At 34.1% G+C, this 144,179-nt stretch overlaps 2 protein-coding genes and 1 long non-coding RNA gene across 9 annotated transcripts; 2 read left to right on the forward strand and 1 right to left on the reverse strand.

The window, feature by feature from the left end:
* The first annotated feature begins 21,781 nt into the window (after positions 1-21,781).
* Positions 21,782-50,342, forward strand: LOC105751002. 2 transcript variants are annotated; one of them, XR_004230062.1, is made up of 5 exons: positions 21,782-21,907; positions 28,525-28,592; positions 45,130-45,192; positions 45,848-45,871; positions 50,167-50,342. It is a non-coding gene; the product is annotated as an uncharacterized LOC105751002 (long non-coding RNA). The 2 variants fall into 2 exon arrangements; XR_004230061.1 differs by lacking the exon at positions 28,525-28,592 and having other exon boundaries at positions 21,808-21,907.
* Positions 50,343-71,274: 20,932 nt separating this feature from the next.
* On the forward strand, positions 71,275-80,254 carry CSN2 (casein beta). The gene is made up of 8 exons (XM_012552927.2): positions 71,275-71,383; positions 73,838-73,900; positions 74,699-74,725; positions 75,469-75,492; positions 75,594-75,629; positions 77,268-77,990; positions 79,283-79,329; positions 79,887-80,254. The coding sequence occupies exons 2-7, from the start codon at positions 73,850-73,852 to the stop codon at positions 79,289-79,291; spliced, it is 870 nt and encodes a 289-aa protein (XP_012408381.1). The 5' UTR covers positions 71,275-71,383; positions 73,838-73,849; the 3' UTR covers positions 79,292-79,329; positions 79,887-80,254.
* Positions 80,255-88,992: 8,738 nt separating this feature from the next.
* Positions 88,993-110,014, reverse strand: LOC100926081 (alpha-S1-casein). 6 transcript variants are annotated; one of them, XM_012552926.1, is made up of 18 exons: positions 109,967-110,014; positions 107,042-107,104; positions 106,040-106,060; positions 104,058-104,093; positions 103,306-103,332; positions 102,192-102,206; positions 101,048-101,116; positions 100,092-100,115; positions 99,613-99,636; positions 98,922-98,960; positions 96,766-96,789; positions 95,424-95,465; positions 95,033-95,074; positions 94,543-94,566; positions 94,424-94,459; positions 92,890-93,042; positions 92,189-92,231; positions 88,993-89,414 (listed from the first exon to the last, which is right to left on the reverse strand). In XM_012552926.1, exons 2-17 carry the CDS (start codon positions 107,090-107,092, stop codon positions 92,226-92,228), a joined length of 633 nt encoding a protein of 210 aa, XP_012408380.1. In that variant the 5' UTR covers positions 107,093-107,104; positions 109,967-110,014; the 3' UTR covers positions 88,993-89,414; positions 92,189-92,225. The 6 variants fall into 6 exon arrangements, with proteins under 6 accessions (XP_012408380.1, XP_012408379.1, XP_023362399.1 ...); XM_012552925.1 differs by having other exon boundaries at positions 92,189-92,234; XM_023506631.1 differs by lacking the exon at positions 102,192-102,206 and having other exon boundaries at positions 92,189-92,234.
* Positions 110,015-144,179: the final 34,165 nt, after the last annotated feature.

Genomic DNA, 144,179 nt, shown 5'->3' on the forward strand with positions numbered 1-144,179 from the left:
TAATTTCATTAGAGAGAATGACAACAATGAGAAAATATACCAAAATTTATGAGATCCAGTCAAAGTTTGTATTAAAGGCATGTCAGCATTTGGATTAATTTACTAATCTATAATGTGAAGGATTTAGAAGATGTGATCTCCAAATTTCCTTTTAGCTCTAAAAGGGGTCCTCAAACTTTTTAAATAGGGGGTCAGTTCACTGTCCCTCAGACTGTTGGAGGTCCGGACTATAGTAAAAACAAAAACTTTGTTTTGTGGGCCTTTAAAATAAAGAAACTTCATAGCCCTGGGTGAGGGGGATAATAATTCCCAGCTGCCGCATCTGGCCGCGGGCCGTAGTTTGAGTCTAAACCAATCATTCCATCATATCTCCTATGTAAATGTTCCCACTTCTTTAAACACAGTCATATCATTTCCACTTAGGTTTGGCTTCTGTAGACTAAACTTTCTCAGTTATTTTAAGCAATTTGTGACTAGATTCAGCTCAATATCATTCAGTAATTGAATTCTCTTAATAATCTAGTTTCCTACTATTCTTTCTAAAATATGATGTCAGGTGCTGATTTAAAACATTTTGGATAGTCAAAAAATGGCAAAGTATTTGTTCATTCATTAGTCCAGAAACTATTCTCTTAATTAATCCAAAATTCACATTGACTTTTTTAAAAAATTCTCTATCATATTTTTGACTGATATTAAGCTGACAATCCATTAAATCACCATTGTCATTTTTTAAAACAAGTTTCTATTTAGTCACATAATTTATATTTGCAAAGTTATTTTAAATCAAGTATTATACCATATTTTATCTGTTTTAAATTTCATCATAATTGAATTCAATTTTCTAGTCTGTTGAAATATTTGTGAATTCTGACTTCCTCAATCAATAAAAATAACAACATATCATGTTTGAAGGAGAAATTGGGTTGGGGCTTGGAGTTTGAAACATTTGTTAATTCCTTTCTAAATGTCAATAAGTTATTGTTTTAACATTTTCTAGAGCTTTGCTAGAAATCAAAACATAATTTGAAGACTTGACCCTCTTCTACTTTTTGGAAATTCAGTCTCCTGCAATCCTACTGTGCTTTTCCTACATTCCATCAGTTTTCACAGATCTTTCATTGAGAGGCACTCAATAGTGATACACACCAATCATTTTATATCAAAGGATATAATTTGTCCAGCAGGGTTACTTGACCTCAATGCTGGTACTCTTTTTCTATCTCCTCATTTATTTCATTTTTGATGTCTCGTTAATCACTTATATTGAATCCTTTTTAGTTCCCTTCTTGACAGAGGGGGAAAAAAGCAAAACAAAAGTGCCTTTCAAGAACTAAGATCATGCTTTTTAAAAAAAAATCATCTTGCCACCAACATATTTTGTCCTTATAATATTTCCTCTTGAGCTTAATCTGTCACATGATTCTGTCATGCTTTCTTATCATAATCTCTCCTCTTATTCATGTTTCTTTTACATATATTTGTTATTGATTTCCTAGTGCTTCCAACTTAATCTCTGTGTACAGCTCTCTCTTTTTCCTTATTGGTTCTGTGTTTGAGTTTCCAAAATTTCATTCTCAAGAATTTTCTATATCTCTTCATTTTCCCCTCATAGAATTTTAGACCATGATAAAGGATGATACTTGGAAGTTCTTCATCACTGAAGAAGAGTTGAGATTATATTAATAATAATATCAAATTTAGAAATATGTTGGTCATGTGCTACTTCAGAAGGAACTAGCCATATGCCTGGTGAAGAACAGAATCATATTTGTTAGTCTTCATGAATAATAGAATAACTAGGAATATATTTGAAAGGGAAGGAAGATGGAAACTTTTGTTTTAGAGTTCTAATCCTTCGGATCCTTATTCTGTTGGTATTTTTCCCATCATGGTACTAGATATCTCAGCTCCTCTCAAAGATGGCCTGATACCTTGTGAATCAGCCTTCTGTCAAACCAAAATCTTGACTTTAGGTAATAGCTTGGTGCCCCTGCTTATCCCCATCACAGCATAGATACCTTAGAATGACCTTAGATAAATATAATGAATTGCACACTGTATATATGTGTGTGTGTGTGTGTGTGTGTGTGTGTATGGATCTCCAAATTGTCAACAATAAATCATACATATTTTTGACTTGTCTTTTTGGTATCTTCTTCATAGAGAACTTCACATGTTCCCAGGACCAAGTCATGCTTTTATTTCCCCTTTTTTAAACCAGTTTTTTAACCAGTTACATTTTATACCGTAAACTCCAGTGAACTTTCAGTCATCTGATTAATAATTAATGCTCAGTATTGCTAAACTCTAAGTATATTCTTAGAGACTCTACCAGTACATGGCAGGGGGAACATAGTATACCTCCCTGAGAACAGAGTGAAAGAACATTAGGCAAAAATATTCCTCAGAAGATAATATGATAAAATTATAAATTTAAATGTATGCTATTGTTTGCCTTTCACAGAACTGAGATGTAGTTACTTATTGTATTGAATGGGAAAGCTTCAGGGTTCTGGCAAAATCATTTATATGCAGTTTATCCCATCTGAGCCTCATAAAATTTGTAAGAGATGAAATGTAGCCATTCTCATCTTCATTTTACTAATGAGGAAACTGAGATTTCAAGAGTTTAAGTTGGCCAAGATTACATAAAATGGGTAGCTTTTGGCTTTACATACTTTTTATGTATTAGAAAAACAGATCACTCTCTGCCTATACTTTAAAGCTTTTAAGAATTAACATAAATGAATGTTTTTCTTTGTCAAAAGTTTTTTCTGCATTTATTAAGATAACAACATAGTTTGGGTTGCTTTTATTTTTTAATATGCAGGATTCATCTTAGACTCAATATTACTAATGAATTTTTTTCTGATACTTCCACTCAGATAGGTAGGGGGAAAACCTGTAAAAAGGGAAGCAATTGAGTGATATAAATATTACTAATGAATTTTTTTCTGATACCTCCACTCAGATAGGTAGGGGGAAAACCTGTAAAAAGGGAAGCAATTGAGTGATATAATTACAGTTCCTTCCACACACATAATCCCTAACACATAATCACATAATTTGTGAGAGAAGTAATTTCAAATGAAATTCTCAGGTAATTGAAATAAAAATATTTTTAAAATATTTTTCATATATTTGCATTTTTGTATCATTTCATATATATATATATATATATATATATATATATATATATATATAAACTCTTTCAAATTTCATTTTGGTAATTTTTTCCCCAAATCAATAAATGAATTGAATTTTTGGGTGATTATCTGGATCATTGCCTATTTTAAAAAACCAAATTACTAATTCTTTTTGGAGAAAATGAGACTGTACATGAAGAACTGATTAATAATTAATAACCACTGATAAAGGAAATGTGTACCATTTTCCTTGTGAAATTCACTAGAATGCCATGAATTACAAAATGCCATGTACAAAAGACTTAAAAAACTTATACAACAGACTGCTCCATTGAGACAGACTTGGGCAAGAAAATTCTCAGGTCAAAAAGAAAATATTTATAGACTTTTACTAAGTCATTCAACACATGTCAATTTTTATATTTTTAGATCTCACCAAAATACTTCTCTTATTTTGAGACTAACTTAAGTTTACCAAGATAGGAACTGTGTGGAAAATGGATAACTATTGGACTCAAGAATAACAAATATTAAAATTAAAAAATATTGTAAATTATATTTTTTAATATCTGATCAAATACTATATGAATAAAAGATAATTTGAAAAACTGGTAGACCTTTAAAAACCATAATATTTATCATGAATTAAAAATGAGATATGTTTCTTTATAGAAATATGCCATGCCCTTTCAAAATGCTGCCTTAAAGATGTTCTTTCATTTGGTTGTGAAAAACTCTACCAAAAATTGTCATTTCTCAGTAAGTGACCCCTTGGTGGCTTATGAAACTCAAACCTGATTAAAATTTGGATTCTTCCTATTCATTTTCCTATTGATTTTATCCCTAATTGAAGATGAGACTAATATTTATTTTCTGTTAGTAATTATTTATTGAGATAAACTGTATCCACGAGAAGTGACTAATGCTGTAGCCAGTGTTTCTGATAAAGGACTCATTTCTAAAATATATAAAGAACTATGTCAAATTTATCAGAATACAAATCATTCCCCAGTTGATAAATAATCAAAGGATATGAACAGACAATTTTCAGATGATGAAATTAAAGCTATCCATAGTCATTTCTAAATCACTATTGATGACAGAAATGCAAATTAAAACAACTCTGAGGTACTACCTCACCCCTCTCAGGTTGGCTAAGATAGAAAAGATAGTGATAAATGTTGTAGTGCATGTGAGAAAACTGGGACACTAATGCATTGTTGGTAGAGTTGTGAAATGGCCCAACCATTCTAGAGAGCAATTTGGAACTATTTCCAAAGGGCTATAAAACTGTGCATACCCAACAGTGCCATTACTGAGTCTGTATCCCAAGGAAATCATAAAGGAGGGAAATGTGCAAAAATGTTTGTAGCAGCTCTTTCTGTGGTAGGAAAGAATTGGAAAATGAGTAGATGTCTATCAATTGGGGAACAACTAAACAAGCTGTGGTACATGAAGATACCGAAATATTATTGATGAACAAGCTGATTTTAGAAAGGCCTGGAAAGATTTACATGAACTGATGCTGAGCAAAACAAGTAGAACCAGGAATACATTGTACACAATAACAGCAAGAATGTGTGGTGGATAACTGTGAAAGACTTGGTTCTTCTCAGTAGTTCAGTGTTCCAAAGCAATCCCAATAAACACTGGATAGAAAACACCATCTGCATCCAGAAAAAGAATTGTAGAGATTGAATGCAAATCAACACATTATGTTCACTTTTTTCTGCTTTTTTTTCTCATAGTTTTTCCCTTTTGTTCTGATTTTTCTCTTGCAACATGATTCATAAAGAAATGTGTATTTTAAAAGTTAGCATATATGTATAACTAGAAAAAATAAAACAATAATCAGCAAAGGGAGAATTCTTAGAACCATGTTAGCTAATCAAATAAAAGCATGTGGTGACTCTTATTTTCCTATAAATGCAGATTTTGTTTTCTCAGGTCCTGGATCACAGAAAGTTAAGATGTTGATGTTTGATCCTTTTATAAGATGATAGGGAGAATTCACTGTGAGTCTGAGGAAAACAAGTCCTCCAACCAATAATCTGAAGAGAACTAAACTGCTAAAAGACAATCTGAGGGGAACTCTGTTTAAGGGTTTCATTGAGTTTTTACACTTGCTCCCAACCTTTAGGATAGCACCTGAGGAGGCAGAGAGGTAAGATAGAAGCACAGAAACAAGAAGAGAGAAGGCAATGTGAGACAGAGAATCTGTCTGTAGCGAGACAGGCTGAACTATAAGGGGTTTTTGCAGGACCCAAAGGTAACCAAATTCTGGTTCACTTGCAACATTCTGTGTTTTGTTTAGCTGTTTATTCTCATTTCTTTATTTTTTCTTCATACTGTTAATAAATTTCTTGGTCACTAGCAGTGAGGTGTCTAATTGCATCAGATTTGTGTTTGAGAAAAACTTATCTAGCCCACAGTAGAAGTCACATTTCAGGATCTGAGCCAATTAGAAAGGATTTTATTAATTTTTGAAAATAATCCATAGCACACCCACTAGATTATTGTTAAACCAGGTAGGAGAGAATTAATAAGAAAAGGAACCTGTATCAGAATGAGGAGTTAGAAAGTTGTAGTTTTCCCTGAGTGTACCTTTGATATCTTGTATCACATAGCTATAGAGCAGCTGGGTGGTGCAGTAGATGGATCACTGGTTCTGAAATCAGGAAGACTCATCTTCAAGATTTAAATCTGATTCACACACTCACTAGTTAAGTCACTTAATTCTGTTTACCTCTGTTCCTCAATTGCCAAATGACCTGGAGAAGTGCAGGATGAAGCAAAAAAAATTGTTCTTTTGGTTTTCTCCCATCATGGATAATATAGAGATTTGTTTTGAGTGACTTCACATGTATAATTATTTGCTTCCTCAATGGGTAGAAGAAGGGTCATAGGAGAGAAAGAATTTAGAATTCAAATTTTTTTAATATTAAAAATAAACATAATTAAATTAAAATTCCTAAAATAAATTAATTCCGATTATAATAATGAGACGTATTGGTGCCTCTTTTTTTTACTATAGCTTTTTATTTACAAGATATATGCATGGGTAATTTTTCAGCATTGACAATTGCAAAACCTTTTGTTCCAACTTTTCCCCTCCTTCTCCCTACCCCTTCCCCCAGATGGCAGGTTGACCAATACATGTTAACTATGTTTAAGTATAAATTAAATACAATATATGTATACATGTCCAAACAGTTTGCTGTACAAAAAGAATTGGACTTTGAAGTAGTGTACAATTAGCCTGTGAAGTAAATAAAAAATGCAGGTAGACAAAAATAGAGGGATTGGGAATTCTATTAGTGGTTCATAGCCATCTCCCAGAGTTCTTTCACTACTGCTTAACTCTTATGGGAGGAGGGACTCAAGGTTTAAGAGATTTATTTTTATATGACAAATGTAGAAATATATTTTCCTTTATTACATCTATTTGTAACAGGAGTTTTTAGTTTCTTTATTTTTTTATCATTTGGAAGAGGCAGGGGGTTGGATGGAGAAAATGTGTACTTTTGTTTATTGAAAGAAAAACAAAATTTAAAGTAAAATAAAGTCATTGGTTTGGGGGCAAAACAACCAGTGTGAAGTGACTTAACCTGAGTCACAAAACTAGTAAGTTTCCAAGGTTCAGATCTTCTTCACTCCAGGGCTGGTACTCAATCCCCTATGCCACTTAGCTGCCCCCATTATTAGCATTTTAAAAAGATATTAAGGGCTTGCTAAGTTTTAAGGATGCAGCTCATTCATTATATAGATAAGGAACTAAAACAACAGGATTACCTGATTTATACTGTGAGGTTGGAATTGAATCCAGGAAGATAAGTCTTCTAACTTCAGGCTCAGCATGCTATATACACTGAACCACCCAAAAGTCTTAGTTCATTTTTGTTCTTTAATACCTTTATTTGTTTAAAGTTGTAGTTAGACTTTTGGAACTTGAAAGACATTTTAAATGGAAGGTAACCTGAAAAGACAATCACAGGTAACAAGCCTGTTTCCTTGATTGCCCCAGGGATGTGGACAAGGAAGTAACAAATGCTAGAAGTGTTCCCCAGACACTCAAAGTGGCAGGTTTATGAGACAGTTACCAAGAGGTGGGAGTGGACAAATTGATTCATGAGGAAAGGTCTTAATGAATTTTTAAAGCAGTTTTATTTGTTAATAAATTTTATGGCTATAGAAAGTTGCTTACCTGTGAAGCACTAATTTAGAAGATTAGTCTGATTCAGAGGATTTCCCAGAAGTGGTAAAAAAGACTTAATCTATACATTGTCCTGTTTTTATAATCCTGAACAATACTTTTTAATCATCCCTAGAGTGGAATTCAGAAAACTGTTATTGGAGATCTCTTCTTCTTAAAAGAAGAACCTTTTAAATCCTTGTTCCTTGGAGTAAAAGACTGGAGAAATGCTTACATAGATGAAGAGAATCATTTAACTATGTGTCAGAGAAAGCTTGATAGGGTCATTGAGTTTGAGGCTTTTACACAGTGCCACTTGATAGGGAAATTTTGTACTACATTCCTTTGCAAATTAATTGGTAGTAAAGTGACATCCAGTCTTCATGGAAACTTTGGAAATGTAGGATTATCAGTTGATAGGAGCTCACTTCAAAGAGCATCTAGAATACCAACCACCCGCATCACAGTGATAAAATTCAACTTCAATAATGATTCAAACCAGTTCCAATTGTTTAGTGTTGAAGAGAGCCATCTACACCCAGAGAGAGGAATATGGGAACTGAGTGTGGTTCACAATCTAGCATTTTCACTGTTTTTGTTGTTGTTTGCTTGCATTTTATTTTGCTTCTCTTTTTTTTATTGGTTTGATTTGATTTTTCTTGTGCAGCATGATAATTGTATAAATATGTATGCATATATTGGATTTAACATATATTTCTGCCATGTTTAACATATATTGGACTACTTCCATCTAGGGAGAAGGAGAGGGAAAATTGGAACATGGTTTTGCAAGAGCTAATGTTGAAGAATTGTTCACACATATATTTTGAAAAATAAAAAGCTTTAATAAAGAAAAAAAAATTCCAATATGGTCTTAGTTTCAAGTACCTAGTAGCTTACTGACCTGACCTTTAAAAACTCACAAGTTTGTAGCTATCGCCAAACTAATCCATCTAAAATTAAGACAATAAAAGAAAAAAAAAAGATAAGCATGATAATTTATCTAATCTTAACTGTCTTCAAACCAGTGTTTTGTCTTTACTTCCTATATACAAATAAGGTGTTGTTAAGAAAACCTTTTACAAGAAAAAGGTGAGAATATATAAGCTAACATTCCAGTATCCAAAAGAAATTTCTTTTCTTCTGTGCAATTGCAAATAAGATGTGCCCTGCTCTTTTTAAATTTTACTACAAAACATACTGTGTATCACATATAACATTAATACTGAAATTTATTTCACTACTGACTACTTTTAGATACATGAAACCTTTTTTATCACAAAATAATTTATGCATTTGCATTTTTAGTAACTGATTCTATGTTTTTTATGTAGAATATTAAATAAAATATTTATAATTTTTTAAAAAAGAAATCATCTCCTAAAAATCATTGTAAAGTCTTAGGCATTCTTTTGGTTCTAGGCATTTCCCAGCAGATGGCATCATCCATCCATAATGCTATTGTCCTGTTCTCTATTATCCCAAACTGCACTCTTGACCCAGTGGTATGGGATACAGGGTCCAAATGATTGAGAAGTTTCTCGCAAACATCCAAAGAGTGAATCACTAAGGCAAGATGAGATTTGACTTTCTTTTTGAGCTCAGGGGTCCCTCAAATGATTTTGAGAATCTTTTTGCAATACAGAGGAGAATGCTACTAGGTGTTCCCATGCTGCCAGAAGCACAATTCTCCCTGCTGCCAGGATGCTTTAAATGCAGATCCAGGTATATAAATCAGTCTCTCTCACTCAATAAACTCCAGTAGCTAAAATAAAAAATGAAAGAGAAAAGTTTACAACTTACAGGCTAATGAGTTTGACTTTCTTTCCTGGGGAAATTGCAGAAAGACATTGTTGGAGAATATTTAGAAAGGGCCAGCATGGCTTCATAATTAAGTCCTGCCACAATAACTTTCCTTTTTGGATAGAATTATTAAATAGCTAGATGAGGAGAAATTTATTTAATTTCATGTGAGAAATAACTATTTCTATCTTGTATTGAATAACTATTGTATTAGGGCAATAGTATCCCCCTTTCTGCTTTTTCATCCAGAAACCAATCAATGTGGGAAATCTCTATTAAAGATTTATTCAGGCCAAGATCTAATCAAACAGGTAAGGAAATTCTAAATTGGGGTTAATGAATGTATTCCTACTCATTAAATCATCCCTTCCTAGTGTAACTCCTTCCTCAGAAGAGGACCAATGGACCTAGAAGAGCTGAGACCTAGAGCAATTGAGGAATTTTCGCAAAGCCAAATCGCAAATAACAAAGGAGAGGATAAACTCATTTCCTTATTTCAAATCCAGTGCTCTTTTCACAAAATCATATTGCTTTCCCATGAGTGAGCATTAGGTTCTCTAGACAAATGTTTATTAATTAGGATAACATCTTTACTTTCCATATCTCCAACTCAAGGAATTTAGACAAGCTACCATCTTGTTCATATACTATATTACATTTTATTTAACTGCTGTTTACTTGTTAACATATGACTCATGATACCCTGGAAAATATTTCTCAAAAAGATGGTCATGTCCAAAGATCAAAAGTTGAGAGCAATAAAATGATTCTAGAAAAGGAGGTTGCCTTGGAAGTCGTGTACTCCAACCCTTTTTAAAGATAAGGGAAATAAAACTCTAGCAATAACTTGGAAGGTCAAATGAATAATGATAAGACCTAGTTTCAGACTTACATATTCTGGTTCAAAACCCATCAACTTTCCATTCCACTTGAAGTCTCTTTATTAACAGGTATAGAAAGCAGGCACATATGATCAATAGGTCTACAGTGTACCCTAATGATTAGAGAGCTAATAGTCTCACCAGACTAAGGAATAGCTTCTTTATTATAATGCACACACCTATGTCAATATTATGTACCTGCCCAAAGGAGATAATTTTTTTCTTCTGCCTTTGATATGAATCCAATCAAATAGACTCTAAAAGAAAAACTGTGAAAAGGTAGTGTTTGTCCCAAAAAACAGTCATCAAAGGGGCCCTTTAATCTCTACAAAAAGAGACCAAGAAGTATGCATTCATATAGGGAACAAAGGCATAAAATATCTGAGCCTAAAATTAGTGAATCTTGGTGTATCAACTGGATTTGTTTAGACTTGAAGATATTATGATTTTCTTAAAAACATCAGGGAAAAAGAAGATAGGAGAGAATGGGAAATAAAGTCCCAAGGAAATAAAGTCCTATGTACATCAATATTTTAAAGCAATATTTTGTGTTGTAACAAACAAGTGGAAACAAAGTAGATGTCAATCAATTCTTTTTTATTTATTAAGTATATATACATATATGTTACATATACAACATATTTGCTTTTATTAATTTTTAACATTACTTTTAAAAAAAATTTCTATGGGACCTACTTGAAAAAAATAATCAATTATCTCTCTTGCAATAAATATGGAGAACAAGTAGAATTTGTAGTGACTTTGATGTGCTATCTAACAGTTGTATTTCTGCAGCAGGTAAAACTACTTTATCTTAATTAAAATTGCACTGCAGGAAATAAGAGAAGGGAGAAGTCACTGGCATAATGGGTACAAGCCTAGGAGCTTCCAGGATTACAATTAAAAGATGCTTCTGGTATCACAATTAGGAAGAGAGATTGGGAATCTCCTGGCGAGTGTTCTCAATATTTTCTGGTAAAAAAAACTTTAAGTGAGAGAGTGGAGTGAATGAATGCCATGGGAGGCTTAACAAAAATGAGAAGCTTTGGAATAATTATTAAAGGGATTGGAATAGTGAATTTATTGAAAAGGAATGAAATGTTTCTTTTGATGCAGTGAGGATCCAGTTGAAATTAGCTAACTTAATTTTACAATGATTCTAGTTAGAATAAATCTGGTCATTTTCTTTTCTCTCTTCAGCTCCATGCAAAGCAAAGAAGTAGATGAGCAGAGTAATTTAGGGAGAGGGACTGGGAAAGTGCAATTAGTGATAGGACAGGTTGACAAGTGATTTGAACATAAAAGATAATATAGAATTGGCTTAATTCATTAAGAGTTGGAGAGAAGAAGAAAGTTTAGTCAGTTCTGGGAAGATGATATGAGAAAGAAATGGAATAGAAATCACAGTGAAGACAAAAAATAGGTTAGTGGTTTTAAAGCATAAAGAAAGAAAGAATGGTAAAGGGTTTATGATCAGACACATTCAGAATTCTTTTTTAAAATAATTATTTTTTAAACTTTTATTTCCCCCAGTTACATGTAAAACAATGTTTTATGTTTGTTTTTATAACTTTGAGTTCTAAATTTCTTCCTTGCTCCCCATGCCCACACCCTTTTACAAAGGAAAATGTGAAGTTATGTAAAACATTTCCATAGAAGTCATGTTGTGAAAGAAAACATAGATCTCCTTCCCTCCCTCCCAAAAAAAAACTCCAAGAAAAATAAGAGGAAAAAACACATTTCTTTTTTATTAAAGCTTTTTATTTTTTAAAACACATTTTCAAAACATAAATTTTCATTTATGAAATTATGAAAACATAATTTTTAACATTCATTCTTACTTTTTTGTTACACTTTCTTCCCTCCCTTCCCCTTCCTTAGATGGCGAGTAATCCAATATATGTTAAACATGTGCAATTCTTCTTTACATATTTCCTCACTTATGCTGCATAAGAAAAATCACACTAAAAAGGAAAAAAAAGAGAGAAAGAAAACAAAATGCAAGGAAATTACAACCAAAAAATGAAAATACTATCTTGTAATCCACGCTCCCCACAGTCCTCTCTCTAGGTGCAGATACCTTTCTCCATCACAAGACCACTAGACTGACCTGAATCATCTTACTGGGGAAAAGATCCACATCCATCAGAAGTGATCATCATATAATCTTGCTGTTGTGTACAAAACACATATGTTTCAATTTGTATTCAGACACAATTAGTTCTCTCTCTGCATATGGCTAGCATTTTTCATCATAAATCCTTCAAAGTTGTAAAGCAGGGGTCCTGAAACTATGGCCTGTGGGCCAGATGCAGCAGCTGAGGACGTTTATCCCCCTCATCCAAGGCTATGAAGTTTCTTTATTTAAAGGCCCACAAAACAAAGTTTTTATTTTTACTACAGTCTGGCCCTCCAACAGTCTGAGGGACAGTGAAATGGCCCCCTATTTAAAAAGTTTGAGATCCCCTGTAAGGGATTATTACATTGCTGAGAATACCAAAATCATTCACAGCTGATCATCCCTAATTGCTATTACTTTGTTCACAGAACATTTCACTTTGCTTGAGTTCATGGAGGACTTTCCAGGTTTTTCTGACAGCATCCTCCTCTTCATTTCCCAAAGAATAATAATATTTCATCATAATCACATACCACAGTTTATTCAGCCATTCCTGAATTGATGGATATTCTCTCAGTTTCCAATTCTTAGCCCCAAGAAAAAACAGCTATAAATGTTTTTATACCTACAAGTCAGTTTCCTTTTAAAAAAATATCTTTTGACATGAATTGATTCTGAGTGAAACAAGCAGAACTAGGAATATATTGTACACAAAAACAGCAAGAATGTGTGATGATCAGCTATGAGAGACTTGATTCTTCTCAATGGTTCAATGATCTAAAGCAATCCCAATAGACTTTGGACAAAAAATGCCATCTGCATCCAAAAAAGAACTAAGAGACTGAATATATAACAACACATGCTATGTTCACTTGTTTTTTCTGTTTTTTTTATCTCTCCCATGGTTTTTTCATTGTGCGTTGATATTTTTCTCCCAATATGATTCATAAAGCAATATATGTTAAAAATAAATTAAAAATAAAAATTTTAAAAAAGATGTCTTTTGGGATTTGTGCCTATAGTGCTATTAAGTCAAAGGATGTGCATAATTTTATAGCCCTTTGGGCATGTTCATATCTTTTTTTATCACTTACCAATTAGGGAATGGTATATATATATATATATATATATATATATATATATATATATATATATATATAGTGATTCTTGGTTGTAATCCTAGTTTCATTGATCTCCAGAGAATCATATTTCAAGCTCTCTGATACTTTAGAGAAGCTGCTGAATCTTGTGTTACTGTGGCTTCACTATACTTGAATTGTTTTTTTCTGGTTGCTTGCAATATTTTCTTCTGGGCCTTTGAATTTTGGAATTTTGCTATAATATTCCTGGGAGTTTTCATCTTGGGGTTTCTCTCAGGAGGTGATTTGTGTATTCCTTCAATTTTTATGTTGTCCTCTGGTTCTAGAATATCAGTATAGTTTTCCTTGATAATTTTTTGAAAGATAATGTCTAAGCTCTTTTTTTGACCATGATTTTCGGGTAGACCAATAATTTTTAGTCCTGGGTCCATTCTCCAGACTAGTTATTTTTCCAATGAGATATTTCACATTTTTTCTATTTTTAATTTTTTTTGTTTTGTTTTATTGTTTCTTGATTTCTCATGAAGTCATTAGCTTCCATTTGCTCAATTCTAATATTCAAGGGATTATTTTCCTCAGTGAGGTTTTTCTATCTCCTTTCTCATTTGGCTAATTTTCGTTTTTTAAGATATTCTTCTCCTTATTAGCTTTTTTTATTTCCTTTTGAACCACTCTCAATTCTTTCCCCAGTTTTTTCTCTATCTCTCTTATTTGACTTTCTTTTTTATTTTTGTTTTTTTTTTGAGAGGCAATTGGAATTAAGTGACTTGCCCAGAGTCACACAGTCAGTAAGTGTTGAATGTCTGAAGTCAGATTTGAACTAAGATTCTCCTGACTTCAGGGAAAGACACTATCCACTGTACCATCTAACTGCCCCCTATTTGACATTCAAAATCCCTTTTGAGCTCTTTGATGATCTGAGACCAATTCTTAATTTTCTTGGAAGCTTTGGGTGTAGAATCTTTGACATTGTTATCTTCTGAGTATGTGTTTTGATCTTCCTTGTCAACATAGTCACTTTCTATGGTAAGAATCTTTATTTGTTGTCAGATCATTTCCTAGACTATTACTAGGCTTTTAACGCTATTTAAAGTAGGGTTTCATTTCCAGGGTGGAGAGTGTAGTATCCCAAACTGTTTTCAGAGATCCTTCTAGGGACCTGACCGCAAGAAACCTTTTCTGCTTTGGAACTGCAAGGAGGGTCCCCTACTCCACTGTAAGTGTGATTTTGGTTCTGTAAGTTCTGGTGTGCTAAAGTAACAGAGTCCTTCCTCAATGCTAGGAAAGAGACTTCTTGTGAGTTGAGGTCTCTGTAAGTAGCCACTGACACCAGCACCCAGACTCTGGTTTTTCTGGTTTCTCTCTTACTCTACCGACAAACCTTTCCTGTTGACTTTCTAAGTCATTTTTGGTGTCTGGCCAAAAAGATCTACAAACCACCAGTACTGACAATGATTCAGAGAACCATGGCCCATTCCTGTTTTGCTGGAGGGGAGTTGGGCCAGTGCCAAGGCTGTGCAGGTGCAACCTGAACTGGGACTACATTGGACTCCTTGTGCCATAGACCTTTACTGCTAACCTTCGATGTTGTGTTCAGCTGAAAAATGTTCCACTTCATCTTTTTGTGCATTTTGATGCTTTAAAATTTGTTTAGAGACATCATTTAAAGGAGTTTGGAGCAGTTTGGGGGAGACTTCTATGACTCCCGGCCTTTACTTCACCATTGTAGCTCCATTCAAAGTTCTTCAACTTGAAAATGGAAGATTTCTGAGAGAAGACAAAAATCAAGGATGTTGACATTTTTCTATAGCTGAAGTAGAGCAGAGGATCAGATCCTGGACAATGAAGAATTGAGGAAATGGGAAGAACTGAGGGACTTTGAAAGTATATCAATATGTATGTCTAATCTTCCTAAAATTGGAATAGGAGGTGGGTAAGGAAGAAATACTTTAAGCTAGGCACTGAAGTCATTGAGGAAGAAAGGAGATTTTCCTGGTAGCTGGAGGGGGAAGGGAAAACATCCTCAAGGGTCAGTTTATGTGATAAATTTTAGTTTGAACCTCAGTGGCAGAGAGGTTTCTAAGTGAAGATGTTATAGAGAGATTTTAGAAGTAACAATAGAGACAGAAGAATATAGTAACTCTCTTCAACATGATCCATAATGAGTCAGAGTATAAGTGTAACCAGTATTAGAAAGGGTAGCAATGGAAACTGGAAAGTTGTGGAGCCAGAAGGGAATTATGTCTCAAAAAGGGTCAAAAGATGGGGGAATTAAGAATACAAAATTAGGATTAAGAAAAATTTGTTAATTATGGACCATACATTACAAAGGGCACAGTAGAAAAAGAAGATAGACATTATTCTGGATTTGGACAACAGAGAGCAGGAGTTAAAGTGGTTAAGGTTAAATAAGAAGCAAGTTAAGGGTTGGGAATAGCTCATATATCAGAAGCAAAGGCTTCAGAATGACTGAGATGGGAATGATATAAGGGTATGGAAATATGTAAATATTAGGAATGAGCCTAGGATCAAGGAAACTGTATTAAAGTTCAGTCAGAAGACAAGGATACCTTTCTTGTCATAGAGAAGGACAAAATGCAGAAGGGTACAGATGATGTCTTTTCCAAAGATAGTAGCATGGGGCAAAGTCCTATTGCTTTGGGAGATGGTCAGTGATTACACACACACACACACACACACACACACACACACACACTCATATACTCATACACATCCTGAAAGAGATATTCATCTAATGTAATCTGAAACTAGAAGTCAACGGGCAGACACAACAAATGGGCAGTGGAGCAATTCCTTCGAGCAATACCTTTGCACAAATGGGAGGCCTTGAATGTTGGGACAGAATGGCACTTATGGGAACCAGTTATTGGAGAATTGACATGTAGCAATATTATGGATCTTTACCAAAGATTACTAATTTGTGGGCTCATTAGTTGTGAAAAGGTCATCATCAAAAGAGTTTTTTGAATTGCTGTGGATTTTTCATGGGTGGGTAGGAAATCCATGAAGCTATCCCTTACTAGACAGTGAGAAAGGAATGGAATGATTTCATTTCTTTATGTGAACTACCTGATGTACTAAAGTCTGCCCAGTTGTCAAGAAGGATAAGTGGAAAAGGAATTCTCTGAATGTTATTAACTCAACTTTTACCTGGGATTTGCTGTGGAAAATAAAATGTGATTTCTGATGCATAAAAGGGCATGTCACTTTTTTCCCGACCACTCTTAATATGAGGAGTATATAACAAGTGGTATTTCCTTTCTGAGTGGACTAAGGAATCTCTTGCTATACTTGGGAAAAGATAATCACTGCTGCTCTAAAAACCTTGACGTGTTAAAAACCTTTGACCTCATGAGTTTGAAGTTTCTCTTTGAAACAGGTGTTTAGAGACTTAGGGAAAGGGGAAATCCAAGTTCATATTGTTTGCTTTACCTTGCTGTATCTCAGTTTCCTTATCTATTGCCTTTCATTCTCAAAGAGGACCAGATCAGGGAGGTGATGACATGACCTGCAAATGAATTGTATCTAAGAGAGGGAGAGTTGTGCAAGGTAACCTGCCTCACTTTCCCCTCCAGAGCCATCTGGATCCAATGACCAGATATAGATCAGAAGGAATGGAGATGGCCTTGGATTCAATGAGAGATCTTAGCCTTTTTAAGCCAAGGTCTTTCCCAGGTCTTAGTTTGACTGAGGCAACGCCCATTCAGTGATTAAAACTAGGTGAAAAATGAGTCAGGTGTATGAATGTGTTGGCTGTTGACAAGAAGTGACAAGAGAAAGGAAAGGGGGAAGGGGAGAGAATATACATGCACTGAATATAGTGGTTCACAAATATCAGCTCATTTACTCTTCACTACAACCCTGAGAAGTAAGTACTATTCTTATCCCCATTTTACAGTTGAAGAAACTGAGTAACTATACTTGTACCACTTACTTTACAGTATCATTGTGGGAAAGAGATCTTGTAAAGGTTAAAACAAATAAAAGATGTAATTTTTAATTATTGATGCCTGAATAATCCCCAGCATGTTCTGTTTTTTTCACTGAAATTCGCACACAGATGATGACACCATACTTTATTGAGGAGTGTGCCTAGCAGTTTTTTTAAAAAGTAAATGTTTATTGGGTATTTAGTAATAAAGGAAATTCCCCTTAACCTTTCATCAACCAGACAGTCAAGAAGAATTACCAGTTATAATTCCCTCTTCACTTCAGTTCCATGAAGTACAAAGAGTTATATATATATATATATATATATATATATATATATATATATATAGTGTGTGTATATATATGTACATATATGTGTGTATATATGTATATGTATACATATATATGTGTGTGTATATATATATATACATATATGTGTGTGTGTATTTGGGCATATCACTTGAATGATCTGGATATCATCAACTATAATATGACTGAACCTGAAAACCACCAGACCTTGCCATTTTCTCATAGGAATGATACTTTTCTTTCTCATACTATATTTGGGTATAAAATGTAAAATCTATGCAGGATTACTGTTGACTGCTTAACATTGTTCTCTCACTTTTTAAATTGTCAAGTTGAGATCTGCTCTTCGCTTTAAAAAAGAAGTGAAAACCCAAAACATTAACAAATTGCCAATCCTTTGTTATACTGTCAAAATATAAGGACACTGGCATTTGGTTTCAAGTGCCATACTTTGGTGCCACATTAAAAAACTGAAGAAAGTCTAAAATAAGTACATCAGGATGTTTGAAAGGATTCCAGATCATGTTATAGGAGACCTACTTGAAGTAACTGATGATTTTTATCCTGTAAAAAGACTGCCATGGGAATGTAATAGCTTTGTATAAGTATTGAATAGTTATGATGAAGAAAAGATTATAGTGAAAGGAGCAAGCACTAAGTGTCTACTATGTGCCAGGTATTGGTGAAATTCATTTTGCTTGGTCCATAATGCAGAACTAGGAGGTTTGGATAGAAAATGCTAAGATGTAAATTTAGATTTAATATAAAGGGGAAAAAGAAAACTTTTTAATAATGCCTTAGAAATACCGCACATGGATTGTCTCAGTAGGTGCTAAATTTTCCCTCTATAGAATTTGAGCAAAAGTTAGATCAAACACACATTATGGATTTAAAGCTATCCAGATGAGACCTTAGAGACCTTCTAGTCCAAATCCCTCTTTGTCCAAATTCTTCTGGGTCAACAGAGATTGAGTGACTGCTCTACAGTCACACAGTTTGTAAGTATCTAAGAAATGAATTGAAGTCAGACCTCATTGACATCAAGGATAGCACTCCAGCTTCTGCCTTTACTGTAGAAAAGATTCTTCTTTACTTTCACTTCTAGAGATTTTGTCTTGTGATTCTGTGATTTGGTGATCTTAGAATTTACATTGTATACCTGATGTACAAGGCTAAAAAACAATTATTGCCTAGGATTGAGGTTCAAAGTCTCCTAAACTTCCTGGACTGATACCTATGAAAAAGTTACTTAACTTCTTAATATTCTAGACAGGTCTTCTTAAACATTTTCCACTCACAACCCAATAGTAGCTCACAATGCTCTGCAACAGGTTGGACACAAATAGTCCCTAAGAACATTTGGGGTGAACTCTCTAATTTTGTTCATCTTGCATTTCTTCTGGGCTAATTCAATTCTACTTTCCTTATAGAGCACAACACCTTCTCTGATGAGGGCACATCGTGCTGAAAGGTCCTGTACCAGTGTCTCTCATGACATATAATCAATTCTAAAATCCTTAAGAGAGACCTTGAGAGTGTCCTTGTATTGCTTTTTCTGACCACCTTGTGAATGCTTGACCTGTGTGAGTTCTCCAAAAAAAACAATTCTTTTTGGCAAGCGGTCATTTGGCATTCAAACAATGCACTCTAAGGTGGCAGCTAGGTGGCACAGTGAATAGAATACTGGTGTTGGTGTGAGGAAATCCTGAGCTCAAGTCCAGCCACATACACTTGCTATATGACTTTCTGTAAGTCAATTAACCTTTGCCTCAGTTTCCTCATGTATAAAATGGGGATAATTATAGTATTTATCTCCCACGGTTGTTATAATATTTGCAAAGCACTATACAAATTCTGTTTTAAAATTATAAGTATTATCTGTAAGCTACTAAGCATTGTCATTCTTTCTGCTATTGAACCTTTAGGACTTTTACCAATTATCATGCCATTATATTCTTTTTTTGTGTGCTACTTTCCTCAATTAAAGTATGTGCCCCTTAAGAATAAGGACTGTCTTTTTCTGTTCATGTTTCTAGTGCTCAGCATATGAAAAGCACTTTTCTTAAAATGCCAACCTTAAGAATAAGACACAAAATACTAATGGAGAGAATCATTCGTGTGTTCCTGAGCTCATTTATGGAACCCCTAATGTATGTGCCCAAGATTGAAAATATCCCTACTCATACCCCTGCTGAGTTTGTAAAATTTTCAGTTGATGCAAGACTAAACAGTCCTTCATTGTTCTCTCATTTCTTATACTCTTAATTTGGGTTAGGTCTCCATCTTAAGAGTGAAACAAAAAATGAATCCTTTACAAATGCCAGTCTTTACTTATACAGTATTCAGTTCAATTCAGTTTAATATCTGCTGTTAAGAAATGAAAATAAAAGTGAAGAGGAAGAAATATAGGGATGTGAATAGGTACTAGCCCCATAGTTTCAAAGACATAAGGAATGCCTGAGTAAGAAACTCCCTATTCCAAAACAGAATGAAATCTTCTCTTCAGTTTATAGCCTTAGTAATTTGTTCTAAGAAATTGTGACTTGTCCAGCATCACAAAAGAATATATATCAGTGATAGGATTTTAACTCAAGTTTTCCTGGTTCTGAGCCCAAGTCTTACCTACTACATCTGTAGAATGTGAGACCTCACCCTTGGGTTTTTAAATGCTCCCAAGAATACAAGGTAGGAGAGATATGACTAAAGAGAAAACCAGAATTAGGAATATGTCTCATGGGAACTCTGTGTTTGGTTCAGAGACCCTAGTTTGGTAGGAGTCTGATTCATTGGAAGGAGACCAAAATAAGTAAATCAAGACGATTGAAGGATTCAAAATGATGCCATATGAACTCATGTTTAAATAAGGGGTGATATTTATCCTGGATAAAAAGAGTTTCCAAAGGAAGTCTTCAAGTTACTGTAGGGTCATAATGGGGAAAACCGAATATACTTGTTTTGCTTGGTCCCAGAAATGAGTGGAAAATTTACTTAAAAAGGGAAAACTTTCCTAACAATTAAAGCTATATAAGAATAAATTCTTTCTCTTCAGAAATTTTTAACCAAGAGATTAAATACTCATCATAGTGTCCTTGGTAAATTTAGATCTGAAAAAGATCTTAGTGGTCTTTTAGTCCAATGTTTTCATAACAGCCCTGGTAGATGATAGGTGGTGATTTGCCCAGGGTCATATAGTGTTTGATACCGAATTTGAATTCCTGACTCTAAGCCTGAACGTGTCTATTTTTTCAATTTATCTATTTATTTAAAACTTAAATAAAAAAGAAAAAAAGAAATTGCCATGTGCATAGCAGAACATAAGAGAGGATTCAAAATATGAAGACCTGTCATTAACTATTGTGGTACAATATTGTGTGGTGTGTGTGGTGATGCTCACCTTAACTTTCAAGTTACTGGATTTTTCAGGTTTCTATTTTTGTGTTTAACTGAGATTTTAAATCTGGCTTTTTCCTAGAAATATTTCTGCTTTTTTAGTTGCATATGAATTCATCAATCACTTTGATTGAAATATGGATTTAGAAATATAAAATTTCCCTTTGTTCAATTTGGCTGCATCTGATCATTCTTGTCATTATTTTTACTAAAATTGTCATATCTATGATTTGTCTTTTATCCATCAATTCTTTAGGATTAAGCTATTCTATTTCTAATTAATTTTAATATACACCTTTATTTAATGTGATTTTACTATATTCTGTTCAGATAAAGATGAATTAAATATGTTTGTATTTTTTGTATTTGTTTCTAAGGTTTTTATGACTTAATAAAAGTTGAACTATACACAGGTAAGAATAGGTATATTTCATTCTATTACCATTCAAGATTCTCTAAAAGACTATCATATCAATTTTTTCTAAAATTCTACTTATCTCCTTAACTTCTTTCTTGTTAATTTTATAGTTAATTTACTAACTCTGAGAGGATTAAATTGACACCTCCCACTGTAATAGTGTCATTATTTATTTTCTCCATAACTCCTTTACATTTTCCTTTAAGAATTTAGGTGCAATGAAATTTATTGCATATTTTTTTACCATGGATAAAAATTCATTTTCTATGGTATCTTTTAGCAAAATATAGCTTCCCTGATTATTTCTTTTACATTTTGCTTTTGCTTTATATGAAATCATGATTGCAATAAAAAAGCAGAATGTATGGGAATAAGGAAACTAAACAGAGAGTAAGATCTGCATAATCTTTGGTACAGTAGAACTCAAGTATGAAATTATTCCAAAGTATGATGAAATAGCAAGGTAAGTGTCCATCCTGTTTCCTTTTTTCCCCAATATTTTGTATTCAACTGAGCCAACAATCTGAACCTGGGGCCCATAAAATTCATCAGTAGAGAGAATGAATGGTTTATTGATTTCATCTGTAGGTTCTAGGTAAGTGAAAGTTTTTAGACTTTTGCAATTTACTAAGAAGTTTGTTTTACTGGAATTCTTCTGCAATTCTAAAATTGTTAAGGATCCATTCACAAACAAAACAAACAAATCAAAATTGAACAATCAAAAGCTACATTTTTGAGGAGAGATGGTATGGATGTACATATCTTGTACATGACATGGACTTAATTCAGAAAGTTAAATTATGGAAGCATTATAATAATTTGTGTTCTAATTCTTGAAATTAAGGGACACATGGAAGTGGCTTTATTGTTTTTGTATCTGACTTTCTTTCACTATATCCCTCTTTATCTTCCTTCTAAAAAGCTATCTCATATAGCAAAGAATTTTCTTAAGAAAAAGAGGAAAAGGAAAAAACATCAATAGAACCAATAAAATATCTGAAAACTTATTTAATATTTCACCCAAACTCACCTTGAATTTCCCACCTTAAGTGCTTTCTCAATTTCCTTCCTTGAGATAAATCTTGGTCTTTGGAATTTTGCAACATTAATTTTGTTTTGTGGTTGTTCTTTCAATGTAAATTTTTGAAGCCATTGTGTATGCAATTGTCTTGATTCTGCATATTTCAATCTGTATAAATTCATGTCTTTCCATGCTTTTCTGCATTCATCATATTTATAGTTTCAACTTTAATAATGTTCAACTTTATAATTTACCACAAAAAATTATTTGGCTTTCTCCCATTATGGGGTATCTACTTTGTTACTAGTTCTTTATTATAACAAAAAGACTAATTAGTTTGGCATATATTGTTGTTCAGTCATTTCAGTGGTGTCCAAGAAACCGTGCAAAAAACCCTATTTGGGGTTTTCTTGGCAAAGATACTGGAGTGGTTTGCCATTTCCTTCTCCAGCTCATTTTACAAATGAGGAAACTGAAACAAACAGGAGTCAGATTTGAACTCAGAAAGACAAGTCTTTCTGACTTCATTTCCATCATGCTATTTATTGTGACATCTGGATATGAACACAATTTCTTATCAATGACTTTCTTGGGAATATATATCCAGTTGTATAATCTCTATAAAATGGATGAATATTTTAATCACTTTATGTAATTTCAGATTGCTTTCCAAAAATGGATCACTGATTTACAACATCACTAAATATTCCCTAGTGAGTATGTCCATCTTCCCATAATCTATCCAATATAGACTATTCTCATCTTTTGTCACATTTGTCTATTTGTGTGTGTGTATATATATATGTTTGTGTATGAGAGAGAGATAAAACCTCAGTGTTGTTTCCATTTCCAAAGTACCATTGACTCGGATCATTTTTTCATATAATTGTTGATGGTTCACAATTTTTCTTTTGAGAATTCTTTATTCATATTCTTTGACCACTTATTTGTTAGGGAATGTCTTTTAGGTTAAAAAAAAATACAAATATGTCCATATGTGATATATATATCAATGTATATATCATCTTATCAAAATACATTGTTTAGTTATCTATTTCTCTTGGACATTAAACTCTTTTCTGAGAAGTTTGATGCAGAGATATTCCCTCCTCCCAATTTGCTATTTTCCTTTTTATACTATATGAATTAATTTTGTTTATGCAGACGTTTTCAATTTATTGTAATCAAAATTATGTATTTGATTTTTTGTAATTCCTCCTATCTTTTGTTTGGTTAAGCAACTCCTATGCATATCTATAAGAACATGTGATATCCTAATTTTAAATAACATGATCTTCAATATTAATGTCATGTAATTATTTTGAATTCATGATGGAATATGACATAGGATGATGATTTAAGACTAATTTGGAAATATGAAAATAAAGTAGTTAAAGTATACCTTTTGACCAAGACTTTTCACTGTGAGATTTATACCCTAAATATATTATTGATAATAAAATATCTTCATACATACAAAAATTTATAGCAACCATATTTGTGGCAGCAGAGAAATTGCAACTAGATATGCATCAATCAGCCAATAACTGTCAATAGATACTTATTAAGAACCTACTTTGTGCCAGACATTGTGCTAATCAATTAATAATAACAAGATATCAAGTGAGAAATGGCCGTATAAATTGTGTATGGAAAATCAATGAGATGTAATTAATGTAACAATTGATGAATATTAATGTAACCAATGATGAGTACTATAATGAATAAAGAGAAGTATCAAAAGAATTGTTTGAATTAATGCAGAATAAGGTAAACAGAGTCAAAAACCAAGTATATTCAGTGACTACAAAAATGTAAATGGGAAGAACAACCAGAAAATATTTTAAAATAATGTTACTAAATTAGAAAAACTAAATTTGAATCCAAAGAAGAGATAAAAGAAAACGGCTACTTTCTACTCCCTCTATTTTGCAAATGTAGGAGGTCTAGGGGTATGGAATATTGTATATATTATCAAATTACTTTTAATGTATTTATTGATTAATTTTTTTTTAATTTTGGGGAAGAAGGCCAGGAAGGGATTTGGGTGGAAATTAAGACAATATAAAAACAAAAGATATAATTTTTTAAGTTTAAAAACAAAAGAGTTTATTGGGGTCTGGGGCTATCTAGTTTTAGTGAGGACTCATCTATAGGATGATATAGAGTCATCTACAATCCAAGAGGAGGAGTTTCAAAACTTTCTAAGGAATAGTTTTTGAGTGTCTAGAGGGAAGAATGCAGCAGGTTTAAAAAATGGTAAGAGAGAAAAAAGGTAAAATCAAGTCAACAAGCATTTATTAATTGCCTGTTATGTGCCAGGCATCATGTTATGTGCTTACAAATAAAGATTAAAAACAAAAAGGAAAAAAAAAGCTATTCCCTCCTCTCAAGAAGCTCAGAGTCTAGTGGGGTAGGCAAAATGCAATAAATTATGTATAAAAAAGTTATAGATAGGTTTGGACGGGGTGACAAAGCTAAGGGCTAAGTTATATTGGGTAATATCAGTAAATTCTTCCTCATTTTTTTTTCATTTGTTTGCTGTAGAAAAGATGACTTAAAGTAAATGCCAAGTCTCCTTAAGGTAAATTCAGTATCAGCTTTATTATCCTCCCATGTTTCATAAGTTTTATAGATAGATAAATTGGTATGCAGAAGCTTCTAGAAGTAAAACTGATTCCTTAATCAGAATTTATAAATACTTTAAATAAATACTTATTTAAAAAAAATAATACAAAAAAAAGTGCCTTTCTAAACATGTAAAGGGCTCCCTGATATGCTGATTGTTATGGTCTTCCAACCTCTCTAGAGTATTACCAGACACTCATCTCTGGTTTCCTTCCTCACTTTTTTGCTGTCTTCCTTCCACTGCCACACATATTTGACCCTGTCCTTTAAGGCTGGGCATCCTCCCTCTCTCTTGTTGGGATCTCCCAAAGTAAAGTTGGGAGGGTGTGGTCAGGCTTCAACTGGGTTTCCAACCTTTAGCTAAGGCAGCAACACATCACACTGCTCGCATCCTGCACATATGTCCCTGTCGTTACTGTCCCTGTCCTTTATGGGACTTGTTAGAATCTTTATATTGCACTTTTTATGAGATGAAAGAAATTGAGAGGGAGTCACTGCAATGGAGGCTCAGAAAAGGAAAGCCGGAAGCCAGACCCTGGAGGAAACATCTGAGAAATGGTTTGTGCAACCACCATAGCAGGCTTGGAGAGAGAAGATACTGAATGAAAACTCAGAATCTTTAAGCTTTACAACCTGATTTCATCAGGTTTTTTATCTTCCATCATGTCTTAAATCTTCTTACCCTATGGCATTAGCTTCAGTCATTTAATATCTGACTAATAATTCCTCAGTTCTTACATTTAAATTTAAGTTGATGAGTATGGGATTCCTCCGGCTAAATGAAAATGAAAGACTTTGACCATGCAAATATAAATATAACACAATATAATATAATATAAGAGGTAAAATCCAATAAAAGAACTTTGGGAAATGACCAGATATATTTTTCAAAGCAAGTCAAAATCATGACTTTTCCCCTCTCAAATTTAATAAAACACTGTGCTTTGGCTTCTTATATGTATTTATTATGCATTATTATAAATTGTAGTTTTGTGTATCACAATGTATATAAGATGATCAATGAATTTAGATTTGTAGGATATAGAACTGAGTTTGACATTTGCTATATATTCACTGGGCAATCTTGGGTATGACATTTTCTGAGGTTCCAATTGTTTAATAGTAAAAACAAAACAAAACTATTTTGCTTTGTAGAACCTATCTCATAAGTTTGCTAATTTTAAAAATATTGCCTTCTAAATTTCAAGGGATGATATAACTATGACATATCATTACCTTCCTACTAAATTCAAGCTCAGAAAGGATAGGAGCCATCTCTGCATAAACTCCACATCCCACAATACCAATATAGTACTTTCTTTTCAACAGACATTTCCCAGAATTTTGTTGAATTGTATTTGACTTTATTTTTACCTTTTTTGATTTTGAATGACATCAAATACACTATTTTCCCTTTGAAATAAGAATACATCAAAAAGCAAGTTCTTGGGGGAAATTACTGATTTATTCAGAGATACTTTGGAATGCAGGGAGGTTTATTTTATTTTGTTCCGTAATTTTTCAGTCGTTTCCATCACTTCAAGACCCATTTGGGGTTTCTTTGGCAGAAATACTGGAATGGCTCGTTTTATAGATGAGAAATCGAGGCAAGTAAGGTTAAATTACTTGTCCGCACAGCTACTAAGTATCTGAAGCAAAACTTGAACTTGGGAAAGATGATTTTTAGCCAGGTACTTGATGCACTTTGGCGCCACCCAGCTGATCCATAGTGATGCAAGATATCAAAGATACACACAGGGAAACCGACAACTTCCTACTCTTCATTCTGATACAAGCACTTTTCTTCTTTGAGTGTAAGAATAATCTAGTGGGTATGCTTTGGAGTAATTTCAGAAATCAACAAAATTATTTCTAAGTAACTCAGTCATCACTCTGGAAAAAGACTTCTATTATAAACTAGAATCTCCTGTTTCAAACAACAAATTTGATACAATTAGACATTTCACTACTAGCAACCAAGTAATTTATTAACAGTATCAAGAAAAAGAAAGGAGAATAAACAATTAAACAAAATGCAGAATGTTGCAAATGAACCAGAATTCAGCATCACCTCTGGGCTCTGCAAAACGAGGGGAGAAAGGAGCTGCTAGGTGGATTTGACCTCCCTGACGCCTCCTTCTGGTTCAGCCTGTCACTACAGTAAACTCCTTTTTCACAAGGAGTGACTTTTTCTTTATCTTTATTCTTTATCTGCTTCTATCTTGCCTCTCTGCCTCCTCATGTGGTGCCCTAAAGTTTGAGAACGAGTCCCTTCCAAAAAGTCACAGAAAACCCTTACCAAACTGAGCTCTCCTCAGATTGTCTCTTAACAATTTAGTTCTCATATTGTTAATTAAAAGATTTCTTGTCAGATTGTCAATTAACTTTCTATGATCTTATTAAAGATCAAGAGTATTTAAACTTTCTGTTATTTAAAACCTCAGTAAATTGAGCCAGCACTTCTAGGAAAATAAGTCACCATATTAGCTAAAATGGTTCTAAGAATTCTCTTTTTGCTGTCATCAACAACTTTTCATGGGTATAGATTTTGGGTGATAAAAATCATTGTAGTCTTTACTGGGGATGAAAACCAACAGGAAAATTAAAATTGTGAGTATCCAAATTCTAGTTGTGTGAATTCCATAGGCAACCAATGGGTCACCTGCTAGGAACCGATAATTCTTTGTGGAGTTTTTCACAAACAAATGAAAGATCATCCTTAAGAAAGTACAAGATTGGCATTTAGAAAGAGCATAGTGTTTTTCAGTAGGAAAAAAGTCTTCTTTTTAATTCATGATAAGTATGGCATTTTCAGATCCACCAGCTTTTCAAATCACCTCCTATTCATGTGATGTTTGATCAGAGATAAAAAGATATCTTTTACAATATTCTTTTTGTTTCTAATATTTGTTGTTCTTGGTTCCTGTAGTCATAAAATTTCCACACAGTTCCCTTCTTGGTAAACTTGTCAGACTCAGAATAAAAGGAGCAATCTGAGGAGATAGAAAAATACAATATTTTATGTGTTAAATGATTGATTAAAAGTCTATAAATTGTTTCTTTTTTACTTGAGAATTTTCTTTCCCAAACATGTCTCAATGTGATTGTCATTTTTATAATTTGGTAGTCTATTGTATATGACATTTGAAATTCATGGAAAAATATTTTTGAGTTTTTTAATGAAAAGTAGCATCGTAGTGAAGGAAAATGCTTTTTATTTTCTGGATCAGTGATGATTGATTATTGGTTGAATCCCTAAATGCATTCTTATTCCCTTGAATAAAAAACACCAACTGAGCTTTTAAAAATAAATTTATCTTGATAATCACGCAAGACTCCATTTCTTTTTTGTTTTGGCATGATCAAAATGAAATTTTAAAAAGTTAATTTGTCTGTAATTAGTATATAAATCAAGTAGATGAAAAATATTTTAAAACAAATTTTTATTCCAATTACTTGAGAACTTTATTTGAAATTACTTCTCTCATAAATTATGTCTGGTTGGGGATTATATGTGTGGAGGAGGATTGTAATTATATCCCTCAAACATTGTCTTTTTCTAGGTTTTTTCCCCCTACCTGTCTAACTGGAAGCATCAGAAAAAGGATTCATTAGCAATATTATGTCTAAGGTAAGCCTTCAAGAAAGATCCTTTGAAATGGAAAGAAATGAGGACCTATCATTGCATTAAAGCAAACAGGACAGTCTGTGCAAATGCATAGAGGTAGGAGATGGAATGTTGACTGTGAGAAATGTTATTAAGTACTGTTTGTTTGCAACATAGTGTGTTTGAAAGGTAGTAATGTGACTGAAAAATGCATGAAAAATTACACTGAAGCAAGATTATAAAAGACAGTGGAATTTGTATTTTAGCCTAGGAACACGAAGGAGTTAAGTTTTTTGAGCATGAAGTGACGTTGCTGGTTTCAGGAAAAAAAAACTTAAGAAATTGTGTGGTAGACTACTGGAAAAAAGAGAAAATACCAAGACAAACTCAAGAACTACAGGAAAACAATGATAAAATACTTCTCACACTCTAAACAATTAAAAAAATATCAATAGCTCATGGGTAGGTTGAGCTAATAAAATAAAAATGACTATTCTGCCTAAATTGATCTGTTTTTCAGCACCATACCAATCAAAATGACAAAAAATTATTTTATAGAACTAGAAAAAATAACAACAAAATATATCTGGAAGAACAGTTAAGACTATTAAAGAAATTAATGAAAAAATACAAAGGATGGTGGCTTAGCAATACCAAACCTAAAACTGTATTATAAAGTAGCAGTCATCAAAACTATTTGCTATTAGCTAAGAAAAAGAGTGGTGGATCAGTGGAATAGAATAGATACACAAGACACAATAATCAAGACCTAGAATAATCTAGTATTTGATAAACCCCCAAACTCCATCTTCTGGAATAAGAACTCAATATTTGACAAAAATTGCTGGAAAACTGGAAGACAATATGTCAGAAACTTGGCATAGACCTATATTTCACACCCCATCCTAAAATAAGGTCAAAACGTGTACATGATTTGGGCATAAAAGATGATACCATCAACAAATTAGGAGAGCAAGGGATAATTTGCCTATAAGATCTTTGGAGAAGGGAGAAGAAGAGCTAGACAACATTATGAAAGGCTAAATGGACAACTTTGATTACATTAAATTAAAAACAATTTGCACAAACAAAACCAACCAGAAACAAGATTAAAAGCTGGGAGGAAAAGAGAAAATAAAAATAAAGAAGAGCTTAGGAAGAGATTGCATTCATTTTGGTGAAGGTGTTGGAAGCTTAAGCTAATGTGCTATATGTGAATGAAAAAGATGGATGGATACTAGAGATGCTGTAAAAACTGAGCCAATCATTTTCATGATTGATTAGATATGAGAGTGAGGAAGAGGACAGAGGAAAGGACTGCTTTAAAGTTAAGAATGTAGCTGACCAGGAGAATGGTGGTGCCACCAGCAAATATAAGTAAGTTGAGGCAAAGGACAAGTTTAAGGTAGAAAGAGATGAGTACAATTTTGGACACTTTGGCTTCTAGGTACCTATAAGCACATCCATCGAATATGCAAAGAAAGTATTTGGTGACATACAGGTAGACTTCCAGAGAGAGAGATGGAGACTGGATATAAAGATGTAGAAATTACCTGCAAAAAGATGATAATTGGCACCATGGGAATTGAGGAGGATTCTACCTGAGAGAGTATGTAGAGACAAGAGAAAGGAATGCAAGACTCAAAATTGAGAGATCATGTTTGAAAATAATGAAATAGCAAAAGACTCAATTCCATAGTCTTTCACAATTTTACTCCAGTGTAATTTTCCTTGCCTTGTTTTTATCTTGCATTACTTCTTTCAAGCACACAATGTGTCAACCATACTAGACAATAGCATTTCCCAAATAAAACATTCCATCTCCCACTTCCCTGCATTTGCAAACTCTGTCCTGTCTGATTTTAACACAGGGATGGATAAATCCCTATTTGCCTCCACTCCCAAAGGATCTTTACGTTTCTTGACGGCTCAGCTCAGATATTATACTGCTGATAAATCTTTTTCTGAGCCTTCCAGTCATTAGTATTCTCTCCCTCTTCAGATTGTCTTGCATTTCTCAATTTATATATTATACACTCTTCCCTCTTCTAACTGGTGAATATAAGTTGATTGAGAGCAGAATTAGACTTAAGTGAGGCAGAGCTGCTGAAAGTTTCTAGCAATAAATTGCAGGTACTTAATAAAGGCTATGACCACCAAATCACAAAATCTCAGGCTAAAAGAGCCTCAAGAGGGCACCTAGGCTAAACCAAACCTAAAGAAGAATACCTTCTACAATGTATCTGTAGATAGCATGCCATACTAGATAGACAGCTACAATTGGAGTTGATGAGATCTAAGTTCAAATACTGTCTGAGAGACTTACAACTGTGCTATTTAAAAAACTTATATTCAAATTATGAGCCATCACATCCCTTATCCTTTGATCTACCCAAACCGATATTAGGATTAAGCATTTGATATTTGAGTTTTCAACTTTATAACTACAAAATTAGCATAATATTAATAGCAGAGTTTAAATAGTTCTGAAATATCCTGAAGCCCATCCTTTTCTTGATGGAAGATCTTAGTTGTTTTGTCTTAGATAATTTTCCTATAATATAATTCAAGTAATTGTTTTTGTTCTAATCTACCACTACATGGGCATCTTATTAATGAAAAGGCACAAAATGTATAAGATAAAAATGATTTATAAAGAAATGTTTTTATTTTAATATTAAATATTTTTAATATTTATAATTTTAAATATTAAATACATGAATATTTGGTATTGAGAAAAGGAGATATGATGGAATTATAGACCTAAACCAATTCATTTTATCAATGAGGAAACTGAGCCTTAGGCAGATTAAATAACTTACCTGAAGCCTCACAATTGGTAAGATACTGGAGAACTGAAGATGACCCATTTTTCACAGAGGGTAATATGGAGTTTATAAACTATAGGTTTCTCAGGGGACTGTCTTGGAAATAACAGTACAAATTACCTAAAAATAGAACTAATAAACAAATTGAATAAACTGACAATTTCTCCTCTTGACTCTTTCTTAATCTCCTCATTCAGAAAATAAACAAAGATATTAACTTTCTCTCTCTTTTTTTTTTTAATTTAATAGCCTTTTATTTACAGGATATATGCATGGGTAACTTTACAGCATTAACAATTGCCAAACCTCTTGTTCCAATTTTTTACCTCTTACCCCCACCCCCACCCCCTCCCCTAGATGGCAGGATGACCAATAGATGTTAAATATATTAAAATATAAATTAGATACACAATAAGTATACATGACCAAAACGTTATTTTGCTGTACAAAAAGAATCAGACTTTGAAATATTGTACAATTAGCTTGTAGAGGAAATCAAAAATGCAGGTGTGCATAAATATAGGGATTGGGAATTCAATGTAATGGTTTTTAGTCATCTACCAGAGTTCTTTTTCTGGGCATAGCTGGTTCAGTTCATTACTGCTACATTGGAAATGATTTGGTTGATCTCGTTGCTGAGGATGGCCTGGTCCATCAGAAGTGGTCATCATATAGTATTGTTGTTGAAGTATATAATGATCTCCTGGTCCTGCTCATTTCACTCAGCATCAGTTCGTGTAAGTCTCTCCAGGCCTTTCTGAAATCATCCTGTTGGTCATTTCTTACAGAACAGTAATATTCCATAATATTCATATACCACAATTTATTCAGCCATTCTCCAACTGATGGACATCCATTCAGTTTCCAGTTTTTAGCCAGTACAAAAAGGGCTGCCACAAACATTCGTGCACATACAGGTCCCTTTCCCTTCTTTATAATCTCTTTGGGATATAATCCCAGTAGTAACACTGCTGGATCAAAGGGTATGCACAGTTTGATAACTTTTTGAGCATAGTTCCAAACTATTCTCCAAAATGGTTGGATTCGTTCACAACTCCACCAACAATGCATCAATGTCCCATTAACTTTCTCTTTTAATGTCATCCCATCCCTCTCTTTTTTTTCCAAATGCAGAAAGTCTTCTGAAATGACTTGTTGTTCCATGGAAGGAATGTCATCTGCTTTTCTTACTCCCTTTGTCTGCTGCTCAGATATTCCTTTCTTCTAACATTCCTTCATCTGATTTCTTCTGCCTCTACTTGCAACTTTGTCATTCTTCTGTTTTTGTTTTTCTTTGTTTTGGCCTCTTTTCCTTGGCCTTCTCCTTCCACTCCCATTTCTTTCTGTTGGACATATTAAATATTGTTAAATTTGACTAACAATTAATTTGCCATGTCTGAGAAGATCCTGGAAAGATAGTGAAATAGGTCAGCAAATTTCAGGCCCTCCAGATGTCCCCCCAAAACAGAACAAATTTGAGCCTCGGGGTGAACATAGATGGTGAAAAATCAAGAAGACTTGAGGCAGAACAAGGATCATCCAGGGACAACTTGAAAAGATATGAGGAAAGACTCTGCTGTGGGGCTTAACCCATGTGAATCGCAAATACCTCCAGGTTAGATTCACAGAAACACCAAGTGGGGAGCTCTGAGGCTACATGGGTAGGGTGAGAATTTCAGCAGGAACCACAGAGATTTTCATCTCCTGTACAGGGTGTGAAGTCAGTGTCTGAGTCTGGGCAGATTGAATGAATCTTGGCTGATTAAGAATGCTAGGGCTACCATCTAGGAGAGAGAATGGGAGAAAGGAGGGGAAAAGGTGTAACAGAAGGTTTTACAAGAGTCAGTGTTGAAAAATGACCTATGCATATGTCTTGTAAATAAAAAGCTATGATAAAAAAAAGAAAAAGAAAAACTTTTTTAAATTTAAAAAGTAAAAAAAGTAAAAATAAAAATAAAAAAAAGACTGTTTTCAGGCCCAGATGAGCTGCAGAACCATGATCTTGGGTGAGAAGGAACCATACACCTAGTGAGTGAAAATGTAGTGGGGCAGAGATGCTGATGCTTGTTAGCACTTGCAGGAGGATGGAGTTTTTGGTTTTGTGTTCCAGGTCAGAAGAAAGAGCTGGAATGAAGACAGAGGCATCATTCCCACCCCCCACAATTAGAAGTGATTTCTTCTGATTTTCTTCTAATACTTCTCATTAAAAAAACACACAAACAAGTAAAGAAGAAAGAACCCAACCATACAAACTTACAATGGGAATAGGGAAGACCAGAGTTCATTTTCAGAGGAAGATACTGAAGTAAAAAGAGCTTCTCCTACCCCAAAGAGTAATGTTATATAGGTTCCTACTCAGAGATAATTTATAAAAGAACTCAAAAAAGAATTTAAAAATTAAATGAGAGACATTGAGGGGGAAAAAAAACAATTGAAGAAAAACAAGAAGATTACAAAAAAAAGTTAATCAAGTAGAAAAGGAGAAACGGAGAATTAAAGATGAAAATAACTTTGAAAATTAGTGTTGGGCAAGGGGAAGTCAGTGAAGTTATAAGAGACCATGAAATAATAAAACAAAACAAAAAAGAATGAAAGAATAAAAAATGTGAAACATCTTATAAAAAAACAGATTTGGAGAACAGATCAAGAAGAGAAAACATAAGAATAACTGGACTATCTGAAAGCTGTGACCAAAAAAAAAGAAAAACAAAACTTTGACACAATAATGCAATAAATAATCCCAAAAAATGGTCCTGGAGTGATAGAGAAAATTCTCCAAGACACAAGAAAAAAACAGTTCAAATTCATCGGAGCTACAATTAGAATTGTATAGGACTTATCAGCAGCCACAATAAAAGACTGTAAGTCCTAGAATCATATGTACCAGTAATCAAAAGAACTAGGCCTACAGCCAAAAAAAAATATCATATCCAGAAAATTATCCATAATATTAAATGAAAAAAATAGACATTCAATGAACTTTCAGATTTTAAGGACTTTCCACCAACCCAAACTCAGTAGACAATTTAACATATAAGAACCATTATCAAAATCAGTTTCAAGGAACTTAACATGATCAAATTGTTTATGTTTTTTAACATGGAAATGTATACCGTATGTTTATGATTGACATCACCAATTGGGCAGCTCAGAAGAAAGATTGGAGCAGAGTTGAGTATGATCTGAGTCTAAAAAGCAAAAACACCTAAAAAAAGCAAAAAAGGTAATCATGTTATACAATTGAAGTGCAGAGGAAGAATAGACGTAGAGGCATTAGAGGAGGAAGGAGAACTAGTAGTTATGAAAACCTACTCACATCGGGAATGGGTTAAATAGGCAACACTACAAACATACCATAAGGAGTATAGCATCCCTCAAAATCTATAAATAAATAAGAGGGGACTGATGGGAAGAGGGGGAAGTGAAAGGGGGGAGAAGACAAAGAAGGATCCATGTGTGAGGGGAGAGTAAGTAATGGCAAGGCGATTTAAAGGGGAAAATTAAAGCAGAAGAGTCAGCAGGGATAGGAAAGAAGGGGTAAGTCAAACTTAAAGATTCAATCAAGAGAGAAATCTCCATTACATGTCAGCCATACTAATGTTGTTTTAGATGCATATTTATGTATGAGTAAATGCAGGTATATATATATATATATATATATATATATATATATATATATATATATATCTGAGTATATGTAGATAAGTATGCCTGTTGCTCTATGTATGTATGTATATAAAATATTATATGTGAGCAGATCTGTGGGTAAATAAATAGAGGGATAGATATGTGAGTGAGTCTGTGGGTAGGTATAATGTGTATATATACATATATATGTATATATATATGTGCATATATATACACATACATGTGTGTGTGAGTGAGAAGTATAGATGTGGTATGCATACATGTATGTATGTATAGAACTATATTGTATATAACATATATCTATGCTTAATTATAGGCTGCTTTGGGAGGTGAGCAGGATGAAAGGGTAGAGGAAAGAATAAAGTTTAAAAAGTACGCATCAAAGAACAAAGAATAACCTACAAGGAAGCAAAGGAGGACAGTCATGAATATTTCTTCTACTACCATATATCCTTTCTTGAACTGGTAGTTTATTGTTATATATTTAGAATTCTCCCTAATGTTCTGCTGGGCACTTGACAATGTTCTAGTATGTTCTGTTTTGTTTTGTTTTCCTTTCCTGTTTTTCTTTTTCTATTTTTTAATAAAATATTTTTAAATCCATGTTTGCCAAATTGTAGAGTTTTATTGTCCCCAATTTATATTTTTTTTCAAAATTCAATCAACTCATATTTTTTTGATCACGGGGATTTTGGAGAAATGCTTTGTGCTTATAAGGAATAAGTAACAACAAAAATTGAGTGAAAATCAGATGTAAAAGAAAGAGAATTTGCCATAATGTCACCAAATTGTGTTATTCCAGTGAATAGAACACTGGGTTGGGAATCAGGAAGGCTCATCTTTATGAGTTCAAATATGAATAGAGATACTAGCTATGTGACCCTGGAAAGTTGCTTAATCTTATTTACTTCAGTTCCTTATCTATAAAATGATCTTTTGCCATGAAAACTCTAAATAGAGACACAAAAAATCAGACACAACTGAAATGAATGAACAACAGAGTTGGATAGGACCTCATTGGGGCATCTAGCATAATTCATACTGGAAGAGAATATTCTCACCAATATATACTACACTCAATCGTTCATACTTTGCATGATGTCTAATGGTGGTAGTGACAAAGGGGAATGGGGCTCACTACCTACCACAGAGGCTCATTCTTCTTTTGGATAGCTCTAATTGTTAGGATACTGTTCTTTCCATAAAACCTAGCTTCCTGACCCTGCCACCAACTCTTCACTCATTCCACCTTGACTCTCTTTACCACATATGGATCTAGTGCTATGATATTATCAAGGTCCTTTCCGTGAATTACCTTCTTTCATTCTTTCACCTCAACCTTCCAAGGTAAATGCTGCAATGTATTTTATAGATGAGAAAACAGTCTCAGAGAAAGAAATTTCGCATGTCTCTAGATGAGGACTTAAGATTCTTGTAGTATCACAGCAACAGCTCACATTTAGTAAGGAATTTACATTTTAAAAACATTTCTGACATCCACTGAGAGAGCCAGGTAGCACTATGTACCTGCAGTCAGGAAAATCAGGATTCCTTGGACATTATTTAAACAAAATGAAAAATTATTCTGTCTCTTCTTTCTTATTCTTCCTTATTTCCTTGATCTTCCCTCCCTTTTTTCTCCTTTCCCTCCTGTCTTCCCTTTCAATTTTCATTTTTTCTTTCTTTTTTCTCCCTTCCTTCCTTCATATTTTCTTCCCTCCCTATCTTCTTTCCTTCCTTCCTTTCTCTTTTCTTTCTATCATTCATTCTTTTTTTTCTTTGCTGTTGAGGGAATTTGTTTTGTATGACTATACATATTTGTGATGGCCTTCATTTCATTGCTTTCTCAAGGGATTTTAAGAGGGAAAGGGAGAGAATTTGGAACTGAAAATAAAATGAAATTGACTTTTATAAAATGATGTTTCTCCAATCAGAAGGATGATTTCAGAAAAACCTGGAAAGACTTAACATGAACTGATGCTAAATGAAGTGAGTAAAACCAAGAAAATATTGTACCCAGCAACAACAAGATTATGTGATAATCAACTCTGATGCATCTTGTTCTTTTTAACAATAAGGTGATTCAGACCAATTTCAATAGACATGTGATGGAGAGAGCCATCTACACCCAGAAAAAGGACTGTGGGGACTGAATGTGGATCACACATTGTATTTTCACCTTTTTGTTGTTTTTGCTTGCTTTATTTTTCTTTCTCATTTTTTCCTTTTTGATCTGATTTTTCTTGTGCAGCATGATAATTGTGAAAATATGTATAGAAGAATTGCACATGTTTAACATATATCGGATTACTTGCTGTCTAGGAGAGGGGGTGAGGGAAAGGAGGAAGAAAAATTTGGAACATAAGTTTTTGCAAGGGTGAATGTTAAAAATTATTTTTGCATGTTTTTTGAAAATAAAAAGCTACTATTAAAAATGATGTTTCTCAAACTCCAGAAAATATAGGCACTACAGCTGCATGCTATGTGTAGTGAGTCCTTCATGTGGTGTCCTGAATACAGATTTTGACTCTGATAATCCCTAGCAACTGTGACTTTGTCACAGTTTTGGACCCCAGAAATCAATAATTTTTGGTGAAGCCCCCTAATATTGCTGGGTATCAATCCTCTAATAAGTGGCTGCCAGAAATGCCATCTTTTCTCAACAGTCCAAGCACCTCTTGCATTAGGGTATAATAGCCTGAAGAAGATGCTCCACTGCCCACTTGGTGTGTTTGCCTATTGCTTTCAGATTACATTAGAGAATCATCTCCTGCAGTGGTGTGTGTGTGTGTGTGTGTGTGTGTGTGTGTGTGTGTAAAATGTCACTGTCCATTTCCCAAGGCAATAGTATCTGCTCCAGGTTACAATCTTTGGACAGAACAGCTTCTGGACCCTTCTGTACCTTGTCCTTCTCTAGGATAAGTAATAATTTCTTGCCTCCTGACTAAGCTTTTCTGTTTCCTGGTGCTGCCCATGCTCATTGCTAATATCCAGCATAATTCCATTCCTTTATGCTGATTCCAAGCCTTTGTCCCTGATATTTAAACAATTCCCAATTTTTAATTCTTATTTAATTCTGTCTACCTTAACCCTTATTCCTTATTGTCCCACTCCAGAACATGATCTGTCTTTTCCTTCTACCATTCCCTTTGGAGTGCTTGCTTCAAAATTTACAAATTCTTTTATTCTAATTTTTATTCTTACTACCTTCATCTTCTGGCCCTCAGTGAGATATAACTCTGCTCTGACTCTATAGCTTCCATAGTTTCCATTGCCATCCTTTTAGTACTGGTTACACTCATACCCTGACTCATTATGGATCATGTTGAAGAGTCGGGATACTCTTTTATCATCATTGTTGCTTCCAAAATCTCTCTATTCCACCTTCACCAGGACACCTCTCCTCCAATGAGGTTCAGACTAAGTAGTTGTTAATTGGACTTGCGCCTATCATCCCCTTCTAGTGATTTATAGTTTTCTGTCTCAGTACAGTCAGCTCCTCTGTCATACACTTTTTGTTCCTTGTTCATTTGTTTTTGTCTTGTCTCTCTGTCTCCTGTGTAGAAGAAAATCCCTTCCTCAATACTATTGAAACCCCTAAATAAATTGAACTCCCCTTGGATCAGATAATAGCAGTTTAGTTCTTTTCAAATTGTTAGTTAGAGGATTTATTTTCCTCAGACTCTCAGGGAATTCTCCCTGTGATCCTATTTAAGATCAAACCTCAGTATCCAAATTCTATGTAATCCAAAACCTCAGGAAATTGAGCTAGAACTTTTAGGAAAATAATGGTCATTATAGGTTCTAATCTAATTAGGTAAAATAGTTCTAAGAATTCTCTTTGCTGGCATCAATAATTTCTCATGGATATAGATTATCTATCAAAAATTAATTGCTAGCAGAAAAGAAATACCATCTTCATCTTCATTGGGGATGAAGCCAACAGGAAAAAAATCAGAAGTATACAGATTCTAGTTAAGTTTGGGTTCCATAGGCCACCAATGGGTCACCTTAAAAACCTGAGGACTGATTATTCTTTGTGGAGTTTTCACAAGCAAATGAAATAGCATCCTTAAAACAATACAGGGTTGACATTTTGAAAGAACATGGCATTTTTCCATAGGGAAACAGGCCTCATTTTTAATTCATGATAAATATCATGGTATTTTAGATCCACCAATTTTTCAAATCACCTATTCATTTAGTGCTTGATCAAAGATAAAAAGATGATTTACAGTATTCTTTTTCTTTCTAATATTTGTTACTCTTGGTTTCTATAGTCACCCATTTTCTCCATATTTCCTATCATGGTGAACTTAAGCCAAACTCAGAATAAGAGAAGCATGTGATGAGACACAAAAATATAAAAATTAACATGTGTTGAATGACTGATTAAAAGTCTAAAAGGTTTCTTTTTGACCTGAGAATTTCTATGCACAGATATATATATACATAAATACAGTAATCTTTTACAAATTAGTCGTCCTTTGTACATGGCATTTTTAAATCATGGCCAAATATTTTTGAGGTTTTTAAGAAAAAGTAGCATCCTATTGAATTTCACAAAGAAAATACTTTGCATTTCCTTTATCAATGATTATGGATAAATTAATCAATCCCAACATTCTCATTTCCTCCAAAGGGAAAGAATAACTTGGCTTTTAAAAATAGATTAATCCAGATAATCACCCAAGATTCCAATTCATTTATTGTTTTGGGGGAAAATTAACAAAGTAGAATTTGAAAAGGTTGATTTGTCTATAAATAGCATATAAAATTATAAATAAATGAAATATTATTTTAAAAATATCTTTGTTTCAATTATGTGAGAATTTCACTGGAAATTACTATATTCTAAAAAAAGAAATTACTTCTGTCACAAATTATTTGGTTCAAAGAGATCTTAAAGGAGGGAAAGGGATTCACATATGAAAAAATGTTTGTGGCAGGCCTTTTTATAGTGGCAAGAAACTGCAAACTGAATAGATGCCCATCAGTTGAAGAATGACTGAATAAATTATGGTATATGAATGTAATGGAATATTATTGTTTTATAAGAAATGATCAGCAGGGTGATTTTAGAGAGGCCTGGACAGACTTACTTGAACTATTACTAAGTGAAATGGGCAGAACCAGGAAACCACTGAAAATGGCGACAAGAAGATCATGCAATGATCAATTCTGATGGACATGGCACTTTTTAACAATGAGATGATTCAGGCCAGTTCCAATGATCTTGTGATGATGAGAGCCATCTACACCCAGAGAGAGGATTGTGGGAACTGAGGGTAGATCACAACATAGCATTTTCATTCTTTTTTTTTTATTTTTTTGAATCTTTCTAAATTTTTTTCATTTTTTATTGGATTTTTCTTGTGCAGCAAGATAATTGTATAAATATGCATGCCTATATTGGATTTTACATATTTTTTTACCATGTTTAACATATATTGGATAACTTTCCATCTAGGGGAAGGGGTGGAAGGAAGGGGAGAATTGAAACATAAGATTTTGCAAAGATCAATGTTAAAAAATTATCCTTGCATATGTTTTGAAAATAAAAAACTTCAATTAAAAAATAAATAAATAAAATATCACTAAAAATTATTTGGTTATGTGGTGAAGATTATGTGTGTGGAAAGGGCTATAATTACATCCTTCAATTGCTTCCTTTTTCAGGTGTTTTTTTTCCCCTTACCTATCTGACTGGAGAGATCAGAAAATGATTCATTAGTAATGTGTCTAACTTGAGCCTTCAAAAAAATAATGGTCCCTTAAATGGAGGGAAAGGGTATCTTTCTTTCACTGTATTAAAGGCAAACAAAATAGGATGTGCAAATGTATGGAAGTGGGAGACAGAATGTTGACTTGGGGAAATGCTAGTAAGGCTAGTTGAATTGGAACATGGTATGTTTAAAAGGGAAAAAAGAGAGGGGAAATGACTGAGATAAGATTGTGAATGACAATGGAATTTGTATTTAGGCTAAGAAAATGAAAGAGTGAGTTAAGTTTTTTTGAGTAGGAGTTGACATTGTTCATTTCAGATAAAAATTTATGAAAGTCATTTTTGGAAATTATGTGATGGACTTTTTGGAGTAAAGACAAAATGAAAAAAAGAGCAAGCTTAGGATATGATCACAATCATTTTGGTGAAGATGATGGAAACGAGCTAAAATATTGGGTATGTGAAAAGGAAAAAGGGATTAATACTAGAGATGCAGTGTAAGTTGAGTCAAAAAGTTTTCATAATTGGTTAGACATGGAGATGAGGGGGAAAGCAGATAAAAGGATTCCCTGAGGGTATGAACATAGATGACCATGAGAATTGTGTTGGCAGCAGCAAAAATAAGTTGGAACAAAGTCCAGAGTTAAGATGGAAAGTGATGGCAAGGGATTATTGAACCCATGGGAGATGAAGAAATTCTAGTTCAGGGAGTACATGGAGAGTAGAAAAAGGGATGTAAGACTCAGAATTGGTAGATCATATGTGAAGATAATGTTACAATGAAAGGATCAGGCTAAAATAAGAAGTCTTTCCCAATCTTACTCCAGTGTAATTTTTCCTAGCTTCTCTTCTCTCACATCATTTCTTTTAAGTACACAATGTTCCAGTCAAACTGAACTTAATATTTTCCAAACTGAGTATTCCATCTCTTACCTCCACGCATTTGCACACTCAGTCCTGCTTGCCTTTAATGCAGTGATAAATAGATTTCTGTTTGTCCCCAACTCAAAGAGTCTTTACCTTTTATCTCAGATGTTCCATTGCAGATGAATTTTTTTCTTCTGATTCTCCCAGTCATTAGTTTTCTCTCCCTTTTCATATTTCCTGGCATTTCTCTATGTGTAAATTGTATAGTTCTACTTCCTCTAACTAATGACTATAAGTTAATTGAGAGCAATTTTTTTTTGTTATTATTCTGCTGGTTTATAGCTCAGTAATTTACACTTATTTAATTTTTTCTTACTTTTTAGTGCACCACATGAGGGACTTCTGTGCAAATTCCCTACACTAATGTGGATCTCCAAGTTGTCTGGATGACACAATAACAGAGTTGTATATAGTAGTTAAGTAACATCCCCCCAAACACTCAGCTAAAATGGGTTAGAAGCAGACTCTGAACACCAGTCTCAGGCTTTCAGCATTTCTTACTTGTTTTTGTGATGAGTGGTGTTGGTCATCCTTCCATTCTCAAAAGAAAAAATGATATTATGAAGGTATTGTCTTCACTTGAGTGTGAATTGAATTTAAGTGAGTTAGAATTGCCCAAAGTTGCAAGCCTTGCTCTGGCAAGTAAATTGCGATATTTAATAAGGGCTATGATCACTGAATTACAGAATCTCAGCTTGAAAGAGATCCAAAGGGGTACTTAGGCTAAGTCAAGCTTGAAGGAAAATATCTTCTAAAATATACCAGTAGGTAGCATACCATAGTATGTAAACAACTACAATTGGAGTTGACAATATCTGTGTTCAAATGTTGCCTCACACACTTACAAATTATACTATTTAAGGAATTGATATCCAAATGATGAGTCATCACATGCTCAACCTGTTGATCTGCCCATACTGACACTAGGATTAAGCATTTGATACTTAAAATTTTAACTTGGAGGCTTCAATTAGTCTATTATGAAACTTGCCTGGTTAAATAACTTCTTGGCATAGGTGGGTACCAAAAATGGGCAGAAAATCAATATTCATTCACAGTCACTGACAATTCAAGCTCTCTATTAACATTATTTGCATTCACAAAATTAGCATATTATTATTGGCAGAATTTAAATAGCTGAGACACCCTGCTTTCCATCCTGTCTTAAAAGAATCTCTTCTTCCAATCCTCTGTCTTAGGTAATATTTCTGACATCTCAAATAATTTTTTGTTCTAATCTATCATTGCATGAACATCTTATCTATGAAAAATTTTTGTGAGGAATAAAATACAAAATGTTTAATATAATGATGTTTTATAGAGAAGTAATGGTACTGTTTTAATATTGAACATATGAATATTTCTTGTATGGGAAGTAAGATTTGATTGAACTATAAATATTGAACCATATATCTAAAATAACCAAATTATTTTATAATTGTGCAAACTGAGGCTCAGGCAGGTTAAGTAACTTGCCTGAAGCCTCATGCTTGGTAAGATATTGGCGAACTGGAGATGGCTAATTTTTCACAGAGGGCAACGAGATTTCTATAAAGTGTAGATAACCAAAGAGATTGTAAGGGTCATGGAAATAAAGAGAAACACCAAAGTATAGGATTGACTAGCTTATTGAATTAAAATTCAAGAGAATATTTCTCTTCTCCCGTGAATTCTGTGCTTAGGTGTCTTAGGTAAAAATAACAGTTCACCTTTATAGGGCAAAAGGTCAAGGCCTTGACTTCAAGGGGAAAAAAATCCCTAAAATTCCTTAAAAATAGAAATAGCAAAAAAAAAAAATTGGAATAATTGAATAATCTGCCATACTGTTCTTCACTTGGCTCTGCTAGTCTCCTCATTCTGAAGATAAGTGAAGCTATAGTTTTCTCTTTTAATCCATACTCCTCTCTAGTCTTTCCAAATGCAGGAATTTTGGAATCTTCACATGAAATGGTTTGTTGACCCATTTAAGGAATATCACCTGCTGATCTTACTCCCCTCTTTTGCTCCCAAAATATTTCTCTTTTCTAGAGTCTCTTCATCAGATTTGTTTTGCCTCTGGTTTCTCCTTTGCCATTCATTAACATCAATGCATTTTAGTTTTTCTTTGTGTTTGGGACAAAAAGACCTACCCAAATTGACTACTCAGAGATCACTCATAGAAAGCAGAATTATTTATTAGAATCTCGAGAAGTGGACCCCATCCTGGTCTGCAAAGCCAAATTTCACAACAGGATATGGCCAGAGCCTTGAAAATGCTTACAGTTTTTATACATTTCAGACAAAGAGCCTCCAAAATTCCACCCTCTATATGTTGTGATTGGTCACATAAGTCTACTGTTCCCATAGTTGGTCAGTGGAATGCAGTAGATAAGGTGATGTACAGCTTCTTCGGCCATGTAATCCCTTTGTTGGACAATAGAATGTAATTCAGGCCTTATCTAAAATCACGTGACTCCAGAGAAGCTGAAACTAAGGTCTATAGGCTTGATCTGCTTTAGCTAACAGTCTCTGATCAATATGTGCTTAATCTGTAAGTTCTTCACCTTTTCCCATACAATTGTTTGGACTCTTTTCTTTGCCCCTCTCCTCCCACATTCAAATCTTTTCTTTGAGTGAATTAAATATAGTTAAATTTGGCAAATAGCAAAGTTACCATATTTACTGAGTTAGAGAGTTTTTCTCTCTCCAATTAATATTGTTTCAAAATTCAATTAACTCAAGTTTTTTGATTATCTGGCTTTTGGAGAAATATCATGTTGTTATTAGGAGTAAGTATAAAGATTGAGTGACAATGTAATGTAATGAAAAAAATCCGCCCTAATGTCACAAAATTATGTTAGCCCAGTGGATAGGGCACCAAACATGGAATCAAAAAGACTCACCTTCATGAGTTCATATCTGCCCTGAGACACTTATTAGCTATGTGATCCTGTGCAAGAGGAAAAATTTGGAACTGAAAACAAAATGAAACAGAATTTTTAAAATGTTTCTCCATCATCAGAAAACATATGTATCTATAAAAGTGTGTTATGTGAAAGAGAGAGTCTCCCTTGAGAGAAGACAAGACAGAGAGAGAAAGAGGAGAGAGAGAGAGAGAGAGAGAGAGAGAGAGAGAGAGAGAGAGAGAGAGAGAGATTACAAGATTACATGCTGTGAGTAGTAAATTTCTAGATTTTTGGGGTCCTGCATGTAAAGTCTGTCTCTTACAATATCTAGTTACATACATCCACATCACCTGAGATTGTTTCCTCATCTGCAAAATAAGAATAATGACATTTGGTTATCAATTCTTTGAAGGAAAATACTAAAACTCAATAGCACCATAGAAATGGGAATTAATTTATTCTTCGCTGAAAAGACAAATATGACTCAAAGCAAAAAACAGACAAAATAAAACAGAGATTTTCCTATTTCTTTCCTCTCCATTCCACAGGAGTCTAGAGCCATGAAACTCTACCTTCTAGCTTTTCTGATGGCTATTCTGCTTGCCCTGGCTGTAAGTACTTGGGGAAATGGAAAAGGGGCTGATATTGGGAGGGATTAATCCCTCTTGCTAATAATGCTCCTTTAGCATCTATAGAATTGGATTTATATTTGTGTTACTTTGTCACTGGATTAGTACATTTAAATTTTTTTTACCTTCTTTTGATCTCTGAAGAATCTAGAAAATTTATTTTTGCCTATAGACTTAGCAAGTAACTCTTAATTTTATTCTCACATTTTTTTCTTGCTCTTAAAGAAGCAATCTCTACATTTCCCCAAACAAAAGTGAAGATAATAAATGTTCATCTAGAATTCAGGGGTCCTCAAACTTTTTAAATAGGGGACCAGTTCACTGTCCCTCAGACTGTTGGAGGGCAGGACTATAGTAAAAACAAAAATTTTGTTTTGTAGGCCTTTAAATAAAGAAACTTCATAGCCCTGGGTGAGGGGTATAAACATCCTCAGCTGCTGCATCTGGCCCACGGGCCATAGTTTGAGGACCCCCTGATTCTAGATATTGTGCACAAAATTTCTGCTCTTCTCTCAGTATATGGGGTAATTCATTACTTTATTTGAGTTAGCTCAAGTTACTGCTTGGGTTTGTTTGTTTTTTTTTCCCCAAACATATGTCATATAACTGAATCTGTTAATGTTTTTCTTTTCCAAAGAGAGCTGATAGTTCATCTCGGGAGGTAAGATATTTTTCAAATAAATGCAAAGTTGTTTAATATTCATTAATATTTAATATTCATGTACCTTTAAAATATTTTTTCTTTATTTGAACAAAGATATGATCAGCGTTTTTACAAGGCAAATTATAATTTATTGTAGGTAACATATAATTTATTGGATTGAACCTATTACATTTTATTAGCAAATACCCTTCTCTTTATCTTTAATCTTACCCCCAAAATGTCTTATTTATTACTCATTATTCCTGAGCAAATAATGATTTAGATATTCCTTCCAATCATTGAGAGTGAGAGTACAAAGATTTATAAGCATTGAGGACACAATTTCTATATATATTAATCTTGCCCAAAAAGAAATCTTAACAAACATTGGCTGAAGTGATTTGATTTGGTTTGGCTTAGGTTTAGAAAGTGAGCAGTTCACTTAACTCCTCAAATTTCAATTCTCTGACCTAGATACTCTACTGTTTACTGGATTCTTGTCCCCAAACTGATTTCTGGCCAAATTTGGTGGCTGAACAGAATTGTGCTTGTATGTGGGTTTGATGACGCCATGTCCATAAAGCCACATTGGATTTTTGTCACATCTTCTATAAAATGGCTCACTTTTTCCTTTCATTAACTCCTGAGGGATCTGAGTAAAATGTATTTTCTGGTTTCATTCATAGCTATTAAATTGCTACTGAACACCAAAGATAATTGGTTGGAGGCTGAAGTGAACCCCACAAAACTGGATGACTTATATTGAAAACCACTCTTTCATCAATACTTAATGTCACTTAGATGGTTTTTTTTTTTTTGCCAATGTCCTTCAAACATGAGAATAAATAAATTTGCTGCTTTGACAGTGATCTTAAAAATGATTTCAGTTTTGAGTAATGAGTAATTCCCACCAAAATCATTGTCATTTTCTTATCTAGTCATTCAGATTTGAATCTGCTGCTTATTACCTCTCTAATTCTGAATAGGGCACTTCACTCTTCCTAGTCTAGGTTACAGTGATGTTGGACCAGATTTATAAGGTCCCAACTCAGTCTAGAAATCTCTCACTGTGGATTCATGCATAAACTTGCTTCTTTATTCTGTCCTTAAGAGGCCAGAGTTTCATTCACAGTTTCAGAAACCCCAAGAGGTAAAGATCCTTGCTGGCCATTTCATCTAATCCCTTCATTTTATAGCTCAGGAAACTGAGACCCATCAAAATTACATTAAATTAAAACCAAATTCACCCAGAAAGTGAATATCAGAGGTAGGATTCAAAGCCAGGTCCTTTAATTCTAGAGATATTTAAATCTTTTTTAAAAACCAAATTCACCCAGAAAGTGAATATTAGAGGTAGATTCAAAGCCAGGTCCTTTAATTCTAAAGATATTTAAATCTTTCCACTGTCTCATGCATAAGATTAAAGAAGCCAGTACAATTGTAACTATTGTCTTTGATTATCTTCTCCCTATGGAATAAGGTAAAGTATAAGGCCCTTTCTCCCCCCCCTCCCCGCCCCCATCTTTCTCCCAATTCAATCAGGGAAAAATATATGATTAGATTTTTCTTTTTTTCATCTGTGAGAAAATATGGAGAAGGGAACTATTCAAGCCATTTTTTAAAATCAGGAAACATTTTAAGAATAATTTATTTAGAAATGAGATTTCTTTAGTAAATAAATCATGTTTGATAAACTGGTGAGTGTTCTCAGTTGATTGAGAGATTTCCTGAAATTGTATTAATGAATACAAATATATATACAACTCAGATCTATTCTAGAGGTCAGATAGTTCAATCTAGTGATGCAAATAATCCTATCATAGGTGAGCAATTGTACTAAGCCTGTGACATTTGTGTTGTTATTGTTGTTCAGTCATTTCAGTTGTGTCCAACTCTTTATGACCTCATTTTGGCCACAATGCTACAGTGGCTTGCCATTTCTTTCTCCAGTTCACTTTACTGAGCAGACTGAGGCAAACAGGATGAAGTGACTTGTACAGAGTCACACAGATATTGTCTGAGGACAAATTTGAACTGAGAAAAATAAATCTTCCTGACTCCCAGCCCAAGTCCAGCACTCTATCCACTAAGCCACCTACCCAAGCCATTACATTAAAAATGCCTATTATTTCAATGTTATCATGGATACTAAAAACTTTTATAATACTATAAATGAATCAGAATGCCCCAATCTCATGTCTTTTATTTTATCTTTCTTTTAAAAGTACAAGAATAAACACCATAATAAACATCATTATCATCATAAACATCATTCTGGTGACTAACCTCCAATTCCCAGTTCTCCAAATGTACTACAAGGTGGACCTCAATAATCACAGCTAAAAATAAGTTGTACTTACCAAAAGCACAATGCGTAATGTGGTAGAAAGGATGCTAGATTTTACAGTTAAAACTCCTGAATAAACTTCAGAGGTGTCCCTTAATAGCTGAAGGACTAGGACCAACCAAAATCTCAATGTCTCCTTTCTTATAGAATATTTTTGAGTCCATTCCCCCTTGCATTACGAGATATTCCTAAAGCTCATATATGACCATGTTGCTTGTTCAATCCCCTTCCGCCTCCCAGAATTCTAGTGGTTCTTTATTATGTCCAGAATCAAATATAAATTTCTCTACTCGGTTTTGAAAACCCTGTAAAATAAGCTACTTCCTAATTTTCCAGTTTTCTTACCCTTTAGTTCACTCCACTTATGCTTTGATCCAGTCACAATGGCCTTCCTGCTGTTTCTCACTCACAGCATCATCTGTACCCCCTTTCTTTTACCTCTGATTCTTAGGATGGGCTCTGACACAGAGTAATTACTTCATATGTTTACTTGATTTTCTTTTTGTTTCATGGGAGCCTCAGAGATTGGATCCCAGACAGAATAAGAATTGAAGCAGAGTGGCCTACCAGTTAGTTCCATGTTATATCTCCTTAGTGATCTCATTTCCCCCCAAAAAAATCCAACTGAAGATAATGGGAACTTCTATATGGAAAAATAATTCATTTTTCATTCATGGGAAAAGAGCTTCTGGTGCTCAGATATGGAAAAGAGATCTAACATGGCACACTATGCAATCTATGCAAATCTTGTTTTTTATTCAACTCAGAGGCTGTTTTGGTGGGAGGAATCCTAGTGAGAGAGCCACATGACCCAGATTCTAGCATCAGTTTAGCTCCTGCCTGGGCAGTGCATTGATCAATTTGTTTATTCATGTTTTGCAAAATGAAGCTAGAAACACTTGGTCCCTGAGATTCTCAAGGATTTCCCCACTATCACAGAAATAAAAACTAGTCATCTCCTAACAAAGGAAATACCAGTGCTCACATCCCCAGATGCAACATCCCAGTGCCTGTATCAGACTCAGTGCATGGAAAACCAAACAACCTCAGGAACACAAAAAAGAGCCACAAAAAAAGAGATATCAGTCATACTGAAACAATAATGAATTATTCCTTCCTATCATCCAAACTTTCTGTAATGTCCTCTTACCTCTATGGACCTACAATCTCACTGATGTGGGTACCACATCAAAGGTACAGATAGCAGTCTATCCCTATACTTTCATCCTGTGTAGTGACTGATTCCTAGAGAATCTACCCAATATTTTGGAGGCTTTCCTTTAGACCCATTTTCATTTTCTGGGTACCTCATTTCTGGGTACATGGCTAGATCATTTTTTTTTTGACCGGACATTTTATTCAAGATTTATCAGTAGACTAATGGCACACAGGACTCTTAAATTGCCTGTGGGAAAATAGCAAGAAAAACTAGAGGATGTGAGAAAAGTGGGTTGTGGGAGTAGAAGATGAATTTGGTTTGTGCATGAAGTTTTTTTCACAAAATTGGTCAACACTAGCTTCCCAGATACACTTGGGGATCAAAACCTTAATTGGTTGGATGAGAACTCTATTAATAAGACAAGGTGCTCATCAACTTTACCAAGGAGTAATAAACAATAAAATTTGAGTATCAAATAAGTGAAAAAATAGACAAAGCAAAATCAGGAACTTTGGAGCCTTCTTCACATATGGTCACCTACAATGCTATGAACTATTCTATTACCTTATCCTGGATTAGATGCTGAAGTCATAATGACTTAAAGATGGTTTGGGGACCAGGTAGAATAGATGTGTCTGTAAAATATAATCTAATTCAACATAATCATTAGGTGAGAATATATTTTTGAATACACAGAGATCAGTTCTGATTAGCTAAAACTATTAATAGCAGAGATAACAGGAAGAGATTACTCCAAAAATAATTTGATAGAGTAAAACCTAACGTAATATTTCTGTTTACTTTTAGGTTTGCCTGGAAGGCTGACTCAATCTATCTATGTGATGAATCTACAAATCTACAAATTTGTGAATCTATTTATCTGCCTATCAGCCTCCATTGCTAAAATTAATTAATTAATCCTAAAGGATTAATGCTTTCCTTTACATTCTTCATATAATAAATTCAGCTTACAGCACAGCAAATTTCGGTTGTCCTTATTTCCATTCTTCAGTTCTGATTAATCATGTAGGTGAGAATAATATAAGTAGAAGATGGTCTAATAAGCAGAGATAGTCTTTTAGAACTAGGCTTTCAGATTGAAATGACACATCATGCACAAGAATTCTTGTATATTCAGACACACATTTGTATATATTAAGATAGTAGAAAAAGATCCATCTTGGGATCAAGGACAGCTGCATTCAAATTCTAGCTTTGTTACCATGGGCAAGACAATTAATCTATTGGTGTTCCAAATAACTATTTGTAATTGAAAGGGACAGAAAAGGGTGATCTCCATAGGTAAACAAGAGATGAAATCACAGATCTGCAAAAATTTAATATGTGTATATGCTGGTTCCAGTGATAGACTATAAACTCTTTAAAGAGATTATTTGTTTGTATTGTTTACTTTTTTTCCCTTTTCTTTATATCCCCAGAGATGAGCATACATCTAGAATACTGTAGGTGATTAACAAATGCTAAGTCGTTGACTAGCTATTCCCAGAGCCTAAAAAGTCAGGCCCACTATAGCTACTTAATAAAAAAAAAAAGTCTGCTTAATTGAGTTAAAGCTTCATTACAATGGAACATTATCCATTCAAGATGCTGTTTGAAAAAAATAAACTTTCCATTTCTTGTGGATTTCCATAATAACAGATCTGTCAATCACAATTTTCCTCCCTTTTATAATTAAACCTCCTGGTATGTTCTAAGTGACTTTCTCTCCTCTCACTCTTACTTTCTTCCTAAATCCCTGTTGTATTGCTTCTGACTTTGTTCAGCAGAAAGTGCTTTCTCCAAAGTTACCATGATCTTATAAATCTAATGACCCTTTTCCAATATTCATATTATTTGACCTTTTGAAACCTGTGACACTTTTGATCATTCCTTTTCCCTTGATTCTCTCTTCTTCCTTCTTTGTTCAAAAATATTCCTCTCTCCCAACTCTCCTCCTACTTATATGAACTTTTCTTTTCAATCTCTTTGCAGAATCCTTATCTAAAATATTCCTGCCATTGATGAGCAGCAAAGGGATGATAACTGAGAATCTCTCAGAAAGAAGGATGAGACAAAAAAATGGAAAAGGTGACAAAAGTGAAGGGTTGAAACTAGGGGCATGAAATAAGATTATTACAATCCAGGGTGAGGGGTTCCACTGATGATTGCTCTCATGGAGCAAAAGATATATGATTACAATTAAAGATGGAAGATTTTCAATAGCTTGTCTTGGAATAATTGATCCATTGGGAAATAACCTTCTCTGAGTATTCTGAGTGTTCACAAGCAAACTCTTATTTCACGAGAACAGAGAACAATGAAGTTAGAGAAACATTGATTCCTATACTGAAGAAATTATTCCCACAAAATAAGAAAGATTGAACCCTACTAAACTCCTCTGATGAGATAAATATAGTCCTAATATCTAAAGGATAAGTAGGAGTAAAGAGAGGAGGTCAAAGTGAGAATGGAGAGGGGGAAAGGAAAGAAGGAAAAAGAAGGAAGAAGAAGAAACAAGAAAGAAGAATAAGGAAGAAAAGGAAGAGACAGAGGAAGAAGAAGAGGAGGAGGAAGAGGAAGAGAAAGAAGAGAGACAGAGAGAGCAACATCATTATCATTATCAATAAAAATTCTCCAGAAGACTTTAGCAATGTAATATTAAAGAAACTGAGACAAAACAGATATTGTCCCTTATTTTTACTTTGTGTCTCTCAAGTGTGTTTCTTGAAAATAACAAATTGTAAGATTATGGTTTTTAATCCTCTTTGTTTCCAGCTCCATGTTATGGGCGATTTCATTGCATTCATATTCATAGTTATGTTAACTATGTGTGTTTCCTTCCATACTATTTTTCTGTTTTATTTTTCTCTCTCTCCCTCTTTTTGACCTGTCTCTCCTTAAAATTTTGTTTTTCTTCTGACTATTGTCTCCCTTAATCTGCCCTCTGTTTAATGTTTCCCCTCTTCTCATCCCCTTCCCCTCCTACTTCTCTGTAGGATAAGATAGATTTCTATATCCAGCTATACCCAATTCAGATGAGAAAAGTCCAAGTGCTATCCACTACCACCATGCATATATTTTCTTCGACTCTAAAAACTCTTCCTTTCATGCCTCACTTATGTGAAATAATTTTCTATTCTTTTCCTCCCTTTTCTCTCTTCTCCCGATGCATGCCTCTTTTTCATTGCTTAATTTAATTTTTTAAAATCATTCCATCACATTCAACTCAAACACTTTGTATACTTCTAGATGCCATTACAATAATAAAATTTTATGACTTATAATTATCATTTTTCCATGTAGTAGTGTAAACAGTTTAATCTTATTGAATATTTAATTTTTTGTGCTTCTCTTGAGTCTTGCATTTGTCTGAAATCAATGATTATTCCCCCTGTTTTTATTCCTATTAAATTCTACTCCTGATCATTGTTATTATGTTTTTGCATCTCTTATTTCCTGTCCCTGCTGACTCCTCTACCTTATTTCAACCAGCCACCTTGTCTTGCTATTACTTAAGGATCCAGAAGGATCCTTCCTTTATCCTCTCCCACAACTTTTCCCTCCCTCCGTATCCCTTTCTCTTTAATCTACACATCTTATCCCATTCCAGTTCATCTGCAAACTTTTTTATATCCCACCTTATCCTATTCCCTCTCCCTTTTACTTCTTAATAAATTACCCTTCCAAATATATGTGGGGGAGAGGATGTATCTATTGTTTCCTCTTTAACCCATTCCCAATTAGAGTAGGATTCCTGGGTAACCAACCCTCCTCCCCCATCTAATTCCTCCGTGTCAGTTCTTGCTCTCATACCACATTTGTATAACCTAATTACTCTTTTTACCTTCTCCTACATGGTTTTGCTTTTCAGAATCACTTCGTACTCGGCTCTACTCTAGTCTTTCCCTCAAACTACTCAATTAGTAATGACAATCTTAGATATATGATTTACATTTCCACATATAAAATATAAAGTGTGTCCTTATTGAGTTCCTTGAAATAAGTCTTTGATGTTAACCTTATATTTCTCTTTGCTCTTATATACCAAATTTTCTATTACATTCAGGTCTTTTTTGCAACAAAATCCTGAAAGTCTGATAATTCATTGAATATACTTTTTTCATTTTGGATTATGCTTATCTTTACTGGATATTATATTTTTAGCACATCCCTACTTCTTTTGCTCTTTGATATATAATGTTTGAAGATGCATGGTCTTTCAAGTAATCTTTTAAGATCTATTAGGTTTTGTATGTTTCTAATTGTAGCTCCATCATATTTGAGTTGTTTTTTTTTTCTTGTTGCTCATAATATTTTCTTCTTGATCTGGGATTTTGGAATTTAGGCCATGACATCTCTAAGTTTTTCTCAAAGGATCTCTTTAAGATGATGATCAATTGCTTTTTTTCCTATTTCTAATTTTCCCTCTTGTTCAACACTTCAGGCTAATTTTATTTAATTATTTCTTTTATTATTTTCTTATTTCTTGTATTATTAGATCAATATTCTTTTTTTGGTCATAGCTTTCAGATAGTCCAATTATTCTTATGTTTTCTCTTCTTGATTTGTTCTCCAATTCTGTTGTTTTTATTCTGAAATGTCTCACATTATCTTTTGTTTTTTACTCTTTATATTTTCTTTTATTATTTCTTGGTCTCTTATCCTTTCACTGGATTTCCTTTGCCAATTTTAGTTTTCAAGGAGTCATTTTCTTCCTTACAATTAAGGATCTCTTTTTCTAGTTGATTGATTTTCTTTACATTATCTTCTGGTTTTTCTTGGATTCTTCTTTTTAAAAAAAATTTCTCAATCTCTCTCATTTGATTTTTAACATTTTTGAGTTCTTTTGTGAATTCTTTTTGGGCAGGTGACCATTTAATGTTATTTGGGGGCAAGGGGAAGGAGAGGGTTATTTTTGCTCATTTCAACATCCTCCTCTGAAGATAAATGCTGGTTTTCCCTATTCCCATAGTAAATTTTGTTGTAAGGATCTTTCTTCTTTGTCTGTTCATTTAGTAGTAATAGTAGTCCTGGAGTATAGGAGCAGTGCCTCTGGTCTCAGATCCTCTTTCAGGTCTCCCCTCTAACCTGGAACTGAAAACAAGAACTCTACCCTCCTATAAATTCCCACAGTTATCAGTGTTCCTACCCCACTGCTTCTCCACTAATTGAGCATGTGCTGGTTCCTTCTCACCCAGGGCCATGTCTCAGCAGCACAACTGAGCCTGGCATTCCTTATCAGCAGAATTTCCCTCAGTCTTCCCCAACTCAGACACCCTCCCCATAGTGTCTAGGAGGTAAAAATCTCTATGTCTGTAGTTAACAATATCTCTTAATCCAGTCAACCCCAGGGCTTACTACTTGCTATTTCAGCAGAACTAACCTGAAGAAGATCAAACCTCAGGCTTGGTATCTTTCTTTGAATCATTTCCACATGTCTCAGGAGGACCACCATTCTGTCCCAACTCATGTTTTTAATGCCCTATGTTAGCTCTGAGGTACAATTTTGTTTTGTTTGTGGAGGAAATCTGGAAAGTCTGAAATTTTCTTACCTACTCCACCATCTTCACAGATGGTGACAGGTGTAAGGAAAGATAATTTAAGATTCTGCCATCTAGGGGAGGGATTAGAAGGAAGGAAGGGAAAAGTTGAAAAAGAGGATTTTGCAAGGGTCAATGCTGACAAATTCCCCATGCATATCTCTTGTAAATAAAAAGCTATAATAGTAATAATAAAAAAGAAAATGTATAGCAAGAACAGTTGGTGCAAAATATTGTACTCCAAAGCTGGCTTGCACTCTGTTAAGACAGAATCTTAAATTATCTTTCCTTAATCTTCTAAATCTATTTTCCAATTCTCAATTTTTTCTTTAATTTTTTTCATTTTTTTGATTTTGTTTCATTGGGGTTTTTTGTCTTGTAGAGTCATTAGCTTCCACGTATCTAATTCTGATTTTTAAGTTATTTTCTTCAATGAATTTTTGTTTTTGTTTTACCATTTGGCCAATTCTGTTTCTTAAGGTATTGTTTACCTTACCTTAAGATAATATGTTTTTGTGTTTCTTTTTATGGAGCTTTTTTTAAAACTTAATTTTTAAAAAAAGCTCCATAACAGTTCATAATTTCCTTTTTTCTCTGTCATTTCTTTTCCTATTTTTTCCTCTATCTCTCTTATTTGATTTTATAAATCTTTTTTTTTAGCTCTTCCAGAATTTTTTGTTGGGCTTGTGTCCAATTCACTTTTTTCCCTTTGAGACTGTTCATAGCTATTTTGATCCTGCTGTCTTCTGAATCTGTCTTGATTTTCCCTGTTACTATAGAAACTCTTTTTGGCCATGTTCTTTGGTTATTGTGGTTTGCTCATTTTTCCAGACTATTCTTGACTTTTATCTTTATGTTAAGGTTAGGCTCTGCTTCTGGAATGAAAGAGTCTTTGTCCCAAGATTCATGCTGCTGTTTTCAAATCTAGAACTGTGCATCTGCAGGTTTTTAGTGCTTCCAGAGTGGTGTGATCTAAGAAGAGATGTGGTCATTTCCTTCCTGGCCTGTGTTCTGATCTAAAAATAAAGAAATGACAAACACATGAGATGGTTTTATCATCATCATCATCTTATAAATTGTTCCTGGTATAAACTAGCCTCTATGATATATCTATCTATTGTTGCTCATTCTGTCATTTGGGGCCAAACAGGACACAATTAATCCTTCTTTCATTTGACAGAACTATAAATATTTGAGAACATTTATTGTGCTCTTTTTCCTCCGCTTAATCCCCTTTTCTTAAAGCATGCCCAATTTCTTCAATCAATTCTTACATATAATAGATTTAAGGGTCTTGCTTATACTTGTACACTAGTTTATCTATTTTTCCAAAAGCAAGAGGTCCAGAATTAAATAACTCCTTCATGGAGAGTATCATGACTTATATGATAGACTCTTAAATAACATTGGAAATCAGGACTACCATGCCTTATTGGTTCCTTTTAGTAAACTTGAATAGCAGATCTGCATTACTAGATTTTTTTTTTTTACAAAAAACTGTACTAAGCTATTTTTCCTCCATTCTGGGTGGAATTTTACATTTTTTTCCCATGGAGAGTACATCAACATTCCCTCCCTTATTCCAGTTCAAGCAAACACATAGAAACCTATAAGGAATGAGTTTCTATCTAGGTGTAACTGAGGAATGAGTATGATGATGAAAAGACTTCTAACTGGCTGTGGAGTCAGAATAGATTGCTGAGCTAGAACCTAATTATTATGCAAAAAGGTCAGCATATTTCACCAGAAAGTTTTAGGGAATGTAACCCCCTCCTCTTGGCGAGAAATATCAGCCACAAATTATAGAAAAAAATCATCTCTCAAAGCTCAGCAAAGTTATCTAAAGGAAATTGCATAAGAACGCCACAGAAAGATTAAAGAACTTTCAAGATGAGAGCTTGGGAAGGAGGTAGGCTTTACCACATTTGTTCCCTGCACATGTGCCCCATTACCATTGCATTATAGGTTTAACTTCTCTTTTCCAATTGATGCTATACATTTGAAACAGAGTGCAAGCCAGCTTTGGAGTACAATATTTTGCACCAACTGTTCTTGCTATACATTTTCTTTTTTATTATTACTATTATAGCTTTTTATTTACAAGAGATATGCATGGGGAATTTGTCAGCATTGACCCTTGCAAAATCCTCTTTTTCAACTTTTCCCTTCCTTCCTTCTAATCCCTCCCCTAGATGGCAGGCAGACCCATACATGTTAAATATGTTAAAGTATATATTAAATACAATATGTGTATACATATCCATACAGTTATTTTACTGCACAAGAAAAATCGGACTTAGACATAAGGTAAAAATAACCTGAGAAGGAAATCAAAAATCTTGCTATACATTTTCTAAAAGCTAACTAAACCTAGCTGGCTTATTTTTATTGGAAAGATATCTAATAGGGGCTCAGAAACAACAGTACTAGAAGTACAGCACCTAATGGTTACCCCTACAACTCTGAAAGTAATAATAGTCAGCCATCCTCTAGACACCCCAAATTGTAAGTGACAAGTAGAATTGGGCAAGTGCCCACCTAAGGACTGAAATAATGGGTTACATTGATTATTAACCCATGAGTTCAATTTTACATTTCTTTCTATTGTTTCATCTTATTTTAATCTGTTTTACCCTACTGAGATATTTCTATACTAAAGTTGATATTCAACATAGTAGGTATCCTTCCTAGTTTTATGTAATCTAATAATTGACCAATCAGCCAATATATTCCTTAGTCTGAATAATTTACAAAGTCATCTTCTATACATACTCCAAAACAATCTTCCCAAGACACAAGTCTGACCATTTCCTTACTCAGAAAAATGTGATAACTCTTTAGGAGCTTTCCTGATTCTGGCATTTGATAAACTCCACAATCTGGCTCTTGATTAATCTTCCTTTCTCATTTCACATTACTCCTCACATTATTCCTTTTTAATAATTCTAAGTTCCAAACCAACATGAATACTATTCAGTCTGAGCTCAGTATTCTTTATCCTAAATAGATTTTCATCCATTCCTTAAATCCAATCCTCACCTCTCTGTCTATAAGCAATCCTTAACTGTCTATGATTCAACTAACTGATTAATGAGAAATTTATATAAGGATGGCAGAAGTGATAAAATTTAGTTCATCTAGGCAGTTAGGTGGAACAGTGAATAAAATGGTGGACAGGAAAACCTGAATTCAAATCCCTTCTCAGACACTTACTTGCTGTGTGACCCTGAGCAAACCACTTAATCTCTGTCATAGTTTTCTCATCTGTAAAATGAAGATAATAACTGTTCTACCTCCCGATATTGTTGTGAGGATCAAATCATTCATACCATAGAAATACTAGCTACTATATTTAATCAACAATTTATTTTTTTCTTAGTATGTCAAGAAAAGAAAGACAATTGACATTTTCCAGCAGTGGACAAGAACAACCAATATATGATTTGATCATCCATCAGGTCATAGGTAATGGAACATTATTTCAAGAAAACTCCAGATGACATCCCTTTATTCCTCTCTGGTTGCTCCAAACTCCTTTTCAATTACCTTGCTATTCACAGCAGAAACATGTCCTGGAGGTGTTTAAGTTCTGAGTTCCTACTCGCCTTGTGGGTAACTGCCTCTCCTAGAAAAGGGAAGATCATCTCCCTCAGAGAACAAGCATTTATTAAATTTATTGTGTGCCAGAAACTGTGCCAACTGATGGGGATTATAAAAAAAAAGGAAAAGACAGTTCCCTGATCTCAAGGAGCTTATAATCAAATGTAATTACATGTGAGCTATTCAAATTATTGATTCCTCAGAACCAATCTAGTTTGGGGTTTTAGTATTCCATTATTATACAAACCCCAAATTGATAATTTTTGTTCAGATGCTTTTTTAAAAAGTATTTATAAGGTGATTCTGTTAGGTCATGAACTACACTAATGTCTGGAAATTCTGTTGGGAGGAATTATCATAATGATGGAAGAGATAAATATATTTTAATTTTGTACTTAGATAATTGAAAGTAAAGTAAGCCTGTTACAACAATTTTGCTGTAATTTGGGGCTGGATAGGCAAGACTTCAAATAAAGAGAGAAAAAGAAAATAAAAATGATCAAATGATATTCTGAATATTATGGAAATTTTTACTCTTTTCAAGAATACCCAGGACCACTTATGTTACAAAAGTATAAGATCTGTAAAGCTCATTAGAGTACTACCTGTCATAAGCATAGGTAAAAGGGAGTAGCATGAACTACAAATGCTTCATTAAAAGATTACAAAAATATAAAAGTGAAGGTCTGAGACACAGTCAAAGAAATGCTTAGGCAGGAAGACAGGATGCAGGCACTATTATGCCTACCCAACTTTGACTGAAGTCATTTAAGGTAGCAGGGTCCATTATGGGCAATAGTAGGAACATAAGAATGCCAATTATTGTAAGCAGACAACTATTCTTTGAAATACCTGATTATCTCTGATAATAAACAAAAAGACCTTTAGGATGATTGATGGGCAAAAAAAATCCATAATATTTATATTGAAATAAAAAAATGAGTCTCTTTCTTCTGTCATTCCCTTTGAAAATGTCAGCTCTGTACTCTGTCAATGGTTTCATTTCATATACCCATAGAAAAATCAACAAAAAACATCAGTTTCCACCACACTGTGCCATATAGTTGAAAAATTAAACCGGGTAGTCAATTTCTTGAAATGTCTAGTTCCTTTTCCAGCTCATTTCCATATCTTTCAAAAACTGAATGTGTTTGCAGTCATAAATTTATATTAACCATAAAATCTAAATCTAAAGAGGGTATGACACAATTCTAGAAGTTAGCTTAGTTAACTATATATGATAACTATTTTTTTTTGCTTTTGTATGATATTTTCAAGTGAAAATTCCCTTATTTAATCTTAAAATACTTTTAAAAAAACTTGATAATCTATGACAAAAATAACAAGCTAAATAGAATATTTACATTAAATCTAAGTCAATAAACATTTATCAAGCATTTACTGCATACAGGTCATTTTGTTATTGTCTCAATATAGGGTTGTAAAGTTTAGGATACCAATAGTCTAGTATAAGGAAGTATAGAGTACATAATAAGACTATAGAGCCAATCCCCTTTATTGAGGCGACATGCTTCAAATAAAGAAGAGTCAGAAAAGATGGAAATTGGTCAGGTCAGGAAGGGCCAGGGTGAAATTGAGCACTCAGAACCAATAAAGGTATGTTTTGGGTCAAGCAATTACATGGAGAAAAGGAGAAAGGAATCTGCATCTAGGGACTGGGGACTGACTCATACTAGTAGAGGAAAAGGAGGGAGATTTAGGCAGAATGATAGTGAGCTGGCATGCAAACACCCTACTAACAGGAAAGTGGTTTTTTGTTGTTTTTGCTGATCTTATTTTGACAGATCACTGGGGGATTTTAGCTTTCCTGGAGCTTCTTCCTTTAGCCCCTCAAGTAAGAACTACTGAAATCCTTGTAGTCTGCAATCCTAGAGGAAGGAAATACAAAGTTTAGAGAAGAAATCTTCTGTAACCTTATGGGATTTGACAGTTACCCTAACAACAAGAATTCAAAATAATGCATGATAAGTGAAGAAGACAAAAATGAAAATCTTAGGTCCTGTGGGGGAATTTCTCAGTTGAAAGGATAACAGAAAGTATCCTGGAGCAGAGAATATTTCAGTTAGCTGATGTCAACAGGCAGTCACAATTTCATGAAACATGAAAACTAAGTTTATTACAAGAGAGATTTTTAGGATTGGTTAGGGATCCCCTGAATGTATCTTTTTGAATTGCTACATTTTCTGGACCCAGAGAATACAGGAAACCCTGAATGTTCAAAAACACCCCAGCTTCCCATCCTAGCTAACATCATTTTTTAGTTGCATCCCAAACTGGACTATTGGAAGTCAAGACAGGTACCAATCAGTCTGCACTAGACTGAGAAACTGCTTGTACAACTGGAACCCATGTGGATAAGTAGACCATCCTATCTTCATAGTCTAGCAAAAAGGGAAAACAATGCAACTTTTGCTATCCCCTTGTCATGATGGTGTTTTGTCTTTTTCCAACCTTTTTGTCCCCCTATGCCATATCCCTTTAAATGAAGATTCCTAGCAAATGCTCCTTGCTTTGTCCTGTTGTTATAAAAATGTAAACCTCTGTATGGATTGTGAACTCTTTGGGTTCCACATGCATGCTCATTTCTCTTGTAATAAACCTGATTTTCATATAAATTTCATAAAATTGTGATTGCCTGTTGACAATGGGAAGTAAAGTAATTCAACAAAGGGAAAGGGAACAACATTCTAAGGATAGATGGAGGTTTGAAAAAAAATTAAATGAGCCATTCCTCTTGTAGGCAAAGACCATGGACTAGAGATGCAAAATGAGACATGCATTCTCAGATATATAAGCATCAATAAAATGCACAGAAGAAAGAAAACACAATGAAGGTAGGAATACAAACAGAGAGCCTAGTTCAGTTTTGTCACTTCCTTGTTAAAATAGATAGTATATATACCAGAAATCTTAGTGAAGTCTTAAGTTTTGATAGCTTGAAACTCCACTAAGTTTGGGATGCCCTAAATGTATATCTTTGAGTGTGTATATACATTAACATGTACATGGAGAGGATACTGAGATAAAGAGAGAAAGGGAAACAGATATGCCTTTTTATGTGTATAGTTGTGTATATTGTTGTACATATACAAATATATGTATACTCATTGTGTCCCTATGTATGCATATCTATAAATCTACACATATATACATATATATACACGCATGAATATATACATATACTTTTTAAATTACACATAAAGTTGACAGTTTTTTCAATGAAAGCCTCTTTCTTGTTTTTCTTTATACACTGAAATGATTATTTTACTGATGATTAAGTTAGCAATGGGAAACATATTTTTCTTTGAAAGAAAAATCTGTAGGATATATATAGCTAACAGCAACTAGCCAAATTTGGCCAAAGGACTGGCATCAGACTTTGGAAGACTTGGAAGTCAATGATTATGCCTTGGTGAGGGATTTGACCACAGGAATGATATTGATGCATAAGAAAAATACAATTAACTGAGGTATGAAGTGTTTGGAAATGGAAGAAAGATCTGTGTAGAGACTATTGCTATGAAATGTTAGATTCAGAGAGAAAGCCATGATTAGGGTAGAAAATGTTGAGGCAGGGGAAGCCTCAATATCAAAGTCATATATGATGGTAAAATCAATGGAACTTACTAGCTGACTAGATATATGAGATAAGGAGATGGAAGAGTCAGAAGTAACATAAAGATTTTGAAAATAAAAAACTAGGGAAATGATGACCATAGACAGAAATCTTGAAATAAGAATGAGGTGTGAAGGAAAAGAAAGTAAACTCAGTTTTGGATTCTTTGTCTTTGAGATGCCAATAGGACATCGAGATAAAGATGTTCTGGTGGCAGCTGAAGATGTGCATTTAGGGTGTGGAGAAAAGCTAAGGCTGAAATTATGGATGTGAGTCACCTATATTTCACTGACAGTTAAAGTATGGTGAATAAATATAATTGACAAGAATGAAGATTCCACACAAGAAGTAATTAAAAAAAAAAGACTATGAGTAACACCCACCCAGAGAAAAAAGACAAAGGTAATGAGTCAAACCAGAAGGAGTCATTGGAGAGTTAAGAAAAGAATCAGTAGAAAGTGTAAGGGACAAGAAGATAGATTACTGGGAATTCAGAAGAGAAATGATAGGGAAAGGAGGGGAGTCATTAGACCGAAGTCACTCCCTTCCCCACCCCCAAATCCTCATATTCTACTTACATTTCACAATTTGTGATATATACAATGACAGGAATTGTGGTGTAGGTGATAGAACATAGAACCTTGATTTCAGGTATTGTAGGGTCATTTATAGTCCTGAATATGTAACTTATTAACTGAGTAACCATATACAAGTCATTGTGCTTTTCTAAGCCTTATTTTTCTTCTCTGATGAAAATTGGTAATACATATCTAATAATGCTGTTGAAAAAGCACTATGGAAATTATAAATCTCTATATAAATCACAAGTCCCTATCCTAATATTATTGCTAGATATTCTATTTTAGACACTACTGAACAGAAAAAATATTAATATATAAGCTCATCTTCTTCAGACTCACTGAAACCATCTTGAGAACAGCTCAGCTGGCAGATATACACTTCTACCTTATCCTATTTCCACATATTCTTTTAAATTTACATCTCTATATTATAAAAGTTTCTATTATATGAAGTTGGAGTTATGAATATTTGGTGAAATAACACTAATGAAAAAGTTGTTTTCAGAAAAAGCATGCCTCCAAAAAGGAGAAATGAGAAGACATCCCCATACACACATTCCAAAGAAGTAGAATGAGCAGGAGTATAGTATATTTTATGTATTTTCAGACTTTTTCAATTAATCAATCAGTTTTGCTGGTTTTTCTCTTCCTTTTTTCTCAAAAAAATTTTTATTTCTGAAACAGAAACTGTGGGGGGTGTCCATCAATTATGGAATGGTTGAATAAGCTTTGGCATATAAATGTAATGAATTACTTTTATGTTATAAGAGATGATGAAGAGGATTATTTCAGATAAATTTAGGAAGACTTGCATGAACTGATACAGCATGAAACAGAAGAGTAACTTATGCAAGGACAGTAATATTTCAAAAACCAATCTAGGAACTATATCATTACAATGTCTAACCACAATTCCAAAGATGAAACATGGTATTACCCAACTCCTAATAGAAAGGGGATGAACTCACAGTGTGAATAAACATGAGAACCCTAGATTAGGCAGCAAAACTACCAATTACTAATCAGTTCTGCCTTCATATCAGCCTTGAGACCCATCATCTGGATACTCAAATCCTGTGGAGAAGGAACCAACCACCCTTCCTTATTTTTAAATATATTTTCTTTTAAAATCATCAAACATTTCATCTGGATAACAAATATTAGACCAAACTAATATGAAGAACTATTGTTCACATCTGCATAGATATAATGCTGGCCAGACTCAGCTCAGTCCCTTGGGAATTTAGGTTTACTATCAGAACCAAAGAGGACATTTATAAGTCATTTTAACATTTAACAAAGGGAAATTTACTCAACCATAGCAAAGGAAGGACATTCAAGGATATGTACAAATGACACAGGAATTGACTCAGCTGAAGTCCCACTTCTTTGAATTGCCTATTGTGTTCTGCTAGCCCAACCTCAGAATCAGACTGAAGCTCTCTTGGTTGTTTTTATCCAGTCATCTGACTGGAGATGATATTAACTGCTCAAGTTTTGTGTTGCCTGAGCCAATCAAGTGCTAAAGATTATCTGAATTATCTTTTGTGATAAGACTAATCTGTCCTAAAGGGCTAGAGGAGTTAGGTAGGATATTTCTCACCATACCTGATCTATAAAAATTTAGGAACAACATTTTCTATTTAATAATAAACTTTATTGAAATCTCATTTTTTTTTTACAATTTCTTCATCTATAAAACACAGATAATAATAGCATCTACCCAGCAGGGTAATATGTATAGAGCTAATATACTCAAAACTCTTTGCAAAATTTAAAATGACATATAAATGTGAGGGTAGATTCCGAATATTCTATTTGTATAAGCTAGATCTTTTTTTTACGTAAGCAGGGAGGAAGAGAAGGAGTGTGAGGGGAGATTTTTAATATTCTATTTGTATATGCTAGACCTTTTTTATGTAATTGGGGAGGAGGAGAGGCGTGAGGGTAGATTTCTAATATTCTATTTATATATGCTAGACTTTTTTTCATGTTAAACATGTTAAAGTATATCTTAGATACAATATATGTATGAAGATCCATCCAGTTCTCTTGTTTATGCTAGACATTTTTTTAAAAATGTAATTGGGGAGGGGAAGAAGGAATGTCTGTTGAATTGAATATAACAAAAGCATTGAAAGTAAGAATACACCCAAAGAAATCATAAAATAGGAAAAAGGACCCATGTGCAAAAATGTTTGTAGTAGTTATTTTTTTAGTTTCAAGAAACTGGAAATGAAAGAATGCCTATCAGTTGAGGAATGGCTGAATAAATTATGGTATATGTATGTTAAGGGATATTTTTGTTTTATAAGAAATGATGAGCAGGCTGATTTCAGAAAAGCCTGGAAAGACATATATGAACTGATGCTAAGTGAAATGAGCAAAATCAAGAGAACGTTCTACAGAATAACAAGATTATATGATGATCAACTGTGATGGATTTGTTTTTTTTTCAACAATGATGTGATTCAAGGCAATTGCTTTTGAATCAAGGAAATGTCTAAATTCCATTAGATTTGTGATGGAAAGTGTCATCCACATCCAAAGGAAGAATTATGAAGACTGAACGTGTATCACAGCATAATATTTTCACCTTTTGGTTGTTGTTATTATTTTTAAACTTTTTTTTCTTCTTTTTTCTCTTGTTTTTTTTTTCTCTTTTGATCTGATTTTTTTTTTTGCACAGCATTACAAATATGGAAATATGTTCAGAATAATTGCAAACATTTAACCTATATCACATTGCTTGCTTTCTTGGAGAGGAGGGGAGAGCAAAAGGGGGAAGCGGGAGAAAATTTTGGAACACAAGGTTTCACAAAGGTAAATATTGAAAATTCTCTTTGGATATATTTGGAAAAATAAAATACCATTTAAAAAAAAGAAAGAAAGTAAGTATACAGAGAGAGAAAAAATATTTTCATTGGTTTTCCAAAATCACTATTCTCATTTGTTTACAATATGTCAAGACAATATAACTTTATTAAGCACTTACTATTTTCCACACACTGTGCTAAGGACTGAAATAAAAATATAAACACAAAAACAGTCCCTGCTTCAAGGAACTTTTGTTTTAAGACCAACAGGTAAAAGGGAGTTGAGGAGGGAACAGGGTACTTTGCATTGATAGAGAAATCCCAGGAGTCAGAAGAAAAATGTTGGAAGTGAAGTTACAACTCATTCAGTCCCACTCTTTAATTTTACAAATAAGGAAACAAGCTGAGAAAAGTAAAAATTATTTTCCCATGGTCACACAGGTGCTAAGCAACAGAGCGATTTCCCTGATATCTCTTTTCTCTCATAATTACCACACCTGCATTTAAAAATAAAAATATTCCAAAGTTTCTCTTGCAAACGATGATTTCCATGCAAAATGAAGAAAATAAGAGTAAAAGAATAGACAAGGTATGCTAATCTGAAAAAAAATTCTTTTTACATGAAAAGAATAAGGGTTCTTCTTATTTCTGACATTGTTTGCAATAAGTGACTATCCATGGACTTATTTGTCCCATTTGTGGATGATCCTGAAGACAGTCCCTTTTGAGTCCAGCCCTTGAAGATGAGGTGCATGGAAGCAAAATGAGGAAATATTCGGACCTCCGAGATTAAACCAGAGGAGCCCACTCTTCTGAACACTTGATTCAACAAAGTACATTCCCTGAAAGGAAGGAAAGTAACAAAGTCACAGGTGCCAGTGTCTGATTTCCTAGAAACAAAAGAACAAAGAAGCAGGTACCCTCTGAGCAACCATTCATACTTTTCAACAAAGGTTCTTTCTGGATTATCTTATCTGTGTCAATGAGCAGATGGACTCAGCACTTTCCCAGAACTCTTGCTAACGTTCAGTTTCCCATTGTCAGACTTATTACGTACCAGCATTTCAAGGCAACATCTTCTTCCAGTGAAAGTTTCCCAATGTAATGTCTCTTTCTAGGCAAAAAGATGAAACTTCATGTATTACCTCTGGATTAGAAAAGCTAAAAAAAACCCTCTAAGAATGGGTTTACACCTTAATCCTCAAATGGAAACCTCAGGGAGTCCAAATGATCCCAATGAACAGTCTAATAGTTAAAGGTTGCATAGAAACAATCTAAGTACATGCTTGGGGGTGGAGGAGTGTCTTGGGAGAGTACATCTGGGAATAGTCTGGAGTGAAGGTGCACCCCAAATCTGCCACTTTCTTGTGACCTTAGGCAAGTCACAGCTTGTTTGGGACTCATTTTCCCCATCTGCCAAATGAGAACTTTACACTAGATGATTCCTAAAGTCTTTTCTAGCTCTAGGAGTGGTACTCTAGTTAAAGTTACTATACAAGTAAGCAAGATAGGGATTGTCATTTGAGTGGTTAGAACTGAATGTACTCTCTTTCCCCAATTTTAATAAGCCCCCTATCATTTTATTCTTTTAGCTTTATTCCTTTGAATCTTGAAGGTGGGAGCATGCATGAAAAAGTGAAGAATTTACTATGTACAAAACACTATGCTCTCTGCCATTAAGGAGTTCACATTCTTTTTTTTTTTTTTTTAATAACTATCATTACTTTTATTTGTCCAATTGCTATTGTTGCTGAGCCCCCATCCAGTCTTTTATTGGAATGTTGACTTACCTATTGATGGCCCCACTTCCAAAATCTTCTTTCTTTTTTTTTTAATTTATGGAATAAAGCAAGCATTTTCTCAACATAATACAATAAAAAGATAGGTGTACACGGCACTGCAAATCTACTATGCACAACTTGCAATTCCTTTTTAATATACAACAAAATTATCATGTAAGTTTCTTTTTCCTTTCCTCTCCCCCATCTGCCCTACAGATGGCTATCATTAGACACAACTCTCTCTCTTTCTCTCTCTCTCTCTTTGTGTCTCTCTCTCTCTTCTTTCTCTCTCTCAGTATATACACACATATATACGAATATACATACACACATAAATATGTAAAATTATTCTACATATCTATCATTTCTTTCATATTCTAATAGAAGAGATTTCAGCTACAAATCAGATAGAAAAATCACATGGTCTTTAGGAAGTATTGACAAAGTAGACAGGATGCCTCTTCTTTTCCATTGTCTTTTCCATTGATAAAATCATCTCTATTTCTGATATTGAATCATTTGACAGAGCCAGAGACTTTGATGTCCAGAACTTTCTTTAAAATATTATTTTAAAGATAAAGAAACTAAGATCAAACAAAGGAAGTTAAATGACTTGTTAAAGGCAGGGTCAGGATTAAAATACAAATCTTCTGATTTGCAATTCAACACTCTTTCCATTATATCAAATGTGTGTTTCAGTACACCAATGTGTTATGAGTTTGAGCTAAATGTGTCAAACATCTGATGGAGCTTAACAGTGGAATCACATTGTGTCTCTTGATTTTTTCATGATTTTCCATTCATGATTCTTCAGAGCAAAGAGCAATCCCATACCAAGAGGAAAACGTTTGAGAACAACTGTATTATGCTCTATTTTTATAAAGCCAATGACCATTTCAATCTCCCAAAGTGAAGATCCTAAGGATTGAACAAGCAGGAGTCATCATAACATAACAGGAAGTAGACTGGGTTTGAAATCAAGAGATTTGGGTTCACATCCTTTCTTAACACTTCCAAGCTAAGTGACTGTGGACAAAGTACTAATACTACCAAATTTAATAGCCAAATCCAGTGGTCTTTCTTAATCTTCATTCTTTTTGACTTCTCTCTGGCCTTTGGCATTATTGATCACTCTTTCCTGGACACTTAGATCTCTCAGTGGTCTGACACTGTTATCTCTTGGTTTCCTTCTACATTCCTAATCTTCTTTTTTTAGATCTTTATCTGTATTACATACACTAACTAGGGGTGTCCCTCTTTTTTTTTTCTAAACTATCTCAACTGACCATCTCATGAAGTTCTCAATGGTTCAATTATCATCTCTATGCTCATAATTCTCAAATCTATATATATCCAGTACTGTTCTCAGCTTTATTGTCACATCACCAAAGGCCTATTGGATCTTTTGGGTACCCTGCAAATATCTCAAATTCAACATATTCAAAGAGAAATCATTATCATCCTTCCAAACAAAAGCCCCAAAGCCTCTATTTAATAAAGTTTCATACAATCTTTTTCCCATTTCCCACTAACTGCACTGCTTTTAGACTTCTTTGGACCTCTTCATCACATCTTCCTTCCCCAGGAAACTCATAATTTAAAAAAATCTTGTGATCCTGCAAGATTGAATCTTCCTGGTACTCTGATTTAATGAATAACCTCTGCCCTTCTGGTTAGAAGATAGATAGTACAATCATGGTCTCTAGGAGTTCGATTTAAGGAAGGGTCTCAGAACAGTATTCTTTCCATTTCCCACCAACTATGCTGCTTTTGGATTTCTCCATCATGTCCCAGCACCAGGTGACTTCTTCCTCCCACCCCCTTTTTTTGATTCCCTTTTGTGTATTGTCTTCCCCCATTGGATTGTAAAACTCCTATAAGACAGGGGGTTGCTTTTTTTTTAAAATTTATGATTTTATCCCCAATGCTTAGCACAGAGCTTGACTGTAGTAGGTACTTAATAAATGTTTATTGACAAACACATCTCTCTTATGAATTTTCCTATTGTTGTCAAGGCAGCTAAGTGAATATTTAACTTCCCAAGTTCAAACAGGGATTCAGACACTTAATAATTGTATGCCCATGGGCAAGTTACTTAACACTGTTTGCCTCAGAATGGCAAACCACTCCATTTTCTTTGCCAAGAAAACTCCAAAGGATCATAAATAATCAGACATAACTGAAAATACTAAACAACAAAAATTGTCAAGGCAGCCATCATCTTCCCAGTTGCCCAGGTTTGCAACCACAGTGTTATTTTCTACTCATCACTCTTTCTTGCCCCACCTCCCCAAACAGATGCCAAATCTTGTTGTTTCTACCTTCACAATATTTCTATCATCTGATTCTTTCCCTTTAAACACATAGCTACTGCTTTAGTTCAAAGCCTCCACATCTCTCACCTGGACTTTTGCTATTGCCTCTCAAATGGTCTCCCTGTCATGTCTCTTCCTACTCAACCCTGTCCTGCACAGAACTACCAAAGTATTTTTCCAAAGTATAAGACTGAGTACTTCATCACACTACTGAATAAGTCACCTATTTATTAAGGAATAATGAATTCCTTAATTTATTAAGGAATAATTGCCCTAGGATAAAAATATAAACTCTTTTGGCTTTGTAAACTGTTCACAATCCAGCCCATTTCTAGCTTCCCATTATTCTTACATACTCTCCACACACTCTTCAATCTAACCAAACAGCCCTCTTAATATTTCTCACATTTTTAAAGCTTCAACTCAAAGCTGCAAAGGTGCAGATCACCTTTCTTTCCTCCTCCGGATACTAGCACCTTCCTTTTTAGTTTGAAGGGCAGCTAGGTGATACAGTAAATAGAGCACTGGTCTTGGAATCAAGGAGTTCAAATCTGACTTCAGACACTAACTAGCTGTGTGATCCTAGGCAAATCACTTAATCCTATTTGCCTCAGTTTCTTCATCTGTAAATGACAAATCACTCTAGTATCTGCCAATCCTGAAGTCCTGGAGAGTCAGACATGACGCAACATGTGAAGTTGCCTCTCCCAATTCAAACATTAGGTATTTGAAGACCAATTTTTTTCTTTTTATCTGAATCCTCAGCACTTGGAGCAATGGAGTAAGCAATTAATAAATGCTGAGTTATTGATTAATATTGACAATATGGTCCCCTCCTTTCAGACCAAGTGTTCTTAAAGTAGTCCAGCAACCTCTCTGAGTTCTCCATATCCTTTCATAAGGTCTATAAGGTCAAAACTATTTTCTTTTTGGTAAGACAATTGGACTTAAGTAACTTATGCAGAATCACACAGCTAGAAAGTGTTAGGTATCTGAAGCCAGATTTGAATAAGGGTCCTTCTAACCTCAGGACTGGTGCTCAATCCACTGCACCATTTAAGTGCCCAGAGCAAAGCTATTTTATGGTGATACTAAGACATTTTGATTTTCAATATAGTAAATATTGATTTATAAAACCATGAACAAAAGCTCTTTGCTGGGTACTTAATAATTTTTAAGAGCGTAAGCTTCCTGAGACCAAAAATTTTGAGAACCAATGACCTAACCCAGAGTTTTCACATCTGTAAAATGGAGGGATTCAATTAGAAGATCATTGAGATCCTGTCCAACTCTAAATCTAAAATCCTATAAAACTGACCATAATAGTATTCAAATGGAGTAGGACTATCTATACCTTGCAGAGAAAGAACTGATTTGAATTGAGAGAGGGAGTTCTCTACATCAATGAAAAACAAGCCCCATCTCTGGTCCCCATTTCTATATCTAAAGTGAACAGATCCACAGAGAATATTGGCACAATCCATCAACAACTCTTCCCTTCCTGTTGAGATTTAGGTTATCAGATAAATCACTCTATTGTTAAAGTAGTCCTTGGAAGTGCTATGGGCAAAATCTAGGCAGAAAAAAAAATTATCATCCTAACAACTTCTTCGAATTCATATTTCTTATTGGTATTTTAAACCACAAAATTAGCATTTCATCAAGCACTGAGTTTAAATAGCCTTGAGATAGCACCCTCTGAGTAACCAGCACAGCTTCTCCTGACCTTTCTTCTCTCCTCTCGAGGAAAGAAGGTAATATTTGTATATAATTTCATTTTATTATTTTATAATTTTATTTTCTTCTCTTTTCTATCTCTTATCTCTCTATGGGCCTTATTAATGGGGAATATCAGTAATATTCTGTTAAAAGACTAAATTACTTTAACAGATTCCTTTGCCTCTTTCTTTTTTGTTATTGGTGGTGTTTAGCCTTTCAGTCATGTCTGACTCTGTGACCTAATAGCTCACCAAGTCCTTCTATTCTCCAGTATCTCTCAGTTTGTCCAAATTCATGTTTATTGTTTCAATGACATGATCTAGCCATCTTATCTTCTGCTAGACCTTCTTCTTTTGCCTTCAATTTTTTCTTACCTCAAGATCTTTTCCATTGAGTCCCATCTTCTTATTATGTGGTCAAAGTTTTTAAGCTTCAACTTCAATATTTGACCTTCCAATGAGTAGCCCGAATTAATTTCTTAAGTATTAACTAATTTGATCTCTTTGCTGTCCAAGGGACTCTCAAGTATCTTATCAAAATTAAATTTGATTTTGTTTGATTATAAATTTCTTTATAAAACAAAAGAAAGGGAGAGAGGAAAGGTTTCCTCATCTTTAAATGAGAGTTAGACTTAATGAACCTTAGGATTACTTCCAGTTCTAAAACTACGAATAATTATTTCATAAAACTGAACAGCTTAAACCTTAGGCAATTCCATGTCTATGCATATCTATGGAAGAATGTATCCACAATTTACATTGGAACAGGTCACAACAGTAAGGCCAGGTTGTAGCCATGGAGCATAGCGGAAAGAACACTGATTTTGGAGCTAGAAGATTTATGTTTGGATCCCAGTTTTGCTAATTTAATCAGTGTATGTTCAAAGACAAGTCACTTTGCCTATTCTGACCTTCAGTTACCTGTTGTATAATTGAGGGAGATTTGATTTAATGATCTCTACAGTTCCTTTCAGAGATAAATACAATGATTCTATAAAGTGTTCTTTATTTTTTGACTTATTCTTTAAGATTAAATTTGTAGGAAGAAATACAATATGAAATTTTTGCCAAAAAATACATTAAGGGGCACTGATTTCATCTTGCCATAAAGAATGGAATTTGAGCTTCTAGACAATCTGTTAAGAGAATATCAGAACTTGTAGCATCCTTGATGAGATAGACCAGTAAGTACCCTTCTCTCATTCTTTACCCTTTTGTTCTTACTCTAATGGAGGGAAAAAACCTTCTGAAATATCCATAAGGTAGATGGATCTATTTGGGGAGGTTATCTCCAGGCTGTTTTATCTTGGAAGTAGATGTCTTATTAGTCTTGAGTTTGAGAAGCCTAAGAATGAAGGTGTACATAATGAAGATCTGACAGAATAATTTGTTCTCAAAGAGCTCCACATAGTTTTAAAACAAGACACAGCCTCTTAAAAATAGCATTTGTGTTACCATAATGTACTATACATTGTATCAGTAAATATGGCAAGGTTCAGATTGGCTACCTTATGAGGGAAGCTTACATTGATTAAGTTCCTGGTATTGTATTTCTTCCCAAATAGCAAGGAGATACAATACAATCTTTTTATTGAAATGAGAAAGCAGCAACTTTCCATACAGTTGGAACCTTTAAATCTCTAAGGAAGAAGAGACAGAGACAGACAGAGGCAGAGAGAGATAGAGAGACAGGAGACAGAAACAGACACACACACACACATACACACACAGAGAGAGAGAGAGAGAGAGAGAGAGAGTTAAGTTTTCAATGAGTCCAAATATTTAACGCTTTTTTTTTTTTTTTTTTTTTTTTTTTTTTTTTTTTTTTTTGAGGAAGGCCCTTTGCCTCAAAGGCATTTTAGAGCAAAAGACTAGGGCTCCGGTCATTGGTTGTAGCCATTTGTTCAGGCAAGTTCCAAGAAAAGTCTCTTCCTTGTCAACTTCCTCTTCCCATTACTGTCTATTAACTGAATATGTAACATATTCTAATTGTTTCTTTAATTCAGCCTTTCTAGTAGACTGAAGTTTTGCCTTAACTATACAAAGGCCAAGGGAGAAATTAAGTTAAATTTAAATGAAGGTAGAAAGCCAAACTTTGCTTTAATCTTGGAAATCTTCCTAACAGGGACTTACAAGAAATTGTAATCATACTCTTAATCTTTCATTTAGTATAAACTCCATAAAGCAGAAAAGGAGAGGACCTCAGGGATCTTCCTATTTCCCCTTAGCTTAAAATAGAACAAGTTAATTATTATAACTGAGTATGTATGGTTACATCTTCAGAGAACTAACTGGAGAGTAGAGAGTGAAGGTAACTGTGCCTTCTGCAGAGATCTCAAAAATCATTTTGGGGCTACAATATCAAAAATCTTTTTTTCCTTTCTTCTTTATTTCCTTCCTTTTGTGCTCTCTGGGGAAAATAATATAAAGTTAAGAAAAAAATTGATGTCATAAAACTAACACAATTTCTTCTCATATCTCTTTTCACAGATCTCAGCAACCATGAAGCTCCTTATTCTCACCTGCCTTGTGGCTCTTGCTGTTGCCAGACCTGTAAGTACATCAGGGAGTTTAGAAAGGACTGTTTTAGAGAAGTCATTTGAAAACTTCGCAAATGGCTACGTAAAAATTGATATGAAACTTTGGTTTAATTATCCATTTAAGCGTTCAGACAACCAGAATTGCTACTATTCTAAACCTAGATTTGAATGGAAAAATATAAAGTCAAAGTCAATGGTGTTGTAGGTGCAAAGATGAACAGTAGTGGAGGAAATTATGCATCTAGTTATCAATGCATTAATATTTGTTCTTTCCTAACTCCGCCCACTGGGAGCACTGGAAGAACACTGAATACTTATCCACTAAATCTAAGCTGTATACATTTCCAAGCCAGACCATTTCAAGATAAAATTACTCCCCCTCCACCCTCAAAATACTTGTTTCTACATTTATCTAAGCTAATATCTGACTACAAAAATTACACTATTGAATAAAATGGAAATTTTCAACTCACTGGCATTTGTTTGGCTTTTCAAATTGATCTGTACATAAGACAATTTCATAAGAGGGAAGAAGATAAAGAATTATTTCATTAGCCCTAAAACTTATTGAAGCAGCTCAGTGGTTAGAGTCAGCAAGCCTCCTACTCCTGAGTTCAATTACTCAGGAATTACTAGCTGTGTGGCAGCTCACTGGGCAAGTCATTTACTGCTATTTTCCTCAGTTTCTTCATCTGTAAAATGAGCTAAAGAAAGAAATAGCAAACCACTTCAGTATCTTGCCAAGAAAATCCCAAATGGGGTCATGAAGAGTTGGACATTACTGAAAACTAATTATATTTTTTTTTTGCAGATGGTAGAAAAGATTTCAGAAAGTGAGGTAAGATAATTTCCCATCAAGTCTAGGATCCAAGTGCTCTGTGCATCAATTGATCAGTCAGCAAGTACCTTTTGAGCACCTACTACACACCAGATTTTGTGTTCAGCACTAGGAACACAAAAATAAAAAAGTAAAACATCTTTCCTTAAGAAGTTGCCTGCTATGTTGCTTGTGATCAATTAGGCACAGATTCCAGAAAATGAAATGTTGTTTTGTGTACTGAGAAAGGCAGATAGGCTACAATCTAAATTTTGGAGGAAATAATCACATTGATGAGATCAAGGATCCATTTGAATCTAATCACTAAGACAAGATAGACACAAGTAGAAGAAGAGTAAGTCAGAGTACTTAGATGTAAAGGGTAGGGATTGTAGAAAACTTTGGTACAAATCTGAAGTTATTGATATGGCCTTGAAATTTAGCAATTTTGCATTTAATATATATTATTAATGCATGAAATAGTGTCATTTAATGAATCTTTATGTTGTTTAGTCTTATATCTCCAATTTATAAATTCTTTGTGGACAGAGACTCAAGCTTTTACTTTTTTTTCTTTTTATTTCATCCCACTCATAGTACTTAGGGAGTCATTCAAAGAACATGGCGTAAACTTCAGAAATTGCTTCAATAATAACTTGTCCAATTAAACAAATTCCTCCTTGTTTTGAATTAGTGTGGTGCATTGAGTATATTTAGTCCATATTCAAGAATGCTAAAGTAATTTTTTTTTTCCTTTTACTAAGGAACATGTCACCGAAAATCTTGAGGTAAGTTCTTTCCACTCAAATAAAACTATTGTTATTTTCTGCAACATTTTTTAATCCTTAATGGCCTGGGAAAAATTTTTATTTTTATTTCTCTTGAACAGAAGCACCTCAAAAGGAGAGAGAACATCCCACTAAAGGTAAAATTCATTTTAGTGTTCTGGCAAGAATTATTCTCATTGTAGAATGGAAATTCTTGTCTTAAGCCTTTATTCCCAACCTTGATTCCATTCCTTTCTCTTCTCTTCAGGAAATTGCCTTCTTAATCATCTCTATTCTCTTCCTCTAATCTTTATCTTCTCCTCAAATGATGATCCTTTCCCCTCATTTTCCATTGTTAAAAATGCTTTTACAAAACCTATCCTTCCCTCAAACTGTTGTTTTTCCCTTTCGAAATCCACATTTCCAAAACAGAACTCATTATCTTTCTTTTCAAACTCTTCTCTCTTCCAAATTCTATTTTTGTCTCTGAGTCATAACAAAATCATTATTCTTGAATCACTATTCTTCCCTTTCCTATATATTCAATCAGTCATCAAATCTTATTATATGTCTCTCCATGACATCTCTTGCACCTGACCCTTTATCTCTGCTGACATAGCCACATGATACTTTAGTTCAGGATCTATTGCAGTGTCCTCTTCCCCTTATTTCAATTTATTTTCCATACAACTTCCAAAGGTGATTTTCCTTAAACATAAATCTGACCATATTTGCTCTCCTACTTCACAAGATATGTGAAGAGAGAAGAGATTTATAATTACTTTTCTCAGAAAAGAGATCAAAAATTAACAAAACCTTGCTGAAGTAAAAGACCAATTGAAGTTGAATAATGCAAATTAATAGTGTATCCAGCTCTATTCACTTGCACATGAGTAGAAACTATGGAGGATGATGGTAAAAACAATGACAAGGATGAATCTGACTAGGATGAGTAATTATAAATTCCTTTGTTTGACTTTTATGTTTAATCCATTAATTTAATTCAATTAGTTATTCCTAGGGATAAATTAATTAAATGTATTTATTTTAAATCTACAGTGATGGTATCTATAATGCTAAGCATTAATAGAGATACAAAGCTGAATAAGAAATGACCCCAATCTTAAGAATATTTTAGTCTCATAATTTTAGTTAGGATTTTTTTTTTAGCACTCTATCCATTGGCTGCTTTTGCTTTGCAATAGTTCTATTATTAGAACACAGGAAGCCCTTTTCCTTCTTCTCTCCTTCTCTTTTGTTTTATAGAGATTTATATTCAAACATTTAATTTTAGTAAGACATCTGAGAGTTTCTTGGACAGCAAGGAGAACCAGTCAGTCAACATTTAATTAATTCAGACTACTCATTAGAAGATTAAACATTGAAGCTGAAGCTTAAATATTGCACACAGGGGGCAACTCGTTGCTGTAGTGGGTAGAGCACCAGTCCTGAAGTGAGGAGGACCTGAATTCAAATCTGACCTCAGATACTTAAGATTTCCTAGCTAGGTGACCCTGGGCAAGTCACTTAACCCCAATTGCCTCGGTAAAAATATAAATAAAAGGGAAAAATTATTTTGGCTACATAATGAGAAGATGGGGCTCATTTAATTGGGGTCTTTTAGCCCAGGTCTATCCCTAAACATTGACTTGTCATTAAACAAACCTTAGGATAGAATTCTAACAACTAGTTTTTTATTGTTATTCCTTGAGAATGCCCCACTTTTTCTCCCAATATCATCACTAATCAACTACAGTTTCATCATTGACATATTGATATCTTTTCTCTCTTTCTAGAATGAACAACACCTTGAACTCAACCGTTATCTTCTGCCTCAATATGAAATGATGAATCTTTATTATGACCCTTTTTATTGGTTTGAAAAAATGAATAACCTCAAGATGACCAACCTTCCAAAAGAAAAGAGAATGGCTGTCCAGAAATCTATTGTTTCAGATGATATGCTGCCTCCTTTTCAGCATAAACTGCCTGTTTCTAAGTCAAAAGACCTGCCTCTCCTTCGCCCACAGATCTTGCCTTTCCAGACCCTCAAAATGCTGCCCCTCTCTCACAAACAGCTGACCATTCCTAAGAGGGAGATGCTGCCCATTTCTGAGAGAGACCTTCTGCCAGTTAACGAGAGAGAAAATCTACCTGTTCGTGAGACAGAGCTTCTCCTTGCTCTTCAGAGAGAAATGCCAGTTGTTCATCAGAGAGACATTCTTCTAGCTCCCGAAAGAGTAGTTCGAGCTGAACGTGAGAGAGAGATTCCACGTGATAACGAGAGAGAGGTTCTCCTCCCTGTTCACAAGAGAGAGATTCTGCCTGTTCTTGAGAAAGATAAGATTCTGCCTCTTTACCGGAGAGAGAATGTACCTCTTCATCTGAGAGACACTATTGAGCCAAGAGAGATTTTGCCTGTTGTTCCACGGGAAGTCATGCCTGAAGTGATGAACCTAGAAGTCTATCCATTGCTTCAACCAGTGGCCAACTTTTATTATCCCACTGAAATGAATGAGGTAAATTCATTTATTATATGCCATTGAAACTATGATGCAAATTTGATTATAGGATTTTTCCTATAAGAATAAATGCTAATAATATTATTGGGTGGGAGAAAATGTGACAAGGATTGAAAATGTTCAGCAAGGATGAAAGTATAACCAGTAGGAAACTGGTGAACAGAGGTCAAGGACTGAGTAAAGAGCACTTGACTCTACATTTTCAAAGTGATTGCTGCCCTTTTTAGTGCTTAAAAGAGGCATAATTGCTAATGGTAATTGATCTTCCTTTAGATCAAAGCTTCCTAAGAAGGAGTTCATCAATAAATTTCACGGAACTGTGAACTTGGATGGGAGAAAAAATTCTCAGTAACTTGTATGTGAAATTTCAAATTTAAATATAGACAACAAAAGATTATTCTGAGAAGAGTCCTGTAGGCAAACATCCAAGAAGGCCCATAAACCAAAAAATCAAGAACCCCTACTTTCAATTATCATAACTATTTCTATATAAGAAGACCACATGCTCCTTTTTCTGAGCTCCTTCCATAGTTTGGAGTTGATAAGAACACTAGAATGTGTATCTCTGTTTAGAACAAGAATATAAACAACCACTGAGGTCATTCTAAATTCACTGCAGTTTAATTCAATTCAATAAGCATTTCTCAAGTACTAGCATGTTAGCTACACTATGTCAGATCTTAGGAAAACAAAATAAAGGAAAATAACATTGGGGGAACATGATATCTATCTTCAAGTCTTGAAATAAAGGAAATAGTTATTAATTAAGTGCCTACTGTGTACTAGGTTAAAAGCATTACAAATACTATTTCAATCATTACAACAATTTTGGGAGATAGGTACCGTCATTATTCCCATTTTACACGTGAGGAAACTGAGGTGGGCAATGGTTAGTTAAGTGGCTTGCCCAGAGTGACACAGGTAGTAAGTGTCTGAAACTGGATTTGAATTCTGATCTTCCTGCCTGCAGGTCCAATGCTCTATCCACTGCACCACTTAACTGCTTGTATGGGTGACAAAAATCCCATAATCCCGTTCTTACAATGTACAAATCCATCAACCAACAAGCATTTATTAAAAACTCTATGGCAGGCATTACACTAGGTTCTGAGAATACAAAGGAAGGCCAAAATACAGTCTCTGTCTTCAATCTTCACAGTCCAAGAAGAAACAAGAAATCACAGCAACTAAATAATATACTTAGTTAGACATCTTGTATTAGTTATTTTTTCCAAATACTTCTACTCTAATGTGAATCATCTTTTTACTTTCCTCTCTCTTTTTTCCAGAAGAACTAATAGGATCACTCAGATGACTATATCCATCCTGGTATTTGGTAAGTCTTTTGGGTTGGCAAATTAAGCCAATCTTCTGATTTTTCTTTACCCTGACAAGACCTTATGTCCCATGAAGGGAATTTTTATTATTTCCTTCCCTTGGTTCCAGAATTGCTCATTCATTATTATATTATGGCAACACAATGTGATTTTACTGTAATTCTAAATGCAAAGTAGGTACAATTACTATCCCTATTTTACACTTGAGGAAACTGAGGCAGACAAAGGTTAAATTATTTGTCCAGTAAATTACTAGTAACAACAACAACAACCACCACAAACATTTATATGATGCTTACTATGTGCCAAGCACAGTACTGAGTACTTTACAATTATTTCATCTGATCCTCATAACAATGCTGGGAGGTAAGTGTTACGGGAGAAATATTTTATAAAACTATAAGTGCCATTTATAAAGAAGAGCTATTATTGCTGACCAACTAGTAAAATTGTTGGCCTTTGATAAAATGTGCTTTTATTAGTCCTAATGCACAATAAGGATTGCTTCTGAAATAGGCTTTAAAATAACCAACACTATTTTCTTTTTTGTTAACAGATTTGACTGGACTAGAAACTCTACTTGTCATCTCTCATCTATTTTTTGGTGTTAGAAATAAACCTTTTCCTCCTTGCATCTTCTGGGATCCTACATTTTAATTGGAATATGAAGGATTTACCTTTTGCCAGTTGGTGACTACCATGGTAATTACCATGGCCAGTTCCCAGATTCAGAAGAACCATCTTGAGTGGCCATCGGATGAAGAAGCACCAGGCATATTTGCCACATTTCTTTCTTAGTCATTTTGTAAAGCCAGTTTCATGAACTGTATTACTTGTAAATGCCAGGATGCCTAACAATGCTATACATGGTCATCGTCTTTTTTTCCAATTCTTACAATAAATTATTCTTGCTGGCACATTGCACTTGACCTGTTTTCATTCTCATTCTTTGCATTGATCAATCCCTTGTAAGAGCCCCCATCATGAGTGTTGCTAGTCCCAAACAATCGCAAGGGTGTAAGGTGTTTGTTGAAGATTGCTTTGAAATGTGAAAGCCATATCATTGAGGAACTCCTCAAACCACAGTGTGACATTCACTTAGGGCATTGTGATCCTCAGGTCTCTCCCTACTCCAATCCATATTTCACAATGCTGCCAAAGTGATTTTCCTTAAGCTAAGATCTGACTCCTCTGCAAACATCCATGGCTCTCTCTTTCTTCTAAGATCAAATTTCTTCTAGATCAAATCTTCTAGGATCTTCTATTTGATTCTTAAAGTCCTTCACAGTTTGATCCCAACCTACCTTTTCAGTCTTATTATGCAAAAGCCTAGCTCCAGTACTCCATGGTCCAACCAAACAGGACTCCTCTCCATTACTAACACAGAATACTTTCTCTTGCTTCCAGGCCTTTGCATTGACTGTCCTTCATGTCAGGAATGGCTTTCTCTTCACCTTCTTCACGAGGGATTTCACTTTTCTTTTGAGACTCAATTTAAGCATAGAGGAAACCATTTCTGATCTCCTCACCTACTAGTGTCCTTGCTCTCAAATCATCATTTATAGAGCACCTTTGAATTTATTCTGTATGTATTTATTCTACTTATGTGTGTACCTTCTCCCTCTGATAGGATATATTACTCTCAAGAAGCAAAAATCATTTCTTCTTTTTTTCTGTCTTTGTATCCTGAGTGCAACCCCACATTTATGATACCTAGGGGATTAATAAGTGTTTGTGGATTAATCACCTTATGGCTATACTTCTTAATGATAAATCTCTCTCCAAATTTAGCTAGTCTGGTTGTCAGATTGATAATACAGCCTGAGTGTTTGAAGGATTTTTATTTGGGCCAAAGTATCTATAATCTTATGACTAGACATGGCACCAATCTCCTAGATCCACACCATTAGAAGGTAACATGATTCTGGGAACTCTAGCTTCTCTACTAGGTTATCCTTGTGAAATTGAATTAAAAGGCAATAATCTCTTAAACATGTGCCTTCGCATTATGACTATTCATGTAGGCTACTTAGAATTACAGAGCATCAGTTGAATGAGACCTCAGAGAGCAATTACTCTCATTAATATACTAACAAGAATACTTTCTTCAGCATTTCTAATAAATGGTCATCTTTCCTGGAAAATATTCAGTGAGGTGCCTTCTCAGGTAACTCATTCCTCCTTGGAAAAGTGTTCATCTTTGGCATGAAACTTAAATCTGTCTCTTCGAAACTTCTATTCTCATTTTGCCTTTTCAGGTAAACCTTCTTCCACAAGAAAGCTCCTCAGATATTTGAAACAGCTCTTTTAACCAACCTAATCTTGTTTTCCAGAGTAAATATCCCTAGTTCTTTAAACCAATTTTTACATGGAATTATCTCAATGTTGTATTTTTCTAGTCACATTTCTCTAGGTGCTCTCCAATTCATCCATACCCTCTTCAAGTTTCAGCTCCTCAAAGTATATGTGACATTACCAGAGTAGAGTACATTAAGACAATCACTTCCTTAGCCCTGGATCCTCTACTCTTAATATGGCTTAATATTTTATTATGGTTTGGGAAAAGAAACTATTACCTTATATTGTTGGTTTCAAATTAAGCTTGCATTCTATAATAATCTTTATATTTTTTCCAGACACAACACTATCTTGCCAAATTATGCTACATCTTGTATTTAGGACATTGACATGTTTGTACCCAATTATAAGACTTTGCTTTCATCTCTAACAAATTTTATTTTTTTAGGTTTGGATACTTATTCAAGATATTTATTTAATTCTGATTTAGTGTTAATTTTCTCCCCCATCTTTGTATATATCTATGACATTTTCCATGATAATACTAGTAATCACAGCAACAACAACAATAATAACTAGCATTTATAGGTCTCAAAAATTTATAATTTGTAATGTGCCAAACATTGTGCTAAGTATTCTACAGTTATTTTCTCAGTTGATCCTCACAACCAACCTAGGAGATAAGTGTTTTTGTGATATCTATTTTACATTTGAGGAAACTGAGGCAAAAATTTAATGCCTTGCCTAGGGTCACATAATAAATGTCTCAGTCCAGATTTGATCAGATCTTTCCAACCCTAGATATGATGCTCTGTATACAGTACAAAATTATCAACAGTGTAAATCAACCATAGATTTAGGGGTTATTCCATGTGAGAACTTTTTTTGCCCAAGTGAGATCTAATAATTAATAATTATTCTTTGGTTCTGTCCATTCAGTCCGTTCTGAATCTGCTTAAACTGTACCATCATCATCGAGTCCACATTACTCCATTTTCTCCATAATAACACAGTAAAATTAAAGCTTATTGATGATCTAAAAACTGTCATTCTTAGTACTTAGTTCCTTTCCTATCATTCTGCCAAAATCACTGCCAAAACTATAGTCTTTTATAATTATATATATAACTTATATATAATATATAGATATATATTATAACTATATAACTATATTTATTTTTGTGGTTGGATAGTCTTTTGTGATTGTATACACCCGATCAAGGACCATTTTTATAATTTTCTTTGTTATGTGGCCAACTTATTAATAATGGATCTCCCCACAATTAGAAGGATGGACCTCTGGAAAACAAATCTGGTTCATTCCTGGCCTTCTAACATAGTAGAACTACTAAATCATGAATATCAGGTACACCAGCCTTCAAGAACTCAGGCTCAACTCTACGCCATACTAAAAGATGTTGGAGTAGAACTTTCATAGAATCAATTTACATTTGAATAATATAGTAGCATGAGACCCTTCATCAAATTGTTTATTATTAATCCAAATAATAGCATAAATAATATAAAATATGGAGCTTCAAAGTTATAGAGTTTTGCTTGTATCATTTGAGACTCATAAAAACCCTACATTATTTTTTTTACCATTTTATAGATGATAAGAAAATTAAGACTTAGAAAGAAAGTAACTTACCCAGTATCACATAGCTATAAGTGACTGCCATAGGTTTCTCATCAAGGTCTTTCCTAATCCCAAAACCAGGACTCTATTTACTATGTCACAATGGTCTCTCAGATTTGTTCAGTTGTTCCCTCTTCCCTGTTTCCTTTGCCAACAACATCCTAGTTCAGCTCTTAAATGGATTATTGCAATAGTCTTTTATCTAGATGAGTCTCTCTACTTTCATCTTCTTCCAATATAACTTATATTTTACTTTTAGATAAATCACCCTGCTAAGCAAATCTATCACATCCCTTTATACTTCAAAATCCTTGAAGGTTCTCTCTCTGAAACACAGTGGAAAGAATACTGGATTTGATGTTTGAGGAACCAGGTCCAAATCTCAGCTTTTTTATTTATTAACTCTGTGAGCTCAGTCAACTCTCTGGAACTCAGTTTCCTCTTTTATAAACAAAGAGGTCAGATTAGTGACAAGTAAGTTACCTTCTAAGGTCCCCATTATCAATGGAGATTGAATGAATTTCAAATTCTTTAGCCTGACATTCAAAACCCTCCACAATCAGATGTCAAGCAGTCTTTCTATGATTGTCCCATAATAGTCACTTGATTGCTCCCTTCTGTCCAAATAAATAGTCCAAAATAATAGCCTCTATGTCCAAAGAAACTGGAATATCCCTTGCTTCGCAAACATGTTCTGAACTTTTCCACTGCTTTACCATTGATAATCATTCCCTATACAGGAATATTATACACATAACATCTGCACCAACTGAAATTGTATTCATTGTACATTATAGACAGCAAAATGGGTTATTTTGACTATATTACATTAAAAAGTTTTTGTCCAAACAAAGCCATTGTAGACAAGATTAGAAGGGAAACAGTAAACTTGAGTAAAAATTTTATACCCAAGAGTTCCGATAAAAAACCTCATTTCTAAAATATACAAAGAATTTCCTCAAATTTATAAGAACACAAGCCGTTCTTCAACTGATAAATAGTCAAAGAATATGAACAGACAATTTTCAAATAAAGAAGTTAAAAACCATTTCTAGTTATATGAAAATAATGCTCTAAATCACTATTGGTCAGAGAAACACAAATTAAGACAGTTCTGAGGTACCACTACACATCTCTCAGATTGACTAAGATGACAGGAAAAGATAATGATGAATGTTGGAAGGGATCTGGGAAAACTGGAACACTAATACATTGTTGGTGGAGTTGTGAAGTGATCCAACCATTCTGGAGAATAATTTGGAACTATACCCCAAGCTGTAAACAACTGTGTATTCTCTTTGAGCCAGCAGTGTCTCTTACTGGGTCTGTATCCAAAGGAGATCATCAAAAAGGGAAAAGGACCCACATGTACAAAAATGTTTGTAGCAGCCCTTTTTATAATGTTAAGGAACTGGAAACTGAGTGGATCCGTCAGTTGGAGAATGGCTGAATAAGTTATGATATATAAATGTTATATAATATTATTGTTCTGTAAGAAATGACCAGCAGGATGATTTCAGAAAGTTCTGGAGAGACATATATGATTGATGCTAAGTGAAGTGAGCAGAACCAGGAGATCATTGTACATAACAACAAGACTGCACAATGAACAATTCTGATGGACTTGGGTCTTTTCAACAGTGAGGTGATTCAGGCCAGTTCCAATTCAAACATTGTCCTTTTGATTTACTCTGAGAATGTAAGGCCAGCATTTTTGTCAATTCTTCTGGCATTCTTCTTTGTTCAATGTAAAGATCCATTCCTTACATTTTGTGGTTTCCTAATTAGTTACTTCCACAATTTCTGATCTCCACTCTTGAAGGAAAAAATTTTTTAAAGCTTTAAAACTGTACTTTGTTCATAGCTGATTTCTGATGTTTGTAAAATAGGGTGTGTGGGTGTGTGGGTCTAGGTGTGCATGGGATCTCACTGACTTCTTCTAAAACTTCATACCACATAAAAAATAACTCACAAAATAAATAGTGCATATAGCAGACAGAAAAATATAAACTTATCTTCTTGAGCGTATGTTTTCTTTTAAATTACACAGCCCTTCAAAAGTTGAGTTTAACTTTTCAAAATTTTTCTTTGCCACATGAATACAACTCTATAATGAATACTATGATTTCTCTGATAACATCTTTTCACTGTTGTTACCTATATTCTATAGCACTTTCCATTAATGAAGTAAGATTCAAAAGAATTTTTAAAAATATTTGCCTAAGTTCCCAAAAAATATTATCCACGAAGAAATGCTTTCAAAAGAGTGAATGATACAAAATGGCTCAAACAATAATTTGCAAAAGGTTAATAAGAGCCTGAGATTAATTTCTTTGATTTCTGCTGTTCAATACCATAAGTAGTGGCCATACTTGCAGAATTGTCACATTCTTGATCATGACAAAGGTTTCTATGTAGTCCATGATTATCCAGGGCTTTATGATTTCAGCAGCAGTCTTACCCAGAAATTGGAAGGAAGCCTAAAAACAATTCTTTATTTCAATTTTGCCATCTTCATTATGGATATATCTGATCATTTCATACATTTATTTGGTCATCGTGTAAAATGTTGGAAGTACTATCAAAAAGATTTTCAAAATATATTGTTTTTATAATATCTGCCAGAATCTTTTTTTTAAGTAACTTCCCAGAAGATTGGTTAAATTTGAATTTTTTGAGATTAATATTAAATCAATATCCCTTCAATAAGAAATAGTTGTATTTAATTTTGGCAAAATATTCCCACAAAATTGGATAATAACTTGAGAGTAATTCTACCAATTTAAAAAATGACTCTTGTTTGCTGATAGCATATTCTCTTTATTACTAAGGAAAGTTTTATTTAGCCAAAACACATAATGATGTTCAAAAGATGATGTAATATGTCTCTTCATTTTTTCTCTCCCTATCCATTTTTACTTGATTGATTTTTATCAATAATTGGGTTTGGTTTGGTTTGGTTTGTTGGTTGGTTGGCTTTTTTTTGAATTTCAAAACTATTACTAAGTTCTTTCATTTCTCTTAGCAGTAAAGGTATTGTTCAGATATCTCATGCTGAGACCTTTAGGATTTAATTTCTACTAAGATTTATAGGCAATTTTAAAGCTGTATATTTTAGTTTGTTTCATTGAATTCTAAAGCAAAAAAACCCCACATTTTTATTATGAATAAACTATCCAAGTTTTCAATACTTATTCATTATTTGATAGAGATTTGGTGTCTACTTAAGAGCCTTTGCTCTTATTGTGGAATAACAGAGAAAAGTCGATTTTTAAGTCTGAAAATATTCATTTTCTCTCTAAACCACATTAATTTTCGAGTCTGGAACATATGGAACAATGTTGGTCAAGCAAAAATATTAAATTAAATTAAAATACAAGATCCATGAGAGAATAAACAGATAAGGAACTTTAGAGAAGACAATATTACAGAACTGAACTGGTTCAACAAAGAGTCTCCCTGGAGAAGAGAGGAAAGTAGAATGAGTGCATGAGATGATGGCTTAGGAAAGAATTGAGATGTGGAGGACATAAGGAAGGCAAAGAATAAAGTTAGGGGTTGAAGGTTGAAGGGGTTGAGAGGTAGAATGATAAGATGAGATGAGAAAGGAAAATGGCAAGATTAAGCTTATAACTATATGTAGCTGAGGGGTGGTAGAGGAGTAGACCATAGAAAATGAGTAAATTGAGAAATGAAAGATAAGGGTGTTGGAAGGAATATCAATAGTATGAGTATTGGGGAGGGAAAAAGATTGTGAGTCAGGAATTGAATTCATTGAGGAAAAGAGAGTGGATGCAGGTTGGAATAAGATCAAGGGTGCATGTAGAGGGGTTTGTCTTGTCAAAAAGAAGGAGCATTTCTTCATGTACTATAAGAGTAAAGAAGGAGACAGTGAGTGAAATCATCTGAATGATGTGAAAAGAAGATGAGGGAAGAATAGGGAGCTCTCTCCAAATGATTTCAATTTTTTTCATTGGGGTATGAAGCAAAGTCTTCATCTGGCAGGGTGAAAGGATAGTGTGAGAGGTTTGAGGAGGAATGAAAAGATTAGGGAGGTGTAAAAAGATTGCCTTGGTTCCATGAGAGCCTATTGGAAATTATGTAATTTAAATCTGGAGTGCACTTATTAGTCACCATGCTGTCATGACTTTCTCTTACTCTATTCAGCAGCAATTGAATTTAATTGAAAGTGTTGTAGAATAATTCAAAGATGGTGTTTGGCATAATTAGCAATAAAACAAGAGAACAAATAGTGGAAAAGATGATTTTTTGATTGAAAAAAATTGTCAAGGTTAGGAAGAGAAGAGAGATGATATACCTTGAGAAGAACTAAAATGTACAGGTTTTAGAAATTACAGTAATAAACAAGATCATAAAGGAAAAGGCATTTCCTCATTTGGGATTTCCCTGTACCCATGAGATCATAGGTTCAGTTCCTATCTCTACCCCATGCCTTCCTCAAAGACAAGTAGGTGACATAGTAAATAGTGTGCTGGACTCAGAAAGAAATCAATTTGAATCTTGTCTCAGATACTATACTATGTGACTCAGAACAAGTTATTTTCATCCCTTTTCAAAAGGAGCTATTGTCAATATATTTCTCCTCTCTTTCTTGATTAAAGCCCTTGAGAAAGCTGAGTATAATTAGTGCATCCATTTCCTTTCCTCTCACTCTCTTATTTCCTCTCTACAGTCCAGTTTCCAAAATCATCATTCAGCTGAAACTGTTCTCACCAGTGACCATTGATCAAATCTAAAAGCCTTTTTTCAATCCTCACCTAAATAAAAAATTTTTCGTTTGACTTTTTAAAGCTCTTTATAACCTGGATCCTTCCTCTTTCCAGTCTTCTCACACATTACTTTCTCTCTCATATTCTACCATGTAGTGTCATTGATCCCCTTGCTTTGCCTCAAGGGGCACTCCATCTCTCACAGGCCTGGAATTCTGCTCCTTCTCAGCTCCTTCTTCTGGCTTCTTTAAAGACTGAGCTAAAATTGTGATTTTTGCAAGAAACTTTCCTACTCTCCCTTAGTACTAATGTTCTCCCTCTAAGATTTTCTTCAATTTGTGCTGATTATGTTTTGTTTTTACACAATCGTTTGCATGTTATCTTCTCCCATTAGACTGCGAACTCCTTGAGAATATAGATTGTTTTTGCCTTTCTTTGTATGTCCAGTGCTCAGCCAGTACCTGGCACATATAGATAGTTAATAATGTGTATTGACTTGACTTAATCTTTCTAGGTCTCAGTCCTAATATGTAAATTGAGTTGGGTCCAATAGCTTCTAAGCATCCTTCCCTCTTTAAATCAATGATCCCATCCTATTTCAAATGATATTCATGGCACTATTCTGACTATAGAAGTAACTACAAAAGTTAATGTCCCAATCCCAGTCCCTGCTCTTGATAACCTTCCAATCATAGGGAAACAGGATACCTACATTCAAAATGGTAGTACAAATAGTCAAGTAAGGTTTCATGAATCCAAGATGGATGAATATGTAAAAACTTTAGAAAGGAAGTGGCACTTGATCTGAGCTAGGAAGGATAGGCAGACTTCCAATAGTACAGAACCAAACATTGTATTTATGCTCTTCATGAACCATTTGGGGGTTTTCTTTATATTGTGTATTTTTTTTAAATTCCAAGGAAGTTTTTATGTGAGCATGCTAGATACTAATGCATGAAGTAAAATGATTAAATAAAATGAGCTGTACAACGTGAAATGGTGCCTTAATAATTAATTTATTAAAAGCAAGAAACAAGGAAAACTTTATTACACAGTGGCTAGAAGGAGAAGTGCTAAGAAGTTAAATAATTCAAGGACGCTTTCTTATAAATTCCCTCCACAGAAACATAGCAAAAGCTTTGGTATCTATAAATATTGTGTCCAAACTAGAATGCCCTACACCTGGCTTGTAAAGACTGAAAATGGGATATAGGAAAGAGAGTTTATAATCAAATTTTGATTAAGAGAAATAATGCCAAGTAGAACACATCAGAGAAAGATTCCACTCTCCTGAGTTTTGCTTTGCTTTTGTTTTTTCATTAAATAATGAGCATCAAATCTTCTGCACAGGATGATGCTATTCGTAGACACCAATAGAAGATAGATCCTATAAAGAGGCTGGAATGTTCAGTCAGAACTGTGAATAAAGAAAGAAATTCATATTAGTGATTGCCATTATTTGTGCCTAGAAGATAATGTCACATAATGAAGAAGTTTCTAATGCAGATTTGCTGCTTGTCACTCCTAGTTATCATTGGGGGATACTAAGCCATTGGTCTTGACATCAACTGTTTTCTTTAATAGTAATAGAGTAGGAAATAGAAAGGGTTTTAGAATTTCTTATGTAAATGGAAATTAATCTAACTTTAAAAAAAAAGAGACATCATGGTGTAGTGAACAGGGCACTTGGCTTGGAATAAGGAAGAGCTGGTTTCAAACCCCCTTTTGACATTATCTCTGTGACTGAACAAGTCACTTCATTTCACTGTTACTCAATTCCTTCATCTCTAGAATGTTTTGACCCCAAGGTCCTTTTCAGTTCTGAATTTATGATGCTATGTTTTCATAGTCATTCAGCATAGGTTTAATGTAACACCAAGACTATTGAGCTCAAAATTTGTCACCAAAGCATTGGTGATAAATTACATATTTGGACAGTTGTGTTCTCCTTTATATATGTTATTTTTATATTTGCTTATCCATTTTTACAGTATGTACAGTGTCTGGCATATACAAAAGTTGATTGAAGTTATATGAATCATCTAGTCTAACCCTCTCATTTTACTGATGAGCATACTGAGATCATGTGAGGGAAAATAATTTATTTAGGGACACATAGGAAAAAAGTGGCAGAGTCAGCATTTAAATCCAAATTTTTTAATCCATATCCAGTGCTCAAAACTGAAATGAAGTAAAGTAAACTGAATTGATTGGTAAATAACTTTGAGTTAAGTCAAAGCCAGTCCACTATCCTCACAATCTGCATTACTCCTTTAGGTTTGAGGTTTTAGGCAAATTTAGCATTTAAGAGAAGATTAGTTCATGAAAAATTAGCTTAGTCCAAAAAATGTTTGCCTTGTATGGATTTCACCTAACATTAATATTATTTTCTATTTTGCATATGATTCTGCTGCTGGTAGTTATGCATAATCCTTCCCAGTGGGAATGCTGAGATTGATAGATCACTTGAACTTGAGAGTTCTGAGCTGCAATAAGGCTAAAACTAATCAGGTGTTCTCACTAATCTTGATTTCAATATGGTAAAGCTCAAAGAATGGTGATTTAAGGGGGAGAGGATATAAGGGAGATATTAACCTGCTCAAAGAGGGTTAGACTGAACCAGGCCAGAAACAAAACAGGTCAAACCTCCCATGCAAATCATTAGTTGGGATCAAGATTGTAAAGAGCCATTCTACTTGTGGTCTGAATGAGATAGGAAGACCTAATCTTAGACAGACAGGGATGGATGGTTGAGTGATCAATAGGTATTCATAGATAAACACATACACACAAAAATGTATGTACATATATGTGTATATTCTGCTGCTCATTTTCTAAGCAGAATCCTTCAAATAAGATTTTGTCTTAGAATTTTTTTCTTGGCCCTGTGCTTCTTGTGCATTAAAAAAACCTAACTCCAGTATTTAATAAATACTGCTTATTAGCTACTTATTGTTTCTACCAAACATTTGTTTCTAAAACCCTGTCTTTTAAAATGAAGTTTAACCTAGAATTAACATTTTAACTTCTGCATATCTCAGTGCTTCAAAAGATTTGTCTGTTCATTTGCTTGGTCACTCCCTCCAAGGAATACAAATATGACCTCCAATCTTAAATAGACACTTCTATGAGTTACTATGCAAAATATTTTTTTCCTAATTGCCAACAGAAGGGAAACTTAGTAATTCCTGATACCTACATAAGATCATTTAAATTAGAGAAGAGTTGTTGGTCAGTTCAAGCTTTGGTTTGATTCCATTGAGTCATTTCAGTCATGATGAACTCTCTCTTATCCCATTTGTGATTTTCTTGCCAGAAATATTAGAGTGGTTTGCCATTTCCTTCTCCAGCTCATTTTACAGTTGAAGAACTGAGGCAAACAGAGTTAATGACTTGTCCAGAATCTCACAATTTGCTACTGTTGTGAGACCATATTTGAATTCAGAAAAAAAAAAGTGTCTTCCTAACTTTAGTCCTGGCACTTTATTCACTGTATCACCTAATAAATCCATTCAGCAAGTATCTCTTTGAGTATTATGTGCCAGGCACTGTCCCTGGTGCTGACAAAAATAAAGCACTCTCCACTCTCAAGGAGCTCACATTCTACAGAAATTCACTGGAAATTTAATGGCTATGACCGGGAAACTTTTACTTTAAATAAAATAAAAGAGACCTGCTAACCCCACCCAAACCTCCAAGAGGTTTCTCATGATGAAATTACTTGTCCAGACTGATGGTGAAAACTGGACTTCCAACTTGTCACTATTGTAGAAGAAAGAGCCAGTAATAGTGCAACTACATCCATATGGGAGGATACACTGCTAAAAGATTCCACTACCAGAGAAGTATAGAATCACATATCCTGGGAAATTGACTAGTACACCCCAGCACCATTTCTTTAATTGTATCTTTAATAAAAATTGATTAAAATGAAATTTAATGTTTTAAGTTATAGCTTAAGTATAATATGATAATGAATCCCAAAACTTCATTTAATAATTACATTCTATTAATGTATGACAGATATATTTAATAAAGTATCAATTTAACCATCCCCTAAATGATAATGGATTAAAATAGAATAGGTAAATAAGCACATACAAGAATTTTTGAAATGTTTTCCTTTGCACATATTCATGAAATAAAAGTTAGATCTGACACTTGCATATGAACAAATTACAAATGACTTACCAAGGATCAGGAGAGAGGGGAATTTGGGAAACTCTTCTTAGTTCTTCTAAAAGAAAAATATTTATTTTAAATAGAAATAAAAACAGGTTCACAATAAAAAAGAAAATGTAAACAAAAGAGACATAAACAATGTCTTAAACAACTCAACATTATGTTTGCCTCTTTCCTTCTATGTAGCAAAAGTAGGAAGAGTTGGCAATTTTGTCGTTAATAAAAAAACTGGTTACCCCAAAATTTATTTGTTCTCTTTTCTTGAAGTCTTTTCTCTTTCTGATCCATTCTCCATTTGGTTGACAAACTGACTTTCTTAGAGTGAACATGCCAGTCAATAAACTCCCTACTAATTCTAGGATAAAAGTTTACTTTTCAAGTAGAATTTTCATATCTTATGTCTGTGATATAAATTCAATAGATTGGAAGACCTTTTTCTCCCTTCTCAATGAATTTCCCTTCTAGATGGATTCATCAGTAAAAGTTCAACTCCTTAAACATAACTATATCATATGATCATATGTATGCCAAAAATCTAGAAGTAGTTCACCTTGGTTCAGTCAAGGACTGAAGTTTGCTTTCACTCTTACAAGAGGTTTTTGCTTTTCATTCTATCCTAGATATGCTTTCTTCAGTATTTTTATGAGTTTATTATCTGCAGTATATATTCAAATGATAGCTGCACTGGAATTGCATTAAAAGGAACTCACCTTCTCTTCAGAATGAGTAAAGACTGCTTCAGTGTTCCTATTGATAGAACGTAGTGGGGCATTGTGGGTAGAAGGGACAGGGACTTCTACTGTATAAGGCAAAAATGGTCTCATGGAAATAGGATGATAGGAGTAGTAGAATTCAGGCTGTTGCTACAATGATGCAAGATGATTCCATCCGCAATTTTAAAGAAGAAAAAAAGGGAATAGTTTAGTCACTACAATTCATCATGAACTACTCATTTATGCATTAGTTTTATAGTTCTCAATTTTTTTCCTTACAAAAACCTTGGAAGGTAAGTTACAAGAGTATTATTTGTCCCATTTTATGGACCCAGAAACTGAGACAGAATAATTTAGTGAGGATTCCCAGATAATACAGATCAATATTCCTCTTTTCCTATCATGTTTTCCTTAGCTTATGTTTTATTGTCCTAATCTTTTATTTTTAGAATTGCCAATTTCTGTATTCAATGAAAAGAGAAAGAAAATTTCTGTGTGAAACCTAATAAAGAAGTTTTTTTTTTCCTTCAAAATATCTGGGTATGAAACTAAACATTTCTTAACTAGGTTATTGCTTAATAACCATCTGCACCCTGAGAAAATCTAATTTACTCAGATTTTCTTGAAATCCATAATCTATAATATAGTAAATACCTTGAAGGTCTTTCCCTTCCAATAGAAATAAAAACTAGAAACATTAGAACTAATTTAGAGGACCAATATGGAAGAGGAAACTAGGTTGTACAGTAGAACTGAGTTCAAATCTGAACAGATGCTTCCTATATGTGTGATTCTGGGCACATCACTAAATGTGTTTCTGCCTCAATCATCTTATATATAAAATGGGGATTATTGTGAAGATAAAATGAAATTATATTTGTAAGGAACTTTGCAAATCTTAAAGCTCTATATAAATCTTAGTTATCACCACCACCACTACCATCATCATCATTATTACTAATTATGGCAGAATGAACATAGTGCTGAACATTGAATTAGGAAATCTTGATTAGAAATGCAGATCAAGGAGAATTTTGAGTCACAGTCAAATGATTATCTGGCTAACTGAGGGGCAAAGAGAGCCCAGTTTAATTGCTAAAATAATATAACAGGGTGTGATTTGTTTTATTGTTTTGGTGATGGTGATGGTGCTGGTAGTGTTTGCTTTGGTTTGATTTTGCTTATCTGAAAACTGAAAGATAGAGGGTCAATGGGTTATTTACTTGTCTTAGAAAAAAAGAGTTTGTCACATTTAAGAAAAAATAAATCACTTATTTTCACAGACCCAATAAATAGCCAACAAGAAGGTCAAAAACTTGGAGATGATGAAAGTTAGGACAATGGTGAATATCAAGATAAGAGATCAGTCTTGTGATTGAAGACAACAAACTTCAACACAAATGAATAGAATCACAAATAAATTATTCAGGATGACATGATTTTATGTAGGAATTGTATTAGGGAGAAAGAAAGAGAACTATATTTGTAAATTTCTTTTCATTGATTACCATCATCTTAAATGAAAACTTACCAAATAGAGTTCTCTGTGTAGCTGAGATTTTCTTAGCTAAAAAACCCAAAATATATATAGTAAAAATTCAAATCACTTTGAATAATATTAAAGTTTTAAATTAAATTAACATATCTCACCTCAGTAGGATAATAGAGGGATTCCTGAATAAAAGAAAAATTAAGAGATCATTTTAGTTTTATAATAACTCACATTAATATATGTATGTATTTATAGATCATTTTATTTTTATGGCTTAAAATCAAGTTAAATTAATGATTGATTAAGTCTCTAATTCCAAAGGATAGTAGAAGGCTGTGGTAAGTATCTCTGAACTAAGGGGCAAAATAAAGCACTATTCTTTGGCCATACTAAGTGATTTAGCTGAGGTAACAATATTAGGAGATCAAGTTAAAAGCCTATTTGCTTGATTGTTCTTAGTTTTAGTTACTAATCCTAAAATATTATTAATACTTGATGGTTATGGATATGAACTAAATCTTCCAAATCTCATCTTTTTGTGTTATCCTTGTAGAATATAGTATTCTCAGCTACTACCAAAAAAGAAAGAATATTATTATACCACATTTTCTTTCATTCAACTGTTTTAAATCTTAAAAGAAATTTTACCAGGTAGCGGAAGTAAAGATCTCTGTCCTCTAGAAGTCTTCTCTGGTAAAATAAATGCATAAATACATAAATGAATGAATAATATGAATGAATACATAAATAAATGAAACATATATAGGAGATGAGACTATAAGGTCATATATATCCAAAGTTCTATCTACTTCAGAACAATAAAGAGATTAATTAGCATTCTGAAGGAAATGAATCATTTATCAAAACCCCAGGAAACACTCTAATATGAGGAAATATGATCAAAAACAATATCCATAGACCCACATGTTTTCATGTAAAGGTAGGAAAATGAACCTTGCTCAAAAGGACATATCAGTATTATTACATATCCCTTTTTATTCCCCATGACCTATGTCTCAAGTCTTAAATGAGATGTTACCAGATAATATTGGTACTGTTCATTGACATCTTCAATCTTTCTCTGGAAAAAATTAAATTAAATTAAATTAGACATATAGGAAAAATAGAGGATATCTTGGAAAAGATTGGAATTCTTAAAATTAAGCTAATATATTATTATTCTTTGGAGGAAATGATAAGATTCCTGTGAAGAAAAGAAAAAGATTTAATTTTGACACATATCCAGCTTAATAATATTGATTGACCAGTATTGTCAAGTAAATTGGAATATTAAAATACTTTTTCCTATTTCTCTATCTACAGATTCCCACCATTATCTTATATTTCTCCTTCCTTTCTCAAACTCCTAAAAAGAATATCTATTTTGTGCTTTTACTTCTTCTCCTTACACTTTCTCTTTTAAAAAATATTTAAAATATTTATTTACATTCTAAAATAATAGTATTAAAATTAAAAATACTAATGTAAGCAAGTGGTATGCAAAAGTGCAAAAGAAGCTAGTGATTAACAAATCACTCTAAGCTTTCTTCATTCTGCCATCTGATCCCACAATTCAACAGAAACTGCTATTTCCAACTTATAAATGATCTCTTATTTACTAATTTAAGGGCCTTTCTTCAATCTTCATCCTTTTGTTAGTCTCAGCAATATTTAACACTATTGACCACCCTCTCCTCTTGGACACTCTCTTCTATAGATTTCAATAACACCAATATCTTGGTTTTCCTCCTACTTGTCCAATTTCCCTTTATCAATTTTCTTTGGTGTTCCATTAGCCACATTATGTCCCTAAAGTTTTTTCCTAAGTCCTTTTTTTTTTAATTCCATCCCATTTGGTTATCTTATAAGCTTTATAGCAGGTTTATATATCTAGCACCAGATTGTCTTCCAAACTCCAGAATCCAAGTCAACATAGTATAATGGACAGAACAGTGGATTCGGAATCAGGAAGACCTGAATCCAAAACCCACTTCATGCACTATTAGTTTTTTGTTTGTTTGTTTGTTTGTTTATTTACCACAAGCAAGTCCCTTAACTGCATTCTTCCTTAATTTCCTTTTCTTTTAAATGAAAGGAAAATACTCAACTGCCTCTAAGGTTTCTTCTGTAATCTTATAACCACAAACTGTGACATTTTAAATTGCATGTTCCATAGGCACCTCAAACTCAACATATCTAAAACAGACTTTATTATCTTTCCACCCAAACTCACCTTTCCTCTCAAAATTTTATATAATTGTAAAGGGCACTGCCATTCTTCCCATCAACCAAGAAGTCTAAGTAAAAGAGGTGATTCATGAGGTTCATTTAATGATATTTACTGATACACTGAGCACAGTAATAGAATCAAGTTAGCTTACCTCATTAGAGACAGAAGAATCCTCCTATAATGGAAAAAAAAAAGAGTCCATATTAATTTTTAGATGGATCACAGTTTTTTAAGCCTAGAAGGGAATATAATGATTACCTAGTAGTGTGTTTGATACTGAATGTGCAGATATTTTTCTTTTGTTTGTTTTTACAAGGCAATTTGGGTTAAGTGACTTGCCCAGGGTCACATGGATAGTAAATGTCAAATATCTGAGGTGTGATTTGAAGTCAGGTCCTTTTGACTCCAAGCTGCAAATGTTTTTTTTTTTCTAAAAAATGTAGAGCATAATAATATACATTTTTATGTCTACAATTATGGAGAGTAAGGTCAAGAGTTTGACAAATAGATAAGTAGACTACAGAGAGATGGATAGACAATTAGAAAGAAAATAGTGCAGAGTAAAGTATCATAACATTGAAGTTAGAAGATCTGGGTTCATATCCTGACACTTATAACTCAAATGTCCTTGTGGACGTTATTTATCCTCTAAGTGATTGCAGAGGTCCTGTTCATCTCTATATCTTTGATCTTATAACAATGCAAGAAAAAAATAAAAAATATTCCATGTTATATAGGGTACAGAAAGGGATGGGATCAACTAGATGGGTTAGCTCTGGCCAGAAAGAGAGGTATTTATTCAGATATCAGGGAGAAGCAACAATGGATGAGTCAAGGAAGAGAAGTATTAAACAGAAGTAGTAAGTACTTCATAAAATCACCTTGGTCTTAATAAAATAAAAGTGCAGTCAATCTGACCAAGAGGCAAGGGAATGAATTAGAGTTGAACATTTGGGGAGGATAAAGGAGATAGTTGGAAATATTCACTCTTTCAATTTGCCCTGAAATATGCCCAAGAGTGACATATTGTCAAGCAACAGTAAGATTGTGCATCATTAATCTACAAAAGAAAAATATCATAGAGCTTCATGATTTTTCCCAGTAATGATTGGGAACAAATGCAAAGAAAATTGGCAAGGAAATAATACAGGATAGGAAATTATTGGGGAAAATTAAAAAGAAAGAGCAATTCTGTGGCAGTAGTGAGCCTCTCATAAAAATGTCTGAGTCTTGGTCAAATATGGTGACAGGAGGATCAGGCATGATGGGCTGAAATAAAAAGTGTTTGAGAATGAATAACAAGTTTATCAGGAGAATAGGTAGGAAAGAAAAGAGGACAGGTGATTATGGTACAAGAATAGAGAAATTTCAAAGATTAATATTTTGTAGTATAACAACATCAAGAATTAAATGAAGTAGAAACAGAGTTGAGGAGGTCAAGAAACAATGGCATATGACTATTAGAAAGTTCATGGATATAGACACTAAATACCATTGGAGATTATGTACTGGAAAGAAATCTGATTCAGGAGTTGAAATAATGAAGGAAGAAAGAAGACTATCCTAAATGTGGGGAGATGGCACTGATAAGAATGGGAAGAAGGTATAGTAACATAACATTCTGATCCTATGGAATTGTCGAGTGACTGCAGTGGATGGATGGTTTGGAAGACATCATATAGAATAAAGAGTTGGAAAATCTATTCCACCATGTCTCAAAAGCATGTTTCACACTGCCCCAAGAGAACTTAAAGGAATGATAGGAAGAAATGTTTCTTTTGGATAGGCTAACTGAGTGTGTGGTATCCCAAAGGGATGTGCAAGTTTTAGTCAGTGCTAAAAAGAACAAAGAAATCTTAAATCAAAAACAAAGGATGGAGAGAAGTCTACTCATAACAGAGCAGGTATTCTAAGTACACAGTGGAAGGGAAGATCGAGAAATGAATTGGGATAATTTGGGCCTGGGGAATAGAAAGACTGAAGGAGATGGAGAGAAAAGTTCTAAAGGTGATAATGGGGGATGGAAATAGTTTTGTTCTTGTTATTGTTGCTGCTGCTACTGTTTTCTCTAGGGTGGTGTTCAAGATAACAGGAGTTGAGAAATAATTGTATTGGGAAGTAAGTTGGATATTCAATAGGGAAGAATCATAAGATCACAGATTTAAGGTAGGAAGAAGAAAATGGTCAGTCCCAAGATTCGGATTCAAGTCGTCTCCCCAAGTGGTCATAGAGTTTAGCTTCTGATGGGTACAACTTCAAATAGAAAGAAAGAGATCCTCCCAATTAGCATATAATGTGACACCTTACCTCATTGAAGTTGTATTCCACCTGCCTGCGAACACGTTCCTGTTGAAGACAAATTTTATTGTATCAAAAATGAGACCATTGTGATAGCCTGTTAGATTACCTTGAGCCCAAAGTAGGATAAAATGAAATAATAGTTATAAAGTGCTTTATAAAATCTTAAAGCACTATATAAAAGCTCACTACAATTATATTCTCTCAGGATCTTGTAGAGCAAACCCTGGAGGTGAGACCCACTTCCATTAATTTAATTCACACCTAATCATGTGTCCAACAAAAATAACAACTTCAGTCCCCCACTACCAAATGGATCCTGCCCATTCCTTGCAAACAAGAACCAGAATCTTCCAGCCCAATACAAACTGCCTGCTTGTCTTCCTGAGTCATAGAGATAACTGAATCAACAAAAATCACCTTCCAAAAGAGATTTTTTGGTATCCATTATTATCAGAAATAATTACTTAATTAGAACAGAATAAATATTTTGAAAGAGGGATGAATTTTTTTCCAAATAACATTTTTCATTTCAGTTGTAAAAATATTTTGTCAATATAATGAAGTAAAATTATGATATCTCAAGTTCACTTAAGATCTCTGCAAAGGTTTTTCTATTCAAAATGAAGTGTTTTACAAATACTGTAGATTAAATCAGTAGAGAATATCAAAATCTTTTCATGTACTGAAATTATCTTACTTGGGTAGATGGAGTGATAGATTCCTTTGGAAAAGAAAAAAAAGAATCAATTTTAATTTATGACAATTACAAATATATTATAGCTATTGGCTTAGTTTCCATGGCCAGATAAAAACAGAATATGAAAATTATTCATTGCTTCAGTCCAGATATTCTAAATAACTGAAAGCACAGTAGTTATTTGTTACTAGTAGGCTATTTGCCTAAAGTTATTTGCTCCCCCCAATATTAATTCTTAATTACCTCCAAATAGATTGCTCATATTATATTTTACCTCCAGGAAATTTAAAATATCAGGCTCATTGCCCCAAATCACCAAACATATAAAGGGAGTCAACAAAATGCAACAACAAACCCCAAAAAGTGGCTAATGGGACTTGGCAGCAGTCCTGGACTGCATAATCGGATGACAAAAGGAAAAGAATAGAAGGACATTTTTCTGGTTCAGTCTGTGGATTCATTAAATGAACAAGTCTCACCTCTCTTAATGAAGTCTTCACATCCTGTCAAGAATAGAAAATTAATAAAAGACTAAATATGATGCAACAGATAATATTGCACCTACTCAGACCCTATTTGGTACTTCTCAATGGGAAGTACCTTTTAAAAGATTTCCTGTTCAACTCCAATAACACATGCTTTGGCTGGCAGGAAATGAAAGAGTAACCAGAAAATATAATCATAATACTGTATTATAACCATTTAATGCAATGTCTCAGTAGCCTTTTAGGACAACTAGGTATTGCATTAGTGGATAGAATCCCAGTAGAATCAGAAAGACGTAAATTCAAATCTGACCTCAGACACTTATTAACTGTGTCACTCTGGGCAAATCACTTAACCTTGTTTGCCTCCATTTCCTCATCTGTAAAATGAATTAGAGAAGGAAATGGCAATCCATTCCAGTGTCTTTGCAAAGAAAACCCCAAAATAAGTCACAAAGAAACAGAAATGAATGAAAATGATCAAGCAACAAAATTAGACTCTTGCAAAAATGCAAACAATTTTTTGCCAGCAAGTCATTGTTTTTGCCTATTTCCTTACCGCATATAAATAAGTATACTGCAGATATAGTCAATGATATCAGTTTACTTTAGAACTCACAGAACATAAATCAATATTAACTATGTTTGAATACATAAATGATTTTCTTTATATTGAGCACTCTAAAAATTTTAATGCAGTTTTAAGCTTTAAAAGCTTAAGCTTTAAGAATGAGATTTAAAGAATTACCAGAGTGAACCAACAAACTACCTTGATTTTATTGTCTGCTAGACATTTTAAAAACTGAAGTTTTAAAAGCTCACAAGTGTACTAAAACTTTTGGGATACATTCTATAGATAAAGAAAAATAAGCACTGGCAAAGTCTCATTTCCAAATAATTGTTTTCCCTGTAATGGGAGTGTTTTCATTAAATTTAAAGATAATTTTTACCTCTCTGGATTTGTCCAGGTCATATTTTTCCACAGGTCGTACAACTTTGTTCAGCTGGTAGAGATATTCCTTAGGAATGACAAAAATCATATTTAATGCTCTACTCTGGCCCAGGAAATCTGACCACAAAGTGACAGGAATAGGCATGAAAGCCAGATGCATTTACAAAGACCTATGTCCCTCTACCTGGTTTATCTGAAAAGAGTAACTCAGCAAAAGATTTAGAAATATGAGAGCCTCTACTTTCCATTAGAGATCCCATTTCACTAGAGGCTTGCCTGACGTTATTCAGTATTGACAAGATATGTACTTGTATCTGACTAGTACAGGGAGCTGGAACACCAAGATGAAGAAATCATGTCCTCAAAAACAATTCTCTTTACTCTCTTCAGTGGCTAAAGATTGCATCTATGTTCTCATCAATCATTGGTGGAGATATTTTCTCTGGTCAAGTAAACTTTAATGGATCATGAAAGACTATATATGGTATATATCTGTATATATATATACATATATATATATATATATACATACACATATAGTAGAACCTAATTTATTTCAAGGTCCAATTGTCCTGAATTCCTGTGAGTCTGCTTAGGATTTAAACAAACAAACAAAAAAAGGATGATTGATTTGGAATGCAACCATTACAGAACATGGAGCTTGAATATACATGACTAATATGAAAGAAGAGAAGAATTCTTTAAAAATTTGGAGTACCAATTTTTTCCTTTTTGATTTAAGTTTCCTTGTATAGCATGTTAATTGTGAAAATATGCATAGAAGAATTGCACGTGTTTAACATATATTGGATTACTTGCCATCTAAGGAAAGGGGTGGAGGAAGAGAAGGAGAAAAAAATTGGGACACAAGGTTTTGCAAGGGTGAATGTTGAAAACTATCTATGAATATATTTTGAAAATAAAAAGCTTTTTAAAAAAGAAAGAAAATTTGAAGAAAGATTTTTGTTGAATTCAAACAAATTTATATTAAAATTATCTACCCCTCCCCCATATTTGTTAGATTTTTTTTTGCTACTTTAATTTTTCGCTGGTTGTGTAGACTTGGCCTTTGTTGCTATAAAATAGCAGAAGAAGATTGAATAGAATAGCATCAAGTCAGGCTTGGGATCCAAATGTCTCACCTCACTTGATGAAACCTACAAAGAATAAGAAGGAATAGATTACTTATTATTTTTTCTTTCACTTTGAAATTGTGTCACCTCTTGGATTTCTGGAATCATTTCCTTTGACAGAAAAATATGGAGATCTCTAATGCAAAAATAAATGTCTCAAATGACTGAAAATCGCAGCATTTGCAGACTTGACCAAGATGCTCAGTTCTGGAGACCAACTGAGAATATGCCTACCTCCCTGCTTTGCAGAGGTGGAGACCTATGCTTGGATTATAGCAACAGATTCTGTCAATATGCTAGTTGATTTTTATTAAACTGCCTTTTTCCTGCTTTTATTATTCTTTGTCACCAGGAGGGTTCACTGGTTTGCAGAAAGAAGGAAATTAGGGGTGCAAATGAAGATGTTGCTAAAACAAAAAGTATTCATAATTTTTTAGTTAAGAAAAGTAATCATAATATATATCAAATATTCCTCTAGGGAAATATAAAGGAAGTTGAGAGTGAAAAGAGTACCTTATAAAGAGAATGCCACCTTATAAAATTATAGCTTTGAGTTTAACACTGGCCCACCTACAAAATCTTTTAGATATCCTTTCTCATTTGGTCTACATGTCACTCAGGCCGAATCTCAGTCCCTGGATATCATATCTTTTCTGAGTTTCTCTCAATTTGTCTTAAGATTTCAACTGCTTTACCCCTTTATTTTTGCTGCTCTACATTCATCTGATGGTAATTTTTTATCTTTTGTGGAGGAAATCTGGATCACCTGGCAAGTTCTGACTTACTCGGCCATCTTCCCAAAATGCCATACTGTATTTAGTGTAGCTATGTGACTTCATCCTCATTGGGACTCTTATTACTCTCCCTTCTACTGACAGAAAAAAGTAGAAAATGGACCTTATTATCTATATAAATGAACCAAAAAGGTCTCCAAATAATCCTCCACACATAGTTGTAGACAACTGAAGTGATTCTAGTTTGGAGACCTGATCCTTTATCTACCTTCATTCTTCTTTCCCCTCCAAAAGCAGGTGAGCAGGGTAACATAAAACAAAAGAAGGAAAAAAAGTAAATTCCATCCTGCCCCATATTGTGGAACTGATTGTCAACCAGGATGACTCACCTCATTTGATAGAATGGGTTCTTCATTCTATAAGAGATAAAAGATGGATGTTGAGTTCAAACCTTGATAGTAGGAAGTGAGTCACCTAATAAAAAGTCTTTATGCTACAGTACAGTGGATGGAGTCAGAAGTCTAATTTTCATTATTTCAAAACTGGCCCCAGACACTTACTAGCTATGTGACTGGATAAGTCAATTAAACCTTTTTGCCTTAGTTTTCTCATCTGTAAAATGAGAGGGAGAAGGAGTTGGCAAATCACTCCAGTATCTTAAAAAAAATTGCTATGGAGTCATAAAAAGCTGGACATGACTGAACAACACCTTTTCATTTCAGAGTAAATTCTGCCAAGTCATTTTCACTTCCACATATTTAGGTTTAAAAATACCTCAACCCAATCTAATTGAAAGGCTAACAGTTATCATAAGAATATAATTCTTAATAAATATAGAGATGATCCCCTTAAAATATAAACCACTGAGCCAAGACTTTTATAACATGCCCTTATCATCATGTGTCTAAAAAACAAGATTGTAAGTCGCCATGAAACCCTGAGAACTATGTCCTATAGATTTTTCTTTGTGAACTAACCACTTTCTCTCCATTATCTTATCAAAAATTATCAAAGTTTTACACTGACTCATACTCTAAACTTTGAGGAGATCCTTTTATTCCAACAGTCCATTCTTAATACATCATCTCTTCAGTTCTACCAGTCATAACCAATTTCTGTATTAATGGAACAAAATAATTACCAAACGGTTTTCCAGTTCTCGATTTTTAATATTTCTCTATAAAAGTTAAAAAGAAAAAAATCAGAAATTGTATGTATAGATAGATATACATATGTACATATATATATATTCAAATAAGCATATATATTTACTTATTTATCATTCACAGATCAATCAGTCTCTAAGCATATATTACGCATCATGCTATGTGCTAGGCACTGTGTTAGGTAAGGAGAATGCAAATTCAAAAAATAAAATAATTCTTACTCTCTAGAAGCTAAAATTCTAATGAGAAAACACAATAAGTAAATATGGGATAGATGGATGAGTGGATGGAGGGATAGATAGATGGATGAGTAGACATAGGGAGAGAGAAAGGAAAGAGACAAACAGATAGACAAATAGGTAGATATGAACATATATAACAAATACAGAGAAAATAAATAAATACAAGATAATTAGAGAAATAAAGCATTAGCAATCGGGAAAGGTCAGGAAAGATTTTATTTGGACCATAGTATTCAAGCTGCATACTGAAAGAAGAAAAGTATTATGAGACAAGGTGAACAATAAGTGCATTCTAAGCATGGAGACAGTTCAGAAGCACAGAGAAAGAAATTTAGTTCTTTGGGTAAATAAGAAAAAGAAAACCAATTTGACCGAGTTGCCAAGTGTGAAAGAATATTCACAAAAAGACTAAAAATATAAATTGGAACTAGGTTTGAAGGATTTTTTAAAACTAAACAGAAGAATCTCTATTTTAATCCTAGGAGACAATAGAGACCCACAACAATTTAGTGAGTAGTAAAATAAAAGTGTAGCTAGGTGATATAGTGAATAGAATGAGAGACCCCTTATCTTTGCCAAGAAAACCCTAAATGGGATCATGTAGAATCTGAAATGAATGGAATGACTGGACAATAGTAGTAGATTAGTCCCCCTAGGCTTAAATAAACATTAATGAAATGGCAATAAAATTTATTAGCAGAGTACCAAACACATAAGCAATTATTCATGACATTAGTTGTGAGAAAGATCATACTTAGAAATAATCACTAGAATTTCTGACTTCACAATTATGGAAACTTTCAACATTTAATATTCTCAAATACAATTTTTGTCTCTTCTCAACGATTCTCTTCATATCTCTTTACAAGAAAAGAATTAGATTAATTATTTCAGGAAATAACTTTTCTTAGTTCTTTCTTGGATTATAGCAACAGTATGAAAAGTATTTCACTCTGTCTATTGAAATTAATGTTTCAAAAGGAGCCCATATCTCAAAATTCTGTTTCTATTTGAGGATGCATTAATTATATCCTTAGTCTTTGTGGGAAAGACTAATGTAGTGAGTATTACATATAAACATTTATAAATGTAATATGTTTATAAAGTATAGATAAAAGCATTCTGGAGCCATTCTATTAAAGCCCAGAAGATCTGGCAAATAGTGCCTTGAAGTCTTTGTGAGAACATAAGTAAGTCACTGAATCCCTAATAACTTTCTGCAACTCTCTGTGAGACTTATACTAATACAGAGATAGGTTGCAATATGCAGCAAGAAAGAACTAAAAAATTTTATTGCCATTGTCATTGATGTTTATTTAAACCTAAGGGGATTAGGGGATACACACACACACATACACACACACACACACACACACACACACACACATATTATAAGAGATAAGCAAAAACTTATGAGAAAATGGTTTGTCTAGCTTGTTTTCAAAAGATATATTTAATAAACTGAAATAGAGGTTGGAAGCTAAATTTTATAAATAAGAAAGATGTTGCAATTTTAGTAGTTAATGTAGAAAGATCAGAATACACCTTTTGATTATCTTAGAATCTATAGGTTCCATATGGAAGAAATCAAACTCAAAAGTCTGCAACACATATACGCACATATGCACACACATACATACATTCACATACACCTGCAATATAAACAGATAAACAAAAGTTTTGCTATTAAATGCATTTAAGTGAAAGATACTTACATTAACTAAGTTGAGAGCATCCTAGGGGAAAATAAAAGATTCATTATTACTTTTATTAAGTACTTTTATTAATGAGTTTTTTAAAAAATAAAAAAGTTTAAATACTTCCTAGTTCTTAAATATAACGAATAAGTAGAACAATTACCTTAAAAATTGCAGCAAAAATAAACAACAATAATTCTGTTGCTTTAGTGTGAATTACCCAAAATGAGGAAGAAATATTCTGGGGGAAAGAGGCTGAATTAGGCATTTATTTTTCAGGGATTATTGGAAGAATCATCTCAAACTGAAGAATGCTGAAAGCACAATGATGTTCCAGGTTTGTTCTTGGAATTTGAGGAACTTTAGGAATTTTTCTCTCTCTTTCTCTATCTCATTATCCCTCTCTATGTCTCTGTCATTGTCATTCATTTGTTTTTTGTCTTATTCTTCTGTTCTTGAGAGGCAATTAGTTGGCACAGTGGATAAAGCACTGACTTGGAATCAAGAGAACATAAGTTGAAATTCATTCATAGATACTTACAATCTATATGACAGTGGGCAAGACATTTAACCTCTGTCTGACTAGTTTCTTCCTCTGTAGGATGATGATAAATATAATACTATTCTCCTAGAACTCTTTTAAGAATAAAATGAGATAAAATTTACAAATTTTAAAAACCTACATAATATATGTTATACCCTATTACATATATTTATAATATACTATAGTACATAATAGTTTACTAAGAAACTATAACTCCAAACAAGAGCCAAATATTCACACCTCTAAGGCTTAAAGCAATGATAATAATAATTAGTATTATCATTGTACCCTCTGAATTGGAGCACTTCAATTGTAATTAACAATAACCAAAAAAGAAGTCATCTGCCTGCTTCCTATCTAAATGCCTGAATTTCTAAGTTCCAAAGTCCTATTGTTTGGTTTCCTACACAGATACTGCAACGGTTTCCCTTTCCTGGTAAGAATAGAAGCCTTTCTAAACACTTCATTGTACTTACTGGCCTGGCCAGTGCAAGAGCCACAAGGCAGGAGAAAATGAGCAGCTTCATGGTGGCTGAGACCTGAGAAAGGAATAATGAGAAATCAGAGATTGTATTGTAGCTATTGAATTCATATTCATTCTTCCTAAACAGTGTATTCTAAACAAGTGCTTTAAAGAAGCAATTTTTATATACATTTTGGACTTAGACTCTTTATATAAATGTTCATAATTTTACTGCCTTGGTCTGTTCAATTCAACAAAACTTGGTAAGTATTTCTACTAATTTGAAGAGGGAAACTATCTCTTGTGGACGTCAGTTTTCTTGTTTGTAAAATGAGGGAGAGGGAGAAGATGGACTGGATAAACTCAAAGGTTCCTTCTAGCTCTAAATCTCTAATCTTATAATCTCCTGAATACTTGGGGAGACTTTGTAAGGCTCCTGTAGGAAATGGCAGCTGGGCTCTGCTTTGAAGGAATTGAGAGGTGGGTGAGTAATAGAGAAGCTCCTTCTCTTGGTTGGCTAACATTCTTTGGGACACATCCATACCAGCTTTCTCTTTCATTTCCAGAAATATGGAGTATATCTTTATTAGTCTAACTTGTAGGAAAGCTGAGAACTTTCCCCCTCTAGTAAGACTCCTATTAAGGTTCTACTTTCCTTGAAACAGGAATCTCTTCAATAAAAGCTGAAAATAGGGAGGGAAAGGGAGAAGCAGCAGGTATTCCCATAGGGAGCATCTGGAATGCTTGCCTAAGCCTGGATCTCAATTTAAGGGTGATTTCCAGTCTTATAAGTACACTGATTTGTTGGGAGATAGTTGCCCCAAAAATGATGATCTCCACAACAACATCTGAGAAATAGTAAAGAGATACTCATTAGTTATGTGACTCCAGGCAAGTCAAATCTTGTCTCTGCCTTCACAATATCCCTAATATATATTCCTTTCACTCCATTTAGATACACCCAACTCTAGTTGAAACTCTCACCACCTCTCATACACACTGCTGCAATAGACTCCTAATTAGTCTCCATGCTCCCAAAATTTCCCTATTCTATCCCCTACTTAGGGAAAACTTCATTTTTCCTAAGCAAAGTTCTGAGTACATCATATTACTGTAATATATGTAATTCAAAAAATTCCAGTGGCTATTACTTCCAGGCTCAAATAGAGACTTCTGAATGGCACTTATAATATAATAAAAATAATAATATTAATATATAATAATAAAATTATAATAAAAATGATTTTAACAACTCATTCCTTCCTCCCTTATTGCTCTTTTCACATTTTGCTCCACTTTACACACTATACAGTCTAATGACAATAGCCAATCTGCAGTTCCTTGGGCACAACATTCCATCCCTTATCACTGTGGCTTTAAACTTACTATTCCCATATCTGGGATGCTCTTCTACTTCATCTCTGCCTTCCAGATTCCCTGTCTTCCTTCATATCTCTGTTTAAATCCTATTTTCTGCAAAGTGGCTTTTCCCCTGCTATTAATAATCTCCCCTCTGAAAATAATTGTTTATGTGTTGAATACACCATCAGAATACAAGATCCTTGAAGGTAAGAGATGTTTTTACTTTTTCATTTCCGTTGTACTTAGCATAATGCCTGGAACATAGTAAGCATTTAATAAGTGCTTTTTGACTGATTGAATCTAGATTAAATATATATATACTGCTCTGTATATATACCTTTCAAAAGTTATAATTTTAAAATACAAAAAGTCATTTTTAAAATAGAAGGGAGCATAAGATGCATTGTTCATAAGATGCATTCACAGGATTTCAGACTATTTTTATCCTTTAGAAGATCATAAATTTTGAGGCAGGAGGACCCTTAGTAGTCTAATGATTATAATGATAAGAATAAGAATAAGAATACCTAGAATTTGCATAGCACTTTAAGGTTTCAAAGTGTTTCATAAATATGATCTCATTTTATCCTCGTGATAGCCCTGGGAGGGAAATATATTTTGCAGATGAGGAAACTGAGACAGAAAAGTTAAGTGCCCTGCTCAGGGTCAATAGCTAGTAAGGATCTAAGACCAATTTTTTAATTCAGGTCTTCCTGACTCTTAGTACCCCACTCTTTCTGCTGTACCACCTGGCTGCCTAATATAATCCATCATTTTATATATCTAAGGTCTAGGCAGGAAGAAAGGAAAGGGAGGAAAAATAATCTGGCAAATGAAATATTCTGACTCTAAGAAATAGCACTCTCTCCATTACTAATCAAGCTACAAGAACCTTGTTTTCTAATCACTCACTCAGTTTGGTGTTCTTTGCTGAATTGAGTGTTTAAATTCTGTAAGTCATTATTAAAGTAATTAAACGGTCAATGTTAGGACAGAAGCTATTCTTATGAAGCTCCATTAGGTGGTTCCTGCTCATTCCCAAACCAATTCTGTTTACCTAGTGGCTACCATGATCTAACCCATACTCTCCAAGAACATAATGCTGAACTTAAAAAGAAAATCTTAAACTTTACAAGAATCGAGAAATGTATTATACATAGCTATTGCTTTTTCTTGACAAAAAGAGAGAGTATATAAAACACATGGCAAGCCTTAAAAATCTATATGAATACCAGCTATTTTATTACTACTGTTGGTTATTATTATTAATACAACTTACTTAATTTGTAGTAACCTATCCATATAACTTCCAAAAAGAAAGTTATCACACTGGACTTATTATTCACAAGCCCATATTGATTTCTTACCTAAAACCTTAAAGCTATACAGATATTAACAAAATAAAATTTAATCTAAACCTTGGGGGGGAAGCTTAAATTCTTAGCCTTGCTAAAATTACATTTGTAAGGAGAAATTATTAATATAATTTTCTTATTTTCATTCAAAAACTATGAACACTTCTTAACACAGGAACAAAAAAGGATAAGAAGAATTAGAAAATATGCATATATATTACCTTGAGTCAAAGGGAGTTTGCTTGATAGAAGTGATGTTGTCCACTTCTGCTTTCCAGCTATTTAAACTCTGTGACTGATGATATGCTAATTTTGTGGGATTGAAGTTGGACCTACAGAATGTGAATTCTCAGAACTCTGTGATCAAAAATCACTCTCCTTTCCAATTTCTGTCCCTAGAATTTCTGAGGAATATTTCTAAACAAAAGCGTGATTCATGTTATGCCTTTAGATTTTTCAGGAAATGGGGTCAAATTCAAAATTTAAATCCAAATTCTTAGCCCTGGAACCTTGGAACATAGATACAGAGATGAAATAGATAACTGAGGTCATTGAGTTCAATACCCTCATTTTACCAATACCCATATGGTACATGAGGAGTAACTAACTAGGATTTGAACCCAGCTACGTTCATTCCCAAATCACTTTTTCCATTTTAGCTTTTTTTTTGTGAATGCTATTATTGAAAGAATCTTGGTTCTTAAGGAAGGGGACAAAATATCCCCAGGTAAAAGTCTTTATTTTAACCATAAGTTTTTATTTGCAAATGAAAAACCTTGTCTATGCATAATTCTGCAATATGATCTGTCTTTTAACAAGCTTACCATATACTAAGAATTAAAATTTTCATTTACTTCACTATTTTGAAAGGTAGATGTCTTTTACAACCTACATCAAGTACTTATCTTTGGAGTTTAGGCAGTTAATCAATCGATGGGCATTTACTAGGAAACCACTATGTGTCAGAGAACAAGCTAAGTATAGGGGAACAAAAAATATTACACAAAGAATGGTTAAAAAAAAAAAAACATCCCTACCATCAGTTAAAAAAAAAACAGCATGCAAATAACTACACAAAAAGGTATAAACTGGATAAAATGGAAATAATTAATAGAAGAAGGCACTAAACAAAACTTTTATAGGATAAATAAGAAATGCCTCTTCTGGAAAATGATAAATAATCCCATGAGTTTGATTATATAATTAACCAATTAAATGAAAATTCCAATATTTGGAACCTTGATATAGTGAAGGACCTCTTTCTGGTTTGAATAAGCTCTGTGTACTCAGAAACCCTAGTGCCAAATAGGATAGGAGGGAGAAAAACTAAAAAGTTATTTATTATCTTGTGTGCCTTTGAAGTTTTGTGTTAAGTCTGTCAAAATGGAGGTATTGACATCCAACATTCTTGTGTTATGTTCTGTTGCAAATAAACTAATGAAGTATTGTGAAGTGATGAATTAGACAACTTTCACACATTTGGGGGCCACTTTCAAATCACACACACACACACACACACACACACACACACACACCCTTTCCATCTCTACATCTAATTTACCAAAATACATATGGAATTATTCAATCAATTAACATTTATTAAGGCCATTATTCTTGTTGTTCACTCATTTCAGTCATTTCTTAGCTCTTTGTGATCCCAGCTAGGGTTTTCTTGACAAAGATACTGGAGTGGTTTGACATTTCCTTCTTCAGCTCATTTTGCAGATGAGGAAACTGAGGAAAATAGTGACTTGCCCAGAATCACACAACCAGTAAATGTCTGCAGTAAGATTTGAACTCAGATCTTTCTAATTCCAGGCCTGGCACTCTATTCACTGTGCTACCTAGCTCCCTTTATTAAAGTCTACTATGTACCAAACACTGTGCTAAGCTCTGGTATCAAATAAATTCAGTTACACAGTCCCTGTTCTCAAGGAACTCACAGTGTAATAGAGGAAGCAACATGGCAACAGCTGTGTATAAGCAAAATGCATGGAAAGTGTCAAAGGGAAGAAATTTAGATTAAAGGAGACAGGGAAAGGTTCATTTTTCTGATTTAAGGATATAAACATAACCTGAGAATAATCATAGATATATTGAAACATTTTAGGTTACTTCATGTTGCTGAGAGTGCTAAAAGATGGTGCCATTATAATTAAATGATTTTAGATTACTAAAGATGATTATTAAAATGAATTACTAAAAATAATTAAAAGTCATTATTATCAAAGATTATTACATTATTAAAGAATTATTTTAAATGATGCAAACTTTTCTTATAGATTCCTCAAGGAGTCTAACCACAGATTCCCCTAGCTATGATCTCCCAGGTAGGTCATAACTAACCTACCATTTGGCTTGAACTATATGTACAAATGTCTAGAATAGGGGATAGACTTGGGAGATGTGGACATAAATTATCTACATAATCTCACATACAACACTTTAGTTTAACCTAGATCACTATTTATACTAGAGATATATAAAACATAATGGGTGACACATTTCTAAAAAAAAATTCCAGCTTCCCTTTGTATAGATGATCTTGAGATGTAGAAGCATAAATAAAGAGGAAGAAATAGAGACAGAGACAGAGGTAGAGATAGAGATAAGACAGATAGCCACAGAGACAGAGATAAAGGTAAAAGTAGAGACAAAGATAGACAGATAAAAGTCGATCTAGAGATAGAAGGAGAAACAGAGAGATACAGACACAGAGAGTGAGAGAGAGACCAGGTGGAGGAGAAGGAGGGAGAGTAAGAGAAAGAAGTGGAGATATACACATCCTACATGTCATTGCATGTTAAAGTAAGCTCTTGAGGGCAGGAAGTTTTACTTTTGTCTTTGCATTGCCCCCTCTTGGCTTGGTGCTCTACAAAGGATCAGCACTTTAAAAAATGCATCTTGATTGATTAATCAATCAAAACAATGGAATCATAGAGGAGATTCATATCTGGTCTGGTCTTTCAGCTTTTCCAGCTTCAAGGCTTTAGGCTGCAAAGGTACTACATTACAGTACAAACTAATTCTCTGAAAGCATTTGATGTTGGTGAACATTCTGGGAAAATATCTTCTTATGCAACAGTAAATGCTCTGGAAAGAAGCTTGCTGAGAAAGGCTACAGTTTGTCTTCTCTTACACCCCCAAGAACACAGTATACAGTTTCGTGGATTTCTGAGTGTAAATCACTCCCTCTGTCTGGTCCAACTATCCCTTTGTCCCTTGACATGTGAAGGAAGGAAAGAGGAACAAAGGTTGTTTTTCTGCCTGTAGTTTTTTTATTTCTTAATTTATTTCTTCATTTGTCCATTCATTTATTTAAGATCTACCTATCTTACCTATTCTGAAAGTGCAGAGGCTACTCTTGTGGCTGTTTCCACCACTGACCAGTATGGCTGAAGCTTTGACTTGATCTTTTTCTGGTTTGGGCTGGTTCCTTCTACTTAGTTATCCTGGTAGCCTCCCACTCCCATGGACTCATATCAATACCAAGGTTAGTATAGATAATTGTTGACTTAGCCTCCTACAGCTCAAAACTGCCAGGTTTAAAGGATCTATCAGCCTTAGTCTTACTGGGGAGGATTTTAGACTAAGCTAGAAATATTTTTTGTAACTAAAGTGCTATTGCATAGGAATCATGTTCAGATAGCTCGGGAAATGGTAATGTCCCATGGGTCATCTAGGAATTATTAAGCCAATTTAGAACTGATGTCATTTGAAAAGTTAGAACAAGTGGGGTACTCCAGTAAAAACCACTGAGTAGGAACTACCTTAAAGAGAGAGGAAGTGGGGACAGTCCTCAGGTTTGAACTCAATTTAGATCTCCTCTCCCAATCCCCAACTTTAGCCAAAGGGGTACCTCGAAAGTCTTCAAGGGATTAGATTTTTTTTTACTTCCCATCTTCCCATCAGTTTTCTGGCAGCATCCCTCAATCGCTGACAGCATCATCAGCACTGGGAGCCATGAATAGACAGAATATAGATACAACAGCTCCACAAAGAATCCTGCAAAAAAATTAAATCATGCCCAAGAAGAACTTTTTGAGCACTTATAAATGAAGAAAAGGACTTCTAGTAATCAGGACCTGTGAGCTATGTTTTGTTACATGTATGTTATAAACTCAAGATTACATTTCCCTAGATTCAGTATATACTTATGGGGAAATGTGATAGACTTTTAAGACAATGTTTTGTACCAACTTTTCTTATAGTCATATCTCCTTTCAAAAGGTATATTTCTTTTTTTTTTTAATTTATTTTTTTTATTTAATAGCCTTTTATTTACAGGATATATACATGGGTAACTTTACAGCATTAACAATTGCCAAACCTCTTGTTCCAATTTTTCACCTCTTACCCCCCCACCCCCTCCCCTAGATGGCAGGATGACCAGTAGATGTTAAATATATTAAAATATAAATTAGATACACAATAAGTATACCTGACCAAAACGTTATTTTGCTGTAGAAAAAGAATCAGACTCTGAAATATTGTACAATTAGCTTGTGAAGGAAATCAAAAATGCAGGTGGGCATAAATATAGGGATTGGGAATTCAATGTAATGGTTTTTAGTCATCTCCCAGAGTTCTTTTTCTGGGTATAGCTGGTTCAGTTCATTACTGCTCCATTAGAAATGATTTGGTTGATCTCGTTGCTGAGGATGGCCTGGTCCATCAGAACTGGTCATCATATAGTATTGTTGTTGAAGTATATAATGATCTCCTGGTCTCAAAAGGTATATTTCTAAAATTTATTTTTTAAAAAATATTTCTTCAGTAACTTTCTAAAAGCTACTTAAGATTGGATGATAAAAGTGATTATCGCTTCCTAGCTGTGTGATCCTGGGCAATGCCTCAAGAAAAAAAAGTGATTATCAGCTGATAATCTTGGGACACATCATTGATAGGAGCTTGAACCAATGACATTAAAGAATGACCCCTACTTCCTTGGGGGTATCTTTAGAACCTTGAGGATGAGATATAACCTCACTCCAGGACCTAAGATTCATCTCTGAGTAGTGGTTAGGATAAGGAACTTATAAGGAGCTTATGAGCTGTACTCATAAATCTAGGCAAATAGTAGCAAAAAATAAATGAAGACATGTAAATCTTTAAAAATGGAAACTGAAATTTCCTGTTTCTGTTCCTTAAGTGAGTACCCTCACATTTCCTTCTTCCTTGACAGTCTGGGAATAAATCTTTCTTTTTCCAGCTTTTCTGCACTGAGAAAGTCAAGGCAAAGAAGAGTCAAATTCAAGCAATTGCTTTCCTAATCCTGGGTCATCACTCCGTCCCCAGATATACCTCTTTTTGGCACTTTCAGACCCCGGAAATTTGCATATCCCTGCTGACTCATATCCTCATAGCTTAGCCAATAGTCTTCTCATCAAGTTCCGGGTTGGCACTGTCACTTGCCATCTCCATCACATGGCTCAGTCTCTACTTCCTCCTAGACTTCACTCTTCCCCCTCAGGCAATCACTTTGTGCCTTAGATTCATAGTCTCATAAAAGCTGAAGTCTCAGAAATATCCATTAGGATTATCTCCAGGATCTACAGTCCCATCACAAGCTCTCTCCCTTGGATGAACTCCTATTATAGAACTACAGATAGCAAAAAACAAATGTGTGTCATAGAATGTAAGACCCTTAAGGGCAGAAAATATTTTATTTGTGTTTGTATCCCTGAAGCACATAGTTAAGTGCTTAATAACAGCTTGAGAATTGATTGTTTTGGTTTATTTCTCAGTGAAATGAAAGTAGATTAAATGATCTCTAAAGGTGTTATTTTTATTCATACATACTGAGATTTGGGGTCATTTTATATGAATTGCATGTATCAGAACTACTAACTATAATGTTTGGAGTACTAGGTGATTACTCTTGGCTTACCCTTATTCTTTCTTCAAGATTCTCTTTGCAATTCATTTTAAGCTTTACCTTTTATGCAAATTTTGAGAGTCAAGGGGGTGATTTGTGCTTAGCATTTCAGTGCCCTAGACAGTTTTATAATATAAATTGCAGTTGCAAAAATGTAATATTATAAACTGCATTGGTAGAGAGAGCTTCCTCATTCAGTAGTCCCCAGTGGGTCTTAGGATGGCCCTATAATAAAAGACTTCTGATAACTAATGAGTGATTTAATGCTTAATTGACTTCTCTATTAGAAAGACCAATAGAGTAAGGGACTAACTGATTGGATTCTAAGAGTAGTCTTCTACAAAGTAGCTGTTACTTTGAATAAGTCACCACCATTAGTTGTCTGTTTTCTCATCTGTAAAATGAGGCAGAGTTAATCTAGAAGGTCCCTTCTAGCTTTAACATTCTACAAGTTTATGAGACTTAGGCAATGAAAGAATCTAATTTGCTATGTCAAAAAATATTACAATGGGGCAAATAGGTGGTGCAGTGGATAGAGCCCTGAAGTCAGGAGGACCTGAGTTCAATTTTGTTCTCAGACACTTAACACTTCCTAGCTGTGTGACCCTGGGCAAGTCACTTAATCACAACTGCCTCAGTAAAAAGGAAGAAAAAAAAATATATATATATATTACAATGGAAGTTTTTGCTGTATATATAATAACTGTCAATATTCTATTTTCATATAAACTTGTGATTTTCATTGTTGTATGAAACTTATGATGAAGAAACTGTCTCCCAATGAAGATCAACACATATTCTATAAAATGATAGAGTTGATCTGAATCCCTTAGCCTCCACCTTTTCTGCAACTTATTGTTGAAAAGAACTATGACATCAGTTAGGTGATACAGTGATACACGAGTTGAATTTGAGTGAGGGAGAGTTATGCAAAGTCACCATTCTCACTTTTACCTCCAGAGTCAACTGAGTCTAGTGACAAGATGTATATCAGGATGACTTGAGATGATTGAGGATGTAATGGGAGACCATAACACACCAGACTCTTCTATCTTCCAAAGTCAATTCAAGTTGTATTTATTGTTTCCATAACACTATTTATCCATGTCATCCTGTACCATACCCTTCTTTTGCTTTCACACTTTCCCAGCTTCGGGGTCTTTTCCAGTGAGTTCTGTCTTCTCAAAATGTGGCCAAAGTATTTGTCAGTTTGGTATTTGATTTTTAATGAGTAGTCTGAATTAATTTCTTTAAGTATTGACTTATTTGCCCTCTTTGCTGTCCAAGGACTCTCAAAAGTCTTCTCCAATTAAAAATCATCACTTCTGCAGCACTTTGCTTTCCTTATGGTCTAATTCTCACTGTCATATATTGCTGCCAAAAAAAATTAGCTTTGACCATATAGACTATATGGCAAGGTGAGTTTCTCTGCTTTTTAGTATGCTGTCCAGATTTGCCATGACTTTCCTTTTAAGGAACAAGGAGCTTTTAATTTAATGGCTTCAGTTGCCATTTTCAGTGATCTTAGAGTCCGAGAATATAAAATCTGACATTGCTTCCATTTCTTCTCCCTCTATTTCCCAGAAAGTGATAGAACCAGGTGCCAAGATCTTGATGGGTTTTTTTTTAGGGTTCCACTTTTTACACTCTCCTCTTTCACCCTCATCAGTATGCTTCTCCATAATCCAACTAATATTGACAATTTGATCTTTACATCTTCTGCCTCTTCAGAAATTACTCTGCTCTTTTTTTGATTCATGTATTGTTGAAGTCTTCCTTGTACGATCATCACTGTAACTTTGCTGGTGTGTAAAATGAGCACAATTATTTGGTAATTTGAACGTTTCTTTCCATTGCCCTTCTTTAAGATTGGAACATAAACTGATCTTTTCCAATGCTGAATTTTCTAAATTTTCTGGCATACTGAGTACAGCACTTTATTAGCATCCTCTTTGAGAATTTTAAATAGCTTAATTGGAATTCTACCGCCTTCATTTATCTTATTTTAGCAATGTTTATGTAAGGCCCACTTTACTTCATTCGCCAAGATATGTGACTCTATATTAGTAATCATGGTTATCAGTGATGTTGAGATCTTTCTTGTAAAGTTCTATATAGTCTTACCAACTATTCTTAATCTCTTCTGCTTCTGTCCCTACCATTTTTGTCTTTTATCATGTTTATTTTTTCATGGAGCTTTTTCTTATTATCTCTAATTTTCTTGAAAAGATCTCTTGTCTTTCCCATCATATTATTTTATTCTATTTCTTAGCACTGCTCAGTTAAGAAAACTATCCTCTCTCTTTCCTTGCTATTCTCAATAATTCTGTATTCAGGTTAATACAAAAAAAGATCTTCTTTTTCTTTCTCCTTTATCTTTTAATTTTCTTTCTTCCTCAGCTTCTTGTAAAGTTTCATCAAATAGACATTTTGTTTTCTTCCTCTTCTTTTTCTTTGGAATTTTTTTGTTGCTACTTCCTGTACAATATTGCAAAACTCTGTCCATAATTCTTCAAGCATTTTATCTACTAAATTTAATCCTTTTGGGGGATTAAATTCATCACTTTCACTTCATATAAATAAAGGATATTATTGAGGTCATAACTATATGGTCTGATGGGTTTTTCTATTTTCTTCAATTTAAGTCTGAATTTTTCAAAAAGAAGCTTATGATCTGAGCCAGTTTGCTCCAGGTCCTATTTTAACTGGTTGGGTTTCAACTTTGAATGAAATGTATATAATCAATCTGATTTCTAAATGGACCATCTGTACCATGTGTAGAGTTGGGTTTTAGCATTGTTGGGAAAGAGTGTTGGCTGTAACAAGTGAGTTTATCTTGACAAAACTCCATTAGTCTCTGGCTTGTTTTCATTTTGTACTCCAAGACCAAACTTGACTGTTATTCCAATTATCTTCTGCTTTCCTATTGTAGCATTTCAATCACCTATGATTAATCTTACATCCTTTTTTAGTATTATTTCTAGAATATGTAGTAGGTCTCCATAAAACTGATGAATTTTGGCCTCTTTGGCATCAGTGGTTGGGTCATAGGCTTATATTACATTGGTAAATGCACATTCATTAATACTTTAGGTATTATAGTACACAGGTCCATCAAAAGAATAATTCTTCCTCTCTAAACAAAGAAGCAGAAATGGATAATCTTAAAACCTTTGATGAATAGATTTAAAAAAAAAAAACTACAAAAATCCTTTGGAAATATCAGACATAAGTTCACTAAGTAGTAGTAAAAACTTAATAACCAAATGTGCTTTCCCTCCATGTGAAACCTATGAAACAGTTTAGATCCACAAACTGAATTATTGACAACATTCCACAGATACAGTGATGAAGAAATGTTGAACAAATGACTGATTCATGAGAATTTGTCTATGGAAAGAGAAAACTTTATGTCAATTTAGGATCTGATTATTGTCACCAGAAATTACAGAAAGCTTGTTTCTAAAGATCCTGAATTTACTGATCAATGTAGATTTTGTAGAAAAATTGTAATAACTATGCAAAGTATCATTTCAGACAACATAAATTTAGCATTTACCAAATAATTAGCAAGATATGTATGACTTGGGGGCTCGAATGATAGAGAAGTTCTTCTCTCTTTCACATATCAACAGATAACAAATCCCCATATTTCAAATTAACCTGGAGAATTCAACCAAAAATATATGCTATAATCAGGTTATATTAAAAACCAAAGTCTCCCAAACATTACATTGCTTTGTATCGGTAGAATATTGATAGAAAATTATATTGAAGATAGAAAATCTATTGAAGAAAATCATAACAAAAAGAGAAAATTTTGTTCTTTCAATTTAAATTCTTATAATAACTGTTTTATATAGTTTTCCAAATTCATGAAATCTTGAGGATTCTTGTACCATCTGAGAGTCTTAGACTAATGTGTCTACCATTGTTTATATTGGAATGGAGGACTCCTCTACAAAGAGTTGATCCCTTTGATGATGACCTTCAGAGTTCAGTAAAAGTTTCTTCAAGTCAAAAGCCACAAAAATGGGAAACTCTGGATCCATACCTATAGTTAGTCAGACATTTCTGGTCTACCAAGTCTCTACTGAAAAAAATTGCAGCAATGTCTGTACAGAGATAGGGATTTCATAAAAAAGGAAATATACAGTGGTGGTAAACTTCAACAAATGGGGACAGAAGTCTCTAGAAGGAATTAACACTAGCTCTGAGCCTTTGAGGGACCAAAGATTGTGAAAGCAACAATAAGGAATTTTCTTTCATGTGTCTAGAGTCTGTACAAAGTCACAGAAACAGGAGATCAGATGCTACACATAAAAGACAAAAAGTATATTAGTTCTGCTGGGGGATGGAGTGCATGAAGAAGCAAAGATGGAAATAAGCATTTAATAAGGGCTTACTATATGCCGGACACAGTGCTAACAGTGATTTACAAATATTTAATTTTTCTTCACAACCATAGGAGGCAGGTTCTATTTTTAGTCCCATTTCACAGTTGAGGGAACTGAGACAGGCTGAGGTTGAGTGATTTTCCAGGATCGCACAGCCAGTAAATCTCTGGATATAGATTTGAACTCAGATCTTCCTGATGATAATTTAATCTTTCCAGAAGTAGATGAAAACAAAAAGAAGAAAATCTATTCTGAATCTGATTCTCACTAACAGGGAAGGACCAAATGCTTAAGTAGAAATTCTGGGAACCTAAAAGGAAAATAACTTCTATGACTGTGGTAAAGTGGATCCACCAAAAATATACAATAAAGTAGAAGGCTTCTGTTTGTGTGACCTTGGAAAAATAACAACCTATTTGGGTCTCAGTTTCTTCTTCTTCATAATATCTGTCTCACAGATCCACTTTCATGGTCAATTAAACCAATAAATCAATCAATAAATATTTATTAAGCACCTGCTATGTGTCAGGCTCTGCCTTAAACACTGGTGATTCAAAAAAAGCAAAAGACAATCTCTGCCTTCCAAGAGCTTACAATATAGGAGAGATAACATGCAAACAAGATGTGTGTGTGTGTGTGTGTGTGTGTATAAAATGTGTGTGTATATGTATACATATGTATATATATATATATATATATATATATGTATATATATCCAGGATAAATAGGAAGTAACAGAAGAAATGTGCATAAAGCATTTTAGTCATCTTTTAAAATACTTTGCAAAATACTTACAAATCTCTGTTATTATTACTCATTTCTGGAAGCAGACGGTTACTTCTAAAGTAGGTTTTTTAATATATAGTCAACTCTTCTAGTAAATGATAGTAATATAAAGATGTCCATCACCTCTAATTTTGTTGCCTTGACTGTGCCAAGTCAGGGAACTACTCCCTTCACATGGGTGGAGTAGTAGTAGCTCGCTTCCTACTAGGACATTGCTTTCTCTTTTCAGCACTTCTTTCTTTTTTCTTTCTGATGGGGGACCTTTTATCTCAAGACAGTATGAGCTACACTGCTGCTCCTTCAGAGAAATGGGGAACAGCTGCAGGTTACTACTTACTCATTGACTTCCACATTTTAACTAGTCCTTATTTACTGGGAGCATCTCTCAAATAAAATCTCATCTCCATTAAATATGTGTTTATTAGCTCCCAACTCATCTGCATTTGGCAGCATCCAAAACAGGTCTATAAATTCTCTTCCCTTTCCTTTCTCCTCTTTTCTTTCCTATCTCTCCAAAAATATTCAAAAAAGTAGAATTGCCATGTTTTAATAGCTATCTGTTTTAATCAATTTCAAATATATAAGAAGAAACCAAAAAATTTCTTTTAAAGTATCGAAAGTCTAATGCCAGATTGTAGCCTCTTATCCTGTTCCATAGGGAATTTAATGAAAGCAGATAAGAAGAGTATAAGTATCTGCCCTCATCAATGGGAATCTCAAGCTAGTTTGAACATAAAATCCCCTTTCTTCCTGTTTCAAGAGCACTCACAGGCCTTGGGCTATCTTTTCTCCCTCACACAATGTCCCCAGAGTCTAGACTTCCTTGAGAAGCACAGTCATTCAAGACACACCTGCAACCAAACTGTAAAAAGTTTTGCATGAGAATCTGAGCTGGGAGCTTTCCCTGACTCCCCGCCAAGTGTTATATCAACATTCTTCTCCACTATCTTCATTGTCACAAATTCTTTATCATCAGTAGGGAAAACCTTGTCACTCTTCCAGAACCATTAAGAATTGAACCAATTCCAAATTAAAAGTGACAGTGCTGTGGTTCCTCCAAGTTCCCCCTGATCCTTACTAGTCTCTGAGAGGATTATAGACTTAGAGTTGCAAGATCCTAGAGACCATTAAATCCAATCTTCTCATTTTACAGATGAGAAAATTGAGGCATCAAGAAGTTAAGTGGCATCTTGGGTCATACAATGTTTGAAAACAGGTCTTTCTGAATCCAAGTCCAGTACTCTATCCACTCTACAATTACTTTAAGGGTGAACTATTTAACCACTATAGAAGTTATTATTGGTCAAATTGTTACTGAACATATTTTTAGAAACCCTCCCACTTTCAAAAAGTAAGGTCCTTTTTCTCAGACCTTTAAAAGGGGAGGGAGATTAGGTCCAAAGAATTTAAAAAGATACTCCAATTACCAGAGCTTCTTAAACCGTGGGTGACAAACTTATATGGGGTCATGTGAGTGAATGTGAGGGTTGTGAAATTAAGATTTGTTGTCAGCAAATGTTTGATTTGTATACCTATTTTATAGGTATATACCTATATACCTAGGGTCAAGTAAAAATTTCACAGGCAAAAGGGGTCACAAGTAGAAAAAAATATAAGGAGCCCCACTGTATTATTATAATCTCAAAGCTTGAGCTGCTTATTACTCTTGTCATATTTCAGCTCTTTTAAATAACTGTACCATATTCTTTAAAGATTAATTAACAAGTGGTTAAAAAATGAAAAAAGGCTAATATAAGACTCAGTATATATGGAAGGGTTAAAGAATTTAAACCAAATATTAGGGTTAGAAAAATAAAAAGGATTATTACAGTATATAAGGAAATTATAGATATGACAGATAAAATGAATGGAAAATAGATGCAATACATTTCCCTGAATTGTCCTGTTCTGAACTCATTAACAATTATTTATAGATATCCAGAGCCTCAGGCTGTCAACTTCTGTGACTCTTCCCAGATGTCCTACTGAGACCTCTGTGCATTAGTATTATTTTCATATACAATAGAAAGCCAGATGACATCTACTGTGCACATCAGAGCATGAGATCATATGAAAGTACCTGGACTAAATCCCCATTGATTGGTTCTGGAACTCTTCAGATTATATTAATTAAAGAGCTCTTAGGGGAATAGGAAGAAAAAGAAGACAATGTCTTCTTTCTCTGACAATGATCTTTGGTGATACTGAGATACAATGAATTTGTACACCCTGTCAATATTATGCTTTGTCAAAATTGACAAGGTAATAGTAGGACTGGCCTTTCAGTTTGAATATCCAAATAACTGATTTAATCCTCTGTTTTGGTTCAGACATGGTTGGATAATTATTTCCAATTGTTTCTTTCCATTTTTCTTGGATACCACAAGCTACATTAAGACCTAGAGATAAAGAAAGAGTCTTCTTTCAAAGTAGGAAGGAGATTTGGTAGAGAACAGGGAATATAAGAGATTCTTTAAAGACTTGTCATGATGAAGATAGATTAGATTTGATCTGCTTGGCCCCAAAAAGTAAGAGTAGGATCACAGTATCAGTGTCAGAAAAAGATAATTCCCAATAACTAGAGGTGCTTTAGAATAGACTGTCTTGGGATGACTTCCCCATTCTTGGAGGTCTTCAAGAAAAGCATGGATGATCGGGGTATGGCAGAGAGGATTTCTGTTTAGTTACCACTTAAATTAGATGATCTCTCAGGTCTCATCCATTGCTGGAGTTCTAGATTCCCATGAAATCACTTAAAATCTATATATGCCTTTTTAACATATCAAAAACAAAAGTCAGCTACAAATATTTAAATGCTCCAAAATTTTATCATATATTGACTAGTGTATAAACATCTTCCTATTTCAATTGTTTGAGTCTAAATCAAACTGGAGAAAATTATATTTTAGCCTCTTTATTTTTTAGAAAAGAAATGCAGACAACGGAGAATGATTTTCCATCAAGAATGATGGTGTCCATCACTGAGCTGTTTGGACAGATCTATTCTGAGAACTTTGTGCAGGATATCAATTTGCTAAGACATGGAAAAAGGCTCGTAGGTTCCCTTCCTTTTAATAATCATAGTTTTCAATGATAATAATGACAAGCCTATGTTTTGAAAAGCAAAAGCAAGGTCCACCTAGAAATTTGTTTGCCATACTTAGCTAAGAAAAGGTAATTAGGTTACCAAGGTAGTGTCCTTGAGCTCAGGTTTGCCAAAGCCAGCTCTCTCCTAGTCCTCCTTCTATTTTTCTAAGCACTTCTTTTCAGTCTGATTTTTTTTCTGCTTCTTCACTCATGTCACATTATCTAGAAATGTTCCCCCTCCCAGAGCTCTGCCATGGGTCCTCTTTCCTTTTCTCTCTTTACTGTTTCACTTGGTGATATTCAGTTTCCACAGGTTTAATCATCTTTCTGCTCATAATTTCCATAGATAGACAGATAGATAGAAATACACACACACACACACACACACTCTCTCTCTCTCTCTCTTAGTCTCTCCCCTAAGCAACAGTCCTGCAACAACAACCAGTTTTGGACACCTGAAATTGGATGTCTTCTAAGCTCAAAATATATACTTGTTAAAAGTAACAATTGAATGAAGAACGAACTGGAGTCGGGGAAGACTTAAAGCAGGAAGACCAACCAGCTGATCATTGTAATAGTATTGAGGTAATAAGAGCCTTTCCAATGATGATAGCAGTACTAGAAGGGAGAAAAAGCCATTATGAAGATAGAATTGACAAAACTTGGTAATAAATTGGATATTGAAGGGAGTTGAGAATGTCACCTAGGTATCAAGCTTGGGTTACTGGGAGGATGGTGGTACCCTTAATGGGTAAAGAAAGTAATGAAGAGGAAAGAAGGGATGGGAATTTTGAGTTAACTTGAGTTTAAAATGTCTACAATACATTTGACTAGAATCTATATAATATTTTTAAGATGAATAAAGTAGTTTACATTTGCTAAATCATCATCTATAAATGAACATAAGAAGAAAGGTACACAATTTGTAATATATGTTTATGTGTGTAGCCTATGGTTTAATGCAAGTGAACCTTGAGGAATCTGAGGATTCTAAGAGGAATTAAGAGGGAATACCATACATTCCAGACATGGGGGACAGTCAGGTGAGGCTGAATAAAAGTTGAGGATGGCAGTTTTATTTATTTCTTAGATTGATAAGCAGGTATCTTTTGCAATAAGAATTAAGATAAATGCATTTAAGTTAAATAGTGCTTAATAGAAACACTTACTGATGAACCAAATAAAGGTACTAATTGTCACCAATAGAAGATCAGTTTAAAAAGACACATCTTGCCCAAACTCTAAGTATGGCCCCAAGAAAGAAGAATGAAGCGAGAGATACACTAATAAAGGTACTTCCTATGAAATATCTTGCATCATTCAGTACTCTGCAGTTGGCATTGAGCACCATGTCAGCTGTTACATCCTCAGGAGACCTGAATTGATTCAGTGATATAAACATAGATGGGCCACTTTTAAAATTACTAGAAACTAAATTTCCTGATGAATTCATATGCAATGATTTTCAAGGAGTGCAGAAAGATATCTTATCTTTCACTCTAAATCTATTCTGTTCAAAGAATCTCATGTCTTTCGGCAGTCCAGGCTCCAAACTGGACTCATCCTGTAGCTGGGTGCTCTCCAAGAAGCTCTGTAGTAGATGGAGATGTAGAAAAGTCACCCTTCACAGCACTCAGTACCAAAGCTGGAAACATCCATCTCAAGATCACTATCCACCACCTACCATCAGGCAGAAAAACACAAAAAAGCAACCAGGTCTCTGAGAACCACGACATTTCTTTCAGTTACTAGTATTCAGGGGCTGTCGTGAGACTTAGGTAGGGAAAAGCTCTTCTCCCTGCTCATCTTAAGTTATTTCTGGGGAACTGAAGTAATTGATTCAGTACTGCCACACTTACTGATGCTGTCATGGAACTGAGGAAAGAGGAAGTTATTTTCTCCATCATTCCAAGGGACCTTAGATATCATTCATTTCAATTCTTTCGTTTTACATTTGAAGAAAATGAGACAGAAAAATAAAGCAGCTAGATAATATATTGTTGGACTCAGAAACACCCAAGTTCAGATGCTGCATAAGAAACTTAACTTTGCTCAATCTCAGTCTCTTCATCTGTAAAATAGAAATAATAACATCTAATTCATATGTTTGGTGTAAAGATGATGAGATGACATATTTAAAGTATTTTATGAACCTTTTCACTGTTATTTAAACACTAGCTGTTTTTTCCTGAATTTCTACAGATAGGAAGTAGAAGAGCTGAGATTTGAAATTGCTGATTCCAAGTCCAGCACTCCTTACAATGTCTCCCACTTGTGCTAATATACTTTCCTGCTGCATGGTTTCTGTTGAAATGAATATACAAAGAAGCTTTCATAATTTGAAGAGATTCTAATAAGATCTCTTAAAAGAATTCTTCCTGTAGTACCCATGAGGAACCTGAAAGTTTACTCACTCCAGTGAATAAGACCTTTGGTCTTCTAGCACGTGAGAATCTCTATTTTAGATCAGATGTTTCTGGAATAGAATGGATTAGAATTTTGGGTTTGGGAAATATTTAAAATTACATTCAAATTGAAAATTTTTTGCATTTTTTTCAAAGGAAGAAGAAATTTATTCAAAACTAATTTTGCTGAAAACAGAATGTATCCTGAAACATATGGGAGAGAGAAGAAAATATCACCTAGAAAATTATCAATTGACAAAAATAATAATATCCTGTAGGGAAACTGACTGGAAAAATAGGCAATTGCTATGACATAAGTCTTCTTTTAAGTCCTGGAAAGACCTAGAACTGAAAAATCTTGAGAGTGAGATAAATGGAATACTGGAAATAAAATAAGGTTCATCAGCACAAGTCCACAGAACCCTATATGCAGTGATTAATTTTAGAGAGTCTGTGAACTTGGATGGGTAAATGTATTAATAATTGTATTTCAATATAATTGATTTTCTTTGTTATTCCTATATATTTTATTTCATGCATTTAAAATGTTATGCTGAAAAAGAGTACATAGACTTTGCCAGGTAACCAAACAGGTCTATGAAAAAAAAAAGATTAGGCACACCTGAAATAAGAAATAACTGAAACAAGTTAATCCACTAAAGGAAAGGATGGAAGGGAACATAGAAGACTTAAATTCATTATGAAAAGATCAACTCATCTTTTTCATTCTTCCTAAGGAAACACTGTCCTTATTGGTATAATAAATCAAATCCTCGGTTTGGAGGCAGGACAAACCGATCCAGTTTAAACCCTTCAACATACCCTTATTTGTCATGTAATCCTATATAAGTCACGTAACTTCTCAGACTTGGTTTCATCATCTGTAAAATAGGGATGATGATAACAGTACCTACTTTATAAGATTGTTGTTAGGAATCAGATAATATATATAAAATGCTTTGCAAAATATTGATGGTTATCACTAAATTAGATTTTTAAACATTTCAACAAGAGGGTTTTTGGTTAAAAATAAAGAATAAAATCTATGAGAAACTCTAGAAACTCTGGTTTGTGAGAAGCAAAGAATTTCCTTTGGGAGGCAGGGAGGAAGTGCTGTTTGCAAATACAATAATAGGTTTGAATTGAGCTGAATCCACTAAAGTCAGCTTCTATCTAAAAATAAAGGATAATCTATATAGGTTCTTGAAGTCTTGTCAACTCTGTTTGCATGAACCAAGAAGGCAGGGTTAACTGCTGGTATCTTTTAGATACTCTAATTAAATTTATATATGTATATATATATATATATATATATATATATATATATATATATATATATATTATCTTTGATTCTCCTTTCTTTCTCTCTGTCCCTCTCCCCTCTCCTGGCTATCTCCTATGCATTCTGACTCTCCTTTCTCTCTCCCAAAAAATCATTTAAGAATACATAATTGGTTTATATCATTCATATTTAAATGAGAAAATATGTGCTCAATATCCAAAATCTTTAGATTGAATGAAATTAGAGAATCATTAAAGCTTAGACTCCAAAAGGACCAATATCTATTATAACCTAACCATCTTGGAGAGCTCCCACCAGGAATCATCCAATATTGCATCCATTTTCCCTTCTCTTTCCCTACAAATTGAAAGAATTCATCTTAATAGTCTGTGAGGTTCCTTTAGTCTGAAAATCTATGATTATGTGTCTTAGAACCCTTCCATTATTCTTGTACAAAGGAACAACACTGAGCCATGAAATTCACAGATGAATATCACGCGATTATCTGGTTTTGTTGTCCATGATCAGAATTATGATTTTAGTGATGGTTATATCATAGGGATCCTATCACTTTGCCTTAGCCTGGACTGTCACCTACTGGTAAAAAGTGAATCTTTTTTAAATTGGTATTTCCCTACCAGCTTTTCATCCCAAAATAAACTGAGTATATTGGAAAGGAGAGAGGGAGGGAGGGAAGGAGAAAGGGAGGAAGGAAGGGAGAAAGGGAGGGAAGGAGAAAGGGAAGGAGGAAGGGAGAAAGGAAAGGAAGAAGGAAGGAAGGAAGGAAGGAAGGAAGGAAGGAAGGAAGGAAGGAAGGAAGGAAGGAAGGAAGGAAGGAAGGAAGAAAAGGGGAGAGAGGGGGAGGGAAGGAGAGGGAAGGGAAGGGAAAGAGAGAGGGAGGGAAAGAGGAAGAAGGAAGAAAAAAGGAAGGGGGAAGGAGGGGAGGAAGAGATTGTAGATAGACAAATGTACTAGACAGAGCATTTATGAAGTGCTTACCATGTATCAAACAAGGATTCTTAGGGTTTCAATATTATATGTTCTAAGAGTCACAGAGTTGCCTGGCTGGTTATCTCCTTAAGTCTCTGGAAATTCTTGGTAGTCCCAGTTGTCCAGAAGCAATTTTTTGCTATCTTTGACACTTAGTATAGAACCTGCCTGACACATAGTAAAGTTTTAATAAATGTTTGCTCCCCTTAATTGACTTTCATTTCTTATGACTTGTGCTTATTGGAAGAAAAAAGTGATTCTGCTATTATTTTCCTTACTTTTGTTCATTTATTTATTATCTTTATTTATTCATAACTTTAAACCAGCACTTTTCACATTGATCCTATTATGAGAAGGATGGGATGGGGGAGGAAATGGCGGGACTGCTAATAGTAAAAGGAGAAAAACAAAAAGTGAATAGGAGGAAAACAAATAAAAATCTAAAATACCAAGAATATGAAGAATTCATATATATATATATATATATATATGTATATATATATATATATATATATGGGACATATAAGGAAATACCTCTAAAATAGAAAAATGAGTAAAACTTTAAGAATACTACAAGCCAATAATATATTGGCAACAATGAAGGCAACAATGTTGCCTAATTAAAGAAAAGAATCTTGTGTACTCCCTCACAGAGCATGAAACAACAGCAAATAATGTCATAGGGTTACAAATTAGAGTGAAAAAGGATCTTAGAGTTTCTTACTTTTTTTCTAGAAATCACATAATGAGAGTAGAGTAAAAAATAAGAGCTCAGAAAATGTTCATAGACATATATACCTTTGCAATATATACCACAATAAGCTAAACATTGAAGTGTAATCTGAATGCAAAAAAATACCATGAATAAATAAATGGATGGATGAATGGATGATAGAAATGTATTAAGTGCTCATGGCAGGTGCAATATTGCCTAAAAAGTCAGGCAGTCCATGAGTTCGAGGAGAGTATACTCTTATGGGATAGACAACACATTTAAAGGTTTCAGCTACCTATCAGATGGAAAGATTCTATGGTCTTTAGGGTACAGCAGGAAAAGAAATGGTGAAGCACTTTTAAAGTCATTTCCGTTGATTAAATCATAGCAATGTGTTGCCTTTGTATCCTCACAGTCTAGCAGAATGCCTTATACGAAGTAGGCTCTTAATAAATGTTTGTTGAATAAACTGAATTAAGCAATACAATATCAAAGTACAAAAAAGTAAAAACGTTTAAAGTGCAAAGTATTCAGACTCTTGCTTAATTTGGAATAACATCCCTTTGACCATGTCAACAACTACTTTTCATCTGGCAGTATCTTAATATTGATTTTATGTTAATATTGCCTATTACTGTTCTAAGAGCCCTAAGCTTTTTTTTAATAATGTCGTATTCGCTATTCTCCAATTGATAAATAATGAAAGGTTATGAATAAACAGTTTTCAGATGAAGAAATTGAAACCATTTCTAGTCATATGAAAAAATGCTCTAAATCATTATTGACCAGATAAATACAAATTAAGACAACTCTGAGATACCACTACACACCTTTCAGATTGGCTAAATGATAGGAAAAGATAATGATGAATATGGAGGGGATATGAGAAAACTGGGAAGCTAATACATTGTTGGTGGAACTGTGAACGGATCCAACCATTCTGAAGAGCAATTTGGAACTATGCCCAAAGGGCTATCAAACTGTGATCCATCAGTGTTTCTACTGGGCTTGAATCCCTAAGAGATCATGAAAAAGGAAAAAGGACCCACATCTGCAAAAACATTTATGGCAGCCCTTTTTGTAGTAGCAAGGAACTGGAAAATGAGTAGATGCCCATCAACTGGAGAATGGCTGAATAAGTTATGGTAAGTGAATGTTATGGAATGTTATCGTTCTTCACAAGCTAATTGTGCAATATTTCAGAGTCTGATTCTTTTTGTACAGCAAAATAACGTTTTGGTCATGTATACTTATTGTGTATCTAATTTATATTTTAATATATTTAACATCTACTGGTCATCCTGCCATCTAGGGGAGGGGCTGGAGGGGTAAGAGGTGAAAAATTGGAACAAGAGGTTTGGCAATTGTTAATGCTGTAAAGTTACCCATGCATATATCCTGTAAATAAAAAGCTATTAAATAAAAAAAATGTTATCGTTCTGTAAGAAATTACTAACAGGATGATTTCAGAAAGGCCTGGAGAGACTTACATGAACTGATGCTCAGTGAAGTGAATAAAATCAGATCATTGTATACAGCAACAACGAGATTATACAATGCTCAACTCTGATGGATGTGGCTTGTTTCAACAATGAGGTAATGCAGATAAATTTCAATAGACTTGGAGTCCAATAGACTCCAACAAAGCCATCTGCACCCAAAAACAAGACTGTGGGGACTGAATATGGAACCCAACATATTTTCACCTTTTTTTGCTGTTGTTTGCTTGCTTTTTTTTTTTTTTCTTTCTCATTTTTTTTTTAATCTGATGTTTTGTGTAGCATGTTAGATGGGAAAACGTTTACAAGAACTGCAAATGTTTAACCTATATTGGATTACTTGCTGTCTCAGGGAAGGGAGTTTGAGAAAAGGAGGGAGAAAATTTGCAACACAAGGTTTTGCAAAAGTGAATATTGAAAACTATCTTTGCATCTATTTTGAAAATAAAAAGTTATTAAAAAATAATATGATATTGATGTCATTTCTCATTTATATTATAGTCCATTTAATTTTAATTGTGTGAGTTTTGATGTGTGTGTGTGTGTATGTGTGTGTTTTATCATCAGTGATCAGCATGATACCTGGGACATAGTAAGGGCTTAACAAATAATTTGTTGATTATTGTTAATAACTTGCTGGATTATTAGTCTGATCTCTCTTGAGTAATTCTGAATGCACTAAGAAAGTTCTGCCATATTCTGGGGCTTCATACAACATCAAACCCAAATAGAAGTTTTAGAAGACCTCAGCATTGCCTCAGCAAAACCCTATGTACAGATCATCCTTCTACGATGATGGTGAATACCTGTGGGGAATATACATCTATATCCCTGTATTATACCTCATTTGACTTCAATAATAATGGATAGTGTTATCTTTGTGGTTGTATTTATCAGGTAATTCTATGGTATCTTATTACATACCTGAGACTTCCTCATTGAGGGACAATCTTTAAAGTTATGCTTGGTTCTTTAAATAATAATATTGATTAAAAAAAAAAGTAGGATCTTGCATTTTTACATGTTTTGGCCAACTATGGAACTATAAAGATGTAGACTGCTATAATAAATCATTTGCATAAATTACAGTAATACTCTTAATCACATTACATAAGTCAATAATTCATATCCATGATAAGAAATTCCTCTAATTCCAGTGCAGCTAAGTGACACAATAGAGAGAGCACTGGACCTCAAGTCAGGAGGACCTGAGTTCAAAACTACTCTTAGATACCTACTAGCTGTATGGCTCTAGTCAAGTCATTTAATCTCTGTCTTCCTCAGTTTCCTCAAGTGTAAGAAAGGGATCTTAATAGCACTTAAGTTCCAAGGTGGTTGTGAGGATCAAATGAGATGTTTGTAAAGCACTTAGTACAGTGCCTACCAGGCACAGAGTAAATACAATATAGATGCTTATCATTTCTAACCATAACTGTCCATCTCTCTCTGACCCTTATGTCTCTAAATCTGTCCATATCCATCAGAATTGATCATCATATAATCTTGTGTTTACTGTGTATAATATTTTCTTGCTTCTGCTTATCTATCCATACCTTGCCAAACACCTTCTTACAATCCATCTTCTTCGATCCATCTTCTACAATCCATATGACTGAATGATGCTTGAAGAAGTTGCATAGTCTTGCTAACTGTGCCCAAAAGAAATTTGTGTTCTCAGATTCAGTCAAACCTTCAGTGTGTAAGACAATCCTTTTATTGTCTACCATACTCTGCACAAAAATGGTTGCAAATTTTCTCTTTCTCCTCATTTCCCTTCCTCCTCTCCTTCTCAGCAGAGTCTTGTCTCATACTTTACTGAAACAAAAGAAGATATTTCATGTGAGTTCCCTCTTCTCTTCTAGTCTATATCTCAAAATTCCTCATCATCATCCGTTTCCTATTTATTTTTGCTCATTTCTTATATAGACCTGCTTCTATTCAAGGACAATCCCTCTGCTAATAAACTCGATTACCTAGGTAGTCCTGGGTTCTAGAAAATAGTTTTGAACTTGGGACCTGAGTTCAAATCCCACTTCAAAAGCTTATCAACTGTGTGATCCTGGACAGGCCACATAGACTCTCCTGGTCTCAGTTTCCTCCTATAGAAAATGAGAATAATAGTAGTACCTATATCACAAGATTGTTTTGAGGATCAAATGAGATAATATATTTAAAGTTCTTTGCAAACCTTAAAATGCTTTATAAATCTTAGTCATTATTATTATCCAATATCTTCTCATAGATTTCTTCAATAACCTATTTTCTGTATGTCTTCAATAATCCATTGTTTAAATTTTTCTCATCTCTTCAATTGTCTATAATTTTCTGCATCTCTTCAGTAATACCTTATCTATAATTTTCTGCAGCTCTTCAATAATCCATTGTCTATAATTTTCTATATCTACTGGTTCCTACTCAAGCACATCCCAAGAGTCTGCCATCCTTCAAAATTCCTCTAGTACTTATCCTAAATTTTTCTTCACATTCATAGCCAAATTCCTAGGGAGGAAATTGTTCATGCTCAGTGTTGTCTTTCTCCCATCTGTCACACTTTTCAGTACTTTATAGACTGACTTCCAGTTTTACGACTCAACTGTAACTATTCCCTCCAAAGTTGCCAGTGATCCCTTATGGAAGAAGATGGTTTGTGTGATAGTCTTAAAAGTGTATTAGGAGTGAATTCTTCCATCTCCAATTTCATTCACCCATTTTCTGCAGAGAACAAGTAGTTGTAATGGGTTGGCCAACTGTATAACTTTGAACAAATCACTTTAGATCTCTGGTTCTCAGTTTCCTCATCCATTAAGTTAGGAGGATGGACAAAACCTTCAAAGTCTTGTTCCCTTTTTTTATGTCTCTAGTCTAAATCTATGCACTTAACTAGCTAGTGTATTAAATTGCTTGATCACCAGGTGGTGCTATAACTACCTATAACAGGCCTACTCCACCAAGCCTCAACACTTGGGCTCGCTCCTCAGTTTGCATTGACTAATTGAAGGGAGTTTTAATGGGAGTCTACTGGTATGAGCTGGAATATTCCTCAGAGAGAGGAAAAGAGATTTATTTTATAACCTATTCAGTCCTAAAATATTATAAAATGAATTAATCTCCTTTGAAGATGACCTCCCTCAAAAAAAAAAAAAAAAGTCATCGGATTCAACAATTTGTTGTTAATAATCACATGAATTTTAAACAATCAAATATCAGAGATTCAAACAAACAAAAGCATTCAAGTAATAAGTTCTAATATCCTTGGACTGATTCCATTTTCTTCTCTTTACCCTCCATTGCCAGCTCTCCTGCTACATGGTCTAGACAAATAAGGGAAATCACTTTGCCCTGAACAAACCCTGAATATGAGGGATTTTTCTCCTTATAACTCATTTCCCACACACACTACTATAACAAGAGGACTACTTCTGTAACCTTGGATTACTGTCATCTCACTCTCCTGATGCCATAACTTCAGGATAATGATTGTTTATGCTTTTGGTATTTCTCCATGGGGTCCCAGTCAGTGACTGCTTACTCCTATAATTTTGAAAGCAGTCAAGAAGTCCAACTCTCAGAATAGAAGAAGGCAAACCCTGGATTACACATGTTCTTTCCTTCTCTCTCCTATTATGTAGCATCCTGTCCCATTTGGAGCAAGACAAGTTCCACTGTCATATCTCTCTACCCCAGAGAGAATTAGACAAATCTCACTTCTAGTGGCAGTGAGATAGCACAGTGGATAGAATTCTAGATCTAGAATGAGGAAGATTCATCTTCTCTCTTCTTCCTGAATTCAAATCTGGCCTCAGAAAACTAATAGTTATATGATCTGGGTAAGCTACTTAACCTTCTTTGCCTCCATTTCCTCATCTGTAAAATGAGTTAGGAAAAAAAATGTCAAATCACAAGTATTTTTGCCAGGAAAACTCCAAAAGCAGTCACAAAGAGTTAGACACAACTATAATGACTAAATGACAACAAATCTTGAAATGATGTATATTACAAATTCTATTCTATCTCTCTACCCTTTTGGAAACATTTTTGGTCCTAACATATTAGGAAAAGTGAAATGCATTTCAACTACATTACAAAACTATTTAACACTAAAAAAGAGAGAAATAAATCAATGGAACATAATAGAGGATCCAGAAATAGAATCTAATGAACATAAAAGATAAGGGTTTGAAAAAAAATTCACACTTTAAAAAAATTGTTGGATAATGGAATTATTATTTAATTATTTGCCCAGGCAAAAAGAAATGTAAGTATTTGGATCTATACTTCCAAGAATTTGGATTCTGCCTCATCCCCAAAAATAACAAATATTTACCAGTATATCCCTCTCCCATATCCCAAATGCTGGTATTAGACTAGAATTTCCTTAAAAGACAATAAAATCAGAACTTTATTGGTTCCAGGGTGAAACAAGGCTCAAACTGTGCCTCACTAGAGTTTCATGATAACCTCTAGCTACATTGATATGACTTCTTGGTCATCTAAGAACACAGAAAGATCCACCCACATAAGATCTTGGCAAATATCCCAAGTGCAACAATTCACCATACTTTGCCCCATTGAACAGATAAATTTCCATATGGAGATAAAAGTAGGGGCAGAGTGTTGATTCTACCCAAAGTAAGTACTGGGATATCTTTGTTGAATACCTTTTCTGTATCAGAGCTAAGTAAACCTTTTGTTAATTTTAAACTTCGGTTAACATAGGTATTTCCTTCAAAGATCTATGAGCAACTCATTTCTACCCAATGTTGATCTGAATGAAAAGGTGCTAGACTGATTCAGAACAACCTATGATTCATCCTCTTTCTGTCACTAGCCCCCCAAAGTCCTGAAAGCTACCCTTACAAATAGTTATCCATATCTGATATAATGTTATATATGCATGCATATGTATAGGTATAGATATAGCCTTATAATAAACATTTTACAATCAAGAAAAGTCTGGTGAAGATTTCTTTTTTCTTATATTCCCCTAAAATTCCGCTTCAGTCACCAAGATGTTATAATTTTTTTAAAGAATGCATAAAAAATGAAAAGAAAAAGAAATGTATACCTCTCCATTGGAGAGAAGGAATTCTTTAATAAGTCAAACAAATAGAAGAAATAATAGCATAAAATTGAAGTATGTGACTATACCAAGACAGAAGGATTTTTTCCGTAAATGAACATTTATTAAATATTTACTACATGCCAGGCATTGTGCTACATATTAGGGAATCAAAGACAGTCTCCTGTTTAAGGAGGCATTTGATCAGCATTTTAAAAGGAAATACATTTTTATTCATTAAAAAAATAAAATATTAAATCAAGGGTAAAAATCCAAGCCTTACATGGAAAAGATTAAACTCTTATCTCATGGTATAATAGTATTCAAGAAGCTCAAAGATCTTAAGAATATACAATCAGCTAAATTCCAGCTTTATATAGGTAGTATACAAGAGATAATTGTGCTATAAACTAGATTTGCAATCCTTGGAAGAGTTCAATCGGGGTAATCACAAGGGCATAGTACTCTGATATCTAAGGTGTGACTTCTGTTAAATACACATTAATTGTATTATTCAACCTTAAACTTTCTGTAGTTGGATTTCTATCACTGCATTTAGCTTACCTCTTTAGGTAACTCTCATTTACAGTTTAAGGTTCCCTGAAGGGTGACTACTACAAGCTCAAAGTCCACTGTGAGTGTCTAGATCTACATTCCTTATGAGAGCCCACCAATGTGTACCTTTCAAATAGTCAGAGATCACAACTGGTTTATAGCAAAGACATTTACTGAAATAGCTTAGTAAGAGAATTTATACTGAAACATTACTGCCAAAATCTAAGATATAGGAGAGAGACAGAGAAAGAGACAGAGATAAAAAAAACAGAGACAGAGACAGAGAAAGACAGCTACAGACAGGAGGGAGAGACAGACAGACACACACACACACACATGCATGCAGAGGCAGAGACAGACAGAAGATGGGGAAAATGAGAGAGAGAGAGAAAGAGAGAGAAGGAAGAAGAGAAGAAAAAAGAAGAAAGAAGGAGGAGGAGGAAGAGGAGGAGGAGGAGGAGGAAAAGAAGGAAGAGGGGGAAGGAGAAGGAGCAGGGGAAGGGGGGAGAGAGAGAATGTCCAAAGTGGTATAGTCTTTCAATATCTTTGAACATGACTCTTTGTCCCAAGATGATTTAAGTTAATATTTACAGGAATCTTGAACAGGGGAGGAAAAATAAAATTAATCATAAAAAGATTATGTTCTCCATTCCCTCTTCTCTCATTCTCTACAATCTAATTTCTGATTTCATCATTCAACTAATACTGCTCTCTCCAAAGTTATCGAAGCTTTTCTTAAATGCCAATTTGATATTTTCTCATTCTTCATCCTTCGTAATCCGATTGCAACCTTTGAGATTATCATCATCTTCCTATTCATACCCTCTTCTCTTGAGGTTTTTGAGATATCACTCTCTCCTGGGTCTCCTCCTTCCCATGAGACTGCTTCTTCTCTGTCTTTTTGCTTAATCTTCAGCCAGTACACACTCTAACCTTAGGTATCACACAATACTCTCTTCTGTGTTCCCTTCTCTTCTTCTTTTCTCATGGCATGAATTGTAGGGATCTCTTGAGCCACTGCCAATTAGCCAGCACAGGAGATAAAGACAGGAACAAACATATTCTATTGCATGCTGCACTGAACACTTGCCTATAAATCAGTGATCCCCAAACATCAGTTTTAAGATAACTTATATAAGTCTTGGCTACAGAAGCAGGATGGGAACGATGGAATTTTAACAATTGCAAAAAGATAAGATAAAGATTATTCCATGAAGAACATAGGAAACTAGACAGTCAAAACCAGAGCAGTAGCTGATGTCTTGAACTTACTATCATAAACCAACAGGATATGACTAGACTCACTTTCAGAAGTTGAAAATGGCGCTAGAGCCAGAGTTTTTCTTGTAACATTATTTATACTGTTTCACCTACTGATCTTATCATCTCCTAGAAATTCAACTATCACCTCTATGCAGATGATTCTCAGATCTGCATATAGCTCTAATCTCTCTGATGATGCCTTCTCCAAATACTTATTAGACATCTCAAACTGGATATCCTGCAGACATCTTAAACTCAATATGCCCAAAACTGAACTCAACAACTTTCTCCCTAAATCATCCCACCTCCCATTTTCCTTATTTCTGTCTGGGGCAATACTATCCTTTCACTCTCTCAGTGACACCCAATCTAAGTGACATTCTTGACTTCTCATCATCTCTTACCATCTCTCAATCTGTTGCCAAGGAATATCGATTCCACCTCTGTGATATCTCTCATGTATTTTCTCTTCTCTCCTTTGACTCCTCATGAGTGGATTGTTCAAAAGCTTGCTGATGAGTCTTCTTAACATAAGTCTCTCCCCATTCTGCTCCATCCTCCACTCAATTACAAAGCGATTTTTTTTTAAAGGGCAGATATGACCATGTCAACTGCCCCCTACACAATAATTTTACTATCACTTCCAGGATAAAATCATCCATTTGTCATTCAAATTTTTTCAAAACCTAGCATCTCCTACACACCTCCTCATCTTTACCTTCTGGTTTCCCTGGCTTTCTTCAAGTCTCAGCTAAAATCGCACTTTCTATCAATCAGTCAATGTACATTTATTAAGCACCTATTAGATACCAGGCATTGTGCTAAATTCTGGCAGTTGCCAGATGATACCCCAGGGTATGTGAAGTGGGTGGAGTTGAATGCAACTAATGGAAAGTGAAGACTTAAGCTGAAAAGCTCAGAGTTTTTCTACAGAGAAAAATTTTGAGACATGTTTATGGTTCTGGCCTCCAGTCCTCCAATCAGAGGGGAGAGGATGCTCAGCAAGTTGAGAATCAAGACGAGATCAATCTCCAGGAAGATGAGATTTCAGGTGAAGATGAGCTTTTCTCAGGAGAGTCGCAATATTCCTTTATTATGCTATTACTATGCTCTTTTTTAAAATTTTTGTTTCATTAGGTTTATACCTCCAAGCAATGATATTTCCCTAAAGCCAGTCTTCTCAAGGCATTGTGTAATACATTTCATTAACTGTCAGACTAAATGACTATAACAATGGCAGCCATGTGGGGCAGTGGTTACTGATCCTTGATAAGTCAGGAGGGCCTGACTCAAGACTCTTACTGTATAAGAGTGGACAAGTCTCATTTGTGTGAACTTAACCCTGTTTACCTCTGTTTTCTCATTTATAAAATGACCCAGAAAAAGAAATGGCAAATCACTTCAGAATTTCTGACAAGAAAACCCCAAATGACAAAAAAGTCAACAACAATAACAACAAAAATGATTAAATAATGTCTTCTACAGGAATTTTTTTCCCAATCCCTCTTAATTCTACTGCCTTTCCTCTGTGGATTATTTTCTATTTATCTTACATGTAACTTCTTTGTACATATTCATTTGCATGTTTTATCTCTTTAAATTTGAACTCTTTGTGGGCTAGAACTGTCTGTTGTTGCCTTTCTTTGTAACTCAAGCTCTTAGCACAGTGTCAGGTACAAACAATAAATATTTTTTGACTGACTGATTAAAATAAATTTTTGAGTTAAGATTCCAAACCAACAGTTACTACTTGAGATTCTTCCTCAGCCATATTTCCCTCCAAAAAAAAATCAAAGAAACTTGTCCCAGAAAATCTCTATCAAGAATTATTTTTCAATAATAGTTTAGAGTAGCTTAAGACTCATCTTCCCAAGTTCAAATCTGATCTCAATCACTTACTAGATGTGTCACCCTGAGCAAGTCAGGGTCTGTTTGCCTCAGTTTCCTCATCTATAAAATGAGCTTAAGAAGAAAATGGCAAACCACTGCAGTATCTCTACCAAGAAAACCTCAAATGGGGTCATGAAGAATTAGATAGAACTGAAATTTGACTAGACAAGAAAAATCATCTCTTTGAGTTCAATATAGAGCACTTTCCTTGGGTGGGTCAGGCCAATCTCTTTAGGATGGGGAGAGGAGGAGAGAGAGAAAAGCAAGATTTTTAAGAAGACAAAAGGCCATCTTTGTTCAAATTTCAGTTTCTTCCCTTAATCCTAAATTTCCTTATATAAGAGCCTTTTTTCCTATCCTTCACCTAACCTACCTTGAAATAGTCAAGCTAGAAAAGTGGTTTTGAAGATCATCAAAATAATATTTCTTGAAATTTTTACTTTTCCTAGAAAATAGGATCTCCACGTGTTTCTACAAGATAGAATATCATTTGGGAGAATGACCATTGTGCTTACTCACAAGGACTCACTCTATGTCAGAAATACCTGTTAAAGAACCCATTACAACTCCACCATTGTAGTCTCCTATCTTCTTGCGATGGCCTCATGCTGCTCCTCCCATACTGGGTTGGGGATTGTTGTTATCCTTTGTTCTCGAAGACCAAAGTGATCTCCCTGTGTTAAAGTTGAGTTACAGTGTGTCCGACTGTGGATAAGCAGAACAATAGAGCTCAGAGTGCTCAGCCACAGGTTGGACATAAATTGTCCCTATGAACATTTGGGGGCTTCTCTAACTTTGTGCATCACATGGTCCTTCTGAGCTATTTTGTTTTGTTCTGCTTTGCTCATAGAGCACAGCACCTTCTCTGATCAAGGCACACCATACTGGGGGGTCTTGGTCCAGTGTCTCTCATGACATACAAGCAGTTCTAAAGTTCTTAGGAGAGACCTTGCAAGTGTCTTTGTATTGCTTTTTCTGACCAACTTGTGAGCGCTTGCCCTGTGTGAGTTCTCCATAAAATAATCTTTTTTGCAACGATATATTTGGCATTCAAACAATGTGTACAGTCCAATGGAACTATGTTCTCTGCAGTAGAATTGGAATGCTTGGGAGTTTAGTTCAAAAAAGGACCTCAGTGATTAGTATCTTATCCTCCCAAGTGATCTTCACAATCTTCCTAAGACAATTCAAATGAAAACAATTCATTTCTTGGCATGGCACTGGTACACTGGCCAGGTTTCACAGGCACACAACAATGAGTTCAGCGCAATGGCTCTGTAGGCTTTCAGTTTAGTAGCCGATCTAATAGTTCTCCTTTCCCACACTTTCCTTCAGAGCCTCCCAAACACTGAGCTAACTCAGGCAATACATGTGTTAATCTCATTATCAATATGTATATCCCTGAAAATTGTACTGCCAAGGTAAGAGAACTTATCCACAACATTCGAAAGCTCACCATTTACTGTAACTGATGGTTTTACATAGGGATGGTGTGGTGCTAGCTAGTAGAGGATCTGTTTCTTGGGCTGGGTACACAGCCATAAATCTGGCTCTAAGCCATGTTAGGAATACTAAGATGACTATATAAGTGGAGAGGTTGCTAGAAATTTTATCTTTTTAGATAGTAGCCTAGCTACAGGACCTACTTAAAAGAGAAATAGCCATTGCTTGGGTTCAAGGAACAATTACTCAAGAAGCATTTCTCCTGTGGTCTTAGCAAGTCTAAACATGCTTACATCAGTGATTTTACAAAAGCTTATGTTAGTAATTTTCATGGGCTAGCCTAGGAATCAGAGTTAGGGTCCAAAAAATCCCCTACAAAGAGATAATTTAAAACTTTAAAAACAAAAAATTATAAAGACATAGCTAATCAGCTGATTGATTTTTGGGAGAGTGAAACCTAATAGCTAATTTTTAAGTCAAGAAAGAGAATTCAGAACCAATGAAAAAGAAATAAAGGAAATTACTAGAAACCATTTTGCTGAGTTTTATGTTCACAAAACTGGTAAAATAAAATAGAAGAATATTTACAAAAATATAAGAGAGCCAGATTAATAAAACAAGACATAGAAATTTCTAATTGTCCAATTTTGGGGAAGGGGAGCAAAACTGAACAAGTCATGTATGAAGTTTTGCAGAGGGGAAAAAAACAGGTTTAAATGGATTTATAGGTGAGTTCTAATAAATATTAAATGAACTGTCAATTTCAATATTACATAAACTTTAAAAAATAGAAACGGGGCTCCTACCAAATTCCAGATAAAATATTTTCCCCCGTGAGGCAATTAGGATTAAGTGACTTGCCCAGGGTCACACAGCTAGGCAGTGTTAAGTATCTGAAATCAGACTTGAACTCAGGTCCTCCTGACTTCAGGGCTGGTACTCTATCCACTGCGCCACCTAGGTGCCCCCAGATAAAATCTTAATACCCAAATTAGGAAGAGAGAAAATAGAGAAAGAAAATTCCAAAACAGTATTTCTAATGATTATTGTGCAAAAATATTGGAGAAAAAAGTAGCAAAGAGGTACAACCTCATCCCTATTTAAAAATTTGCTGAGAAAACTAGAAAAGTCTGACATAAATTAAGTTTTGACCAATAGTAATAATAATAATAAATATAAGCAATAATAAATTCAAAATGGTTATGTGACTTGAATTATAAAAAATATATCATGAAAACTTAGAATAATCCACATCAAAAACCCTATATCCAGCTATAACTAGTGGCTAAATTCTTGCAGTTGCAAAGTAAAGTAAATTTGATTACATCAAGTTGAAAACCTTTTCTATGAACAAAAGTAGTACATCTCAGATGAGAGGAAGAGTGGTAAACTGTGAAGAATATGTATATGAAATATCTCTAACAAAGGTCTGGTATCCAAGATATATAGACAATTAACAAAAAGAAAAGCTGGTAAAGTGCTTTGTTGGTAATCCACATGTCATTGTGAAACCTATGAGTTAATAATTATGGATCTTATACTGACTCACCACTTTCCAGTTTTGTAGGAAAAGTAGTTTCTATCACCTTCCTTGTAGAACATGTTTAGCAATGCCCAAGCTTTCTAATATATTGAACTTATTTCTACCAAGTAGATGATCAGAAATTTTCCACAGCCTTCTTATTCAGGGTGTCTTCTAATTTCTTTGTTTTTCATGTTTCTGTAACATAGTTTGTGACTTATGTTGAATTTTCTTATTTTCGTTGTTTCATTCCTTATATAATCTTAGCCTTTTTGTTTTTACTTTTTAAATATTTGTTAAAGATACAAGAAACTTCAGGTATACCAGATTCCATTTCTACATACTTCTTTTTCAATGCCTTTAAACAGGTAATATAAGCATTCAAGTTTTCTATTGTATGTGCCAATTAGATATTGATGTAATATTTCATTAAATTCTCCATAGTGCTCCCAAGCAGCAAACTAGAACCATGATTTCATTTGATATGTATCCTTAGAAGTTTACCTCTATAACTCCACCTTTCCTTCCTCTTATGATCCTTACATGCTAACAACAACAGCATTAATTTTACATGCAGGTCTTAAAATATTTTTATGCGGTCAATTTGTAGGAGGATATATTTTTTTTAATAATGGTTGTAACAGGCACATACATTACTTTGTTTTGATATAATTGGGTCCATATCATAAAACTCATCTAGAACTTTAAAAAATTACAGTCTAATTATTTCTCATCTCCTCTTGAAAATCATTTGAGATATCAGTGTCATTTTTGGTACTTATCTCATTACTAAGGAATTCTCCTGGGGTTTGTGTCAAGTTAAATTTCCAGTTCCTTTCACTCCTTCAACTTTTCCTCCTTCAGATTAACATAACTCCTCAATTTTTATTTCATGTAGGTTTTTGGAATATAGTTATTCTTTTTGATTCCCCTGAACTGATCTGTAATTATATTATAAAAATTGAGAATGAGGATATCATTGACAAAAATGCTTGCCTTTACCTAGCAAGTTATTTCCAGTTTTGTTTCATGATATAGTGATATGACATAATAAAAGCATTTATATATTTAATCTATTTCATTTATTTGTGGTTTGTCCAGTTTGATGGTCAATTTCATCTATATATCTATATTTTGAGTAAATGGGTATGTGAGTATTTTTTATTATTCCACTTTATCTTGCTTACTTGTAACACCTGGAAATACAGAAGCCCCACTTGCTTCATTGTATTTCATGTCATTGTCCTTCACTATTAAGAACAACATGACAATTTGAAGAGTCTGTCTGCATTCTTCCATCTTTGAAGCTCATAGAACCAGTTACAACACACTGACAGGGTGTTAAAACACAATCAGTTATATAACTAACTAGAATCTAATTGACTGATTTTTCAGTGTTCCTGAAACTGTAGTGGTCTCAGTACATATGAAATCTCCTCTGTGCATCTCCCTGGTTGTTCTTTGCTGTTATGCTCCAATCAAAACATAGAAAGTAGATTAGGCTATGAGGTTAATATTATTAAACTTTATAAATCACTTCATAGTAGAGAAAACTAAGCTCACTTACCACAAAGAATATTTTTTCATCAAAACTAAATATTTCATGTCTTAAGATTGGTTTTACTGCTTGGAGAAGAATCTACTACTTTTGTGACCTCATGTA

The sequence above is a fragment of the Sarcophilus harrisii genome, chromosome 6 (genome assembly GCF_902635505.1).
Source record: "Sarcophilus harrisii chromosome 6, mSarHar1.11, whole genome shotgun sequence".
Classification (NCBI taxonomy): domain Eukaryota; kingdom Metazoa; phylum Chordata; class Mammalia; order Dasyuromorphia; family Dasyuridae; genus Sarcophilus; species Sarcophilus harrisii.

Excerpts from the sequence above, each read along its gene's own strand:
- LOC100926081 (XM_012552925.1), bottom strand. The coding sequence starts at position 107,092 with ATGAAGCTGCTCATTTTCTCCTGCCTTGTGGCTCTTGCACTGGCCAGG. Across the intron at positions 99,637-100,091 it reads TGAAGACTTCATTAAGAGAG|GAATCTATCACTCCATCTAC; the intron begins GTGAGACTTGTT and ends TCTTTTCCAAAG. Across the intron at positions 95,466-96,765 it reads ATTCTTCTGTCTCTAATGAG|AGAAAGATTGAAGATGTCAA; the intron begins GTAAGCTAACTT and ends AATTTTTTCCAG.
- CSN2 (XM_012552927.2), top strand. The coding sequence starts at position 73,850 with ATGAAGCTCCTTATTCTCACCTGCCTTGTGGCTCTTGCTGTTGCCAGA. Across the intron at positions 73,901-74,698 it reads CTCTTGCTGTTGCCAGACCT|ATGGTAGAAAAGATTTCAGA; the intron begins GTAAGTACATCA and ends TTTTTTTTGCAG. Across the intron at positions 74,726-75,468 it reads AAAAGATTTCAGAAAGTGAG|GAACATGTCACCGAAAATCT; the intron begins GTAAGATAATTT and ends CCTTTTACTAAG.